The 144,179-nt window shown below is 33.7% G+C and overlaps 1 long non-coding RNA gene across 1 annotated transcript; it reads left to right on the forward strand.

The window, feature by feature from the left end:
• Positions 1-24,144: 24,144 nt before the first annotated feature.
• Positions 24,145-97,678, forward strand: LOC122218193. The gene is made up of 3 exons (XR_006201933.1): positions 24,145-24,226; positions 94,020-94,082; positions 97,327-97,678. It is a non-coding gene; the product is annotated as an uncharacterized LOC122218193 (long non-coding RNA).
• The last annotated feature ends 46,501 nt before the right edge of the window (positions 97,679-144,179 follow it).

Below are 144,179 nucleotides of genomic sequence, written 5' to 3' on the forward strand. Positions count from 1 at the left end.
ATCTTTTACTTTCCTTATCATCCATGGATTTTTAGTTCAGTCTATTATTTAAATTAGAGGGAAAATGACATACATTACACCAAAGATTCTATGCTTTAATGTTATAATCTAAGCAAAGCAAAACAAAACAAAACAAACAAAAAATACTTCAAACAAACCAGCCAACTGTAACACTCTGGATGAAATATTATACTTCGGATGAAAACCTAACAGCAATAAACTTTTATTAAGTTGGAGCCTGTAATTATGGAACGTGGCTAGGAGAGGCCAATACTTGCAAAACCCTATCATGTACTTTTAGTGCATTTCTTCTATCCCCAATAGCACAGAGGGATATTTTAAAATTAAAATTGTAGGGGCGCCTGGGTGGCTCAGTCGGTTGGGCGACTGACTTCGGCTCAGGTCATGATCTCGCGGTCTGTGAGTTCGAGCCCTGCGTCGGGCTCTGTGCTGACAGCTCAGAGCCTGGAGCCTGTTTCAGATTCTTTGTCTTCCTCTCTCTCTGACCTTCCCCCATTCATGCTCTGTCTCTCTTTGTCTCTAAAGTGAATAAATGTTAAAAAAAATTTTTTTTAAAAATTAAAATTTTATTAAAACAGCAAATTTAAAAACCTTGGAATATGAAATCTGAATAAAATATATTAACTTCCTTAGGCAAATACCTTGTATGTAATGGAAAGACCGTTCATCTAACTATAGAGATTTTATGTCCACTTATATTAATTTTTAAAATTATGAATACTTTGTTGTATTCATTTTTAGTTACTACTAATAATAGGTACAACTAACACTGATTTTATTATTTTTATATGTCAGGTGTTATGCTGAGAGGTTTATATATGTTAAAGGTTGCCATCAAATTCTCATGAAGGCAGTGTGTAACTACAGATCTAGTGAGAGGTACAGCTGGCATTTACACCCAGATCTGTCTATCTTCAGAGCCAGTTCCCTCAATCACTACACTAAAGTGAATTGAAATATGAAGTAAACACATGCTTTATAGGGCTGGTGTGCTGTAATAATAAAACAAATTAAGCTAAGTGTTACAGAAAGCATATTCAGTTGGCTAATGGCTACTGGGAAGACTCCTTGTTTTCTTTTTGTCAGGTTAATTCTATGCACTCTGTGTCCAAGGCCAAGTTCCCTGGAAACAATTCAGAGAAAGAGATTCACATACACAGTCTTTATTGGAGAGTACTCTGCAACAGTACTTAGGAAGGAGTGAAGAAAGCAGGATGAAACAGATAAGTTGAACTCTGAGATACGTAACTATACATAATATAGCATGGAGGGATCTTAAAAAACAAAACATTGTGCTAAGGAAGAGAAACTAGACATAAAAGGTCCCATATTACGTGATTCCATTTATATGAAATGTCCAGAATAGAAAGTCCATAAAGACAGAAAGTAGATTAGTGATTTCCAGGGTCTGGGCATAAGGGAAAATGAGGAATAATTGCTAATCAGTGTGGAGTTTCTTTTATTAGTGATAATTTCCCAAAGTGGTGATGCATGCTAAACTCTTTGAATATACCTAAAGACTGATTTGTACACTTTAAAAGGATGGATTTTATGTCATGGTAATTATATCTTACTACCTGTTATAAAAAAAGTCCTCACAACTCAAAAAGTAATGCAAAATATCTCTAAGAGCATTTAATAGCCATACTATGTAATAATTTTATCTTTTTAATCAGAGATTTTGCAATCTATTAAGACTTTCTGATTTCTGTTTAGGGTAAATAAGTGCCAAATTCTCATTAATTTTAGGTTGGCTCTATTTTTTGCTTATAGACTACCTGGCAATATTTATGTGATAATATATATCTAGCATGTCTTATATCATCATCAAGACCATTATTTAGAACCAGAGAAAAAACTACCCCCAAAAACAATAAAAACAAAACCCAAAAGTGAAACTGTAAAGAAACTTTACTCCTTGTAGTAATTTTTTTTAAGAAAAGGAGATGAATCCCAGAGAGATAAATTGATGAAGCTCCATCACTTATGATAATAAGTATGTATACACTGATATACTATCCTTCTTAGTGATTTTATAATAATGATACACCAGATTTTCATGTTTAATTTTAAAAACTCTTTGTTGTAGATGCGTGTGTGTGTGTGCGCGTGTGTGTGTGTTCCTTCAACTTAGCTTTCATTGTCCTTTTTAAGTACTGAATTTCCCAAAACTTTGTGGGAAAAATATTAAATAATTTTAATATTTCTTGTTTAGTTGTTTTGTTAAGTCAAATTATGAATTAAATGTCAAAATTCTTACTAAAATACTTCATTAAAATTAATAAACAATGTTTCTACAAGTTCTATTTTTTAAATTGATATAAATCCAGATGTCATTAAAACACATGTAATACTTGATCATGATATATTGCATGTTTTATCATTTTAAGGCTTATTGAAAGAAAATCTTTTGAAAGAATTATTTGTATTCTAATTCAATAAACCTATGATCTATGTAACTAGATCAACCGTTACATAGAATAATATACTTTTTTATCATTAAAAAAATAGTGGTACACTGAAGTCTGCAACCATTAAATATTTAAATTCAGTAGATTTTTTATTGTAGAAAAACGTAAAACACTTTTTTTGTATAACTACAAGGTAAACAAGGCCTTAAATAACTAAGACCTAAAAATGCTATTCTATGCTATCCATTTAAATATAAGTTATATATTTTAACTGTGTTTAATTCCTTGACATTATTTTACAACTGAAATAATTATATTGGATATTTTTTCTATGCATAATAAAATAGAAAAGTCACTAAATCATTTGACCGTATTTTAGAATGCACCAAGAAACCTTTTTTTTTAATGAAATGGTGTCAAATTCATGATTATTTGTCTATTATTCATGGTCCTTTTATAATATTGTAATTGTGGAAGGTAATCATTTACATTAAAAACAAACACAGATTTAATTTTTATTTCAGAATTGTGGGTAGGAGTAAAGTGTTTAGACACAGTTTTTTTTTAATTAATTAAAAAAAAATTTTTTTTAAATTTATTTTTGAGACAGAGACAGAGTGCGAACAGGGGAGGGGCAGAGAGAGAGGGAGACACAGAATCTGAAACAGGCTCCAGGCTCTGAGCTGTCAGCACAGAGCCCAACGCGGGGCTAGAACCCACGACCTGTGAGATCATGACCTGAGCTGAAGTTGGACGCTTAATCGACTGAGCCACCAAGGTGCCCCATAGACACAGTTTTAAAAGGTAGTAAAAAACTGCTTATGCTACTTCTCAAAAAAAGAACATTATCTATGTCCATCACAATAATATATTACTAAATGTTCTTTTAAAAAAAATATTTCTAATCATATTAACTAATTCTCTAGCTTCTTCAAGTGACATTAACTAAGTATTTTAATTGAGTATTCAAGTACTTTCATTTGACTTTTAGGTCAATTCACATTTAAAACCTGACAATATAATAAGTTTTATAGTTGCAAACTTTTAAACCATGAGTCTTAAATACATTTTGATATTTTAATGTAAATTATGAATTCATTAGGTAATAATAAGATTTTATTTTGCATTAAGGTTGCTAGAAGACTCGGTGTAGTTTAGAATTTATATTACAAGATTTTCATTTGAGTATTAAATTATGACATTAATATGGGATAATGGAATATTACCAGTTACTTTTTTATTTTGTACATACATACATAAAATGTATCATGTACATAATAATATGTCTAAGCAACCTTTTAACTATTAAGTACATGCAAATATATATACTTATAAATGTATATACTTATAAATATATTACTTATAAATGTATGCTTATAAATATACTTATAAAAGTATATAAATATATATACTTATAAATATATATACTTATAAATGCAAATATATATACTTATAAATAAAAGTATAAATATTTACTTATAAATGTATAAATATATATACTTATAAATGTATGCAAATATATATAAATGTATACTTATATAAACTTATAAATGTAACATTCATTTTTTAAATGTAGGTTTATATTTTAATAATAAATTATTTTACTATTATAAATTCACCTCCACCACATGGTCAAGTTATTTTATAAAACATACATATGTACTTATTGTATTGTTTAGGATAATAATGAAGTATGAAATAATAAGATCAAATGTTAATGCCTGTTTTCTCAGAGTATCTTTTTTTAAATGTTTTATTTTTGAGGGGGGGAGAGAGAAAGAGAGAGGGAGACAGAATGAGCAGGGAGGGGCAAAGAGAGAGGGGAACAGAGGATCTGAAGTGTGCTGATAGCAGAGAGCCAACGTGGGGCTTGAACTCACAAACTATGAATCATTAACTGAGCTGAAGTCAGACACTCAACTGACTGAGCCACCCAGGTGCCCTTCTCAGAGTATCCTTATTGGTATTTATTACCATATGTTTTCACAACTTCCATTTATACTACTATTCTGAATTTTGTTGTTTTATAAGTTGAAAATCTGTTCATAGTTGAAAATCCCACAGAGTGGTTTAAATTGTTGTATTAATGCATTATTGAATGTTTCTCACTTAAAAATATTTTTACAAAATACTTGAATACATTTGTATTGTTTATAATGTTAAAACTTTCTTTCATATTCCTACTTATGGTAAAATAAACACATGAGCGTTCAAACATTTAGACATGTATAGATACTGACTTGCATATTTGTCTTAGTCATCTTGGGCTACCATAACACAATACTAGACTGGGTGGCTTAAACAATTGCAATTTATTTTCTCTCAATTCTAGAGTTTGCATGTCTAAGATTAATGTCTCAGCAATGTCTATATCTGGTGAGGGCTCTCCCTTTGGGTTGCCTTCTCCTTTCATCCCCTTATAACCCTTCCTTGGTGTTTAGGTCTTCAACATACAAATTTTGGGGAGACACAAACACTCAGTCTATAACTGCTGTTTTTTAAGACTCTTTCAAAAGTTTCTATCTGAAGTTATTTGATTTTTTAAATCTATATTAACACAATTTATGCAACAAAAATAACAGATACTGCTATTAATCTGTAAACAATATGGGTGCCTGGGTGGCTCAGTTGGTTGAGAGTCCGACTTTGGCTCAAGTCATGATCTCACGGTCTGTGAGTTTGAGCCCCGCGTCGGGCTCTGTGCTGACAGCTCAGAGCCTGGAGCCTGCTTTGGATTCTGTGTCTCCCTGTCTCCTGCCCCTCCCCCGCTCATGCTCTGTCTCTCTCTGTCAAAAATAAATAAACATTAAAAAAAATTTTTTAAAAATCTGTAAACATTAAGCCAGTTGTAGTTTGAGGTCTACAAGCAAACATGCTTACACAGGGAGAAAAACTATTTACTCCATTAAATGTAACATAACTTTTTTGGAGGCAATAGTCATTCTATCCTTGCTCCATCCCACTTTGGCTTCATAGCAATCTATTATGTATGTGCCTACATAACAGCTATGTAGTGATTATATATATATATATATATATATATATATATATATATATATATAGCCAGATTCTTAAAAGGAATCAAGCTCAGAGTCCGATATTTTCCCCCTTCCTTAAGCAGTGCCTGAAATATTTTTCCCCAAAGAATGACCTAGAACAACAGGAACTCAGAAGATCTATAACCTTTTACTCAGTAAATCCCAGGAGTTAAGGCATTTTCCTTATTATATTAACATTTCTTAACGTGACCAACAAACAAACAAAATATGTATATTATGTATGTCTTAGGTATTATATTTGAAAAATAATTGGCATATATTTATAATAATTTCGTTAGAAAAAAATGCATTTTCATCATTTCTTTTTCCTTTTTGTTTTTATATGTCTTCTTTCAAAAATCAAATACCTTAAATACAAAATATGTGTTCAATCCATTTACTCTCTCATTTTATAACAAACTCACAATATGTAAAACGTCTCTTTATAATTACCATAAAATCTAATTTAATGGGGAAATGATAGAACAATTCAAATTATGATAGGAAAAATGTAATTGTGTTGTTAAGATTAAGTATATCTAGTAAAGTGGAACATGAGTTGTTTATTCTATACTAACCCAAGGGCTATAAATTAGGTGTGACACATAAAGGAAGGAATTTCAAATTTTGGTGCCAACTATTATTCAGACATAAAAGAAAATTAGTCAAAACAGAAAGCATGGAAATGTTATTGACAAATATGACTTTGATGTAAAAAGATAGTCAAGAAAGATAATTGTGAGTTTTATGTTGAATTTATTGAAAATTATACTAATTGCTATATATAGATATAATGGTTGAATTGGAGGATATGAGCTGGAAGTATAAATTATGAAATATTTCTCAGGCTAAATGAATGAATCCACACTTACATGTGAGGTTAACTGTTTGAATGCAATACTAAAATGAAAGGGATATATGCATAGATGAATGTTAAAGTAGTTTTAGGTACACTAAGATTTTATGTATTGATTATCAATACATCACATGGATTAGAAAGATATATGAAAAACTACATTTGGATATGAATATGTCCATGATCACTTGGAATTGTTTTTTATCCTGAAACCCTGATTTCTCGACTAACACACATACCATAGACTATCTCTTGAAGGCAGAGATTTAAGATGTGAAGAAAGTCCACAAAAATTAAGGATCTGTGTAGGGGTAAGTAGATGGGACTTATGTGGAAAGAGAAATGTCTGTTCATGCAATGACAGGGGAGTGGGGAAGTGAGTTTTCTAGGATAGAGTTAGGTAGAGTATAGATGCAAAAGGTTGTTTCCCTAGGTACACATTTATGTAAAACTCCTGTGGAATTTATAAGCAAGGCAATAGCTGTTAGTAAATATTATGGGTGTAGATTTGCTATATTCCATGAGAGAAAATGTTCTGAAGATTTTTAAAAGGTAGTGGACTTAGGAACAAAATAAAAACAGTTGTATTGATTACATTGCATATTCCTTTGTGCAGTCGGCTCAACAGCAGTATGAGTGCTGTTAAAATACAGTTATAAGTAGGGATGATCTAAGTTTGGAGATTGGCAGAGTGGCTCTAACAGAGAGTTATATGTAGACCAAAGTTTCTATATCTATAAAATGTATTTTTTTATGTTTATTTATTTATTTTGAGAGGTGAGGTGGATAGAGAGAGAGGGAGAGAATCCCAAGCAGGCTCTTCACTGACAGTGTGGAGCCCAATGTGGGGCTTGATCCCAGGAGATTATGACCTGAGCTGAAATCACAAGTCAGTCTCCTAACTGACTGAGCCACCCAGGTGCCACTATAAAATATAGTTTTTAAAGTATCAAATTGAAGCTCCATGGACTTGGGTACGTCAGCTCTGCAGTTTACTCTTGTATCTTTAGGTCTAGCAGGATACCTTGCACAGAATGAGACTCTCCATATTTGCTGAATGAATACATGCATTAATGAATAAATAGGGTCTGATGAGAGTTAACTAAAGCAATTCACCATAGATTCTAGGATTGTGTTATATAAGCTGAATTTTATAAGTGCAGTGAAGTCTCTATGAATATTTCACTTAGAATTAACAATAGAAGTACATGAGAACACTTCTATAAAATAAGCATGATAAATCTATTACTTGATATAAAAAAATATGAAATAGAATATTATAATTTCCCTCAGTTTTAGCATCATACATATGCCTAAAGTAAGCATTTATTGCATGAATGACATATTAATATAGGAAAACCCTAATTCTCATTAAAAATATTAAATACACATAAGTGGACATTTTAAAACTATAAGCTATCCACATGTCACATAACATGTTAATGTTTTTAAAAAATAATTTCTTATTCATAAATATCACATTATATTTCATTCGAAATTATATGTTACAAGTATAGCAAGCCTATCTCCCCAAATGGCACAAATTGAGGTTGTAAGACATCAAAGACTATCAGGTATTTTGATTAATGTATCAGTTTAACCAGGTGGGAGAACACATAGAAATATATATAACCACATTAATTTTATTTTCTAAGCCTAGAGAAGGATTAGGATTATATTTAGAAATAAAATTCTGAAAATGAAGTGTGACTGTGTGATTTAGAATGTTGCTAAAAACCATCTAGTAAATAAGATTTTGGAAGCATTCTAAAATAATATGAAAGAGCTTTATAAATATTAATTTGTTATAGCAATACATTCACTCCATAGGCATAATTACAGGTTTGTCACCTTTACTCTTGTGCCTGATGTGGAAATAGTGGAAATCTATAATTAATAACTTGGTTAACACAGTAGGATGGCAATGTGTTTCTCCCTATGAATGTGATACAATCAGGATGTCGATGTGGAAGCTATGCCAAAAGCTTTCTGAAGGCAATCAGCCTTATCTGACACCAAGACATAACCAATTGCCTGATGTTTAAACTGATGCCCTGTAGTAAATATGGCACTGAACAAAAATTCTCAGGGTTTCAGAAATTATTTTCCAGACAAATTAGCATATCATCAATTCAGAAGTGGAAATCCACTCCATGACACCAAATTAGAGAACTAATAGGAAGCATAGAAAAATAAAGTTCTAAAAAAAAATCCAAGAAGTAATTTAGAGGACATAGTGGTTAACAGCTGTGGAAGCAGGTGCAAAGCATGCATAACTAACAAAGTTGAAAAAAAAAAAAAACTATTAAAAGATTAAAATGCATACCTTTAACCAAAGTACAGAATTCAAATATAGAAGGGCACCACATATTAAAGCCATTAACCTTTTTCAAAATTGTAAAGCATGTGAACTTGATCTTCTAGGGATTTTCCACTTGCCCTTCATCATTCTAAATGCACATGCATTAAATACATTTAATGGTTGCTGATAGTTTAGAGAGCCAGTGATTAGTGTTTCTTCCTCCCCTGCCCAAATTCAGAATCAGAGAGAAACAGACAACCACAAACCTCTGATACAGGGAACTCTGTGGGCTGGAAACCAGAGCAGGGTGATGTCCTTTTTACTGGTAAATCTGGAAAGATGTGCTCAAAAGAGATGGGTATAGCATGTACAATTGCTTAATGCAAAACTCATTCACTTGGGAAATTGCTTTTTCTCCTAAGGTAAGGAATGAATAACAGGGGCACAGATAAAAGTGGAATTTTCCAAGTTTACTTCATCTGGTTCCTACTCGGCAAGAATAATCTTTAAAAAGGAAAGGATAAGAAGTTATACTACATTACAAATTACATCTTAAAACTTAAATGTTGTCACTTCTAGTTTTTGTATTTCTACTTTAAGCAATTTCTCTTTTTTTTTAAAGTTTTTTTTTTTTTTTTTTTTTTTTTTTTTTTGAGAGAGAGCAGGGAAGGGCAGAGAGAGAGAGAGAGAGACAGAGACAGAGACAGAGACAGAGAATCCCAAACACTCTGTGCTGTCAGAGCAGAGCCCTACATGGGACTCAAACTCACTGCAAGATCATGACCTGAGCTGAAACCAAGAGCTGAACACTTAACCGACTGAGCCACCCAAGTGCCCCTACTTTAAGCAATTTCTTATTCATAATAGACTTTGGATTGCATTACAAAAGATAAATCAATCCAATGATTCTTCTCTCCTCCCTCTTTCCTTTCCTTAACTCCTCTTCCATTACTTCTTTCTCAGTGAAATTCACCAGCACAGTTCAATTATGCCTACAAAACTGCAATCTGTATTTCACGTTTTAACTAAAGTATTATGGACACTTTTTAAAAGTTACATAATCACATGAAGGAAGATGCTATATGAATATCACGGTAGGCAGAATGTTAAACTGATACCCAGTAGCCCAAACCTTTATTGCCATATTTTACAAATCACTCCTTTTTGGAGGTGGGCAAGACCTTTGAATATGATGAGCTATTACTCCCATGAGCAGTTACCAGTAGTTGCTTTGAGTAAATCGAAAGTGATATTATCCTGGGTGAGAAAGATTATCAGATGAGCCCTTAAAGAAAGTAAAGTATCAGATGATTTCACCTGACCTGGTCTTGAGGAAATGACCTACCGCATTGTAAGAGATCTTATGGAGAGGATCATGTGGCAATGATTGGTTGCCAACCTCTGAGCCAAGAGTATCTCTGGCCAATAACTAGGAAAATAAGAAAGAAAGAAAGAAAGAAAGAAAGAAAGAAAGAAAGAAAGAAAGAAAGAAAGAAAGAAAGAAAGAAAGAAAGAAAGAAAGAAAAAGAAATAAAGGGAATGGAGGAAAGAAAAAAGGAAGAAAGAAAAGAAAGAAAACAGAGAGAGAGAGACTTCCCATCACAACCACAAAGAACTGAACTCTGCCAACAAGTGAGCTTGAAAGGTGACCTTCAGCCTCAGATCAGTTTGCAGATCTGGCCAAGAACCTAGCTAAAGTTGGGTGAGACCCTGAGCAGTGGACCTAGTGATCTCCATCTATAATTCTGACCTATGGAACCTGTGAGACAATAAATGTATGTTGTTTGAAACCAGTAAGTTTTTGGTAATTTGCTACACAAGAAGATAAAAGGAACAAATATTTTCATGTTACAAAATATACTGCTATCAAATATTATAGAAAAGTAAGTATAATAAAATTTGAGTCTATCTATTATTTTAAGGTAATTACTGAGAGCCGTAATTTCAAGGTAGAACCAGACTTTGAGATGGAGTTTTTCATGCCAAAAGTTTGTTGGGAATTGCTCTTGAAAACTACACTGATGAGAATGTAAGAAAGCAAATCAGAGAGAGAGAAATTGAACTGTGATACAATTCTAAAGAAAGGCCTCAGCTAATACCATGGAAAGTTCTGGAGCTGGGAGGTCCTTCAAAGTTGCCTAAATTAAGATAAGGAGACTGGGACTTCATACCTACACATCCACCAGTCATTAGATTTGATATGATCCTGGGGAGGGTGATGTTTAAGACCTGAAGCTTTTAATTTTGATGAAATTCAACTTATCAACATATTCTTTTTGGATCACATTCTTTCCTTTGGATGAAGCTGGTTACTGAAAAGCGATTCATATGTGGACATTTACCAGTCTACACTCCCAGAAAGAATGCTTTGTATACAGGGAGAGTTCTCATTTGCAATGCAGAATGAGACCTGGGCTCTGTGGTCTCTGAAGTGGGAGAACTGAAGAGAGATGTTCACTCTACTGGAGCTGGAATTGTGAAGTCAAGGGGATTGAACGCTCTGAGTGAGCAGCTTCAATAGAGTATCGCTGAATGTCCCCATAACTCTTACCCTGACAGCTGTTCAAAACAAGGAAGAAGTAAATGATGAAAACCCTTCTTCTTAGAATATTTCTCCACTGACAAATCTTAGCATTGTGTTCCACGCAAAGGAACAATGATTAAAATCTCTATCTCCAGTATTTCTGTATCTTCTCAGGTTAAGTGTCTGCGCAAATCTTTTGTCAATTTTTAATTTGGATATTTGTTTTCTTATAATTGAGCTTTGAAAGTTCTTTATATATGAGTCCTTTATCTTATATATGTTTTACAAATATTTTCTTCCAGTTTATGACTTGACTTTTAATCTTTAACAATGTCTTTTGAAGACCTGAAGGTTTTAATTTTGATGAAGTGCAACTTATCAACATATTCTTTTTGGATCACGTTCATTGCTATCAAAAGAAAGTAATCTTTGCTTAACCCATAGTTATAGAATTTTTCTTATATATTTTATTCTAGAAACTTAATAGTTTTAGATTTTATAATTTTATCTTTGATCTATTTTGAACTTTTTCATATATTGTAAGGTATCCATTGAAGTCTATTATTTGAATATAGATATCCAATTGTTCCAACATCAGTTTTTGAAAAGGACACTTTTTTTCCTCCAATAATTGTATTTGTATCTTTATGAAATATCAGTTGTCCCTATATGTGTAGGTCTATTTCTAGATTCATGTTCCATTTCTTTATTTATGTCAATATCACACTCTTTTTAATACTGGAACTTTATAATAAATCATAAAATCTTGTATGGTTGTGCTCCAATATTATTTATCTTTTTCAAATTTGTTTTGGCTACTTAAGCCCTTTACATTTACACATGATTTTTATTAAGATACAATTAACATGTACTATTATATTAGTTTCAAGTGTACAACATAATTATTTGGTATTTGCATATGCTGTGAAATGATTACCACAATAAGCCTAATTAATATCTGTCTTCATACATAGTTACACAAATGTTTTCTCTTTTAATAAGAACTTTTAAGACCCAAACTCTTAGCAGCTTTAAAGTATGAAATACTATTATTAACCATAGTCACCATGTTGTATATTGGATTCCAGACATTTATTTTATAGCTGGAAGTTTATACCTTTTGACTTCCTTCACTCATTTCACCCACCTCCCAACCCATATCTCTGGCAACTGCCAATAAGTTCTCTGTATTTATGAGTTCTCTGTATTATGGTATTTGTTTTCCTCTGTCTCACTTATTTCACTTAGCATAATGTGCTCAAGTTCCACTCAAGTCACAAATGGCAAGATTTCCTTCTTTAATATGGCTGAATAACATTCAATTATATATCATTTCTTTATCTGTTGATGGACACTTAAATTGTTTCCATATCTTGCCTTGGCTATTGTAAATAATGCTGCAACAATCATGGGAGTGCAAACATTGTTTTGAGTATTTTTATATTCTCTGGATAAATACCTAAAGGTAGAATTGCTGCATCATACAGTCTTTTTATTTTTAATTTTTTGAGGAACCTCTTTACTATTTTCCATAGTGGGATTCCTACCAACAGTGCACAGATTTTCCCTTTTCTCCACATCCTAGCCAAACTTATTTCTTGTGTTTTTGATAATAGCCATTCTTTTTTTTAAATTTTTTTAAATGTTTATTTATTTTTTTTGAGAGAGAGACAGAGTGTGAGTGGGGGAGGGACAGAGAATAAGAGGGAGACAGAGAATCCGAAGTAGGCTCCAGGCTCTGAGCTGTCAGCACAGAGCCCGACATGGGGCTCGAACCCACAAGCTGTGAGATCATGACCTGAGCCGAAGTCAGACACTTAACTGACTGAGCCACCCAGGTGCCCCTGCCATTCTTTTTGAAAATAGTCAGGTATGAGGTGATCCTGGGAGAACAGAGAGAGGGATTTATGCTGGAATGGTGGAATTGTTTAACAACAATAAAAGACATCTCACAAGAATGGTTAAGTCAGATGGCTTTTATTTTATCCTTCATTATGATGTTGGCTCACCAGAGAAGCGAAGACATAAGTAAAAGCACACACACACACACACACACGCGCGCGCCTTTGCCATTAACAGGCATAAATTATAAAATCTTTTCCCTTCCCTTAAACATGAGGTATGGTGAATATACTAAAATAACATTTTTCTATCAGATCCCTAGAACAGTAGTGTCTCATTTCTCAGGGTATGTTGGCAGGTTACCTTTGAGCATAAATAAGGCCATTGTTACCATATTTTTTATCTTTTTTAACTTTTTTTTATTACTTATTTTGGGAGACAGAGAGAGACAGAGCATGGGTGGGGGAGGGACAGGTAGAGAGGGAAACACAGAATCTGAAGTAGGCTCCAGGCTCTGAGCTGTCAGCACAGAGCCCGACGCGGGGCTCGAACTCATGAGCTGTGAGATCATGACCTGAGCCAAAGTTGGATGCTCAACTGACTGAGCCACCCAGGTGCCCCAAATACATAAACTTTAAAATAATACATACAATAAAAAGTTATCATTTATTTACTGTAGGATTTGTCATATTTTTAATATACTAATTTAAACTGACAATATCTAGAAAGGTAAAAATAATAACTTGTCAATTTTATGGGCAATGGAAGCATTTTGAAAGAGAACTATTAACATTATGATAGACACAGTATGATGCTGAACACAGTTTGAAAATCCTTTTGTTGGAGGCTAAACAGCTTTATAGATCTTACAAATAGTTGTGGCTCTGACATTGTCACATAATTTTAATCAGTAATATTTCTTATATTGCTGATAATTGGAAGCAAGTTTTTTCTGGGTCAAGTTATTTTGGTTGATTAGAAGATTAAAGCACTAATGGCATGTAGGTGTGTGAAATCAACTGCTAAAGAAAATAGCAAAAAACTCAAATTTTTTTTTGTTGTTGTTAAACATGATTCAAAATGAAATTGTATGCTGTTGTCTATAATAATATTAACTAAGCAATTAATTCTATATGTATAAACAGATATTACTTATCATGCCTTTCAATATTACTTCAGTTTTACTTTTTCTCCTCAAGTTGCTTTTTTTAAAATGACTGATAACAGTACATTCATATATAAATATATGAATATGTAAATATATATTTTATATCATGTAGAAATGTATAATATAAATATACCATTTATATATAAGATGTGCTTTTACCCATAGGGAGATTTTTCTATATTTGAACACAAAATTTTCAGGTCTTTCATAACAAAGCATACCCACACATGTAAAATTAATGATAATTAGATTTGGCAGGTATGATATTGCATACGATAAATACTAATAAACTCATCCAGGTACTACTACATATTTTTTTAAAAGATTAAGGAAATAAGTTATAGACATCACATTGATAGTGTTAGTAACGTCCATATACTACAGAATAATTCAAAGCACATAGAATGTTTACTTCTTTAGGCATATAGTGTGATTCTCAGACTACCAGGGCAAATGGAATTTGATGTGTATATATTTAAGTAATATTTATTTAGCCAATCCCTGCTGCTTTAACCTAAAAAGAAACAAGCACTTTTTCATCTCATCTCCAAACATATCATCCTTCTTATACCTGCTGTACAGTATTCTCTATTTTTTATTTTTAGTTTCTTTTTATAAAATCAAGGCTTCAATTTTCACTCTGGAGTCTACATTTCTTTCAAGATCTCATTATTGTAATTATTGCTTTTCTCTCATATGTGATCAATTTCTATTTCTATTAAATCATTCCTATAGCATACTAATAAGATATAAAATTCACATCTCAAAATATATCTTCATCTATCCAACTACGTATCTCTTTATACATACATTCCAAACTTCAATCCATACCCCTTTTCAGCTATAAACTCACAGCAAAATTTTTTAGAAAGCATATCTTACAGTAAGTCACACTGCATCCTCACACCACTATCTCCCTAAATAACTTCCAGTACCTTCAGTCCCAACACAACACTGAAACCGTTCTTGATCATCACCAAAGACCTCCATATTACAGTTCTGCCAAAGTAGGCCTACACATAATTTGTATCATACTTTGCTAGCCCATACCACGTTTTTAAAAAGTGAAGTTTTATTGGCAACATTTAAAGATTAAGACATCACAGGGTGCCTGGGTGGCTCAGTTAGTTAAGCGTCCGACTTGGACTCAGGTCATGATCTCACAGTTCATGGGTTCGAGCCCCGTGTCGGGCTCTCTGCTGACAGCTCAGAGCCTGGAGCCTGCTTCGGATTCTATGTCTTCCTCTCTCTCTGCCCCTTCCCTGTTCATGCTCTGTCTCTGTCTCAAGAATAAATAAATATTAAAAAAAATTTAAAGATTAAGAGATCACAATTATTATCTCTAGAAGATATGTCAATGTCAGGGTATGCCTAGAAACAGTGTCCTAGAAGTGAAAAGCCCCTGTAACATGAGCAAAGGACATTCTAGCTCACTTGAGTCCTTTGACTCCCTGAGACCGTAAATATTGTCATTTGCTATTTCTATTTCTTTTATTATTTTTTGGAGGGGGTAGGGGCATAAAAATAACTACATTTATCATCTCATAGTTTCTCTATTTCAGTGTGCTCTTTCCCTTATTTATTTATTTATTTATTTATTTATTTATTTATTTATTTATTTATATTTTACTTAATTATTTATCTTGAAAGAGAGAAGGAAGAGTGCAAGCAAGGGAGGGGTAGAGAGAGCAGGAGAGAGAGAATCCCAAGCAGGCTCCATGCTGGCAACACAGAACCCAATGCGGGGCTCGATTTCAGGAAATGTGAGATCATGACCTAAGCCAAAATCAATAATGAGATGTTTAACCACTTGAGCCACCATGGAGCCCCCTTTATTTATTTAAAAACATTTAGGAAGTATTGACATACAAAAAAAGCTTTATATATTTAATGTAGACATTATGATGAATTTAAAGATATGAATACACCTATGAAACTGTCACCATATACAATGCCTTAAACTCAACCATAACCTCTAGAAGTTTCCTTCCCTCCTCTTTTTTAAGGACATTTAATATATGATCATCTTAAATTTTTAAGGATACAGTATAGTATTGTTAATTATATGCACTATGCTGTACAGTAGATCTCTTGGACTTATTTATCTTTCATAAATAAAACTACATACCCTTTGATCAATGTCTCTGATTCCCCTTCCCCAAACCTTGGTCATCTCTACTCTCCTCTTTGCTTCAATGAGTTTGACTATTTTAGATTCCTGATAGAAGTGGGATCATGTAGTATCTATGTTTGGTTTATTACACTTAGCATAATGCCTTCCAAGTCCATCTACATTGTAGCAAATGACAGGATTTCCTTCTTTTGCAAGGATGACTAATATTCTATCATATGTCTACACACATTATCTACATGTTTTCGTTACCCATTCATCCATCAATTAACATTTCGGTTGTTTCCACATCTTGACTACTGTGAATAATTCTTCAATGAACATGAAAGTACAAATATCTCTATGAGATCCCAATTTCAATTCTTTTGTATAAGTATTCAGAACTGGGACTTCTGGATCACATGGTAGTTCTATTTTTAATTTTGAGGAACGTCCATATTATCTTTCATAATGACTACACCATTTTGCAGTCATATCAACAGTGTATGAAGGTTCCCTTTTCTCCACATTCTCCTCAAAGCTTATTATATATGACTCATCTTCTTAACAATAGCCATATTAACAGGTGTGAGGTGATATCTTCCAATGGTTTTGACTTGCATTTCCCTCATCATTAGTGATGTGGAGCACCTTTCCATATACTTGTTGGAATTTTGTATGTCTTCTTTGGAGAAATGTCTATAAAAGTCCTTTGCTCATTTTTAATTTGAGTTTTTGGGTTTTTTTGATAGTGAGTTATAAAAGTTCCCTATATATTTTGGATATTAACCCCATATCAGATATATGATTTGCGAATAGTTTTCTCATTCCATAGTTTGCCTTACATTTGTTGATTATTTCCTTTGCTGTGCAGCAGCCTTTCAGCTTGATCTAGTCTCATTTGTCTGTCTGTGTTTTTCTTACCTGTGCTTTTGGTGTCACATTCAAGAATTCACTGGCAAGGCCAATATCAAGAATTATTTTTCCAGTATGTTTTCTTTTAGTTCTATGGTTTCAATTCTTTGTCTTAAGTGATGCTGCCTCAAAAATAAGTTTGGAAGTGTTCCCTCTGTATATTTTTGGAAGCTTTTAAAAAAAGAATTGTTATTATTATTTTTAAATGTTTGGTAGAATTCACCTTGATTTTTATTTGTTGGGAGGTTTTCCATTAATGATTCTATCTCCTTGATTATAACTGCAATGTTCAAGCTTTCTTCTTGGTTCAGTCTTGGTGAATTGTGTTTCTAGGAACTTATCCAATTCATATAGGTTGTCCAATTTGTTGATATATAATAACCCTTTATGATGTTTTCAAAATTTCTGTGGCATGAGTTGTAATGTCTCCCTTTTCATTTCTGGTTTTATTTATTTGAGACTTCACTCTTTTTTTTTAGTAAGTTTAAGTATTTTTTAAAAATTTTATCCTTAAAAAATGACATCAATTTTGCTTTTCTATTTTTATTTTTAATTTATTTCTGCTCTAAATCTTAAAATTCCGTTTCTTCTGCTAACTTTGAGCTTCATTTTTTTTTCCTGTTTGTTGAGGTTGTTGATTTGAGAGCTTTCTCTCTTTTATGAGGTCATTATCTATTGCTATAAACTCCCCCCTTACTACTTTTGCTGCATCCTATACGTTTTGGTATGCTGTGTTTTTGTTTTAATTTTTCTCAAGGTACTTCCTTTTATTTTTAATATTTTTTAACATTTATTTATTTTTGAGAGACATAGAGAGACAGAGCATGAGCAGGGGAGGGGGAAAGAGAGGGGGAGACACAGAATCCAAGCAGGCTCCAGACTGAGATGTCAGCACAGAGTCCAACGTGGGGCTTGAATCCACGAACTGAGAGATTATGCCCTGAGCCAAAGTCGGACACTTAACTGACTAAGCCACCCTGGTGCCCCTCTCAAGGTACTTTCTAATTTCTTCCTTGATTTTTTCTTGAACCAAAAAGTTGTTAAAAATATGTTGTTTAATTTTAATGTGTTTGTGAATACCTGTCTTCCTCACAATTATTTATATCTTGTTTCATTCCATTATGTGTAGTTCACTGAGCCTCTTTAAGAGAATTGTTTTGAATTCTTCTTTGGGCCTTCATAGATCCCCATCTCTTTAAGATCAGTGGCTAGAGATTTATTAGCTTCCTTTAGAGGTGTCATGTTTTCCTGTTTCTTCCTAATCCTTGCATTCTTGCCTTATTTCTGCACATTTGAAGATCTCTTCCAGTCTGACAGGCTGGCTTTGGCAAAGGAAAGATTTCACCAGTCAGCTGTTGGATGAGGTTACAGAGAGGACATAAGTACCCATTGACCTATGACCTAGACCCCAGCAATCAGAGGCTCCTCGCCCTTTCCCCATCCTTGGAATGTGCATTCCCCTTGCCTTCCCATAATGACACAGCCTTGAGATGACAATGTGCTGTTGTGACCATCTGGATGGTATATGTGACAGATCCCACTGAAGGCCTTTATATAAACTTTTAAGATTCTGTTGAAGAGCAGTGGAGATCTACTCATCTTGTGACTGCCCAAGACACACCTCATAAGTAATTTCCCTTGCTTATTAAAATTGCCACCTATCAATCTGGAATGGCCTGCCTCTTTCCTCATTCTCTCTAGTCTTCATGTGCAAGGTCAGCCTCAGATTTCACCTGGGAAGCTGCTGAGGGAGCTCACTAACACTTGGCTAGCTAGTAGAAGACCAGATAAATAGGTCTTAGGAAAAACAAAACAAAACAAAACAAACATTTATGGGGGAAATCCTGAGTTGGCCATTGACCTTTATGTGTGGAGGGGTGATCCATATGTTAGATACTTGTGTATCATGTTAGTATGGGGATGCTCCCAAGTCAGTGGCTGGTTTGATGCATATTGGACTGAAGCAAAGAGGGGAACAAATAGCTGACACAGTGTTCTGGCCCCTGCTGTGGTCAATTTGGCCACTGATGTCCAATTAGAGGCTGAAGTTCAAATTAGAAATTTGAAAGAAGAGCTGAGTTAGAGTAGAACATGTGGCTCTCCACTACTCTGCTAGCTTTGGGTCTAGTAGATAAGGTGGGAGAATAGAATTATAATATAAATTGGAGACCTTAGCATGCTGTTTTGCAAAGGTAGGAGGGTGCAAGTTGCCTTGGATTAAGTTCCAAGCGCTTTGACAAAGCCCGATTAGAACCCTAAGAGGTGGAATCCCTGGGGGATTTAGGAGAGCAAAGAGAAGGATGTTGTGATAATTGACAGTGAAATAGATGAAATTTCATGGGACCATGCCATCCAACTCCTAATACAAAGGAAAGTAGGGGCGCCTGGGTGGCTCGGTTGGAGGTCTAACTTCAGTTCAGGTCATGATCTCACAGTTCGTGGATTCGAGCCCTGCGCCAGGCTCTGTGCTGACAGCTCGGAGCCTGGAGCCTGCTTGGGACTCTGTGTCTCCCTCTCTCTCTCTCCCTCTCTGCCCCTCCCCTACTTATGCTCTATCTCTGTCTCAAAAATAAACTTTAAAAAAAAAAAAAAAAAAGGAAAGCAAAACCACCACAACAACAATGCCACCCAGTGGGGCAGGCCCTAAATCAGGAAATGTTCATGATGAGCTTACTCCTGCTGAGCTTACTGATAATAGATGCCAAATTCCAGTAAAAGGCCAGGGAAAGTATCCAGACATGGTTAGAGGGTTAGTGCAGCTATGGGATGTGGAAGAGCAATGGTACTTCTTTGACCAGGCAGGAACATCACCACACTCTCTGTCCTCTGGCAGTACCCACACTGCATTTGGGGGGTTCAAGATACTCATTCCCTTATAGTTTGCATTATTCTAGCCTTCAGGGAGGTTGAGTCCAATGAAGGGGTTCTCCCTGGGCATGTAGGACCCTGGAAATCTATAGAGAATGTACAAAAATTCTTAGGGAGTTGGGAATGAGACAGACCATCTATGCCCTGATGTTTCAAGGCCCTGATTAGGTCACATTCACTGTAGAAATGAAAGTGAGACACTACAGTCCACACCCATCACATAGTACGGAATAGATATCCTGAGCCAGTCATGGGCAAGCATACATAATGTTGGGAAATCCATGATTCATCTGGGGTAATTTCACAAATCCTAGGAATGGGTACAGGCTATTGGAAAGACCCAACACAGAGAGGGAACTTGAAAAGCGAAAAGGCTATTCCAATCATGTGTAAAGGGTCCAATAAAAGTCACGTAGAAGCACATGTGGCTTGACCTCACTGTTGCCATGACCCCACCTACAAAGATAGACCAGTATCACAACACTATGCTGGGCGACCTGTGTAAAGCCTTAAAACCTTAACAACAGTTAAGACCTTTCTCACCTGCCCCTACCCTCTCTGATGCCCCTCCTGTTTCAGCAAAGACCTCAGGAATACAGTCCTACTCAGGGTAGGTGCCTCCCATGCCCTGACTATATAATTTAAGCCAAGACTGCCTGCAGGAGAGGGCCACTGGAGGTGACCAGACATCAGGTTGAGCTCAATATTCACTGGTTCCCCAGAAATAAACAAAAGATGATGACTCTAGTTGATACTAGCCCTCAAAAGTTTTCTGGCCCCCTCAGTGCCACCAATGGTTATACAGGACAAATAGTTATGGTCAAGAAGGTCTTTTTGACATTGCTAACTGGGCATTCTTTTCCATGAGAATATGAGATTTTTATCTCTCCAATACCAAGAAACATACTTAACACTGATATCCTATAAAGTCATGCTCTACAAACTTCGATTGGTACATTCCACAAGTGCTGGGGGAAACACTAATGAGAAGCTGCTAAACCTGCCTCCCCCAAGGAAGAGTGGTAACTGTCACACAATATAAATTGCCCAGGGGCACAATGAAATAGGAGAAATATCCAAGAGCTGCACCAGCTGGGTATCTTACACTCTGCCCATATTGTTTCCAACAGCCCAGTTTGGCTGGTAAAAAAGTCACATGGCTCATGATAGATGATATCTATCAAGAACTGAACAGCGTGTTACCTCCCATCTATGAAGCTGTGCCTGACATTGCCACCATCTTAGATACCTTGACCACAGTCCTAGAAATGTACCATACTCTGCTAGATTTAGTCAATACTTTTTTTTTAAATATATCCCTGGCTGCTAAGTCACAAGATCAATTTACCTTGATGTGGGAGGAGCATCATGGATCTTTCAAGTGCTTCCTCTGGGTTACCTGCATAAACCCACAGTATGTAATGGGATAGTAACCCATGACCTGCCCCTGTTCTCCTTCCACACATCAGTAAAATGGGCTCATTACATTGATGATATAATGATAACATGTGAAGACTTGCTTCTGCTGCAGGACACTCTACAGACTTTGCTGGGACATCTGCAAGGGAGATGACAGGCAGTGAACCCCCAGAAAATTCAAGGTTTAGGTACCGCCATAAAGTTTTTGGGAGTTGTTTGGTCAGGTAAGAAATGTGTTGTTCCAGACGCCATAATTGATTAGGTGTAAGCCTACCCAGAAACTGTAATTGATTAGGCGCAAGCCTAAGAGAATGAAAGAGGTGCAAGTTTTTGTAGGGTTTGGGGGTTTTAGAGGACTTTTATTGCCTACCTAGCATTGTGCCTTTATCACTTATATTGCTGAATAAATAAAGGGCAAGTGTGGGGCTGGGGATCAGAGCAGCAAGTCACCTTTGAGCAGTCAAAAATACTGGTGAAGTAGATTAAAGCTCTGGCCATCTCCTAAGCAGGGCTACCATTTCAGTTAGATGTGCCTGTGACTGTGGAAGTAATGGTGCTGGACACAGTGGCAGAGACAAAGTGAGCCATGACTCACCCTCACTTTGACTAAGTGGCATGCCTATTTGCAACAGAGGAGTATCCTGTCTTCCAAACCACTGGCTCTAGAAATGTAGATGCTACTAGGCCCTGCAGAGTGGGTAGATACTCCAAATGCCCCCACCCCTATTCTGTGGTGGCCATTGTGTCCTGCAGAGAGGGACTGGGGGAAATTCCCATCGATGCCTGGAATACAGATGAATCTGGTCAGGACAATCTGCCCACAAGGACTGTAGTCACTATTCACCTCAACACTGACACCATCTGAATGGAAACAATTATGAACCACAGAAGCTAGTGACCTGAACTAAGAAAAGTTTGGCCGGAGGTGCTTGGGTGTCTCAGTCAGTTAAGTGTCCAATTCTTAATCTCAGCTCAGGTCTTGATCTCAGGGTTGGCAGTTCAAGCCCTGCATTGGGCTCTGCACTGGGCTTAGCTTCCACTTGGGTGGTTGAACCATTGCACTCTGGGTTTACCCAGGGCACGAAGGGGAATCTGCCTCATGGTAACCATTGCCAACCACCCTCTCCTCAATGGCAGATGAGCACATCCTGTGTTCCACTGGTACAGTCATCCAGGACACCACCTTTATCCCCTCCATTGGCATGGAGGATGTTATAGCATACATAGAAGCCCTTACTACATTCTCCAAGCAAGGCTTGAATGACAGGTGATAAAGCCAGTCTCTCCTGAACACTGGAAATGTGTCTAAGAAGACAAGCTGTCCTCCAAAATAGGAGGGCCTTGGACATTATCACTACCTTGCAAGGAGGCAACTGTGTTGTCATTCAAAGAGAATGTTGTGTGTTCACATCCATGAGTCAGCTAATGTATTATCTTTATTAAATCACATTAGTCAATAATTGAATGCCCTGAATGATCCAACTCTCAGCCTAGGGGACTTAATAAATCAGTGGTTTAGATCTTGGAGCTCCTGGGGAAAAAATGTTACTTATTTTGGGCATCATTATTTTAACCTGTGTTTTCTCTTGCATATGCCTGTACTGTCGCTGTAGCATCTACTTCCAATACAGCCAGAAAGCTGCCAAACAAGCAACTTCTATGCCAGTGAAAGCCCTTGCTGACCTCTCAGGGCACAGTGTGGAAGGGGAATGAGGTATGTGTAAGATTTTAAGAGCTCCTCAAGAGGGATGGATTGTTGGAGGACATTATCAAGAGGACATGACCAACATTTGACCCACAGGCTGGACCCAGGAAATTGGAAGCTCTACACCCCTTCCCTTGTCCTTGGAACATGCATTCCACTTGCTTTATCCATACTAGACGCTGTTTCAAAGAAATATCGTTGAGATAGTAAGGTGTTGTTGAGACCATCTACACTGTATACCTGATTGAACCCAGTGAAGGCCTCTATATAAACTTAAAATTCTGGTAGGCTGGGGTAGAGATCTACTTATCTTGCAAATGCCTAACAAGCCTCCCAAGTAAGTTTCCTTGCTTATTAGAATTGCCACCTACCAATCTGGAGTGGTCTGCCTCTTTCTTCAGTCTCTTCTTGTCCTCCATGTATGGGGCCAATTTCAGATTTCACCTGGAAACTCCTGAGGGTGCAAGCCAACATCAGCCAGCCAACAATTCTGGGCACATCAGTTGGTGGTGTCCATAGTGAGCCAGTTCCCTCTCTTGGAATCCATTCTGGAGGGGGCTGGGGCTGCCTGGTGGGTTCAGAGTTTCAGCAGGGCCAGCTGACCGGTCTTTGCCCGGTGGGTGACCTGTTGCCAGGGTCTGCAATTGGATAAGGATCAGGGTTGGGGTCTCAGGGTCCACAATTGGGCAGGATACACTGCCACGGCCCTGCAGTTCGGCAGGGCTGTCTTGCTGAGCTCTGAGTTCTGGTGAGGACACCGCCAGTAAATCGCTGAGGTCACCTGAATCGGCTGGCTGGGCTCGATTGTCCGGCAAAACCGCTAACTGGGCTCTGTAAAGCGACGGTTCCCCGCGGGGCTTTTTGGGTGGGCGTGGCCAGGAGCAGGGCTTTACGTCGACGTTGACGTGAGTGGCGCGCAGGGTTCAGGAAGACACTCGCAGGGCTTCGCGGTGAAGGCGGTCTCCAGACAAGCTCCAGCATTGGGCGAAAGCTGTTGATGAGGCTCTTCAGGGGGATGAGACTGCCAGTGGTGCCGCGCACAGACTGGTAGGTGGGTTTCTGATTGCCAGGTGACTGGCAGGGTCTGCCGTGGAGAAGAGCTCCAGGTGTGGGTTCCGCTGCGGGAGGCCCTGAGGATGAGGCAGAGCAAGCTTGGCGACAGGCTCCTCATCTGTGTGTGGCATTGGGAAAGCTGTGTGATAGAGCAAACCCTTTTGCTCTGTGGTTGGCCCGAAAGGCGAGGGGCCAGCATCACTGAGATTCCAAGGACTGGTCACAGAAAACCCTGACCCGTTTTCCTCATTCCTCGCTGTCCCCAGATGGTCTAAACGTGCCGGACCCCACGTTGTTCACACTTGAATCAGAAGTGGGCTTCTCTGTCAGTGTCAGAGAAGCCCATGGAGTTGGACTCCCTCTAGGTCTCTCCCTCACAGGAGGAAATGTGGGCGGGGACTTTCTCAGCGTTGTGCTAATGCACTTCCGGGAGGGGTGTGGCGGTAAAATGGCACTGCTTTTCTTACCCTTGTAATGCAGTGTTTGTCAGGTCTTTTGTTTGTCTTGTTTGGCAGGTGAACTATAACGTTTCCGCCTGTGTTCCAGAAGTCTCCCAAAGCCTCATGGGTAGTTGCTTGATGGGAGTTTCTGTGGGAGGGACTAGAGCAGGGCACCTCTCCTTCCACCATTTTGCCAAGTTAATTTCAGTTTCTTTTTATCCTTGTGATTGCATCTTGTTTTAATGGTAAATTGACGCGGGACAAAGTTGTATGCTTGTTATAAGAAGGCTGTGAAGGCTCACACACGAGTTGTGTGTTTCCATAATGTCATGTTTATTCAGTCATAAAGCAAGGTTAACAATGCAGGTTCAGGATCCCAAAATCAGCGATATTTCACCACACGTTTAATTTGGCTTCTCACACCTCCCGCAAAGCGAGGCACAAGACAAGTCACACAAATAAGATAGAAAGGGAGGCGGGTAGGAAGTTAAGGAGCTAAACTAGAAGTCAGTCTGCGGGTGCACAGTTGAAATAAGGCCTGGGTCTGGGGTCCGGGTGATCTCTCTCGGCATTTACTGCTTGCAATGTTCAAGCAGTGAAGGATCTCTGTTCTTTTCAGAGATGAGGCAGAGTCTTCAGAGGCAGCTGCCTTTTTGAAGTAGACAGACTTAGAAGGGTCAGTGTCTGAGGAGTCTGACAGTTTGCTGCACAAATCCTCTCTTTTAAAGGATTTAATCAGTCTTGGGCCTTTTCAGACCTCCTGTGTTTCTGCTGGTTAACAGTTCAGACTGTGTCATCATCTGGTGTCGATCTTGGGGATATCTGGTAGTTGCAATGCCCGTTATTCTTGCATCATTGCTTGACACAGGTCCCTGCTTGACATGAGTGACTCCATCTTGCTCTCTCTATAATGTTTCTGGTTCCTAGTCATTTTATGTTACTCACAGGGACTTGGTAAGCCTGGATTTTTCAGATACAACACTGTTGGTATTTAAGGCTACAATATTGTTTGTTGCGGGGTTTGCCATGTGCACATTGTGATGTTTAGTACCCGCATGATACCAGAGGCATATATACAAAATATATAAAATACATATATATATGTATATAATACCAAATACAAAAATATAGTTGTAGGGGAAATTCAAATGCAGTGTTTTTAAAAGAATTTTTATATGTAATTTCGTATGCTTTTGTCAGGAAAATCACACACTTGAAAAATTGAATAGTAATCTAGTGGTACCACTGTAAAGAAATATATGTAATTATATTTATACGGAGAGTCTCACCTAATTTTTTTAAGAAGTTTCAGTGTTTGCTTTTTATAGGTAAATTGCACAAGGAATCATTACTGGAATTCTAAACTCCAATGTATTCTTCATAAATAGCCCAGTGATCTTTTTACAACCTAAATCACATTATACAATAGCACCGTCAGCCCACATTTCCCCACCCTACCCCAACCACTAGCTTTATGTTCTGGGAGTTTTCCATTCAGAGTAAACTCTATGGTTCCTGCTCTGACACATAATAGTCTGAGGCAGCCTATTATGCCAGTCAAATCCCATGATGCTCCACCACCTGTGCCCTAGTAGCCAATATCAGCCAGGACTGTTTCTCATTCGACAAATATACCAAACCCTTTCCAGGATTAAGGCCATTGAACAGGCTATGCTCTTATGGAGCTGTGGCTCTAAATCATCCTGGATGGCTCACCTTAGATACCATCTCAATTAAGCCTTCTGTGATAACTTTGAATGCCCCCCTCACACCATTCTCTATAACGGCTTTTGGTAACTTTCTTCCACCCGAAGTTTACATTTGGTGTTTTTTGTACATTTGTCATTTATTTGGTTTTCAAACCATTGCCTCCTTTCCCACCCCATTTCAGAAGACAGATTATATCTATTCTATCGTATACATGGAATATAGAATAGCTAGGCATATATCGACTTTTATAAATGTTTGTCAGGTGCGTTTTAAAAATTCAGTGTTTGGGTGCCTGGGTGGCTCAGGTGGTTAAACATCTGACTTTGGCTCGGGTAATGATCTCACAGTATGTGTTGGACTCTGTTGACAGCACAGAGCCTGGAGCCTGCTTCGGATTCTGTGTCTCCCTCTTTTTCTGCCCCTCCCCACTCATTCTCTGTCTCTGTCTCTCTCTCTCTCTCTCTCTCTCTCTCAAAACTAAATAAACATTAAAAAAATTTTTTTTAATGCAGTGTTGAGAGATGATGTCTCCTAAATATCATTATCTCTGTATGTTAACTAATTAATTATGTGATTTAGTTACAACTTAATAAATCATTTAAAAGTTTATAAAAGAATGCTGTGTGTTCAGTTTAAGTACTTTTTTTTTTTTTTTTTTTTAATTAGGCAACAGCTAGGGCACCTGGGTGGCTCAATTGCGTAAGCGTCTGACTTGTGATTTCAATTCAGGTCATGATCTCACGATTTGTGAGATTGAGCCCTGTGTTCGGTTCTGAGCTGACAGTGCAGAGCCTGCTTGGGGTTCTTTCTCTCTCTCTCTCTCTCTCTCTCTCTCTCTGTCTCTCAAAATAAATACATAAACTTAAATAAAATTAGGCAATAATTACATAAGGAGAAATGTATGTCTTTTTGCTTTTTTTGCAGAGTGATGTTTAAGCCATTTAAATGAGATTTTAAGAAACTTCACAGTATTAAAACCAAGATTTTTTTCTTTCTTTTTTAACTGAGAAACTATATTAAATGAAGTATCAATATACAATAATCTATTAAAATAGGACTGTGAAATAACTATAAAAACTTGCTATGGTAACTCTGAACAATTTTGAAGAAGCAATAAAAACCCTTTAGCTTACTTTTGATTGAAATAGGTGGGAAATGCAGAAAATTGAATGAAGTGTAGATTTTCTTATCTGTACATTGGCAATGAGAATTTCTATGAATATAAAACTAAGTAAAATACAAATACATTTTTTATTTGGTGTAGAAATGTATTTCATTGACAACTTCATACTTGAAACATTATTTCTTTTAGAAGCATTTATTTTTCTTTTTTTTCTGAGCAAATACTGAATACTATTGGAATAAAACAAACATTCACAGAGCAACCTGAATAAAATCATCTATTCTTTGAAATGTTACTTTATTTATTCAAGCAAATCTTCCTTGCCTTCTCTTATAATTGGGAGTTTACTCTTATATTTCCTGTATTTCCTAGTATAACAAAGGTACTTTCCCTTAGTGTGTGATATTTGCATGAATATACTTTATACTGGCACCAAAATTCTGACTTTAATTATGAAATAAAAGCCTCAAAATCTCTATGTTTTGATGTATAAAATTAATTGGAAATTCTTTTTGTTTTGTTTTGCTTTTAAGCTGTATACTAAAAACATGAACAGCAAAAGAGTGACTGTGCCCATAAAGACAAATGACTTATAAACTATTTTTATATTTAACTCCAATATGTCCTGAAACTCAAAAGAATTAATATACATTAAGCTATGATTCTTATATTAAACTCTCACTAGGTCCTCCTCTCCACAGATTCTGACTGATAAATTGTATTAATATGGTCAGTAGTCTTCTTTCTAGTTTTTACTTATTATTATTTTAATTTTTTTCTGCCTTCTCCTATATGTATCAAGGCTATTCTTTTCAGTCTTTACTTGTTCAGTAATTCCACATTTAATATATTGAAGGTATTTGCATATAAATTGCAATAAATCTGTTCCTAACCATCTTTCTTTATCTAGTATCCTAAGGCAGCTGGTTATCTCACTGGCAATATTCTTATCAAGCCATTAAACCAATCACTGTGGGCATGATCCTCTGTTTTACCTTAGATTTTTTTCACTGTCCTGTATCTGATTTAATAGGGACCATTCTTCTTACTTCTTATACATATAGTATCCATACTAGTTGATTTACAAAACTATCTCAATTTAATTATCATCTGATTCTATCATTGGTCATTATTGGCCTATATTCATTAACATATTTTAGATTGAAAGTGAAATAATTCTAACTTAAAATACCTTAAAAAAAAGTAAGGACATTACTTTTACCCAAGAGTTTAGGTATGGCTGAAACTAAATGCTTAAGAGATCTCTGATACCAGTTCATCTCTTCATCTCTTAGACATATTCCAGCTAATTGCTGGACATGATGTCCTTATATTACATCCTACAAGTTTTTTAGGCTTACTCTTATCTAAAAGTTGTGGCACACATTCTAGAGGAGTTGTCTGCTTGGTCTAGCTTGACATGCAAGCCTAATTATGTGTTAAGGAGAGACCATTTTATAAGCAAAAGATGATCAGAGTTCTAGAAATACAAAATTGTATGTTTATTACATATTTCTTTTTCTATATCATTTCTTTATTTTTTAAGCATTTACTTAAGAATATGAAATATAAACCTTTATGAAACAAGAAATGTCATTTTGTTAAAACAGTGTATTTCATTTTTGCAAAACACTACCTGTATATCAGGATACATTACATTTAAACTCTAGTTAATATTTTTAAGGGAAATTTTCACACGTGGAAAAATGTATTCTGGTATAATGAACCGTCAAGGAGTCATTACCTAGATTCTGTTTATTAACTCAAAATTGTTTGTGTTTTATCTATAGATCCTATCAAACACCCCACCAACCCACCCCAGTGGATTATTTTTAAGCCAGTTTTAGATATTATATGATTTCATCCACATATATCTCAGTATTAACCAGTGGAGGTTTCTCTAATTTGGATCCTTATATTTTTGACATCACTAAAATTGTCTATTATTGTTTCATTTGCATTGTTGTTTGCACAATATCCCAGGCACATCTTGTACCTGTTCTACCAGACCTGTAATCAATTTTTTTCCCCAAGTACCATGGGGATTCTTTAGGGATTTGTATACTTTAATATACCATTTTTTAGTATTTATCCCTTTAACCATTCAAGTTTAGGATATCATTCCTGCCTTTCGAATTTTTTTTTATAAATTTATTTCTTAGTCTTTTTTAATATTTAAAAAAATGATTATTTATTTATTTATTTATTTTGAGAGCAAGAGCGGACAGAGCATGAGTGGGGGAGGGGAAGAGAGAGAGGGAGACACAGAATCTAAAGCAGGCTCCATGCTGTCAGCACACAGCACGATTTGGGGCTCAAACCCATGGACTGTGAGATCATGACCTGAGCTAAGCTCAGAGGCTTAACCAACTGAGCAACGCAGTAGTCTCTTTAAATGTTTGTATGTTTGTTTGTTTGTTTGTTTATTTATTTATTTATTGTGAGAGAGAGAGAGAGGGAGAGAGCACGTGACAGGGAGGGGACCAAAGGAGAGGGAATGAGAGAATCTCAAGCTCAATCCCACAAATGATGAGACCATGAACTGTGCTGAAACCAAGAGTCGGAGGCTTAACTGATTGGGCCACCCAGGCACCCCTTGCCTTTGGAATTTTTATTTTCACTTCTTTGTCTAACTTACAAAAGGCTTCTGTTCAAGAGGTTCATTCATTCATATATTCATTTAATATTTATCAAGTGCTAACCACATGCCAAGCAGGGTTTTAAGTACTAAGAATTATGGTTATGAACAAAAGAGTAAAATTTTTGCTTTCATGGAGCTCTTTCTAGAGAATGATTGATTTGACTTGAATATACTTTGGAGTTCTCCCTTTAAATGCTATCTTGTTAAAAGGAGTATTTGTGTTCTCCTCTCCATAGGCCTATAACCCCTGTCTCTGGTCTATTAGTTGGTATCATATTTAAGAATAATTATTGTTGCTTTCATAAGTTCTTCAACACATTAGATGTCTGTTACACTTGCTATTATTGGAATAGTTTGTTTTCCCAGTATCTTTTTCTTCATCTGTCTTTATTATTCTGTATATTAATTCCATGCTGTTGATTATTTGCTATATTTCCATAAGAGAATAGACCATTATAAATTAATTGAGGATAAAAAATAACTTTTTTTTAAAGAGTCTAGGCTAATTTTTTATTCCTTTGGAGCCAGAAACAATCATCCTTGTCTTGGGAAATTTATGGAAAGGTACTGAATTATTGTCACTATTCAAAAAGGTATTGACTTAGAGCACTGTTGTGTCAGATATACAAATAAATATAAACAAAGAAATTTACAGTTATATTTTACAGATTAAGTGAATTTAGATAAAAGATTTTAATATTAAATTTTTAAAGTGCAAAGGTTTTATTATCATATTTATTTTATAATTGTATATTATATATTTTATATATTATGTGATTGTATATATGATAGTTATAGGAAATACAACATATATTATACATTTTATGCAGTTCATCTGGAGCATAATAAAATAGCTGGGGTAAATAATTAGTTCATGACTTTAAAGACTCTTAACATAAGTTGTACCATCAATACTAATTAAGTTAAAATCTTGGATTTTCTGTTTTACTTATGAGAATTTCACCTCTTAAGAATTGTAACATAACAGGAATTGTAACATAACAATTTTTTGTAGGAATTTAGTTTCCTAATCAACATATAATTTAAATTCAATTTATTGGCCAAATGACAGTGTATCAGAGTTGTCATGATTTTATTTATATAGGTAAAACAGACATAGAAGATATTGATTTGTTTTCTACAACCAGAATTGTATTAGATCTAACAATAGATTAATTTCTTGGAGGTCAAGAGAAAGGCTGATTGATTGATGTTATAAAGTATTAGCCGAAGAGTTAGGTTTGGCCTAATTATGTTCAGTAAATAGCATTTTGTTTTGATATTTAATTGAACGTATACTATATTAATTGCAAAAGTTACTTTTTCTAGATGTTTCAATTTTACTCTATGTTTTTTATTCAATAAAGAATAATAAATTTTTCCATTAAATATTCTTGCCAGTCAGAATGGAGACATAGTCTGTTCAGAAATGTCAGCTTTCTGAATATGTTTAGAACTAGCAACACAAGTTTTAAATACCTGTCATGGGCTGTGACAGCTTAAAGACTCCCTACTTCACGTTACAAAATAAAGTTGGAAATTAACTTGCACATTTTGTGGTAGGTTGAATAAGTCACAAATAACAATGTTCTTCCTTTGGATAACAAAGGAGGGAATACAAGCACCGTAATTAAATTGATGATTTCTGTTTTCATCTTTGTTGGGGAAAAGAAAAAAGACAAAGAATACACTTCATAGTAGATTGTTAGCAATTCATGAATTCTTCAGCACTTACTTTAATGTGAATTTGGTATTTATGGGGTCAGCTATAATGGCACTTTTAAAGTACACTGGTGTTTTACTGCAACGGTGAATATATTTTAAAACCAGGGGAAAAAACTCAGCATAATGTCCCCTCTTATAGTTAGTATTAAAATATGCTTAACCGGGTTCTCCTATGTTTTTGCCAAATATAGGAAATCTATAATTACACAATTACGTTTTCAAATACCTAATAGTATCAAAAGAGTGTAGTAGGAAATAGTAGAAAAATAAGAGGTAGATTTAGCCTTCTGGAAATTTTCCTTTTTTATTTGAATTTTTGAAATCAAGTTGTCTGTCACAACAACTAGGGTAGAGTCTATAGATAACCTGATAAGGTTGTTTTATTTATTTGTTTAAAATCTCCAAACAATAAGCATTTATTATGATGCTCAGAGGTCTATTGGGAAAGCTCCTCTTTAAGCTGTGGGTCTGCTAGTTGACTGGATTGGTTCTGCTCCATGTGTCTCTTGTTCTTTTGGGATCAAGTGGGCTACCTTCTCATAGTGGCAGAAACACAGGGAGACAAGGCCCACGTCCTTGTTTAACTATGCTAGTGCACATCAAGCCTTTGCATGAGTCATCTCTGCTACCATACTGCTGATTAAAGCAAGTCACTGTCTGAGCCCAAAGTCAAAGTGTGGGGAAATATACTTTAAGGAGCCAAGCAGATTATATTGCCAAATTCAACATCAACGGAGCAGAAAAATATAATCTTTCCACGGCATGTGTATGAGTGGGTTGGGAGCAATGGGAATTGAATATTTACTGAACAGTCCTCTACTTGATACAGCCTCCAGGAGGAATGAAAAAAAAAAAATTTGCAAGTAGGATATTGGGAATGATGGTTGGATGAATCGATTCTACCTCTATACAGTATATCATTTTTTTGTGTGTGTCAGTGCCTATGCTGCATCCTGAAAAATGACACTCAAACCCTCCAGGGGTTATAGCCAAGGTTTTCGTATGCCAGTGTTGTGTGACTCTGGAATGACACAACATTTCAGTGTTGTTTCAGGTTGTGTACCTCTGGGTGATGTGGTGTATGGGAAAAATTGTGGATCCCAGGGTCATGTGCTATTCAGAACACATCCTTCAGCATATGGGTCCCTTGGTTAGAAGCTATGTTCCAAAAGATTCTACATCAGTAAACAAGTCAAAATTTTACTGAGTATACATTGCCTGACTCTTCTGTTTCCAATTATGTAAAATTTATTTGGAATATAATAATTTTCATTGATGTATTAAGTTGAAAAGATAATATACATAATATATATAACTAGCGGTACATTTCTATAGACATTTTTAGAGATGTTCAACATGTTGAAAATAAAACAGGCCCAAAATGGAGTCACTTATAATAAGTACCATGTCACCAAACTGAGATTTGACAGTTACAGCTTTCCTAGAAATGAAGTTTTAAAACCTGTCAATCAGGAATCACCCGATCAACACTAGTTAGATGATCTGCCTAATGGATCCCTCCCATTGTCTAAAGGAAAGTAACTTTGCAATAACAAGCCTGCTTTTTTGCCAGTATAACTTCCTTTTTCCTGCTTCCTTCTGTCTATAAAAGTCTCATTTTGTACAGCTGTTCTGAGCTTCTTTCTATTTGCTGTATTGAATCAGTTTTGCTCAAATAAACCCTTAATGTTTTTAATATGCCTCAGTTTATCTTTTAACAAACAATTGAAATATTTCAGTGCTCTAGTAAAATATTAGACTTTGAAAAAGCATTCATGCATGTCTGTTTCTTGTATCATAGACTCAAACATATGTATTTAAAATTTTTTTTGATGTTTATTTATTTTTGAGAGAGAGAGAGAGCGAGCACAAGTGAGTGAGGAACAGAGAGAGAGGGAGATACAGAATCTGAAACGCTCCAGGCTCTGAGCTGTCAGCACAGAGCCCAACGTGGGGCTCGAACTCACAAACTGAGATCATGACCTGAGTCGAAGCCGGACGCTCAACCGACTAAGCCACCCAGGCACCCCCTCAAATATATGTATTTTAAAAAGAAAAATGTTATTTATAATGTTCCATACAGTTTAAATAATTGTAAAATACTTTGACATATTTTAATATTGATATTCTAAAATATTTATCTTTAAAAATAATGAAGATTTCTGGAGCTAATGCTCTTCAAAACTTTGGATTATAAATGTCAAAGTATCTACAAAGTTATTAAACTCATTAACAGAATAGAAATGTTTTATAGTTTATAGACATTGGAGGATATAAAATTCTGTGAGCCGATATCTTATGATATAGTATATTCTTATTTTAGGCCCTACTGGTAATTATAATCGTGATAATTATATTAGCTAACATATATAGATATTATGAAAATCATTTACCATGCATTTTTGTACTTAATTTTTACAAATGCCCTATGAGTTACATATTGTTTTAAATTTCAATTTTGTAAAGATGAAGCAAAGCCACTTCAATGCTTATTCACTGAAAGAAAGCTTGAAGTGAGCTAGAATCCACTTATAATATGCACTGATTTGGGGTGTAGCTAGCTGACTTTGTTTAGGAGTATGTGATTTGGAATACATATGTGAAATATATATATTGTATTCGTTATATATGGTCATGCATTTCTCTACATGCCAGAGGACAGAATATTCAATTACATATGCATATATCCATGATAATCTTTGTGTATGTGTGTATATACTTGTGTGTATGTATGTATATATGTAGGCAAATACAGTGAAACCTTGGATTATGAGTAACTTCTTCTGCATGTGTTCTGCAAGACAAGAAAACATTTCTAATAAATTTTAGCTTGATAAATGAGCAGTGTCTTGCAGTACGAGTAGTATGTGACGTGACGCTGAATGTCACATCACAACTGAGCCAATAATTCTTCTCTGTCTCTTGCTGTGGGATTGTGGGTGATCATCACTCATGCTCAGGTGCTCCATCTCAGTCCGCAGTGTTTCGCAGAAATCAGTGATTTTTTTGGAATGTTGGAAGGTGCTCATGACTGGCACTAGTGTATTTGTTGTCACTTCAGAACACCTACAGACACTCCTTTATTTTCCATACGAGAGTAAGCTTAGGTATGTTTTGCTTTATTCTAGGTCAGGCTGCCTGCAGATATAGACCTTTTCCTCTCCTGCCTTATTGCCAGTTACATTAAATGCAGTATATGACAAGAGTTTATTAATACCATACTGTAGTCAACATCTGTGGAGCGTATACAATGGTCCCCATGCAGAGAAAAGTTGAAAAAAAAGGTGATAAGAAGGAGATGATTGCGGTGGAAGTTAAGAAGGAAATCATCGAGAAACACGGGTATGCAAGTGGACAAAATTGCAAGATTTTATATCTTGGGAAACAGTGCAAAATTTTGTAGAAAAGCACCACAGGAATAATGCTGTAGCAGTGCAAGCGATCAATCAGTTTAATGACAATGCAGTGTCATACTTATGTGAAATTCTCAAAAGGAGACAAACACAAGTGTCATTGGATAGGTTCCTTGTTAACATTGCACGAAAAGAAAAAGATTCCATTGAGCCAATAGAGAGTGTTTGCTTTGATATATAGGTGCTTGGATTACAAGCATGTTTCTAGAATGAATTATGCTCAGAAACCAAGGCTTTACTGTATGTACATGTGTATACAATATATGTGTGTGTATATACATATATATACACACATATGCATATGTATACACATAATACATGTATCTCTATTATGTGTAGACATGTACACTACATTGTATCATGTTTTATATACTTGTTCACCTTTGTTTTCAATTATTTAACTGCAAAAAAGATGATTTCATAATTAGTCTGTGATATTAAAAAAATTATTTTCTGTACAGAATAAGTAAAAACTGTAACAGGAAGAGTAATGGATTGTATGTTAACTTAGTTTACAATTGTCTTTAAAAATAAATGTCATGTAGAAATAAGGATTCTCCAATAGGCTAACCCTCAAAAGTTGGCCTATATTACTGTTTAATATATTTTCTTTCAACGTTTTTTTTTTTTTATTTTATTTTTTTTATTTTTGGGACAGAGAGAGACAGAGCATGAACGGGGGAGGGGCAGAGAGAGAGGGAGACACAGAATCGGAAACAGGCTCCAGGCTCCGAGCCATCAGCCCAGAGCCTGACACGGGGCTCGAACTCACGGACCGCAAGATCGTGACCTGGCTGAAGCCGGACGCTTAACCGACTGCGCCACCCAGGCGCCCCTGTTTAATATATTTTCTTATGAGGACTGACACATGAGACAAAATCTAACTGTGATGATTACTTACTGCTTGTTGACACATTCTTGCTTATGCATTCTAAATTCTTAGGAAAAATCCAAAACCCAGGAATAATATATACCTGAACAAACTTACAATGTTAATTTGCAAATTAAATCTATCTCATTTCATCACTACTTGATCAGAGACATGATGAGTTCAATAAGAATATTCTATTAATTTAAATAACTAAATTCTACACCTGAAACTAATATTACATTGTATGTTAACTAACTGGAATTTACATAAAAACTTAGAGAAGTAGCTTTTGGTTTACCTGAGTTGTGAAACAGAAACATAAATGCTGCATATTTTTAATTAATTTAAAAATCTGCATATTCACATGTCAGTTAAGATAAAACATTAAGCTTTCATTTTAAAATAATGAGGCTCCTTTTTTCATTATTTGTCCTCAATTATACTTTCAACTAATAACTAGAATCCTAAGCAATTATTTAAACTTCTTTTTAGGTTTAGAGTAGAACTTACTTCGTATTTGCTTTATTTACTTAGGTTGTAGAATTTTAGATTAATACAAATAGTAAAAAAGTTTCTTTCATTCCAATCCACTTTTCTAAATTGGAGAGGAAATATTTTCAAAGAAAACATATGGAAAAAAAAAAACAGGTATCCAAACATGGAGTAACACTGCAGATTTTAAAAGTAAATATGAATATAGTTTTTGTTATAAATGATGATCCTTGGTTTCCACACATTTACTACTATAAATTATTCACATAGAAGATGAACTTAACTCAGAGATTTCAAAGAAATTTTTATTTTTATTTATTTATTTTTTAAATATTTATTTATTTCTGACAGAGAGAGAGCACAAGCACGAGCTGGGTTGGGGCAGAGAGAGAGAGAGAGAGAGAGAGAGACAGAGGATCCAAAGCAGGCTGGCTCTGTGCTGAGAGCAGAGAGCCTTATATGGGGCTTGAACTCACAAGCTGTGAGATCATGACCTGAGCCTAAGTAGGATGCTTAACCAACTGAGCCACCCAGGCACCCCTCAAAGAGATTTTTATTTTTATTTTTTTTAACGTTTATTTATTTTTGAGGTAGAGACAGAGCATGAATGGGGGAGGGTCAGAGAGAGGGAGACACAGAATCTGAAACAGGCTCCAGGCTCTGAGCTGTCAGCACAGAGCCGGATGCGGGGCTTGAACTCACAGACCGTGAGATCATGACCTGAGCCGAAGTCGGCCGCTTAACCGACTGAGCCACCCAGGCGCCCCGAGATTTTTAAATTCGTTTTAGGCACAAATATGTTTAGGAGTTATAAATAATTTTTTTGTAGAATTTGATTTCCATTGTCTAAGGTTTCTGTGTCTACCCCCTTTTGAATCACCATCTCAAATTACAGCTATATTCCTCTCAACCTATGTTTCTAAGAGTGAATGCTTTGGAACCTAGTAATAAATAAAAATAACACAGCATCTATGTAGCATTTATTAGATCTTTACTGAATTCTAGGCATATTGATTCGTATATCATCTAATTGAATCTTTATAACCACACTCTGAGGAATAGAATCGTATTCCTTATTTCACAGTGGAAGAAATAGAACCTCAGAAGTGTGTATAGCTTGCTTAAGTACATTACCAAATGGAAGAACATGGTAAAAATGATCCAGGATTCTGAGTCCAAAGTCAGTACTCTCAGTACTTTTAGGCAGGCAGTTAATAAGGTATAATTTAGTATCCTGGTTGCCAGGATATAGAATAATTTTATCCAAAATGAGATGAGATGTGTGTGTGTGTGTGTGTGTGTGTGTGTGTGTGTGTGTGTGTGTGTTGTGTGACTGTAGACATAAAATATTAATTTGGAAAACATAAAGTTTCTCAAAATAATGATCCATGTTTTAGGAATGATGATATTAAATTCTAGAATTTAAAGTGTTTTGTTTTTCCCACTACCAAAATAGCTTCTATAAAAGAGTGGTCTGTATAATTTTAATTGTCCCAATAATAAGTTTTAGATATAGTATATTAGAATTTCACAGACAGTTGTGTAAAAAAATTCTTTGATAAATTACAAAAAAAAACCATTATTAAATAAATTCACAAATGTTGATTGTGTGCCAAGAACTTTTCTAGTATGTGTGTATGCATATACATATATATATTCATTTAATTCTCATAAAAACTTTGACATAAATAATATGTTTTATAGTAATTTATTTGAATAAATTTAAATAAAAATCTTCTGGAGATTTGAGGTAGGCTTATAGACAAATTAATTAAATTTAAATGAAATTAAAAATGCTTAATGTTGATTTAATCCATTTTCATACTTACTGTATCCTAGAACACTTAAACCTTGGGGAAGCAGTCAGATACTGCTTTCATGCTGTTTTTAATATAGCAGGGGAGAGAGTCCATCAGATACACTATAATTTCATATAGTGAACAAGTGAAGTAGATCAGGAAGTCTAATTGTAGAAAGAGAATAATTAAGATAACTATAATTATAGAAATCTCATATTTTAAGGTTGTCACTTTAAAAAAGGAATTTGAAGAGATTGTGGATTCTGCAGTAGGAAGGTTATGGGATGAAAAAGACATCAGTTTTTTTGAAGGACCTGGTGTGAGAGGAAGCAGCAGACGTGGAACCAATGAAAAAATAACCGACTGAAATCCAGATGATTAGCAGAATGTTCAGTTGTTTAAAAACTCTAGAACGTAGATAGTTGTAATAACTCAGTGAAGGATCTTAAAAAATAATTTTTTAAGTTTATTTATTTATTTTGAGAGAAAGAGAGGGAGGAGCAAAGAGAGAGGTAGAGAGAAAATCCCAAGCAGTTTCTGTGCTGTGAGCACAGAACCCAATGCAGAACTTGAACCATGAGATCATGACCTGAGCCAAAATCAAGAGTTGGGCACTTAACTGACTGAGCCACCCAGGTGCCCCCAAAATAATTTTCAATCCCAGTTGGCCTTTGAACAACATGGAGGTTAGACACAGTGATGTCCCACACGTCTAAATTTTGATTCCTCAAAAATTTAACTACTGTTAGCCTACTGTTGACTGGGGGCCTTACAGATAAAGGCATAAACACATAATATTGATTAACACATATTTTGTATGTTATATTTATTATACACTGTATTCATATAGTAAAGGAAGCTAGAGAAAAGAAAATGTTATTAAGAAAATTATTAGAAAGTCAAAATACATTTACAGTATTGTACTGTTCAAAATCTACATATGAGTGGGCCCACACAGTTCAAATCTATGTTAATCTTTCTGTCTTTTGTTAAAATGTAAAGAACATTAAAATAGACCTATGAAATTTTAAAATTCAAATCCTAATTTGGATTAAAAAAAATTTAATGCCATTTGTTTTTCTGGAAAGTTATCTTTTAGGGAAACAGACTTACATTTAAAAGAACTGGCACATTAAAATTTTTCATGTCATAACTGTGAAAATATCCCCATAAATGAATAACATTTTGAATATACTAGATATTTAAATAACTCATATGATGACAATGGAAGAGAAACTTGTGGCACTAGAGATGCATTTTTAAAGTGATTTTCAAGTGTGCAAAAATGTAGTACCTCATTCTGAAAGGATGGAGGACAAATTAAATAGCCTTAATGATGTGTAAATACCTCTTTACCTGTTTGTTTCCAGACAGAATATTAAAGAAGGTATAATACCAGTCAGTATGATTTTTGTAAATTGGAGATTTTATTTCTTAATGGCAAGAATTCTTTGCTTTGGTATGTGCTGTTCTTTCACTGTTGTTTTTGATAAAGCATTATTTTTTGTTTGTTTTCCTGTACAAATTCTCATTAGCACAGAAAATATTTGATGAATATGTTACACAGCATGACCTGTGTGGATAGAACATCTTCTCTAAAGCAGTGGAGCAGTAGGAGGTAATTAGAGCTCCCCAGGATATTTATTACTAATAATCTTCCATTGACATTTGAGGTTGATAGGCAGTATTTAAAGTTTTCCACTGTTGGCTTAGGCATGCAGCTTTCCAAACTCTACCTAGCACAACAGGTTCATCTAAGAATTGTGAAGATTCATTTTTTTCAGGTTTTGATAAGGTATGAAATCATCAAACCCCAATTTGTGTTTAATACAGTTTTCAGGTTTTGATAAGATATGAAATCATCAAACCCCAATTTGTATTTAATATAGTTGTGAAGCTTCTTTTCTAAATAGTATCTTGCAGTCTGAGTATATGTATAATAAAATTTAAAACCATAATCACAATTAAATAAAATTTGGGATGCCTGGGTGACTCAGTCAGTTAAGTGTCCAACCCTTGATTTCAGCTCAGGTCATGATCTCATGGTTCGTGAGTTCAAGTTCCGTATAGGGCTGTGTGCGGTCAGCACAGAGCCTGCTTGAGATCCTCTCTCTCCCTATTTCTCTGTTCTTTCCCTGATTGTGCTCTCACTCTCTCAAAATAAGTAAACTTAAAAATCAACTAAATAAAATTTCATTGCCATGTTGCACAAACATGTTTATAGAGAGCCTTCCAGTATTAAATAGTCTTAACTCAAAAGTTGCTGCTAAAATCAAATAATATCAGATCACAAAAGCATAGAGAATCCATTTATCAGATATTTTTTTTAATTGATAAAAGGAAGAGGGGTGCCTGGGTGGCTCAGTCGGTTAAGTGTCCGACTTCGGCTCAGGTCATGATCTCACGGTCTGTGGGTTCGAGCCCCGCGTCAGGCTCTGTGCTGACAGCTCAGAGCCTGGAGCCTGTTTCAGATTCTGTGTCTCCCTCTCTCTCTGACCCTCCCACGTTCATGCTCTGTCTCTCTCTGTCTCAAAAATAAATAAAGATTAAAAAAAAAATTAAAAAAAAATTGATAAAAGGAAGAAAACTAAATGCAAATGAAAACAAATTGAATGCAGGTTTTTGTGTATCTTGTGTGTGTGTGAAGAGAATAATGAAATGTATATAGAGTGACTGAAGGAAGGGATGCCTGAAGCAAAAGTATATTCTTCTGTTAATTTTCCTGCTATATTTCAGATGCAAATATTGAAAAAAATATTTTCATAATATTTCTACCACATATATCTCTTTTTCCAAATGGAGGTCAAGGTAAGCTCTGTTAAATATTGAACTAATGTGTTTTATTTAAAGATAGAAATAAATTTATTTTTCCTCAAATGTTATTATTTTTTAATGAAAGTCTTAATTTGATCAATTTTAATGGGATAAAAATGCTTTCTCTATTAGAACTTCCAAAGTGAATATATTACTGTCCTTTTACCTACTTTATTACTTTTAAAGTTCATATTCACAAGTAAATAATCTCTAACTTTACCTTTTGTTTCTATGAGAGCATAATTTTCTACTTGAGCCACTCAAATTTATTTTCTTTTTATTATTTTCAAAGAAATATTTTTGGAGATGTTATAATTTTATTAAGATTATTTTGTCACATCTTTAACCTATGTTATTCCAGCAAGACTTTTTGCTGAAGGATATGAAGGCTAGGATGTACAAGCTTAGATACCCTTCCTTAAATTGATTTTCAACATATGCTTTTATGGGAAACCTAAAAAGGTCGTATTTCTTTAAAAAAAATTTTTTTAATGTTTATTTATTTTTGAGAGAGAGAGAGACAGAGAGAGAGAGAGACAGAGAGAGAGAGAGAAAGAGACAGAGAGAGAGGCAGGGGAAGAAAGAGCGAGACACAGAATCCAGAGCAGGCTCCAGGCTCTGAGCTGTCAGCACAGAGACTGGCACGGGGCTCGAACTCATGAACCGTGAGATCATGACATGAGCCAAAGATGGACGCTTAACTGACTGAGCCACCCAGGCGCCCCAAAAGGTTCATATTTCTGAGAATACCCTCATTTTTAATAAAAATGAAACCATTCAATTTAATGAATATAAGTGGATAGAGAACAGATAAATTGCATTAAGCTCTGTATTTATTAACTATCATTGTTTGAATGTGATTTCTGATTAGTACTGAAACAAAATGGGATGGAGTAAAAGAAGGAAAGGTGAAGATAAATCGACTTATCTGATTGTTGGACTCTTTTGCTGACAGCATAGAGCCTGCTTGGGATTCTCTCTCTCCCACACTCTCTCTCTCAAAATAAATAAACTTTGTACATATAAATTTCTAAAGCAATCTTTTTTTTTTTTTAATTTTATTTTGAAAGAGAAATAGAGAGCAAGCACGGGAGAGACAGGGAGAGAGGGAGGCAGGATCCCAAGCAGGCTATGCTCTGTCAGCATGTAGCCTGATGCAAGGCTCCACCTCTGTGAGGTCATGAATCAGAATCAAGTGTTGGATGCTTAACCTACTGAGCCACGCTGGTGTCCTTGAAGCATTCTTCATATATGTTAAAAACAAGATAATTATTTTAGAGCAACATATTATTTGAAATTGCCATACTAAAGAAATGAAGCAGTCTTTAAAAGAAATAGATGTCTAAAAAAAACAATGACTTTGTAAAAGTTTAAATTGTGCCAGGCTTTCAGAATTAATTCATAAGTTACTGATGTAAGTGTAGTGATAGTTTCAGTGTTTTTTTTAGCATGTTGTTCTCATATGGTTTCAGAGTAAGGTGTAGGAGGTGGAATAACGTCACAACAGTAAATATTTAGGAAGTGCTTTAGATTAAAGACCCTGCTTCATAAGTCACTATTTGTGCCTTACATTTATTTACAGAAAGCCTCCACATCTCTGATTGATTCCATACATGTTTCTATGAAATTATAAATACCTGGTGTTCTGGACAGAATTAAAACCAGTGTTTTACACACTGGAGGTCACAAATATAATTAATCTGTGGTTGCCTTTTTTAACCAAATGAAAAAAATAAAATGACATGCAAGTCAAAGCCAAGGGAGATGTACATTTTCTCCTTACTTTGAATCTGCTACAGTTACCTATGATAAAAAAAAAAAAATAGAAAAGAAAAAGCTGTGTTTAAAAAGTACAAAATTGGGGGTGCCTGGGTGGCTCAGTTGGTTAAGTGTCCACCTTCAGGTCAGGTTGTGAGCTAAGGTGATGATCTCACAGTTTATGAGTTCGAGCTCCACATCGAGCTCTGTGCTGAAAGCTCAGAACCTGGAACCTGCTTTAGTTTCTGTTTCTCTTTCTCTGCCCCTCCCCCATCACACTTTCTCTTCCTCTCTCTTTCTCTCTCTCTCTCTCTCTCTCTCTCTCTCTCTCTCTCTCTCTCTCTCTCTCTCTCTCTCTCTCTCTCTCTTTCTCTCTTTCTCTCTTTCTCAAAAACAAATAAATATTAAATAAATAAACATTAACAATTATAAAAAGTCTAAAATTATATTTTAATAGATTTTAATTTTAGAGCACTTTTTAAATTTGTAGAAAAATTGTGCAGAAAGTATAGAGGGGCGCCTGGGTGGCTCAGTCGGTTGAGGTCCAGCTTCAGCTCAGATCATGATCTCGTGGTTTGTGAGTTCGAGCCCCGTGTCGGGCTCTGTGCTGACAGCTCAGAGTCTGGAACCTGCTTCGGATTCTGTGTCTCCCTCTCTTGCTGCTCCTCCCCCGCTCATGCTCTGTCTCTCTCTCTTTCTCTCAAAAATAAATAAACATTAAAAAAAAAAATTAAAAAAAAAAAGAAAGTACAGAGAAATCCTATATAATCCCCTTGTCCCCCTGCACAGTAATTGTAATTATATTACAGTTGATGAGCCAGCATTGATACATTATTAAGTCCATTTTACCTAAGAGCTTTTTCTCTTTGTGTTATATGGTTTTAAGGATTTGGGCAAATGCATAATGTCACACATGTACTGTTAAAGTATCGTACAGAGTAGTTTCACAGCCCAAAATTGCTTTGTGCTCCATCTATTCATTATGTCCAACTCTCTCCAGCCTCCTGACAATCACTGTTTTGGTTTTTGTGGTTTTTTTTCTTTTTCAATTTCCATAGTTTTGCCTTCTCCAGAATGTCTTATAGTTAGAATCATACAATATGTAGCCTTTTCAGATTGATTTCTTTCACTTAGCAATACCATTCAAAGTTCCTCCATGTCTTTGTTTGTGGTTTGATTAACTCAGTACTTTCTTACTTCTCAATGCTATTCAATTGTATGAATGTATATAACATTTTACTTATCCATATTCCTATTGAAGGACAGCTGACCGATTCCACGTCTTAGCAATTATGAATAAAGCATCTGTGAACATTCATGTGCAGATTTCTGTGTATGTAAGTTTTCAACTCCTTTGGGTCATTTGACCTAGATGCAGGATTGCCCAATCATGTTGGTATTCTGTAAATAGTGTTGTATAAAACTGTCAAACTGTGTTCCAAAGTGGCTGTACCATTTTGCATCCTCACCAGCAATGAATGAGAGTTCTTCTTAATCTACATTTTTACCAGCATTTGGTATTGTCAGGGTTTGGAGTTTTACCCATTCTAATAGCTGTATAGTGATATCTCATTACTGTTTTAATTTGCAATTTCCTAGTGACACATGCTGTTGAGTATTTTTTCCTATGATTATGTGACATTTGTATGTCTTCTTTGGTGAGGTATCTATTCAGATTTCTACCTATTTTAATATAATATATATATTTTTTTCATTTTTTTTTTGAGAGAGAGCAAGAGCACGCGTGCAAGGGTGGGGAGGGGCAGAGTGAGAGAGACAGAGAGAGGGAGGGAGGGAGGGAGAGAGAGAGAGAGAGAGAGAGAATCTCTAGCGGAGCTCCACACGCAGCTTGAATGGGACTTGATCTCATGACTGTGACATCAGGACCTGAGCCAATATCAAGAGTCAGCTGCTTAACTGAGCCATCCAGGAACTCCAGATTAAAAAAAAAAAAAAAAAAAAAAAAAAAAAAAAAAAGATTAAAATTGGGTTGTTTTCCACTGTTGAGTTTTAAGAGTTCTTTTTAAAAATTTAGTTACCAGTTTTTTAAATAATATGTTTTGCAAATATTTTATCCCAGTCTGTGGCTTGTCTTTTCTTTCTCTTAACTGTTTTTTCACAGAGCAGAAGTTTTTAATTTTAATGAAGTCCCAACTTACCATTTTTTTTTTATGTTTATTCATTTTTGAAAGAGAAAGACAGAGCACAAGCAGGGGTGGGGCAGAGAGAGAAGGGGACACAGAATCCGAAGCAGGCCCCAGGCTCTGAGCTGTCAGCACAGAGCCCGATGCGTGGCTCTAACTCACGAACCATAAGATCATGACCTGAGCAGAAGTCAGACGCTCAACCAACTGAGCCACCTAGGCGCCCCTCATTTTTTTTCATAATTATGCTTTTGGTGTTGTATCTAAAGAGTCATCACCATTATGAATAAGGAAAATCACTTAAAGTAGCTCGTCAGTCAGTAGTTTTGTTTTAAAATAGAAAAAGCAATCTTAAGGTTCCTGAGTTCTTTGTTCCTCTTTCTTCACTGCCCATGTCCAGAATCCATCCATTAGCCCAATGCTTGGGTAATTATATAATATTCTGAAATTAGGGAACAGTAAGTAGTTTATGATGTGTATATTTTAATCCAAATGGAAATAAATGTTAATTTAATTGCTTAAAATATGAAAAAAAATGGTCATCAGTTTTCTTCTTTATTATATTCTACAAGTTTTTTAAGTTTTGCACTTTAAATTTAGGTGTATGATAAATTTTGAGGGTGTGTGTGTGTGTGTGTATGGGGAAGAGTGTAAAATCTTACTCTGTATCGATTTTTTTTTTTGCATGTGAATTTTCAGTTATTCCAGCATATTTATTGAAAAGATTATCCTTTCTCCACTGAATTACCTTTGTTCCTTTGTCAAAGTTAGTTAACAGAACTTCCACTTCTGTTCCATTGATACATTTGCTTATTCTTTTGCCAGTACCGCACTGTCTTGATTACTAGACTTACAACGAATATCGAAGTCAGTCAGTGTCAGTTTCTGAGTTTTTTGTTGTTGTTGTTGTTTGTTTGTTTTTTCCTTCAGTGCTATGTTGGCTATTCTGGGTCTTTGGCTTTTCCATCTAAATTTTAGAGTCAGTTTGTTGATATCAAAAATAAGCTGCTGGGATTTTGACCGCGATTATGCTATCAAGTTGAGAAGAACTGACATCTTAATAATACTTATTCTTCTTAACCACAGACATGGAATATCTTACTATTCATGTAGATTGTTGATTTCTTGCATCAGCATTTCTTTTTAAAGATTTCTTCATATAGATTTTGTACATATTATGTTAGATTTATACTAAAGCCCTTCATGTTTTATGTGTATGTGCTAATGTAAATGGTGTTGTGTTTTTAATTTCAAAATCCAGTTGTTCATTGATGATATATAGAACAACAATGAACACTTTTCTATCAACCTGCATCTTGTAAACTTGCTGTAAACACTTGGTAGTGTTAAGAATTTTGTTGTTGTTGTTAATTCTTTGTATAGAAATGTATTTTCCTTTTTTTATTTTTTTCATTTCATTTATTTTTGAGAGAGAGAGAGACAGAGCACAAGCAGGGGAGGGGCAGAGAGAAAGGGAGACACAGAATCACAAGCAGGCTCCAGGCTCTGAACTATCAGCACAGAGATGGACACAGGGCTCGAATTCACAAACTGTGAGATCAGGACCTGAGCCAAAGCTGGATGCCCAACTGACTGAGCCACCCGCACCCCTAGAAATATATTTTATTATAAATATCTTTATATTCAAGATTCTGTGAATTCATTATTTCCATTTTTACCATTCTATGCTTTACAGAATATTTTTGATAAAATGCAATGAAGTACATAACTAAAAAAGTAATTTTCCATTATTATTATTATTGTTATTTCTATTATCTATTTTCTTAAGCTTTCTGATATTTTACCACAGCATGTATGGGTAGTATAGTGATGCATTAATCATCTCTTCTCTGACCCATCAAAGGCAGAATCCATTAAAATATATACACAATTTCACAAATGCATTAAATTTATTCCTAGGAATCCTTGGCAGCAATCTACTTTCCACATTAGACTACTTGTATTCTTTTCTCTTCTCACTTGCTCCTCAAATCCTGGTCAGATACACACACTTTTCTAGATCAGCTTGAGCCAACAATACCCATTTCTTGATTTGGACACCTGTTTCATATTTCTTCCTTAGTTAACTCTATCCCATTTTAAATTGAAGACATCACTCTGAACAAGAGCCAAGTCCCAGCTCTGTATAAAGCAAAAAGTCATACGTGTCTAATTAGTTCATGAGTCTCAGAAAAGATCCATATATGTTGTCAGAAAAATCTTAGTTTTGGACCATGTATTCAGTCACTAAATCACATAAGATTGCTAAAATTACGTTCATTAAAAAAGTGGGGGATCATTTTTCAATGTCAACAAGACTGCATTTGGCAGTGTCTGAATTCTTATTCTCTTATCATTGTTTTCTTTTTTACTATGCACTGTATGCTTTGGTTAGCTGCTCTTTACAAACAACAGCCACAGAAGAGTAATTCCTAATCATTTGAGAATTCCAGTGTGACAGATTTAAAGAATTGGTTGTAGTGGTGTCATCAATCTTAGATACCTTATAATGATTGAAGCAAAGTTATTCCTACTACTTAGGACACTTGAAAAATTGCCCCATGTATCATGTACCATGATAATAATTGTACCATTATAACTAAAAATAATGAGAAAAGTAACCAGAAAAGCAGTAAAATCTCTACATAAAATCTACACAAGGTTGAAGTGAACTGAACATGCTTTAAAACCAATAACCACAAGAAGTAGACAAATCCCACTTATATCTATGTACATGTGAGTGTATTTACAGAATGTGTATATATCTACTCGACATAAAAATAACTTTTGTGTGAAACTGATTTCTGAAGGATTGTTTATAACCTGAAACATGCACACTATTCTTTTATTGAAAAAAAAAGTGACATGGCATAGCTCTACCGATTTTCATTTAAATAAGCATTGATTCAAAAAAAGTATAGAGAATGTACCTCAGCGTAATAAAGGCCACCTATGACAAACCCACAGCTAACATCAAAATTGATGCTGAAAGCTGAAAGCTTTTCCTTTAAGGCTAGAAACCAGACAAGGATGTCCGCTCTCACCACTTTTATCTAACATAGTATTGAAAGTCCTAGCCACAGCATTTAAGGCAAGAAAAAGAAATAAAAGACATCATCAGGTTATTTGAGTTGTATTAGTTTTTCAAGTTTTTTAATCATTCAAGACCTTTTGACGAAATCACAAGCCATTAATGAAGCTTAAAAAAAATTCTGTGAAGGATGTTAAATTATTTAGCTTTTATTTCCATATTTGTATTACTGAATAATGGAAGAGTTGAATGATAATTGGTGTATGGGTTACCTTAAAAACTCTAATTCTTGGGGCTCCTGGGGAGCTCAGTCGGTTAAGCATTAGACTCTTGATTTCAGCTCAGGTCATGATCTCTGGTTTGGGAGATGAATCCCTGAGTCAGGCTCTGTGCTGACAGTGTGGAGCCTGCTTTGGATTCTCTCTCTTCCTCTGCCCCTCCCCAACTCGTGCTCATGTGTGCTCTCTCTCTCTCTCTCTCTCAAAATGAGCTTAAACACTTAATTCTTTAAAAAATTATTGATTGTAAAGTTTATTATAACTTTCAGATTAAAGAAAAACCTTTAACATCACAATAAGTTAATTAAAATGTATACACATACATCTTAGTGTCTTGGGGTGCTCATAAAAACTACATATATATGGATATATGTGGATATAAACTGTTTATATGAGCATGAAATATACATGTATATTTTTGTCCAAACTCATAAGGTAGAAATATATATATACATACACATTTTCTTCTTTTTCAAATTTTTATTTAAATTCCAGTTAGTTAACATACAGTTTAATATTAATTTCTGGTATAGAATTTAGTGATTCATCACTTACATACAATACCCAGTGCTCATCACAACTGCCCTCATTAATACTCATCACCCATTTAACCCATTCCCCTGTTCATCTGTCTGCCAGTAACCATCAGTTTGTTCACTATAGTTAACAGTCTGTTTTCTAGTTTGCCTGTCTTTTTTTCTTTTTACCCCTGTGTTCATCTATTTTGTTTCTTAATTCCACTGATGAATGAAATCATATGGTATTTGTCTTTTTCTAACTTACTTTGCTTAGCATAATACTTTCTAGCTCCATCCACATCATTGCAAATGGCAAGATTTCATTCTTTTTTTTTTTTTGTGGCTGAATAATATCCGTATATGTATCTGTATCTGTATCTATACCTATATTTGTATTTATATCTATATCTATACCACATTTTCTTTATTCATTCATCAGTTGGTAGACATTTGGACTCTTTACACAATTTGGCTATTGTTGATAATGCTGCTATGAGTATCAGGGTGCATGTATCCCTTTGAAGAAGTATTTTTGTGTCCTCTGGGTAAATACAAAGTAGTGTACTTGCTGGATCATAGGGTAGTTCTATTTTTAACTTTCTGAGGAACCTCCATACTGTTTTTCAGAGTGGCTATACCAGTTTTCATTTCCACCAACAGTATAAGAGGGTCCCCCTTTCTTCACATTCTCACCAACACCTGTTGTTTCCTGTGTTAATTTTAGTGATTCTGACAAGTGTGAAGTGATATCTCATTGAGGTTTTGATTTGTATTTCTCTGATGATGAGTAATGTTGAGCATCTTTTCATGTGTCTCTTAGCCATCTGAGTGTCTTTGGGAAAATGTTTCTTCATATCTTCTGCCCATTTTTTAACTGGATTGCTTTTTTGGGCATTGAGTTTGATAAATTCTTCATAGATTTTGGTACTAACCCTTTATCAGATATGTCATTTGCAAATATCTTCCCCCATTCTGAAAGTTGCCTTTAGTTTTGTTGACCCATTTCCTTCACTGTGCAGAAGTGTTTTTATCTTGATGAAGCCATGTTATTTTTGCTTTTGTTTCTCTTGCCACAGGAGACCTATCTTGTTAGAAGTTGCTACAACTACAGCTTGTAAGAGGTTGCTGGCTGTGTTCTCCTCTAGGATTTTGATGGTTTTCCATCTCACATTTAGGTCTTTCATCCAAGAAACATATATTTTTAATATATTTTCATGTCTCCTATCTTCTGAGTTTCTTTGTAAATTAGATTATTGAGTCTTCAGAATGTCTTTTTTTTTTTTTAATGTTTATTTATTTAGGGAGAGAGAGAGGGAGAGAGCAAAGGAGAGGCAGAGAGAGAGGGAGAGAGAGAATCCCAAGCAGGCTTCACTCTGTCAGCACAGAGCCTGACATGGGGCTCAAACTCTGGAGTGGTGAGATCCTGACCTGAGCCTAAATCAAGAGTTGTATGCTTAACTGACTGAGCCACCCAGGCATCCCTTAGATAAAAGTTTTATTTAAAATTTTTAATCTTCATATTTAAAAATTTAGATTTTCAGATGTAAATCATTTTGTATCATCTACTTGCAGACTTTAAGTAAAATTATACTACAACCTAAATAATACAAGTAAAACCTAGGAATATGCTTTAAATTACCTTTAAATAAATTGAGTAAACATTGCACTCCCCCTGCATTTCTACTGCTACAATTTATTTTTAGCTCTACTTGTCCACTTATATACTTGTACATTATTTAACTTTGAGTATATTATGATTTCATAATAAATGATTCATAATAATGTTTCAAAATTGTGTATTTATAATTTGCTCATTTTAAATATTCTAATGTAAATATAAGTGTATAATTTCCCTTGTTCAGGGTTTCAGGTTTTGAATATTAAATTCCACTCTTTCATCAATTGAAGCAATTCCTTTACTGAGAACATTTATGAAGAAACAATTGTAATCCCACAGGTGACTTTATTTTTTTTATTTTTTTTTTTTTTTAATTTTTTTTTCAACATTTTTAATTTATTTTTGGGACAGAGAGAGACAGAGCATGAATGGGGGAGGGGCAGAGAGAGAGGGAGACACAGAATCGGAAACAGGCTCCAGGCTCCGAGCCATCAGCCCAGAGCCTGACGCGGGGCTCGAACTCACTGACCGCGAGATCGTGACCTGGCTGAAGTCGGACGCTCAACCGACTGCGCCACCCAGGCGCCCCATGACTTTAATAGTGACAATGAGAACACTATATTGAATGAAAAATGAAAAAAATTCATTAGTAATAAGATAACTAGGCCAGCAGAAAGGATGACAAAATAGCTTAACATATAGTTCATAAAAGGGAATTAATTAAGGTTATGTCATAGCAGCTACATTTATCTTAATTTATACAATAATATTCTTAATAGTATAATTTGTAATCATGTATGCATTAACATATAAATGGTAGATTTTGATTATAAATTCATATTACTTAATATATTTAGTAATACTCATATAGTTTATAACTGTTGCTCTGTTTTCCTTTTTCTCAAGTATTAATAATTTATTTTGTAATTATAATTTTCAAAATCCCTGAAATAGATTTGTTTGCATCGCCATTATTTTATCTTCCGACTTATATTCAAGTTATCTGCATTACAATCAAATAATGAGAATTACAATTATTTTTCATGGCTGCATTTCCATTTTGATATATTGAAGTTTATGTAGTAGTAAATATGATTATGGTAATCCCTGGTAATTTGTAATTGTTCATTTATCAATTTAATATGTCAGAAAAATTATCCTATTTTGGAAAAAAAAAACTTGAAAAGATGGTGGCACATCTTTAAAAAACACCCCAAAACAAAAAATACCCAAATATTGCTCAGGGGACTCTATTCAGTTCGTGTCATTGTTTTTTTATTTTGTAACGTCTTAAGGTTAATGAAGTTACTTGCTAATTAGTAGAGATTTATCCAGTAGGGATTAAAAAAAAATCTTTCTGGTGAATCATATAACCTCAGATATTAGGGTCTTTTAGACATAACCAGTTTTATATTTTGCACAATAATCTCATCCACCCATTTTTGTGCTAAATTACCTAGATATATCATGAATTTTCAGATGATTTTTGAGCCAGTCACAGCATCTTATTGGTTCTTTGTTAATCAGGTAATTGACCTATGTTAAGTTTATATGTTTCCCTGGAATTCGTGGTTTACTTTTTGAATATCATTATATTTAAAATTGTTGCAAAATACAATAACTGCAAAGTATTCTGTTTATTTATTTAAAACCACCTCATTGACTGTATCATTCATGCCTTGTTTGTATTTGGATTTAGCCGACAGAGTGGTTTCTCACTACCACAGATTTGAATTATATATCGATCTATATGTTTATATTATATTTTATATATATATATATATATATTATTATTATGTTTATATACTTGAAATCTAAAAAAGTCACATTTATACAAAGTCTGTCTTAGCTATTTTTTAAAGGTTTATTTATTTATTTATTTATTTATTTTATGAGAGAGAATGTGAGTGGGGTAGGGGCAGAGAGGGTGAAGGGACAGAGAGGATCAAAAGCCGACTCCACGCTGACAGCAGCGAGCAGATGCAGGGCTGAAATTCACCAACTGTGAGATCATGATCTGAACTGAAGTTGGGTGCTCAATACACTGAGCTACCCAGGTGCCCCTGTCTTAGCTATTTTGATCAACATTAAACATGTAGTAGAGATTTAGCCAGTAGGGATGTAAAAAAAAAAAAAAAAAAAATCTTTCTGGTGGATCATATAACCTCAAATATTTAGGGTCTGTTGCACATAACTAGTTTTATATTTTACACAGCTAATAAGATTAGAACGGGGACACTATTATTGTCCTTGCATTGGGCTGAATGTTAGCTCCCCAAAGATACATTCACATTGTAGAGCCTATGAATGTGATCTAATTTCTGGAATGTGGGTGGGGAGAGATATTTGTAGACAAAATTAAGGATCTTGAAATGATATCATGCTATATTATCCCAGCGAAGTTTAAATAAAATTACAAGTGTTCTTATAAGAGACACAGAATAGAAACACTTACAGAGAAAAGAAGGCCATCTGAAGACAGAGGCAAAGATTGGAGTTATGCAGCTACATGAGAAGAAATACTTGGAGTCACCAGAAACTGGAAGAAACAAGGATTTTCTCCAAGAGCCTCTTAGAGAAGCAAAAACCTGGGGACATCTTGATATCAGATTTCTGGCACCCAGACTGTGGAGAAATAAATTTGTTATTTTTAAACTATAAAGTTTGTGGTAATTTGTTAAGGAAGCCCTAAGAAACGAATGCAGTTTTTAGTGACTGGTGATTTGGGAAGTTCTTGGCCTATCCAGATTGCAAAAGATACTAAAATTAGTAAATTCATTGTTGGAAAAGCATGCTCAGGACAGAGAACCAAAGGTATGGCTTAAATGTTTTGCTGAAGAAAACAGTTGTGTGACACTTGGATCTACTGAACCATTTCAACAGAAGCCAGGAATAGAGATGGGTTTAATAAGGAAAGATGTGTAGAGGTCCTTCTGATCTAATGGCATGGACCCCTGTTTCACACAGGAGGATCGGAATTTTGAGGATTCTATATCAGAAGAAATGCAGGATAGGGACACTTGAGTGGCTCAGTTGTACTCTTGGTTTTGGCTCAGGTCATGATCTCATGGGTTCGTGAGTTTGAGCCCTGCGTCAGGCTCCTTGCACTGACAGAATGGAGCCTGCTTGGGATTCTCTCTCTCTCCCTCTCTGTCTGCCCCTTCTGTGCACACTCTCTCTCTCTCAAAATAAATAAATAAACTTTAAAGAAGAAGAAGAAGAAGAAGAAGAAGAAAATAATAATAATAATAATAATGCAGGATGGAATGAGAGAATGTTGTGGGGATTCCAAAAATTATGAGGGTAGAGAATGAATTCAGAGACCTACTTGGCTGCAAAATGTTCTACCCTCCAAAGAAGGAAGACTGCGTTTGAAAGCGGAGCCTCCATGCACTGCACAGATGTGTAGGATTGCCATGGGCAGAGCAGAAGGCAGGGCTGCTGCGGTTCCAGAGGTCAGGACATGGAATTACAGAGGATTATTCTCAGACATTGAAAAATAACAGAATTTGTCCTGCTGGATTTCAAATTTGCTTCAGATCAGTGGCTACTTTATTCCTTCCAATTTTTATATTTTGGAATGAGAGTCTTTTTTTTTGTTTGTTTGTTTTTAATGTTTACTTATTTTTGAAGGAAAGAGAGAGCATGAGTAGGGAGGGACAGAGAGACATGGAGACACAGATCCAAAGAAGGCTCCAGGCTCTGAGCTGTAACTCAGAGCATGACATGGGACTTGAATACACGAACCGTGAGATCATGACCTGAGCCAAAGTCGGACGTTTAACCGACTGAGCCACCCAGGCACCACTGGAATGAGAATCTTTAACCTATGCTGGCCCCACCATTATACTATAGAAACAGATACTTTTTTTTCTAATTTTAAAAGTTCATAGATGGAGATTAACTTAGTCTCAGGATGAATCATACTGATTCTCATGGGTATCTGATTTAAGTCATGAAATTGGGGACTTTTGGGGCTGATTATGTTTAAATGAGCGTTTGAATTTAGAGTTGATACTGTAATTGGTTGAAGCATTTGTGATGTTAGGTGGGTTAAAGGTATTTGGTATGTGGGGTATAAATTGGGGTTGGGGGGAGGCAGTAGATGTAATGAGTTGAATAATGTCCCCATTAAGGATGTGGACATGTTCCAGAAGGTATGAATGAAACCTTATTTGGAGAAAAGGTCTTGCTGATATATTTAGTTAAGAATGTCGGGGTGCCTGGGTGGCTCAGTTGGTTGAGTGACCGACTTCAGCTCAGGTCATGAAGGTATTTGGTATGTGGGGTATAAATTGGGGTTGGGGGGAGGCAGTAGATGTAATGAGTTGAATAATGTCCCCATTAAGGATGTGGACATGTTCCAGAAGGTATGAATGAAACCTTATTTGGAGAAAAGGTCTTGCTGATATATTTAGTTAAGAATGTCGGGGTGCCTGGGTGGCTCAGTTGGTTGAGCGACCGACTTCAGCTCAGGTCATGATCTCACGGTTTGTGAGTTCAAACCCCATGTGGGGCTCTGTGCTGACAGCTCAGATTCTGTCTGCTTCTGATTCTGTGTCTGTCTCTGCCCCTCCCCCACTCATGCTCCGTCTCTGTCTCAGAAATAAACATAAAAAAAATTAAAAAGAGAATGTCAAGAAGATATCTTCTTTTCCATTCTTGTGGGCACTAAATTGAAGGGCAGATATCAATATGAGAAACATATAGAACAGAGACAGAGAAAAGGAGACTGTATAAAGACAGAGAAAGAGATTGGAGTTATGTGACTATGGGCGGAGGCCACACATAGAGCTGCTAGAAGCTAGAAGTAAGGGAATATTCTCCCCTAGACTTTGGAGAGAGTGCTGCCATTCTAGCACCTTGAATTTGGACTTCTGGCCTCCAGAATGGTGGGCTATAGTTCTGTTGTTTTAAGCCAACACATTTTGTAATGCGTGATAAAACATGTTAAAGTTGTGGGATTTTAATAGAATTTTACAAATTTTCCTGAATTATTTTCTTACATGTGCTCTTCTCTCAAATGATGTCTTTTAGTATCGAGACTCAGATTATGTCTTCAAACCAACCTTGAAATTCATCTTGCGCAAAGAAGTTACTTACATTATCTTTACCTAAATGGCTACCTTTCCATTTATTCATTGTCAGTACTTTTTGAAGCTTATTTATACCTCACTGCTTCTTTGGAGTGAATATAAATGATTAAGTTTACACCAGTATCAAGAAATAGTCCATTAGTTATAAGTGCTATAGATATTTAACAGTCTATTGTTCTAATAATGGTAAAATATTTCTAGATAGTCCTGAAGCTCTGGAAAGTTTGTTAGCTTCATAATTTCATTTTACCATCTTATATAATGTTTATGCTTGCCTTTTGAACCAGCTTACAGCAAATAATAATAATCATGGGCAGTACAAATATTTATTTACATAATCAACAATATTTATTAAAGTTCTATGTGTAAAATGCACTGCATGTGTTATCAACACATAGTCTGTAGCATAATATATTTAATACCTTTTGTGAAATATTTTTTATCTTGTATTTATACCCTTTTAGTTATATTTGATAGGTACACACATATATTCTGTCAAATACTGCTATCACAACACATATTAATTATATGTATTTTCAGTTGATTATTTGTTGAAATCACATTATCCTTCAAAAATATTATTCTATTGCCAAAAAAAGAAATTAATATACAATGGACACAATGATGATGTGTCCTCTTATATTAGGAAAATAGTTAATGAAAAAATCTGTATTATTTTTACTTCATAGGGAGAAAACAATGCAAATTGTGAAATTTTGGCAATTCAGTTACTTGTTTTAAGTGTATCAGTGTGTTTCAGATGAAATAGAATTGCATACTTCACAATTAAAATGGAAAAGATGGCAAAGGTACCTGAGGACTTGTAAACCGTGAAGGTAGTCAGTAAAGACAATAGAAGTCCATACATCACAGAAAACAATAGTTCTAAATAAACTTCTTGGACTGTAATGGTCCACATTATTTCTGTTTCATTATTTCTGTGAGCAGTACAGTGTAAAAGAAAGAAAGCATGTGTTATCTCAAACATTGATTTTAATTCCTGCCTTTTGCTTATTATCAACACCGAGTACCTCTTCTCAGCTTCCTTATGTTATTTAATGGAGCTTTAGTAAGAATAAAACTAAAGATAAATATAATTATTTAATTATTCTGTATTGTATCTTATTGTCTGAAATTTACAGCATGTCTTCAGTGTTACCACAGCAAGTTTTATATGTCAATTTGGCTAGGCTATGGTTTCCAGCTATTCAATCAAATACTAATCTGGGTTTTGCCCCATAGGTATTTTGTATATGTGATTAAAGTCCATAATTAGTTGGCTTTGATATTATCCCAATTAATCTGGGTGTGCCTGATTTCATTAGGTATAAGGATTTAGGAGCTGAAGTAAAGGTTCCTGATGGAAGAAAATAATCCACCTATGAATAACAGCTTTAGTTCATGCCTGAGATTCATCCAGCTTGCCCTTTCTTATGGTTTGCCCAAAGGACTTTGATCTTGCCTTTCCAGGCCCCATGATCGAGAAAGCCAATTCTTTGCAATTTATGTATATATGTTTCTCCTAGTGATTCTGTTTTTCTGGTTGAACCCTAACAAATACAAGTGTCTTTTTAGCTGCTACCTACTGTTATTTTTCCTATATTTTAGATGACATAACTAAGGTAGGGTAGTGTTAAGTTTGCCCAAATAAAATGGAAAAACTGGAATCATTTTCTCTTCGTGCCTCTATTATTGATAGTATATAACAAAAATGTATGTTCAGTATTATTTTATGCAAGTACCTTCAGTACATAGCTGTATGTATTTTAGGCAAATTTTATGTTAAAATGTGAAGCATTTGTATTCTAGAACTTATAAGATTTTCAAGAAAAGATACCATACTTTCTAATTTAATATGCATGGTCTCTGTATTTTCACCCAGACCAACTCTAGTCAGTCACACATTTTCATTACATTTAAACGGATATTCAAATTCCCTCTAACATTATAGTTACTGCTTTTAGATGGTCAAGCTCTGAGGGACATCAAGAACCAAGGAAACTATTGAGAGTTAGGGTAGTCTGGCCAAAAGCAAAAAAAAAAAAAAAAAAAAAAAGAAACAAAATTAAAAAGTCTACATGGTAAATTGGCAAATCTGGATTGTAGTCACCATGAACATTGTTGAAATGGGAACATTGGTTCTCTGTAAATGTTATCACTATGGAAACACTTAAGATTACTTTTTCATTAGTGTGAAACATGTTCTACTTTTCCAAGTTCAAGGCCCAATTGAAGTTTTAAATATATTTAGAAATTTCCCTAAAATAGTTGACATATTCTTTGGTTAAAATCAGTTACTATATAATCAACCTAAAATTAACTTTTGAAATATTCTTTATAACAATTTCCTTGATAATAAAGATGGCTTTTTATTTTTTCCTTTTTATCCTCAAAAATCCTATACAATCTTTTTTATTATTATTTGAGAGAGAGAGAGAGAGAAAGAGAGAGAGAGACAGCAAGGGAGAGGGGCAGAGGAAGAGAGAAAGAGAGTCTTAAGCAGGCTCTACACCTAGTGCGAACCCCATGTGGTCCCAAGACCCTGTGATCATGACCTGAGCCAAAATCAAGAGTTGATTGCTCAGCTGACTGAGCCACCCAGGCACCCCTGACCATACAATCTTTCACACAATAAATATTAAAAAAATCATATGACAAATTATCAAAAACATCTTATTCTTTGTATATTAAAATATGTTCTTTGTCATTTCTTATTTAAATTTATCTTCTTTCATTTCAGTAAGTAGACATTTTGCTACTTATTTTAAATTATCTTTCCTTGCGTTTTATTTTGGTTGAATTTTTATTTTAAGGCATTCACTTCCAGGAAAATTTTCTAAAAAAATGAAAATTTCCAGTTTGACTTATGTACTTCTTTTCCAGTACATTATATGTGTTATCGTATGCTAATGTATGTATATTTAAACGGCAAATTCAATTAGCCAATGTATAAACAAAGATCTTAGCAATTTTTATTTCAAAAAATATGTAGAATAGCTCTAATCGTATTCTAGTAATTTTAAAGAGATATGAAATATTTTGGAACATTTCACTGTTTTCTAAATAATGACATATATACTTTGAAAAAATGCTTTAAGAGACTTTCAGATATCAACCCTCCCTTTTCTGCGTGTGTGTGTGTGTGTGTGTGTGCGCGTGTGATAGAGAGAGAGAGAGAGAGAGAATGTGAAACAAATCACTTCTCCCAAAACAAAAGAATAGATGATTATGTTGATAAAAGTATCAAAGGTAAAAAAAATAGAAAATTATTCATATTTGACAAATCAATTACTGATTGTTTCTCCCATATAGCTGCCATTGTATCCAAGTAATTTCATTGACTAGGTAGACTTTTAAGACTGATATCTATCAATATATCTGTGTATCTATCTATCATAATCTGTATCTGGCATTGTTATCAGAAATATTTTCAGAGTACAGAACTTTTACCTCTGTGGTAAAGTTTCTTCCTAGATATCTTATGGTGCAGTTGTAAGTGGAATTGATTTCTTGATTTATCTTTCTGCTGCTTCATTGTTGATATCTAGAAATGCAACAGATCTGTACATTGATTTAGCCAGTTTAAATTGGTTGGGGCAGACAATAAAAATAGAATTGAATGAAAACCAAAAAAAGATTAGTCATTTGCTAAAATAAGTAAATTATCTTCTGTCAGACTGATAATCTGTCAACCAAAACAAAATTGACAGATAAAATGATTAAACATAATTTTATTTTTTTAATTTTTTTAAAATTTTTAAAATGTTTATTTATTTTTGAGAGAGAGAGAGACAGAGTGCCAGCAGGGGAGGAGCAGAGAGAGAGACACAGAATCCGAAGCAGGTTCCAGGCTCTGAGCTGTTGGCACAGAGCCCGATGTAGGGCTCGAACTCAAAAACCACAAGATCATGACCTGAACTAAAGTCGGACGCTTAACCGACTGAGCCACCCAGGGGCCCCAAACATAATTTTAATTTTAAGTTAATCTTTTAACAATATAATAAAAAAAATCAGCATAATTATGTTTTACAAAATTAATTCAGTATTAAAACTGTGCAGATTTATTCTATACTGCTTGATTTAAATGGGTCAATACTTTATGCCCTTAGCACTTGTAGAAATCATTGATTTTTTTTCCCACATTGTAGAATGGACAATTCACATTTTAAAACCTTTCAAATGCCAGACCATTCAATGGAAGCATTAAATGAATCCTAAAAAATAAGTCCAAAGGGTAAACTTGTCGAACAAATAGGGCCCAGTGGTCTAAAATTTTATTTTGATTAAGAAAAGAGCTTTTTCTTCTTTGTTTGGACATTCCAGACAGATTAACAAATTGTTATGCAGTTGGAAATTGCCTTTTAGGTACAGAATCTGCACTAATCAAACCAAGTTCTGTTGAATAATTTTAAGTACCAGATTAGTGAAAGATTAAAAAAAAAGTTATAGAGAAGTTGGAAAACAATATGAATATAAATAATGAAAGGTTCAAATTAGATTAGTTGATACTCTCTTGAATTTAGTAGCTTTTATTGTTCTACAAACACTATAAGAATCAAGACAAAATTATGAATCAGCCTTCAGAAAAATTCACATAATCAACTACCTAAAAAAGATTCCCAGCATGACATCAAATTTAACTTTTTTACTGTCATGTTAGGTAAATTATTTCTTTACATTGAATTATTTGTTTTCCTTTTTCTACACATTTCACTTTTTTAAAGGATTAATTAAAAAAAAAACTTAGGAAATTTTCTCCCAAATGGTGTAAATGGTAACAATTTTTTAATGAGAGGTAAAATTGTGTCCTAAACAGTAGGCACCTGATTATTTTATGACACAGTTACAAACTAATCCTGATATAGGAAGATGATGATCAACAGTAAAGAGAATTAAAAATTCATGGTTTATTTTGTAGGCAAAAACCAATTTGTAGAAAATAAACATTATTAAATATTTTATGATTTAATGTATATCCTCAAGTCAGTAATTGCATCGTTGGTGATATCTGTGATATCCAAAGTACTATTTATAGTTTTGTATTTAAGTATATGTTATTTATATAATTATAATATATGCATATTATAATCATAAAATAATTTACTTATAAATATAAAGCTATATAATATATAGTTTTATTTATATATGTTAAACATGTTTGAAATTTCAGCCATGATAATTAATAGTCACTTGACTATATAAAGAATTATTCTACACCCGTTTGAACTGAAGGACCACAATAATAATTTGGTATTAATGTAACTTTCAAAATTATTTTTAAAGTATCATTAATAAAATAAAAAGTAAATGTATTTTAGGTATTTCCATTTCAAGCATTTCCTTAAACTCCAAGAAGCACAGATAAATATTTCATGTTCTATTATAAATTTGAAAGGACAGAAGTCTTAATATTTATGGAGAATATGTATCAGGTCTCAGATACTTAGCTGTCGGATTTTGATTTTTTTTTTGTTTCCCACCCATGAAATTATATTAATATACTTATAGAAGAAGTGGAAGTACACCCTAAAGTGATGAATTCTGAAGAGTTCCATCTCTTGTAGTTGGAGAATTTAACTTTCAGTAGGGTCAATACCTTCTTCTAGTTCTAAAGTGAGAACTTTTCTCACACAACACTCAGACTCAACTTTCTTTGTAAAAACTGCATTAACCCAAAGTATTTAGGGACTTAGGCTGAAGCATCTTAAAATTTCCATTACTTCGTCTTGACCTGAGTATAATGGGTGTCTCAAACTCACTGTGCCACAAATAGAATTTCTTATCATCCCTTTCAACTTGTTTATCTTTCTACATTTTAATAATTTGTACAAGTATTTGCAATGTTCTCTTAAGTGAGGGAACAGAACTGCAAGTTCAAAGTGTAGTGAAGAATACAGAATATAGCCATTGAATGAGTAGAAAGGAGAGTTAGATAAACTTTAAATATAGGCAGAGCCTATTGGAACACATTTCTGTAGCACCTGATCCAGAAATTAGATCAGAAATTAGAGTGGACTACTGGGAAGAAAGGGAGATGTCAATGAAACAAAGGATACCTACCTTTAGTCACAACAGTAGGTGGGAGTACTTTATACTCTAACAGTAGAACAAAATAAAGAAGTAAATTACAAAGATTTTCCATTGTGGGACATAACATTTAAGTCACCTGGTTTCCCTCCTATGTCAGAGTTGGCTGCCTCAGTTTTCATTGCTGATTCTTTTTCATCAGGTTTACAGAAATGAGGTGCCTTAGAGCTCAGGGATAGGTCCCCTCTTTGTTTTCATTCTTTTCTTTGGCCCATGGCTTTCATTTAATGTCTTTGCTAAGGATGTTCTGGTTAGTATTTTCTGACCATATTTCTCTTTTCCTCTGAGCTCAGGATTTAAAAATTTAATAAGTCACTTGATATCTCCATTAGAAATGAACCCCAATTTCCTATATCCATTGCTCTTTCCAAGAACCCAGGAATCAACTTTGATTCTTTTTTTTGTCACAACTCAGGCCTAAACCCATTAGCCTAATCCTGTTTTCACAACCTCCACATTGATTCCTAAAACCCTCCTCCTCCATTGTGCCTAGTACAGCCCAAGCCATAAATTCTAGTCTCCATTCTTGCAACAATATCCTAAAGAGACCTTCTTGCCTTGCTGTAGTCTGTCTTCATGGCTCAGTCAGAGAAATATAGTAAAATCCAGTGGATCACATATGTCTCCTATTTTATATATTTCAGGGATTTCCAAGGACTTAATTTAAAAAATCCTAAATGCATAACATGGATGCCTATTAAATAAAAAAAAAAAAAATCAGGGCTTGGGTAAGGGACACTATGTTCAAAAGGATTATTATAAGAATGGAAAAAGGAGTTGTAATAGGGGGATGGACTATTGAAAGATGGAGAAAGCTCTGACCATGAGACTGCAAAGGTGTCCCAGGTTAGTCAAAAAAGATTTTTTTCTTCTACAAGAAGGAGTAAACAACACTAAATACAGCTTTGTGTAGGAAAGTGGAATAAACAGGTTTGATGGGGCATAATCAGACAGTAGATTAGAGAATGTTTTACTCAGAGGTCAGTTTATTCCCAGGAGTTAAGGCTGAAATTTTCTCAAAGTCAGGGACTTGAGGGAACCTTAACTAAAGTTTCATCAGTCAGATTAATAATCATTTTTTTCTGATTTATCAGTACGTACATGTACTTCACCCAATCATTTATGGAGCTAAAAATGAGAATTTGGAGGGTCTGAGCCTGGCCTCGTCATCTGTTATTAAAGTCACATGGGTGTCTCCATGCTGAAAGAAGGTTCCTTAACACAAACAAGCAGGAGGATTTTCCAGTATCACAGGGCTCAGATAATTTTCCACATTGTCAATATTACAGTGGTATTTGTTTGGTCCTGTACATCTCTAGCCTCATCCTATACAATTCCTGTTAATGTGTTTTAACCAAAAAGCTGCCTTCCATTTCTTGAATACTCTAAACGTATCTGACCTTAAGATCTTGTCAGTTTTTCAGCCTCTCGTCTGAAATTCTCTCACTCTCTACATTCTCATTGTAGGCTCCTTCTTGTCAGTCAGGATTCACGAAATGTCATTTTCTCTATATTTTTCTCACCACCATGTTTTTTTTCTTCTTCACACAAGTTAGCATTCTGAAAAATATTTATTTACTTCTACATTGTTTTCTTTCCCATCATCATCCTCCCTCCAAGATACCTGCCCCCTTTGCTTAGCTAGCTAGCTTACTTGAGTTGTGTGTGTGTGTGTGTGTGTGTGTGTGTGTGTGTGTGTATATATATGTATTTTTTTTTCTGTTTGGTTGTTTCAAGTTTTTATCTAAATTCTAGTTATTTAACATATAGGGTAATATTGATTTCGGGAGTAGAATTTAGTGATTCATCACTTACATATAATACCCAGTGCTCACCACAAGTATCTTCTTCATATCCATCACCCATTTAGCCAATCTCCCACCCACCTCCCCTCAAACAACCCTCAGTTTTTCCTCTATAGTTAAGAGTCTCTTCTGGTTTGCCTTTCTCTTTTTTTCCCCCTTCTTCTATGTTCATCTGTTTTGTTTCTTAAATTCCACATATGAATGAAATCATATGGTATTGGTCTTTCTCTCACTGACTTATTATGCTTAGCATAATTCCATCCATGTCATTGCAAATGACAAGATTTCATTCTTTTTGATGGCTAATATTCCATTGTATATGTATAACACATCTTCTTTACCCATTCATCAGTCAATGGATATTTAGGCTCTTTCTGTAATTTGGCTAATTGTTGATAATACTGCTAAAGCATCCAGATGCATGTGCCTCTTTGAATAAGTACTTTTGTATCCTTTGGGTAAATACCTATTAGTACAGTTATTGAGTTGTTCTATTTTTAGGGTAGTTGTATTTTCAGCTTTGTGAGGAACCTCCGTACTGTTTTCCAGAGTGGCTACACCAGTTTGCATTCCCACCAACAGTGTAAGAGGGTTTCCCTTTCTCTGCATCCTCGCCAACATCTGTTGTTTCCTGTGTTGTGAATTTTAGCCACTCTGACAGGTGTGCAGTGGTATCTCATAGTAGTTTGGGCTTGTATTTCCCTGATGGTGAATGAGTGGAGCATCTTTTCATGTGTCTTTTGGCCACCTGCATGTCTTCTTTGGAAAAATGGCTCTTCGTGTCCTCTGCCCATTTCTTAGCTGGATTATTTGTTTTTTGGGCATTGAGTTTGATAAATTCTTTATACATTTTGGATACTTAACCCTTTATCACATATGTCATTTGAAAATATCTTCTCCCATTCTGAAGATTGCCTTTTACTTTTGTTGATTGTTACCTTCGCTGGGCAGAAGCTTTTTGCCTTGATGAAGTCCCGATAGTTCATATTTGCTTTTGTTTCCCTTGCCTCCAGACATGTGTCTAGTAAGAGGTTGCCTATGGACGATTCAAAGAGGTTGCTGCCTGTGTTCTCCTCTAGGATTTTGATGGTTTCCTGTCTCACATTTAGGTCTTTTGTCCATTTTGAATTTATTTTGTGTATGGTGTAAGAAAGTGGTCCAGTTTCATTCTTCTGCATGTTGCTGTCCAGGTTTCCCAACACCAATTGTTGAAGAGACTGTCTTTTTCCCATTGGATAGTCTTTCCTGCTTTGTTAAAGATCAGTCGACCATATAGTTGTGGGTCCATTTTTGGGTTTTCTCTTTTGTTTCATTGATCTATGTGTCTGTTTTTGTGTCAGTACCATACGGTCTTGATGAGGACAAATGCTTTTTTTTTTTTTTGTTTTTTAAATTTTAGAGAGGGAGAGAGAGAGAGAGAGAGAGAGCACAAGCAGGAGAGAAGGGCAGGGAGAGAGAGAATCTCAAACAGGCTCCATTCTCAGTGCAGAGCCTAATGCAGGGCTTCATCCCACAACCCTGGGATCACGACCTGAGCAGAAATCAAGAATTGGATGCTCAACTGACTAAGCCACCCAGTTGCCCCTGAAAATTACTCATTTTTAACTGGGTTAGTCTTCACCCACCACTATCTTTATAAGATAAAATAAGACTAAATTTGAATAATATTTTTTTAAAGAGGAGCCACTGGAATTTTCTACTCATCTTTCTGTTGCTTATCATGAAAAATAATAAAAAGTAGTTGCTTATTAAAGTTAAAAAACGTATCAAATTAATCACCAAAATTTTATTGAGCACATAGCAAAAATTCCCTAATCTGTGAAATAACATATTTTCAAAATTCTCCCAGTTCTAACATTCTGTGAGTCTATGAATATGTAATTACATAAATTAACTCATTTACTGCTCAGTGATTTCCCTACCTCAAGTTTTATGCTTGATATTTTCTTTTTTTGAATTTCATAATATAGTTAACTGACTAAATCATATTTATCCATATCAGATAGCATTTTTATCCCATTATTTGGTTTTCTATGGAGTACAAATGAAAAGTAGAGTTTACAAAAATAATTACATTTTTCTTCTTTTTATGAAACCTATTAAAAATGAATTGTGTACTATTTTCCCTACCTTCTTGGGATAAGTAAAGGTTTTATTGGGAGTAAAAAGTATGTAAGGAAAAATATACCTAGACCTTTGTACCACTTCTTGACCTTCTAAAAGAATATACTAAAAAAAAAATAAATAAAAAAAAAAATTAAAAAAAAAAAAAAAAAAAAAAGGGGCGCCTGGGTGGCGCAGTCGGTTAAGCGTCCGACTTCAGCCAGGTCACGATCTCGCGGTCCGTGAGTTCGAGCCCCGCGTCAGGCTCTGGGCTGATGGCTCGGAGCCTGGAGCCTGTTTCCGATTCTGTGTCTCCCTCTCTCTCTGCCCCTCCCCCGTTCATGCTCTGTCTCTCTCTGTCCCAAAAATAAATAAAAAATGTTGAAAAAAAAAAAATTTAAAAGAATATACTGAAAGAACTGCTTTGATTAGAAATTTTTATTCTGCTGTACTGTGTATATTTTTTGTTTGCTGTTTTTTATATTTTCTTTTCCACTTTGATCTATGAGGTCTCTCCTTTCATAAAACAAGCAAAAAAGATTCTTCAGAATCACTTTACAAGAACTGTGTAATTTTGGTAAGGAATATATATCAATTCTGATGAGATTTCAAGTGAGACTAGTGTGCAAACTATTCTTATGAGATAAAATATATTAGAAAATATTAACTGCTATTGTTCCCAGAGCTAAGTGTAATGACAATTTTCCATTCATAATGTATTCATAATATAATTTATTAAATTATACCATTAGTTGTGGAAATGTATCAGTATGAATTAACTCTGATTTCTCTAACTTTGGTGGGTAATATAAAAGGGGTCAATACTGGTTAAGTTGGTCAAGTTATTAGTGGATTACTTCAATTTAAAAATGACTGTGTATTTAAATTATTCTAAATCTAGTCTAGATCTCTCTGTAGTGGTTGAGTCTGTATCAAATGTATTTTATTGAAAGATTAACAAAAATTTTACTGATACAATATTCACATTCATTCCATGTTTTAACTAGTTAAAATGATTAAAATAAATTTTATAAAATTGAGAAAAGATAATAATGTAATATGTAGATTACAGTGGTAGTTATGGGCCATAAAAGGCAAAGCATTGTGTAGGAGGGATACTAATGGAGGGGTGCCTAGGTGGCTCAGTGGGTTAAGCATCCATTTCTTTGGTTTCGGCTCCAGTCATTATGATGAGGGAGCGTGGGACAAACTGAAGGTCAAGTGCAGGTGAACAGCACCCCCCGCTGCTGTGGGACATGTGTGATATTCTTTGGACACTTCTGGCTACCCCAAAATGGGAAAGGACTAAAAACAAAAGGTCAAATTAATAAGAGTCTCCACCAGTTTATCAGAAAACCCCACGTCTTGCTAGAGCAAAAACCAACTTTAACTTAACAATAGCTTGGCCTCCAGTAAGTCTTTAGCATGTGAAAGTCTCTTTGGAAACTCCCTCTAGACTTTATTTCCCCACCTCCATAAAATGCCCCAGCCACCCACACTTACAGTGCAGCTCTTCCTGCCGATGGGTGCTGTCCCCAGGCTTTAATCAAATCACCTTTTTGCTCCAAAGCCTTCTTCAAGAATTCTTTTGGACCACACCAACCTCACATTACCTCAAAACTTCATCAATTCGAGCTCCACATAGGTCTCTGGGCTGACAGTGCAGAGTGTGCTTGGGATTCTCTCTCTTCCTCTTTCTCTGCCCCTTCCCTGCTCACTAGCTATCCTTTTCAAAATAAACAAACTTAAAAAAAAAAAAGAGAGAGAGAGAGAGACACTAATGGAATTGTCTCATTTTGTAGTTTTAAAAATAAAAACAAGTAGAATGACATAGATAAATTTCAAGAAGTTATAAATGCAAGAATTTTGAACTACAAAGATCTTTACTGTAAAATATAAAAGATTCATTCAACTTTATTTGTGGCAGTTTGCACGTGCTTCATAATGAGTGGAATGGACAGACCTTCATGTATTAACCCTTATTAGGAATCAGTAAGTTGGTGAAAGCAAGGGATAGATGATAGTTATAAATCCAAAAACACTTTTTTGAGATAAAAGTGGGAATGGCAGAAAGGTCTTTTTGAAATATATTTACTCTGAGAAGATTCCAAATATGTGTTTTGTTATATTTTAAAGAAAACACGATTTTTGTGATCTGCAATTTTATATTGCTAACAGTTGGATAAACTGGAAATGTCAGTCAGTTTAAATACAAATGATTCAAAGCCTTCAGAAAATTAAACTTAGGAATAAGTAGAGATTAGTTTCTTCCAAATGATCCATTTTCTGTCTCTTTGCATAGAAATGGGCAGTATGAATGCGGTACTTTTTAGTGCTGTATTATGCAGAATCCTTCAAGGATTTAGTTGGTATTAGATTGTATAAAAGGCTTTTGGTGTAAATAAAAGTGTTTCCCAAACTAATCTCATGGGAATAAGTTCAGTGTGCTAGGAGTCTTTATATTTGAAGGAGTTTGCCAAGACAATGCATTAAAAATATTTATTTTTAGTCCTTTCTTGAGGTTTATAAATTGATATTTGCTCTTTAAAATTGATATTTGCTCTTTATTATAATGACATAAACATTTTGTAATATTTTAGAAAATTATCAAAAATAGCACAAACATAATTCAAGATTAAGAAAGCAGAAGCTTATTTTTGGTCCCTTCACATGGCCATCATTTGGCACTACTTTCTGTAGACTCTTGTCACATGCAGGTTAGTTTTTTCATGTAACCCAAATTATATTTTGCCTGATTTCTATCTTCCCCAGCAAACTGTACTGCTCTGTGTCTCAAGTAATAGAGGAACATACCAATCTGATAAACATGTACTAACATATGGATGGTTTCTTACTATTTAATAAAGTTTCAATGTATAGGAGGTTGTATGGTTATTTTTCCTGAATCTGGTCAATACAAGACAATAGGAATCACACATCACTGTGATAACTGAGAATGTCCTGAAATATTTCCAACCTGATATGATCAAAGTATTCCTTTAAAATTTTTTTTAATATTTTTTAAAGTTGATTTATTATTGCAAGAGAGAGAGCACAAGCTGGGGAGGGGCAGAGAGAGAGTGAGGCACAGAATCTGAAGCATGCTTTGGGCCTGAGCTGTCAGCACAAAGCCCGACGTGGGGCTTGAACTCACAGACCATGAGATCATGACCTGAGCTGAAGTCAGACACAACTGTCTGAACCACCCAAATGCCCCTAATTTTTTTTAACGTTCATTTTTGAGAGAGAGAGAGAGAGAGAGAGAGAGAGTGAGTGTGTGTGAGCGAGGGAGGAGCAGAGAGAGAGGGAGACACAGAATCTGAAGCAGGATCCAGGCTCTGAGCTGTCAGCACAGGGCCCAATGCAGGGCTCAAACTCTTGAACCATGAGATCATGACCTGAGCCAAAGTCAGATGCTTAACCAACTGAGCCACCCAGGTGCCCCAAAAGATCCCTTTTAAAAAGACAATTACATTCACAGTAACCAAGAGAAAAGAAACAATAAGCATCAGAGTGGAAATCAATGAATCAAAACACCAAAGAAGAGAATAAAAGTCAGTTTTGAAAATAAATAGCATCAGTGAAGCAAGTAGGTAGCCAGGCAAATAAAAAAAAAAAAAGAAAAAGGAAGCTATAAATTTCCAATCTTAAAAACAAAGAGCTGACATGATTATAGATATTAAGAACTTAAAGCATAATAAAGGGATATCACTAATAATATTACACCAACACATTTGATAATGTAAGTAGACAAACTGCTTAAAAGATATAAAATGCGAAAGCACCCACAAAAATAAATAACCAAACTACCTCTACATACATTCGGATATTTAATATGTAGTTAAAAACATCCCCTCAGGGCACTTGGGTGGTTCAGTTGGTTAGGCATTCAACTTCTGCTCAGGTCATGATCTTATAGTTCCTGAGTTCAAGCCCTGCATAGGGCTCTGCACTGACAGTGTGGAGCCTGCTTGGGATTCTCTCTCTCTTCCTCTTTCTGCCCCTCCCCCACTTGCATTTTCTCTGTCTCTCTGTCGCTCAAAATAAATAAACTTAAAAAAAAATTTTTTTAAGCCCTTCAAGGAAACCCTATACCATATGGCTTCACTAATGAATTCTATCACACTTTTAAGATACCAAGTCTACACAATTTCTTCCAAAAATAACACTGGAGAGAATTCTCTCAACTTGACTTCATAAATCCTATATTACCCTAATAACAAAATCAAAAAAACAATATAAGGAAACAAAACCACAGACAACATCTCTCATAAAAACAAACAAACAAACAAAAAAAAAACCTTAATAAAGTTACAGCAAATAGGGGCACCTGGGTAGCTCAGTCAGTTAAGCGACTGACTTCGGCTCAGGTCATGATCTCACAGTTCGTGGGTTCAAGCCCTGCATCAAGGTCTGTGCTGACAGCTCAGAGCCTGAAGCCTGCTTTGCATTCTGTCTCTCTCTCTCTGTCTCTCTCTGTCTCTCTCTCTCTGCTCCTCCCCCACATATGCTGTCTCTGTCTTTCAAAAATAAATAACATGTTAAAAAATTATTAAATACAAAATTAAAAAAATATATATAGCAAATTTAATACAGGGAAATATAAATTTTTACCAAATAAAATCTAAGAAAATGTAAAAAGATAATCAATCATGACAAAACGGATTTCATTTAGCAGAATGTAAGGTTGCTTTAACATTTGAAAATCAATTAATTTAATTTACCATATTAATATACTAAAAAACTAAAACCACATGGTCATCTCAATAGATGTAAAAATGAAAGATAAAATTTAACATTCATGATAAATGCAAAAAAAGGCCTTGTAAATTCATAAAAGAAAGGAAACAAATTAAGGGTGTATCTCTAAAATTCTTATTAATATCATATTGAATGGTAAAAACACTGAATGTTTTTTAAGATTAAGAGTAGGCCAGGGCGCCTGGGAGTTTCAGTTGGTTAAGCATCCAACTTCTGCTCAGGTCAGGATCTCATGGTTCATGGGTTCAAGCCCGGCCTGGGCTCTGTGCTGACAGCTCAGAGCCTGGAGCCTGCTTCACATTCTGTATCTTGCCTCCCCCGTCTCTGCCCCTCCCCTGCTTACATTCTGTCTCTCTCTGTCTCTCAAAAATGAATAAACATTAGAAAAAAAAATTTAAAGAAAGATTAAGAGTAGGCCAGGGATATGCATTCTCACCATTTCTATTACTCATTGTACTGGATGCAATAACCATTTTTACAAAGAAAAATAAATAATTAAATAAATAAAGTACCAATTAGAAAGGAATAAGTAAAACACATTCTATTTGCAGGCAACTGAAGATCTTAGGGAAAATTCCAAGGTCTCTGCAAAAAAGTTACCAAAACTAATAAGTGAGTTTAGCAAGGTCAAAATACATAAGATAAATCTAAATTATCATTTATATTTCTACATACTACATAGAACACTAGAAATTGAGATTTTTTTAAATATTATCAAAAAGTGATACATTTATATATAACTTTATAAATATACATCAATCTGTACATTGAAAGCCACAGAGCAATTCTAAAAGAAATTAAAGAATTAAATACATTAAGAAATATACTATGCTCATTGGACAGGTAACAGTGTTGATAAAAAGTCAGTTAATCCTATATTGTTCTGTGATCAACTAAATCCCAATAAAAAGAGAGAAGGTTTTGTTTGGTATAAATTCACAACCTAATTCTAAAATATACATGTATGTAGAAATGCCTTAGAATAGCCAAAATAATCCCCCCTTGCCAAAATTTGACGAATTTACATGATCTGATTTCAAGACCTATTTAATACAGGGAAATATAAATTTTTACCAAATAGTAACCAATACTGTTTTCCTGGTATTGGGATGGAAATGTAAAAATTGGAACAAAGCCCTAAAAGACTTTTTTGGTGATGGACATCACATAGGTGATGGACTGATTTTTAACAAAATACCAAGTAATTCAAATTGAAAGAGATAATGCTTTCAACTAAGGTTACTGAAACAAATATGCATACATAAAACAACAACTACAACAACAACAAAAACAACCCTCAATCCTTATACCATATAAAAAGTGTCTCAAAATGTTTCATATGGCTATACAAGAGCTAAGAAAATACAAGTGTTTTAGGGACAAAATCAGGATAAAAAATGCAACCTTGGATTTGGTTGAGATATTTTAAAGAGCATACAAAAAAAGAAACATTAAAAAGTTAAACCTTCATCAAATGGACTCCATAAAAATTAAAATTTTTGTGCTAGAAAATGAAGACAAGCTACATGTTTGAAAAGGATATTTGCAAATAATATATCTTATAAATTAGTTGTATATAGAATAAATAAAAAGCTTCTAAAATTTAATCATAAGACAACCTATTTTTAAATCGGTACAAACTTTACAGGCATTTAATCAAAAAGTATATCTCAATGGTAAATGAATACATGAAAATTATGGTCAACATTATTAAGCAACATTTAATGCAAATTGAAACCGTAATGTAGTATCACTTTGTACACAGAATAGATAAAATTTTAAATGTTGAAAATATCAGGTATTTGCAAAAATGCATAACAGATACAATGTTCACACACTGCTGCCAAGAATGGAAAAAAGAAATCTAGTCCCTTTGTGAAACAGTTTGGCAGTTTTCTTAAAATTACATGTGTCAGATGACCCATGTGTTCCACTCTTAGGGACTTACCTAAAAGTAGTAAAAATACATCAACACAAAGATTTGTATGCAAATATCCCTGTTTTTAAAAAAATTATTCATAATGGTCATTGTTAGAAACAACAAAATGATACACTAACTGAAGTATTGATTTATATGCTAATTTTACATATCCATACACTAAAATATTACTCAAAATTTAAAAGAATAAATTATTGTTACATATAGCAACATAGATAAATCATAAGAGCATTATTTTTAGCGAAAGAAGTCTGATATAAAAGATTACATACTGTATGATTCCATTTATAATAAATTCTATAAAAGGCAAAACTATTTTGACAGAAAGCAAATGATAAGTTTTCCTTGCTAGATTGGGGTAGGGAGACCGTAATGGCAATTTTGTATCATGATCATGGTAGTGGTTATGCAACTGTGTATATCTGTCAAAACTCTTGGAACTGATCACTCAGTATTAATGAATATTTTGTGTGTAAGTTATATCTCAATAATGTTGCTTGAAAGCAAAAGAAAAATGTTCATAGACTAAACATCATAATTCAAATGCAGAAATTGTCAGAACAGATGAAAAAAAAGCAAAACTCAACTACATGATGCCTGTAAGAGACGTGCTTTAAATATAAAGATAAAATGGATCCTATGTGTATCATACAAAGAATAAGAAGAAGAAAATCATTACTTAAATATTAGATCAGTTTTCAAAATGTGAGGTATTAAAGACATTGAGAGCTACATTTAACAATGACAAAAGGTCAATTTATTACTAAGATATAAACTTTATATGTAAATTAATATAAGAACTCAAAAATATATGGAACAAAACTTGACAGACATAATGGGAGATATAGCCAATTCCAAAATCATAGTTAAGATTTAACCACCCCCCTCAGCAATTAATAGAACAATTAGATACACATGTGCAAATACCTATGTTTTTAAAGATTATTGATTTGAGAAAGAGTGAGAGCAGGAGAGGGACAGAGACAGAGGGAGAAAGAGAGTATCCCAAGCAGGAGCCCGACATGGGGCTCATATCACCAGTTGTGAGATCATGACCTGAACTGAACTCAAGAGTCAGCTGCTTAACCAAGCCACCCAGGCACACCTGCAAATACCTATTTAACTTCAATCCCTTTGAATTAATTGATATTTACAAGACACTAAATATTCTTTTCAGGTGTACATAATATATTCTCCAAGATAGAACATATGCTAGGCAAAACAATGAGTTTTAATAAATCTGAAAGGGCAAAAATCGTATGGAGTTATCTGACCAAAAGTGAATTAAATTAGATAACAATAAATATATAGGAAAACCCCACATATTTGAAAATTTTAAAACACAATTCTAAAGAAGAAAAGGCTCAATAAATAAATGCTCCATTTCTTAAGCTGATTGGTAAATTAGGCAATATTTCAAATACACTAGCTGTCATGTGTTTTATAATGATTTTTTTTCAAAATGGAGTGATTCTATTATTGACTTTCTTATTCTCACACTTAGCCACAAAACTCAAATACAGACACATTCATCACACATTTTGTGTTAGTAAAACAATCTGGTGATATGTTCAAAAAGTTTTGGCTAAAGTATAAAATCATTTTTTCTGGCATATTGTAGCAAAATGCCTAAACCTATTCCTTAGAGCACTGTGGAGAAATAACCTTATAAGGACTAAAAAAAGTCATTTTAAGGAAATCAAACAGAATCTGAAGGAAACTGATACTATAATTAAATAGGAAGGAAACTGATACTATAATTGAATAGTTTAAGTAAAATTCCTCAATTATACTCTAGTTCAGAATCCTTTATATTATTGCAGCAGCTCACTGAACAACACACTGAATAATTATCAGGGATTGCCATATTCCAGAGTAATTTTAATCTAGGGTAATAATCTATAGAGCTAGTAGCAAAGTGCTGATGTCATGGAAGGAGAAAGGGAAAGGCAGAGAAAAGAGGAAGGGAGGAGAAAGAGTGAGATATGCTGTATTAGATTTTCCCGGAGAAACAGAACCAAGAAGATATATGCATGTGTGTGCATGTGTGTGCGTGTGTATACACATATACACACAAATAATACGTAAATGTATATACACGTCATATACATGTGTACATATATGTTAATATACCTATATACGTGTATCTGTAGCAAACTGTCCATCAGCAGACAGATTATTTTAAGGAATTGGCTCATCTTATTCTGGGGGCTGGCATGTCTGAAATCTATAGGTCACTGGGTACGATGGAAATTCAGGGAAGAGTTGATGTTGCAAGTTAGATTCCAAAGGCAGTCTAGAGGCAGAATTTCTTCTTCCTTGTGGAACTCTGTTCTGTCCTCTTAAGGCCTTCAACCAATTGGATGAAACCCATGCACACTATGGAAGGTAGCTCTACTGATTTAAATGTTAATCATCTAAAAAATACCTTCATGGCAACATCCAGACTGTTTTTTGACCAACAACAGGGTACCATACATTATGTGTAAGCATGTATTACATAAAATTAACTATCACACATGATTCAGAAGAATTCAGTCAAGATAAAAATAAAATCTAATCAACATAAGAAAATATTCCCTAATTGCTTTGTATGGTACAATAACCTAATAAAATGTGCAAATATTAAATATGTTAAATGAGATGTATTTTATTAAATGATACATTAAAACAGAGATTTAATGGCTAAAAATGGATTTTAAAAAATAACACTATCTGTTCCATAACATAAATAACAAGGGAGAGTAAGCTTCATCCTGGAAATCAAATTAAAGGCAGAGAGGGCAAAATTGAGATTGTCATAGGCAATGCAGGAAAGAAAGAAAAAAAAATTCAACTAACAACTGAGAAAACAAAATCTATGGAGGAACCATATACGTAAGTCAACAATACATGTATTTCCCCCTTGTGCTGAGAACCTAAATGGACAGAACAGAAAATTTTAAGATAAAACAGAGAAACAATTCCCTCCATTGGGAACTCCAATGAGAGAACTAAATTTCAGATCACAGGGTATATCTTATCATAAGGAAGAAAAAAAAAAAACGTAATTGATTTTAAAATATATGCTAATTATATTACTGGTGCTCAAAACTACAGTCTTTTTCTGGCTTCCACAGAAGTGAGGGCACGGAAGGGGTGGGAAGGGAGGCCACTGATAGCGGAAAAAATACAAACTTGTTTTTTCCTTCTAAAATCATTTTTAAAGCCAGAATTTTAGGCAAGATCCACAGTCTTGAGAGCAAAAGATATTATATGAACTTGAATTATATTTCCTGTCTGGGGCCCATTTCTATGGTCAACAGCCATATAGTTCTAAAAAATTAAAGATCCTGGTAACTTGAATATGCATAAACATTCCTAGAAAAAAACAACAACAAAAGGCTAGTATTAAATATAGCAGATAAAGTTATCAAACACACAAAAAAGAATCAAGGGTGGGTATCAGGTTTTACTTCAATATAGTGAGATTTACTTTCTTCATAATTATAGACAAAAACAAAAAAAAATACCTTTAAATGTGGATCTAGTAACATATTTGAAAATCTGGATTCATGGGGGAATAGATATATGAAAAAAAGAGAAAATAATAACCCATTTTCAAAATGGGTGCAAAAATACTTATAAAGACTATAAACAAAACATTGTATAGCAATGTAACCTTGAAACATTTAGGAACTAATTCTTCTTATGTTGGAGAATGGCTGTTAATATAATTTGGCTATTTGTTATTTTATTTTAATATTTACATTGTGCTAATTTAAAAACAGGCAAATTATTTTAAAATCAGTTTATTTTTTTAAATGTAATATTACCTGAAACTAATATTACACTGTATGTTAACTACCTGGATTTAAATAAAAACATAAAGAAAAAAAAAACAAATGTAATATTGCTCATTCTGTTATATTAATGAAAATATTATATAAATATTGAAAAAGATCAAATAAATGATGACAGAGTAGGAAGTTCCAGGAATCACAACCCCCTGGAAGCGAGAATTCAGGAAATAAGCAAGAATCATCAGAATCAACTATTTTAAAACCTTTGATTCCAGTTGAACACTTCCAGCATCAAAAGGAGTACTTGATGAAGAAAAAAGTTGGTAAATTTTGGTTAATTTCAGTATTTAGTATAGCAACTACTATCGTCCAAGGCCCAGATTCATGGCAGGCAGCTATGAGGGATTTGGCTTGAATTCCTGTGTGGCTTGCTGGTGCAAGGTTGGGCAATAGAACTTTATCCTCTAAGGATCAAGTTTATTTGTTTTGATCTGCCTGGTGGTTCACTGAGGGACTAGTACAAGAAATACCCATTGTTTCTGCCTCCTCAGTCTAAACTAACATTCTTGGTAACAACTGTTAGAGGGAATTCAAAAAAAACAGAATATTTCTTATCTTTCTCTCTCCTTATTATACCCAGGAATTGAAGGAAATCTCTGTCAGGTCACTTGCTGACTATAGAGATAACAGAAGAGAGATAAGTGACCATACAGAACAAGGAATACAGCCCTTGCAGAAGCAGTTTGGAAAAGTCACTAACAAATGGACTAATGAAACACTCCATAGGTATATTAGCAATTCCTGGGAAAGGCAGAAAATCTGACTTTCAGAGATATCATATTATTCAAAATGTCTAGTTCTCAACAAGGAAAAAAAATTATAAATCATATAAAAAGGAGACATAGCTCATTCACAGAAGAAAGAAAGAAAGAAAGAAAGAAAGAAAGAAAGAAAGAAAGAAAGAAAGAAAGAAAAGAAAGGAAAGAAAGAAAGGGAGAAATTAACAAAAATTGTCCCAGAGGAATTCAGATATTGAACATCATAGACAAAGATGTTAAGTTACAATCCTAAATATGCCCAGAAGGCTAAATGAAACCATGGACAAATAAGTAATGGAAGTCAAGAAAATTAAAAAGTAAAGAATATCAATAATGAAGAAAGAAATTATAGAAATAAGTGAAATAGAAATTCTGGTTCAAAAAATACAGTGGTTGACATAAAATTTTCATTTAGAGGTATTTAATAACTGACTTGAGTAGGTAGAAGAAAGAATAAGCAAACTAGAAGATAGGGCAATTGAAATCACATAGATAAAGGTAGGGAAAGAAAAATGAAAAAAATAAATAAATGGAGCCTAAGGAACCTGTGGAACCTCTTCACACACACCAACACACTCATGGAAGATTCATAAAGTGTACAGAAATAAGCAGTGACAAATATTTAAATAAAAAAATGCGCCCAGATTCCTAAAATTTATGAATATCATGAAGCTACATATTCAAGATCAGGACCTTCAAGCATGATAAAGAGAAAGGTATCCACCCTGCAAGACATTATAATCAAAATGCCCAAAGCATAAGCCAAAGAAAATCTTGGAAGCAGTAAGAGAAAAGTGACTCATTGGATACAAGAGATTTTCAATAAGATTAATAGCTTTTTTAAAAATTATAAACCATAGAAGCCAGGAAGGAGGAAGACATACTTAAAATGCTGAAAGTAAAAACTGTCAATCAAAAATTCTATATTCAGCAAAGCTATCTTACAAATATGAAGAAGAATTCAAGACATTTCCAGGTAAACAAAAGCCAGTAGAGTCTGATGCTAATAGAATGTCCCATATAAAATGTTAAATTAAGTCTGTCATGCTAGAAGAAGAGGATACTAAGTGTTAGCTGCAAGCCACATGAAGAAATAAAGATCTCTAATTAGGTAAATATGAGAACTTAACATTATATATTTTTTTTGCTTCTAACCCTCTTTGTGTTTCCTATATGCCTTAAAATGAATAAAATACTAATTATTATTTCACATTAATGGGAATCTATACTAATGAAAATACAGTGTACAGGTTAAATTTGTGGCAACAAAAACTAATTTGTGACAATAACAACGTAAAGAGGAAAAGAAGAGGTGGACAGGAATGCAGTTAACACAAGCTATTAAAGTTGAGATGTTATTGTTTCAAACTAGACTGGTATAAATTTAGAATGTTAACTATAATTTCAGTGGTAATTGCTAAACAAACAAAAGGAACACTAAACTGAACTAAAATTATAACTAACTAAAGACAAAATGAAAATAGAACAATGAAAAAAAAAGCACAGAAGAAGGACTTACTGGAGAAACTGAAGAAGCAACCATAAAGAAAAAAAAAATATAGAGAGAAAACAAACAACAAATTGACAGAAATAATTCCTTCATTATCTATAATTACTTTAAATATAAATATATTAAACTTATTGTTAAAAGGCAGAGATTGGCAGAAGGAAAAAAAAAGATTAATTTACATGCTGTACACCAGAAACTCATTTCGGATTCGAGGACACAAGTAGGTTTCAAGTGAAAGGATGGAAAAGATACTCAATGAAAACAGTAACCAAGAGAGACCTTAGGTAGATATATCAATATTGAGCAAAATAGACTTCATCAAAAATTGTTACCAGAGACCAAAAGGTCATTACATATTGAAAAAAAAGTCAACTATTTAAGAAGATATAATCACTTAAACATATAGACACAAAGTCCTAAAATATATGAAGCAAACTTGACAGGATTAAAAGGAGAAACAAAACGCTGTACCATAATAGTTGGAGACTTAAATTTCTCACTTTCAATTGTGGATAGAACATCCTGGCTTAAGCTTAATAAAGAAATAGAGGACTTAACAATATTATAAACCAACTAGACCTAAAAGTCTATACAAAACACTCTACACAATAACAACAGAGTGTGTGTATATTTTCTAACAAAGAAAAGCGAAACTGAATATATATATTTCGCTTTTCTTTGTTAGATACATTTTGGAACACCTATTCTGAAACAGGCACAGGGTGGTTTCTAGAGTTAAAAGTGCTAAGCAAAGAGTGTAGGTATTAAGATGTTGGAGTAGGGGCGCCTGGGTGGCGCAGTCGGTTGAGCGTCCGACTTCAGCCAGGTCACGATCTCGCGGTCCGTGAGTTCGAGCCCCACGTCAGGCTCTGGGCTGATGGCTCGGAGCCTGGAGCCTGTTTCCGATTCTGTGTCTCCCTCTCTCTCTGCCCCTCCCCCGTTCATGCTCTGTCTCTCTCTGTCCCAAAAATAAATTAAAAACGTTGAAAAAAAAAAATTAAAAAAAAAAAAAAAAAAAAAAAAGATGTTGGAGTAGTAGGATGACCTTATGATTACATTGTCCCTTGAACACAGCTAGTTATATATCAAATCATTCTGAACCAGGAAATCGATCTGAGGACTGAGAGAACAAACTGCACAACTAGAGGGAGAAAAGAGGGCACACTGTGGAAGGTAGGAGGTGTGGAGACATGATTTCAGGGAGAAAAGAACTGCTGGTGCTACACAGGGGAGGATGCCCTGATCAGCAAGAGGAGAGAGAGAGAGCATGCGAGAGTGTATGAGCAGGGCACAGAGTTTGCACACGTAAAACATATCCCCAAAACCTTGACTGGGAAAATGAGAGGGGATGTGAATAACAAGTTTTTAAAAGCAGTGGAGCTAAAGGCTGAAGTTTTTTTAGAAGTTCGCCCATCGCCAGGGTGGATCCTGGCAGGCAAAGAGGTTCTCTCCAGTGGGTAAGTAGGGCAGACAGTGTGGTCTGAGGACCCCCTAGGTCACACAGGGAGACACAGTTCCCCTCCTTGGAGTGGATTTGGGAGAAGTGGCACTGACTTTCCAGGGACAAAGAGCTAGTGGGTACCACTGAGCTTCCCCATTTATTAGCATAGGAGCAGAAGCAGTTGCTGAGGGCAGCTAACCTGGACCCAGGCTTTTTGCTGCACTTTACCGTATACTCCAAGCCCATGTGCATTCATGTGAATGCCATTCTCAGACTGTCACTAGCCACAGTGCGGCAAAACCCTCCTGCTGAGGATCAGCACTACTCTGTGGAACACTGGGTCCTTAAAATTTGGAATTTTGAAATCCAGCCTGCATGCCTGAGATAAAACACAGGAGCACTATGCCATCAGGTGAGCAAACAGCTCAGACACACACAAGATGAAGGCAAGGATCTGAGGGAAGTCTGGACAAATGAGGAAAGATGGTCCAATGTGGTCAAGGAGAAACTCTGCAGAGGACTGACTTGAGGGAAACAGCAGCCAAAACACAACACCAGAATGCACATGGCATATACCAGAAACACTTCGTGAAGCATCAGTCTCTGGAATTCCTCTTAATATAGCCATTTCTCTCAGGAGCAGGAAACGTAAATGGCTTTCAAACACACAGAAGACAGAAACCCAGGCAAAATGCCAAGATGCAGGAATTCTTCCCCCCAAAAAACTGATTGATCAATACAGATAAGTAATATGCCTGAACCAGAATTTAAAACAACAATCATAAGGATACTAGCTGGGATAGAGAAAAGCATGAAAGACTCCAGGGAGTCTCTTACCACAGAGATAAAAGACCTAAAAACTAGTCAGGGCAAAATAAAAAAAAAATGCTATGATCAGGATGCAAAACTGACTGTACGTAATGACCACAGATATAGAGGAAGCAGAGAAATGAATAAGTGATACAGAAGACAAAGTTATAGAAAATAATGAAGCTGAAAAGAAGGAAAAATATTGGATCATGAAAGTAGATTTAGAAAACTCAGCAACTTCATAAAGCATAATAATATTTGTATCATAGGAGTTCCAGAAGAAGAAGAAAGGGGAAATGGGGCATAATGTTTATTTGAGAAATTATATCTGTAAACTTCCCTAATCTGGGAATGAAAACAGCCATCCAAATCCAGGAGGCACAGAAAGCTCCCATCAAAATCAACAAAAGCAGACCAATACCAAGACATATCATATTAAAATTTGCAAAACACAGAGATAAGGAAAGAATCCTTAAAGCAGCAAGGGAAAAGAAATCCCTAACCTACAAGGAAAGAAAAATCAGTTTAGCAGTAGATCTCTCCATAGAAACCTGACAGGCTAGAAGGGAGAGGCATGAAATAAATATTCAACACGCTGATGGTAAAAATATGCAGCCAAGAATACTTTATCCAGCAAGACTATCATGCAGAATAGACAGATAAAGAGTTTCTCAGAAACAAAAACTAAAGGAGTTCGTGACTACTAAACCAGCCCTGCAAGAAATATTAAAGGGGACTCTGGGAAAGAAAGACCAAAGGCAACAAAGACTAGAAAGACAAAAAGAAAATCTCCAGAAACATGGACTATAGGTAATACAATGGCACTAAATTTTTATCAATAATGCAAATGGACTAAATGTTCCAATCAAAAGACATAGGGTATCAGAATGGATAAAAAGACAAGACCCACCTATGTGCTGCTGACAAGAGTCATTTTAGAATTAAAGACACCCGCAGATTGAAAGTGACGGGATAGGGACCCACAACTATATGGTCGACTGATCTTTAACAAAGCAGGAAAGACTATCCAATGGGAAAAAGACAGTCTCTTCAACAACTGGTGTTGGGAAACCTGGACAGCAACATGCAGAAGAATGAAACTGGACCACTTTCTTACACCATACACAAAATAAATTCAAAATGGACAAAAGACCTAAATGTGAGACAGGAAACCATCAAAATCCTAGAGGAGAACACAGGCAGCAACCTCTTTGAATCGTCCATAGGCAACCTCTTACTAGACACATGTCTGGAGGCAAGGGAAACAAAAGCAAATATGAACTATCGGGACTTCATCAAGGCAAAAAGCTTCTGCCCAGCGAAGGTAACAATCAACAAAAGTAAAAGGCAATCTTCAGAATGGGAGAAGATATTTTCAAATGACATATGTGATAAAGGGTTAAGTATCCAAAATGTATAAAGAATTTATCAAACTCAATGCCCAAAAAACAAATAATCCAGCTAAGAAATGGGCAGAGGACACGAAGAGCCATTTTTCCAAAGAAGACATGCAGGTGGCCAAAAGACACATGAAAAGATGCTCCACTCATTCACCATCAGGGAAATACAAGCCCAAACTACTATGAGATACCACTGCACACCTGTCAGAGTGGCTAAAATTCACAACACAGGAAACAACAGATGTTGGCGAGGATGCAGAGAAAGGGAAACCCTCTTACACTGTTGGTGGGAATGCAAACTGGTGTAGCCACTCTGGAAAACAGTACGGAGGTTCCTCACAAAGCTGAAAATACAACTATCCTAAAAATAGAACAACCCAACAATTGCACTAATAGGTATTTACCATTTTCAAAGGGGCACATGCATCCTGATGCTTTAGAAGCATTATTAACAATAGCCAAATTATGGAAAGAGTCTAAATGTCCAACTACTGATGAATGGATAAAGAGATGTGGTCTATACACACACACACACACACACACACACACACACACACACACACACACACGCTGGAATATTAGCCATAAAAAAGAATGTAATTTTGCCATTTGCAATGACATGGATGGAGCTACAATGTATTATGCTAAGCAAAATAAGTCAGAGAAAAAGAAAATGCCATATGATTTCATTCATGTGGAATTTAGAAACAAAACAGATGAACATAGAGGAAAAGGAAAAAAAGAGGGAGGCAAACCCAAAGAGACTTTTAATTAGAGAAAAAACTGAGGATTGCTGGAGAGCAGGTTAGCAGGTGGATGGGTTAAATGGGTGATGGATGTGAAGGAAGGTACTTGTGATGAGCACTGGCTGTTATATGTAAGTGATGAATCACTAAATTCTCCTAAACCAATACTGTCCTATATGCTAAATAACTAGAATTTCAATGAAAACTTGAAACAAAAAATAAATAAAATAAAAAATAAACTGAAAAAAATGAGCATTTTCCATTGAAACCAGCCATAGGAAAAACTTGTCTGAGTATCTTTTGTCTCTGAATTTAGTCTTTATCATTTTGAGATAAAAACTTTTTCAGTTACCTAGTTAAGGGAAAATCATAATGATATAGGAAATGGCATTTAAAAATTAATAATGAAAATTTCAATGTAACCCAGAATGTATGATGGAAAATTTATAGAGTAAATAGGTAGAATATGTAGACTCAAATCTCTCCAAAAATTTACTTTAATTCTAGACTAGAAGTGGAATGGAGAAAACTTGTTACTTTCTTAAAATATAAAACCAAATAATTCCAGATGATTATTCTCATTCACATAGGCTAGTTTTGATCACATTTCAAAATTAACTTTATAAAAAGAGCCAGAGAAAGCTTTGCTTTAAACACAATTATGTATAAATATGGATGTAGCCTTAGCCTTATAGATATATAGTATAGATATAATTTTCAGAATCCCCAAATCTCTAAAACAAGGAACTTTATTGTATCACATAACTTTCTCTAAATTCATGACTGTATTTATGGAAAAAATATTTTTAATTCCAGTATAGTTAACAAGAAAATTTTAAGACATAAACTTTCTTATATATCTTGAGAAATCCTCGAAGCCTTAGCTTTATTCCCTTATTTTCTATACACATTTTATTGTATTTAGTACTCTCCTTCCTCTAACCATCTCTAATTTTTCAGCTGAGAATCTATGATCACTTGATGTGTCCTAAAGCATGCTGTGTGCCTTTTCCCCAGAGCTCTCACTTATGATAGTATACAGAATAAGATATCCTACTCCTTTTGCTGAACGCAGAAAACAAAAATTACTGCTAAAATTTTTGAATCAAACTGATTATTGCTACTGTGTCACAGTTTGCCCTTATATTAGATTTCAACCAAATTCAATTACACAGTGTGCTCCTTGCTGCCATGGAATGAATGGCAGGACAAAGATGAATGAACACAACTGATGCAATTGATTGATCCCAACATGCCTGCCGGTTGATTAATGTGTCTAGGAGCAAAATGAAAAATAGTATCCATCTGTAACTACTGGTCAATTTTTAAATTAACTGAAAATTTCATGAAATATCATGCATTGAATAGAATTTTTTAAAATATTTGAGAATGCTAAGCAAATGTATAGAACTATTTTTATTTAAATGGATACTTTAAAGCAAGAAAATTTGTCCTAGAATTTCTAATATTTATAACATATGTTATAAAATAATAAAGTGTATGTAATGATAATGAGGATATAAACATAATTCTAAGGAGGAAGTGGCATTGTATATGAATTTGAAATGTTTTATGTATACAAGTTGCTAATTTAATGGGTACTGCTGGTACTTAAAATGGCAAGCAGTGTTATGTTACATATGTGTATGTATATTTAATTATAAAGTCTTTATTAACTTCATTATTATTTTATATAATTTGGACTTAAGTATAGCATGATTGCAATAAATCTAATTATTTGATATTTGAGGTACTTTAATATACATGATTATGGAATTCAGAATTTCTATGGTTTATGAGATCTATTACATGATAGACTAATAAGTGAATCTTTAAATTATATGTTAGAAATCTAATCCACTAAGGATAATTAAAAGCAGATATTGGGGGGGGGGGGTGCCCTGTGTGGCTTCGTTGGTTAAGTGTCCGATTTCAACTCACGTCATGATCTCATGGTTTGTGAATTTGAACCCTGTGCCTGGCTCTGTGCTGCCAGCTGCCAGCCTGGAGTCTACTTTGGATTTTGTGTCTCCCTCTCTCTGTCTCTCCCCACTCTCAAAAATAAATAAACATTAAAAAAATTTAAGAAACAGTTGATGGGTTTATTTATAAGTGAAAAGATGTTAAAGGCTAAGAGTTTAAACCTGGTATTCCAAGTCAACGTTGTTGTCAAAGAACTAGGTCCTTCAGTTATTAGCATACAACTTTATTCTCATGTTATTGGAGTCTCCTTTATCCCTTAGGCCTTACATTCACATTTCTGGCCAGAATAGATGAGAAAGACACAAACTGTCTTTATTGGGTGTTTTTCCTCTTTATTCTTTGGGAAGCTAAACCCTCCCCAGGTTCCTAGCTCAGCCCCTAAAGACTTCCACTTCTGGGGTAAAACAGTAACAATGTATTTGGGCGTTTGTGATTAGTTATGATTATGTTGCATGGGCAGTCTTGTCTGTGAGAAGGTTGGGGATCTTTTAACGTTGACAATTAATTAACAAATGTATTTGATTGTTAATTTTACATGAGTTTAATCACACAATGTAATAACCTTGATATACTAAAAAAATTGTTGTGAAATCTCATTTCTATTCTAGTGCTTCTGTTACAAAAGAGACTACTGTATAAGTTATGGGTTCTGCAGCAAGCAAGCTTATAATTTATCCATATCTCTATTAGTGGAAGCAGGGCCCCCAAAGGCCTCTGCTTAAAGCTATTCTGCATTGTAATCAGATGGAACTTTGATAAAATTGACATTCTAGCTTCTTATTCAGAATTTATGTGACACATGACCATATCCAATTTGTAGATAAGATATTATAATAGAAAAAAGGAACTTCACGTGCAACAATTCAGCCTTTGGCTTCACATATATGCATAGTATGCATTGGAATTCTAATATCTTTGAGAAATATTTTCTACACATGAATCTGATTCCTTTTTTTTTTTTTTGGTCTTAATAAAGTTAGCTTCATCATCATTTAAAGCAAGTGTTAGGATCATTATGTCTTAGTTCTTCATAATGTCTTAGTTCTTAAGAATACCTCTACGGAAGAGAAAATACTAACAATAAGCTCCTTATTAACCCACTAATAAATGAAAATTGATTCTAGAAAAATGCTCTGTTCTTCAGTAAAGTATGTCTTACTGTAAAGGACTTGACAAATACAGGCCTTGACCAGTTAATTTCAAGATAGTAAAGTTGCAATTCCTGTAAATAGTTAAGAAAATACTAATATATTTTTTCCATTCAGCACTTGATTTTTGCTTTTGCTTTGTCTCCCTTCCTTCCTCCTCTTTCTATCTTTTCTTTCTTCTTTTTCTTTTTTTTTTTTATTTTGGTAGTCTAAAGTTGAAAGAAAATTGTTTTCTGAAGTAAGTTTTATTTTTTTCTTGGCCATTTTTAGATTACACGTTCTGTGTGATTTAATTTGAATACACTGAATTGTGGTCTGATTAAAATATGTGTAACTTGGTATCATTTTTAAGTCACCATTTTATTCATATTCGATGTGAATCTTGAAATTTTTATAATTACTGGGTTGAACTAGGATGTATTTATGTTTTTATCAAATGAATAACGAATAAGAAAAATTTTAACATTACAGGTAAATATTTCTATTTTTATGTAGGTTTTTGGATTTGCATGGTTATGATCCAATTGGAAAACAAATGTTTTAAGAAAATATTCATCATTATTTTATTAATTTTTTTTCAGTTCACAGTTTAATTGGATAAAATTTCTTATTTAGTGTTAGTGCAGTTAAATACCTTCTTGAATTAAGGCCATAAGGTCTGAGGAATATTTAACCAACATTCTTGTATTTTTTTATTGGGTGGGAGAGAAGGTGGAGAGGGAGAGAGACAGAACTGCCCAGTATATGACTTCCACTTTTCTTTTTCATTTTTAAAAATAGAATAGTTTAAGAGATAAGAGCTTTCACTATTGGGTTAATCTGTCTTGGAAATTAGGCAAGCCAAAAAATAAATAAATTAACACATGGAATTTTCTGGGACTTTCTCTGCTTAAAGTTGTCATTTTGAATGTGTAATCATATCATCCATGAGAAAGTGAATACCATTGCCTAAATTTTGTTTTCAAAGCGCCAAATAAGTAGTGGAATGCTAAAGTTAATTTTTATTTTTTTAAATAAGCAAGCTATACTAAAACAGAATTTATATCCTGTGAAAAATATTTAATTTTTAATATAAATGAAAACAAATTGTTGTCTAACACCGATAAAGCATTTTTGATATTCTTTCTTCAAAAAACATGTTTTCCAGGGGTACTTACACATCTTTGTCATGAAGTCTTTATTCTTGGGAAGTCTATGGACCATCTTCTTAGAATAATATTTTTAAATATCTAAAATAGATGTAATTACAAACATTGTATTGAAATAGTCATCTATTTCTCTATCTACTGACCTATTGATCACTTGGTCTGTCTGTCTATCATTCTCCATTAAAAGAGTAAATAAAATGATCTAGTGACTTATTAATAATTACCATCATTGCAAAGCAGGGACATTAAATCATATTTCAAAATTTCTTGAAATAAACCCCATACTTTGCTATGAAACTATCTTGGGTGTTTAGTGGTAACAAAATCACAGATACTGCTAATACTAATATCATTTCTTACCTATATGTATAGCTAAATAAAATACTAAATTTCACTTAGACATTAGTGAAAATAAAGTGTAATTTTTTGTTTGTTTTTCATCCAAGATCATGGGCTCACTCTCTATGGAATTTTTTTTCCCCATTCAAGATAAATGTTTTTATTGAAGATACTTTTTTTTTTTTTTTTGCAACAAGCATTCTTTCTTTCTGTTATATTGTTTTCAATTTCTAGCATTTCTTTTGGATTCTTTTATTAGAATTTTCATCTCTCTCTATACATAACTATCTGTTTTTCCAAATTGTGTACTTTTTACATTAGAATTCTTAGCATATTAATCATTGTTGTTTTAAATTCCTGGTCTGATATTTTACTTATGAGTTTTTTTTTTTTTTTTTTTTTTACTGGTGTCTTGTGGATCCTGTTTTAAGAATCAGTAATTATACTGAGTGCCTGATTTTTCACTGTGATAGATGTCTCTGCTATTCTGATGGATAATTCCTATTCTAGAGGAATTCATCATCTAGCAGGAAAACAAAACAAAACAAACAAAAAACAAAAGGATGGCAATGAAAAAATTCTGATCAATGGGATAAATGCATTAGTGGATGCATGTGTTAACAAGTACTTTGTAAAACAGTATGGTGGTTCCTCAGAAAATTAAAAAATAGAATTATCCTATGACCAAACAATTGCATTACTAGATATTTACCCAAAGGACACAGAAATAGTGGTTTGAAGGGATGCATGTATGCCAATGTTTATAGCATCACTATCAACAATAGCCGTATTATTGGTAGAGCCCAAATTTCCATCAACCAATGAATGGATAAAGAAGGTGAGGTGTGTGTGTGTGTGTGATGGAATATTACTCTGTCATCAAAAAGGATGAAATCTTGCCATTTGCAAGTGGATGTAGCTAGAGTGTATTATGCTAAGTGAAATAAGTCAGTCAGAGAAAGACAAATGCCATATGATTTCACTCATATGTGGTATCTAAGAAACAAAACAAATGAAGATAGAGGAAGGGGAAAAAAAGAAAAAGAGATAGGGAGGCAAGCCATAAGAGACTCTTAACCATAGAGAACAAACTAAGGGTTGTTGGAGGGGAAGTGGGCAAGGATGGGCTAAATGGGTGATGGGCATTAAGGAAGGCACTTGTTGGGATGTAAATAATGAATCACTAAATTCTATACCTGAAACAACTATTACCCTATATGTTAACTAGAATTTAAATAAACACTTGAAATGTCAACAACAAGAAAACAAATAAAGAAGTACTTTGGGAACATACATAAAAGAGTTAACTTTCTAAAAGGTGATACTATAGGAAACACAAAACATGATGATATTTCTAGATGATAATCTCAGAAATATGCAGCCCATGATACCAAGTGTTGAAAGGGACACAACACACATCCAGATCTAGGCAATAATGAAGTTTAAAGATCCAGAGGCATGACAATATTATGTTGCATGTTTTATTGTTATTGTTACTGTGTTGTATTTTTCCTACATCATACATATGAATCTACTGTTAGACCTTTTTTTTGATCTGCAAGTAAGAAAATGGATTAGCTTATGATATTTAATATGTTATATATTTAAATATTCAGCTCTGCTATATTCAGACAATTTCAGAAAGAGTATTTTTTTTCTTTTATCATTATAAAGAATTCCACTTTCAGCTATGGTAGACTAGATTGTATGAAACAAATGTTCTTCAAGGTTACCAAAGCCTTGGACTATTGATCAAGATCCCGGAGAGTTAGAAACTCAGAGAGATTAAACACATTTTTGGCATTAATTTTCCTCTTGAGTAAATGGCGAACCCAAAAAACTACAGCTGAATTGTAGGAGTATGAGAAGAAAGCCGTTAATGAGAACCTTATAAGTTAAGTTGAACTATCCTGAGTTATGTAGGGCAGCAGTGAAATTGGAGTTTAGAACTGTCAATTAAGAGGGGCCTGGTTAAACATACCATGTCTCTTCTTTGGGGCCCTTCTAAAACTTACATAGCAGTAAGCATGAATGAGAAATAGACATGACCTTATCTACAGCAAAACTAAGCCCTAATGAGAGCTGGTTTAAGATGATTTAAACTAACTAGTTTAAGATGATCAACCATAATTAAACTTGCTTCCAAAGGCAATATTAACTTCTTTCTGGAAGATAACCTCAGCAGAACCATAAATTGTTCCTCAGTTTTTTCTTTGGAAACAAAAATAACCCAGCATTCAATAAAAAATAATGAGATTTTCAGAAAGATAAAACAGTAGCAATTCAAATAAGACAGTAGAATGAAATACAGAAGTGATTGATGAATAAGATTTATGCTTTAAAATAAATGATTATTATAAGAATTTAAATAGTAATAGAAGGGTTCATAAGGAGTCTGCAAAGAATACAGGATAATAGATACGAAAAATATTTAAAGGAATAATTGTGAAAATTTTCCAAAATTTGAAAAATTGAAAAAAATTGAAAAATTGGAAAAAAAATTCCAAAATTGAAAAAAGGCTTTATATTCAGCTTTTGGAAGTTTTACAAAGTGCCGCAAATTTAAAAAGAAATACATCTGGCGTATTATGTGAAAACTGATGATATAAAATAAACAAAATTTTAAAAGTAGCTAGAAAGCAAAGAACAATGTAAGAATGGTAGTTTACTTACCAGTAAAAATAAAATAAGGCATAAATAATAGAAAGCTATCAAATTATGTCATCAACATGCTGAAAAAAAGAATAATGCCAACATGGGACTCTAAACCCAGCAAAATTTTTCTTTAAATAAGAGAGAAAATAAATACAATTTTAGAAAAACCAACTAAGGACATGTGTCACTAGTGTAACATTACAATGGAAAACATAAAAAACAATTTTTTAGGTCAGAGGAAAATTATTCCATATTGATGCAAGAAGAAATGAATAGAAATACAAAGGTTAAATATATGTATTAAATTAATATAGTCTACACTGATAGCCATACTATCTTGAGAAATTTAAATATACATAGGAATAAGACAAAGCACCATTACCAGAAAAGAGAGAGAAATAAATAAGAGGTAACCTTTCAATTTCTCACATTGACCAGTAGGTGGTAAAATAATAATTTTAGTTACAATATGACAAGGATGTATGTAGAAATCTCTAGGGTAATCATTATAATAATAATAAAATAGTATAGGATTAGCTAGTTGATATATATATATATATATATATATATATATATATATATATGTATATATATATATAAAAAATATTACAAACATTAATTTAATAGCTGACCAAAAAGGAGAGGCAAATGAATAAATAAAACAACTAGAACATAGATGGCAAAATGACTTATAAATCCAAATGCATCAACAATTACATTGTATTGTAAGAAACAAAAACAAATATTTCCATTAAGAAATCAATGGTTGAGACTGACAAGAGTCAGTAAAAAAAAAAATGCACATTACCTTAAAAGAAGGTACAAATTAAAAATAATGACACAAAGTATCATTACAAAGTAAGTAAAAGGACAAAGTATATAGCATATATACAATAGCTAAAGAGATCTGCTATAACTTTTTTCCCACAAGGGAACAGTAGATTTTAAAGCAAGAAACATTATGAAAGATAAAAAGGGATGTTTCATAATGATAAAAGAATCACTCTATGTAGAAGACTTAACAATTCTAAGTTTATTTTCAGCTAATAACAGTCTAATATGTATATGCATATATACATATATGTATATATGATTTTTATTTTTATTTATTTTTATTTTTTATTTGAGAGAGAGAGAGAGTGAATGCAAGCAGCGGAGAGGGGCAGAGGGAGAGAGAGAATCTTAAGCAGGCTCTACACACAGTGTGGAGCCCGACGTGGGACTGGGTCCCACTACCCTGGGATCATGACCTGAATGGAAATGAGAAGTTGGACCCTAAACTGGCTGAGCCACCCATGCGCCCCTCCAGCATATATAATTTCAGTATTTTCCACTGGAATGGGAAATAAGAAAAGCATTTCCATTATCACTGCATCAGTATAACACTGGTTGAAGTACATTGACAATAAAATAAGATAAAAGGAAATTAAAAGTTTAAGAAATAGAAATAAACTATTTTTGTTTATAAATGGTGTAATTTTCTATCTAGATAATCCAATAGTGTAACATTGTACATTTAGTACATTAGTGTACATTTATAATGTACAGGTTCAATATGAAAATAAATTTACTGATACCCAATAACTATAAGCAATTACAACATAGTTTTAGGAAAAGTGTCACTTACAATAGCTTTGAAAACAAAAAAGTATATAAGTAACATAATATATGCAAGATTTCGAGACAGAAAATTATAGACTTATTAAATTGAAGAAAATTTAAAGGAAGGCATCAAGTGCATTGCTTAGAAGACTAATTATTATACATTTTTAAATGTTGATTCTGTGCAATATTGTAAAATATGTCAATTCTGCCTAAATATCATTCCTTGATTCAATATAGTACTGTTATAAATTGATGGTTTTGTGTAAACTGAAAAGTTGATTTTAAATTCATACGGAATTGAAAATATCCAAGTTTATCCAAGGTAATCTTTCATTCTTTAAAGTTAACTTAAAAATTGTGTTATAACTTATAGGCAACATGTATCCAAATTTTAGATGTACAGCTTGTTGAAGTTTTACATATGTATAACCTAAGGTAAATAACTTTTCAGCATCACAGATTTCCTCAAGCCTCCTCTCAGCAGTTACTTCCACTGTAATCTGTATTTTGTCCAAAATCACCATAGATTAATTTTGCATTCTACTTGAACTTCATATAAACAGAAATAGTAGGTGTCCTTTTGCATCCGACTTCTTTCACTCATCATTATGCCTTAGATTCATCCATGTTTCTTCATCATAAGGCAGTTTATTTTTTCTGTCATTGTGAATGGTTGGTAATACTTCAAAGGCCAATTTTGACATAAAAATATAGTTTGCAGTTATTTATGTTGTCCTAACTTGCGGAAAATGAATTTTAATATTGTATTATTGAATGTTTCATTAATATGTCTTTACAATTTTTTTACTTTAAAATTTCTCTTTGTCAGGCAATCTATTAGTTTTGGTAATTGAATGGGTATGGAGCAAAAGTCTCAGTTTCTTCTTTCCTGCAGCTTAGAATTTCACTGATTAAAAAACCACACTATGTGCGTAGGGGCACCTTGGTGGCTCAAGACTTCGTTAAGTGTCAGACTCTTGGCTTCGGCTCAGGTCATGATCTCGCGGTTCGTGGCAGCTCTGCCAGCACACAGCCTACTTGGGATTTTTGTCTCCCACTCTCTTTGCCCTTCCCTGACTTGCCCTCCCCCTCGAAAAATAAATAACTAAACAGAAAAACTAAAACACTATTGTACATGTAAATGCCAACGGGGACATTTATTCAATCAAATGTTTGTGATGTACAAAAGGGAGAAAACGATACCCAAACTGAGTTCTAAGTGCGTATGTATGCAGGATGAGGGTGGTGGTTGCCTAGGAAATCTTCCCTTAGTAAATGATGTTTGTCTGTCAAGTGGAAAGAGACAAGGTCATAGAATCTCAGAGAGAAGCAATAGCATGCACAAAGGCCCAGTTGCAAATAATTGTCTTACATTCTGCTTTTATTTTTAATGTTCTTTTTATTTTGTTTTTCAATTTTTTTTTTTTTTTGAGAGAGTGTGTGTGTACAAGTGGGGGAGGGGCAGGCAAAGACTTAAGCAGGCTACACACTCAGTTCAGAGGCAAAGCTGGATGTGGGGCTCGATCTCATGACTGAGATCATGTCCTGAGCCAAACTCAGGAGTCGGATGCTTAACTGACTGATCCATCCAGGTGCCCATTACTGTTCTTTTTAAAGGTTACTTTTATAATGTGAAAGAAGACGATAGTTCCATACTTATATTCTCATCTGGAGGAACATCTACTAGATTTACCCCACTGACCTCATGTCCTACCCTCTCATGCCTTTCTCCCTAGTGGCACAGGAATGAATTATACGAGTGGATTTGTGGTAAGGAATTAGGTAGCTATATCACAATACCTCATCAGTCTTCCTTTAGGTTGTTTGCCTTTGGTGGGTTTGTGGCCATATTTGAAGGGGCTTGCTTGCTCCTGTAGAATCGATCAGCAGTGTTGTAGTTTTGTATGTTTCAGAGTGGGTAAATCTGTGTCTGCTTTAAAAATAAGGTAACTAAATATATGAAAGGATGAAGACAATTTTTGTAATCAGGTTTATCAGAAAATAAAGTCCACATTTTGACCTGCCTCTTACTGATTTTTGTCTATATCCAAATTAGTTCTAAAATTATTTTTCAAGGTTAGATCTTTTTATTTGCCCAAACCTCAACATATAAGCTAACTAAGCTATTAAGTAGATGACTGTTATATTTGCATATATTTATGCTAATCTAAACATATTTTCAATGTAAAGTACAGATAACATTATTTGACAACATATATATCATTCATTATTTCAGGTCTGAATAAAGAATTTCATATCTCTTTGTTTCATTATCATTAAAAGAAGACATAATTGAAAGGTAATTATTTTTAGAACTAATCTTCTTACCTTAAAACTCCCTTTATTCAATAACACCGAATTTCTCTGAATCTCAAAGTAGTACAGTTAACTTTGAGGACATCCTGTAATCTTCTTTCTATTTTCAGTCACTGACCAATGCTGTGAATGTATTCTTGTCAATATCCCTTGTGTGGTAATATATGCTTTCAAGACTGATCATGGGGGAGCACATCTCTGAGACCTTTATTGATTCAGAGTTGATATACTGTTCCCTTGCATTCCCACTCTAACACGAAAATGCTTCTAATTTATTGAGTCACAATATTTGTATACTTACAGTATCTATCAAAATGACAGCTCGTAAATATCAAATTAATGAATAAATTAATGTATAGTTGGGTTTTATTATCTTTTACAGCATATTATATTGAAGAGGATGTTTTAGGAAAAGGAATGCAGTGCTGCCATAGCTGAATTTTGTGACACTGTAGGATCAAATATAAATATATATATCTATGAAGATGTATGTGAAGTCTAGAAAATGATTAACATTTCCTAGACTACATTTCCTGGGACTTCACAAAGGAAAGCCATAAACTGAATATCCGGTTCCATTACACACTGCTTCTTTAAACACGAAGCAGTTGATTTATTTAACAACTTGGACTACAATGTGAACTTTTGTACCTTTGAGCTTTCTCCTCAGTATTTCTCACGTATCTAAACACTTCTTCCAACTCACAAAGCATTTCCTGTTTTAAGAGCTCGCAAACAAATCCCACTTGTTCTGTTAGACCTTCCCAATACATCTCCACCAGTGTTTATATCTCATGTCATTTAAAGGTTACATAAAAAAAGATCGTTACAAATTATTAATGATAAACTCTATCTACATTGTCCTGTGATATTTCTTCCACCTTTTCCTAGAATCCTATATTTCTTAAAGATAACATTGGTGTATATCTTGACTACATAATTAGAGAGAAATGTCTTTGAGGGCATGCCTGTTTTATATCCGTTGATTTCTCTATCTCAGAAAATATTCCATATATATTTGTTCCTTATTTTTTATTAAAGGCTTACAGAAAAAAAAATTGTACTTGTAAGTATTAAGCATATGACTAGTATGGCAATTTCCTCTCATGTCAATATAGATTATTTTAATTACTATAAAATGTGACTTGCAACTTCATTTTTGGTGATTCTTCATGAATTATTGCCTATCAATTTGAGTAAAGGGGCATATCGTTTTCCTGATTATCAGTATTCTATTCATTAAGACACCATAATGTGAACACAGTATAATACTTTGAAATGCCACTAAACTAAGCCAATTATTTTATATTATTTTAAGTAGGAGTGGCATAACTTGGTAGCTCAACTGCTTTATAAACCATCACAGTTAAATGGTGATGTACATCACGTCCTTTGTATCTACATAGAAAACTGCACATATCACATACTGCTTACCGAGCTTTGCTGATATATGACTTAACAAATATACATATGCTGCCTGTGGTAAACTGTTGCCCTCAAGTTAGTGAGCGGCAAGAGCTTTTTATTTTAGTTTTAACATGATCTGTGTGTCTGTTTTTGTCGTCTATGGGCAATGATTAGTTATTGTATTTTATATTTCATAGTTCTTTTCTTACTCTTATATTTCTTGAGTTTTATTAAAGTCAAGTTACCTGATATGACAAAGGTTTCCCCACATAGCTGTGACATTCGGTGTTTTCTATATATGGAAATATGATACAATTAAAGGTATATTTGGAGGACTTATAAATGCTCTATAGTAATAAAATATACGATTAAATTGCGACAAAATTAATTTAATGAAATGAACAATATTTACTTCTGAAGCTTTTTCCTGTTGAACATTTTAGAGAACATTGCTCCACTACACACTCATTTTTATAATTTAAAATGCCAAGATTTTAAGTGATTTTTTTAAGCTCATGGTTTTTTTTTTTTGTCTCTGTAAGGAAAACTCGCCAACTAACGAAACTCCACTCCCCTAAATAACAGCAAAAAAAAAAAGCAAACCTATGAAAACAAAACAAAACAAGATACCAAACAACCAGACCATTGAGATTTTAAAATAAAGGTTAGCTTAATCAACGATTTTTTCAAAAAATTAATATTGCACAATCCTTTATCACCATGATAAAAGACAGGCTTTTGAATATTATGTCTCTTCAGTCGTCATGTTCATAATCAGAGAGTTAACTGCTGCAGAAGAGTAGCTAAGTGTTAACAGTGGATGTGGAGGATTCCACAGGTGGAATTAACAGAATCCCAGTTTTAAACTTAAAACAGCTGGTCAAGTGAATACATTTGAATGGACATTTAAAATGATATGAAGAGTTAAACATGGAGTTGCAAATGTCAGGAGAAATGTGTGTTGTGCTCTTAATCTCTTCCTTCCAAAGACTATCTACCTTGCATTCTTCATTATTACCCTTCGCTTTAGCTAGACACCTCCACTAGCAATCCCCAGCTAGCTCACATTGGACATTAAATATTTATTAACAGGTGGCATATACAATATATACATCAGTGTGTCTCATTTCTAAGTAACTGAATATAAAACTTTTTGCATATTTCAACTGTGATCATTTGTTATTTTTCGTAGATTTGCATTTTTTCTTTCTCTTTCTCCTTCCCTTATTTTCTTAATTTATCTTTCCTTTTTTACTTCCTGTCTACCCATGAAAATCTGTATTAGGCAATAATTTTCAGAGACTATCATTCTCAATAATCTCTTTTATTTTCCCAAATCATCAAAATGCTTCCAAATATTTCAGTATGAATATTCTTGAATAATTTCTCTTGCAGATTATATACCATTTTAAAGAAATAGGAAATGTAAAAAAGTAAGAAAATTGTATATTTTTCAGAGATGTAGCTCCAGAATGTGCTACAGTACTTAACACATTTTATGATTTTAGATGACTGCAAAATATCACTTCTGTTACTTTACTGTAACACTTCGACTAGTTTTCTAACTACATTCATTCAGTGTTTTAATCCTTATTATTCCTGTATTTTCTCAGTACAGGGTTATATCATCACAGTTGCACTTGAATTCAGGACTTCACTTTTAACTACTTAACATGTTAAACCTTCAATATATAAGAATTTCTGATCTTGAATATTTGTATATTTCCTCAAAATAGGTTATTCATCTCTCAATCCTTCCTCTTTTTCTTTCTTCTCTCTTTTCTTTCTGTTTTTTCCCTCTCTTTTTCTTGTTCTCTTAGGCTTTCAGTGGGAGTGGTATAATGAAGACAGAGAAATGTGACAGAGGTGAATAAAAGAGCACCCTGGAGAAAAAGAAGAATCTAAGCTGTCAAGGAGGAGGGGAAGCCATGGCCTACACACACAACAAATTGACGATTCCGCCACTTTCATTACCTTTTATTGCACTCACCTTCCATTATCCTCTTTCTTCTTACTATTATAGACTTATTTTCTCCACCATAAGACACTTCAGCTTTGGATCAAGTAAAATATGGCCTTCAGTTCTTATAAACACTATCCTTAGTATAACTACAAATAAGCATAAATCAGTAGTAAGTAAATGTATAACTAAATAAATTCACAAATAGACAACCAAATGGAAAATGTATATGTATAAAGATATAGATGATATACATATATAGATGTCACATTATGAATTGATATATTCTTACTTCTTTTGAGTGCTCCTCAGTAGTCAGTGACGACCTTGCCTCCCTTTAACTTCTTCTAAAGATCCTCATCTGCTAATCCAATTTTTTAAATTAATTTTACAATCCTAACATCATGAGCATATTCTCAGCTCGTTCTGTTTTAATTTTCCAAGGGAAATTTGATAATTTACAGAAGATCAATAACGATAAGCAAAACTTGCATTAGTTCCTTTTCTTGACATACAATTCCATTTTAATTTTCAACTACCCAATTCCACCATCATATAATTTTTGTTTGTTTTGTTTTTGTTTTGCTTTGTTTTTGTTTTTGTATTCACACATATGTACCTTAATTGTGTCTAGCTTGTGATTTCTCTTCCTTCCTCATGTTCTAGGCTTTCGGAATCACTCCTCTTCCATTAACTTCAGCCTCATCTTTATATTTCTTTGATTTAATATAAAAATAGAACATCTCAAATAACAATGGTAAAATTTTCCTCTTCATTCATCTCTTATATGGTCTTTCTTCACTGATAATATTCTTAAATAGGAGTCTATATTTCCTTTGTAATTTCCTACTTAGTAATCAAACTCATACAGTGTTATTTGTGAAATAGCACTGCACGATGCTGTGATTAAGATGGACAATTATTTTTTAAAAAGATAGCCAATTATTTTTGCATTGTTAATTCCACTGAAAATGTTCTGCATGTCTATTGATTTCTCAGGATCACTGGATATTGTACTCACTGATTCTTTAATATCTTCTACTTTATTGATGTAACCACTCCATCTTTTTACATTTTTTTTTCTCTATCATGGCTTATCAAATATCCTTTGTGGACCCATCTTCTTCCAATAGTTTATTGACTGTCAGTATACTCTTTGCTTTCTGCTCTGTGGTGATACATTCAACCCCTGTCTTCTCTCTCACTTATAACTTGATGAATCTCAATCAAGACCTCTTAATTGATCTAAAAATACATAATCAGGATCCAATAAACCTCATAAACCTTTTAAATACTAGGACGTAAAGACCCAAAGATGGGAAAAACAGATGTCCATGAAATACACAGAAAAATATGAAAATAATCAGCCATGTACAAATTGTGACTGGTGTTACAAGAAGAAAGATATGTGGTAACAGGAAATTTTACAGTTGGAGAATTTGATCTAGTCAAGTATGTATGGAAAGTCTTTTCTAATGAAGTGAAATAACTTAAATCTTATGTATTAGTAGCCTCAAATTTGGCAAAAGAAGAGATTTCCACACAGAACAGAACAACATGTGCAAGGACTCTATGATAGGAAAGAACATGGTGCCCTATAGGAATTATATGGGTAATATAGTTGCGATGATGAGACCAAAGATGTGTGTTTGTTGCAAGGTACAGACGGGCAGAGATAGGTACCAAAATATAAAGGCATATTAAGGTTTTTAAAAATTATTCTTTGTTAACAGGGCAGTAGAAAATAGTTTAAAATATTAGTTATAGTAGTTATTTGGATATTTAAATTAATGAATTTGCCCCTGATTGATGGGACAGAATGACAATAAATCATATATAGAGGCTATCACTGTAAATTGGTATGAAGAATATAGATTTATATTGGGATAAGAAAATATTCAGGGATCCAGAGAAACCTGAATTGTTTTAGATATAATCAGAAGTTTCTATTGAGAGCATCTGGTGACCAATTAGGTATGAAGAGTGAGGGTAAGTTAAAGATGTCATCAAATTGTTACCATCACATAACTGGATTGTTGATTATGTTGCGAAGATACTGGAAAGAAAATTTAAGTCTATTTTTGTGGGAAGAGTACACTTGATGTTTGATATGTTTTTGAGATTTCAAAGGAGAGAAGCCAGGTAGGCATTTGGATATATATGTCTGATATAGAAGTAATATAACTGGGAAATATTTATAAATTAGTGAAATACTTGTGTATACCCAGCAATTAAACATGTGGGCATAAATATGATTGCTTAGGCAAATATATTTCTCACAATATATTGAGAAGAAAGACGAAGACAGAGTCCTTAGGAATCCAATCAGTGTTGGGGAAGAAGACATTAATTCTGTAAAAGAAACATGGAAGTAACAATCTAAGAGGAAGAGAAAATGGGCCAGAAAAGCTTAAAAATGTGTATCCAAAGTGATGCTGCAACCATAGTGTAAAATGCTTATCAAAAGATAAAAATTGGTAAATAGATATCTTGTTTAGTATTGTCCTTAGAAGGAACTGTTTCATTGGTGGTGATAAAAATAACACAAGTATAATACCTAATATGTGCAGGTGCTGTTCTAAGCACATTAAATATATTAACTTATTTATTGGAATGAGAAATAAGGTACATGCTTTTTTTTTTTCAATACTCACTACATAGATGAGACAATTATGGCATAGAAACTCTAAGTATGAGATGGCTAAAAACTCAAGTGGCTAGTAAATAGTTGTAATTTGGATATGAGAAGTCTATTTAATGAGTCCTTGATCATTTTTTTTGATAATAAGGGTAAGATAGTTTGGAGTAAAGTGTGATGGTATAGGAGGAAAGTAAATAGAAAGCAGATACAGATAATTCTTCAGGAGCAAAGTGAGCTACATATTTGAGTAAATGTAGATGAATATTGACTATATTGGGGTAACAATGTCTGGTGAATTTAACATACAGAAATAATTAAAATATACATAATAAACATAAATCTTTTTTAATGTTATTATTTTTAATTTTTTAAATATTTGTTTATTTTTGAGAGACAGAGAGACAGAGCCTGAGTGGGAGAGGAGCAGACAGAAAGGGAGACAGAATCAAGCAGGCTCCAGGTTCTGTGCTGTCAGCACAGAGCCTGATGCAGGGCTTGAACTCATGAACCGTGAGATCATGACCTGAGCCAAAGTCAGATGCTTAACTGACTGAGCCACCCAGATGCCCCTAATGTTTATTTGTTTTTGAGAGAGAGAGAGAGAAAGAGAGAGGGAGAGAGGGAGAGAAAGAGAGAGAGAGAGAGAGGGAGCGCGCGCATGAGCAGAGGAGGGGCAGAGAGAGAGGGAGACACAGAATCTGAAGCAGGCTCCAGGGTCTGAGCTGAAAGTACAGAGCCTGATGTGGGGCTGGAACCCAGGAACTGCAAGATCATGACATAAACCAAAGTCAGACGCTTAATGAACTGAGCCACAGAGGCGCCCCAATATACATAATAAACATATAATTCAAAAGGGAACTATATGCAGTTGAATTTTTCCAAGGTCTTTGCATTTCCTAGGAAATGTATATTTGCCTTTCATCAAAATGCAACTAGTGATTTTTAGATTAAGCACTGAAATAATTGTAAAGTAAAACATAAATACCAAGGAAATGGTGAGACTGGATAAAATTCAACAAAAGTGCACAGTAAAGATAAATAACAAAAAGGTCAAATAAGATTAACTCAAATATACATTAAATGTATTTAGATTTATCTCTGGAAAGGATACAGTAGGCAGAAACAAGGCAGGTGTCCTGTTGTCACACAGAAATAGTAGATAAATTACCCCCAAATATCACAATTTTAATTACATTTGAGAAGTCTTTCCTAAGTGTGATGATACTATTGATTAATTTCTCCCAAGAATACTTGTTGGTCTGATGTTAGGGGTTTTGAGGGTAGGTGAATCTACCAAAGGAAATGTGGCAAACAGACTAATCTCTTACAAAATCAGTAGAAAATATAGAATTACTCTCTGTTTTTTAACAGTAAAATCATCTCTTGCACCTATAGTAAATATTATCATGGATTGGGATACAAATCAAGTATCAAGTCTCAGTTAATTCTGTATTCCAAGTTTCTTTTTTACATAGCTATCTAAGGCTTTTTACTGTTTTTACCTAAGTGTCCTATTTGAACAAGCATAGAAAAACATAAATAGGAAAATACTAAGTGAATTAAATTAAAGTAATGTAGCTAATTATGGATGATATGCTTTCAACAGACCATTTCATTAGTTTAATCAATATCTCATAGTTTGCTTTTTGTTTTTTTTTTAAATTTAAAACTTTTAATCTGATCCTTGCAGTAAGAATATAAAAACACAAGGGAAACTAAATGAAAAGTAAATCTGACTTAAATTAAAACATCCCTGATTTAAATTGGAACATTGACATTTGTAAATAATTTGTCACAGAACATTTGGTATAGGGTAAGCACATCAAATGATACATTAATCTAAAATCAGCTAACACTAGAGATAGAGAAAAGGTTAGTTAGGGGATTGAACATATGAAGGTTATAAAAGGCAACTTAATTGCTTAAAATTTTCATTGAATATAGGATATACATGTCACTTTTCATTTGCCAGGATTTTGATTTGGTTTCTTGCATTGCTTTGGAACCTTATGAGGAAGATTTGTATGTTCATTTGTATGTTCATTACTATTTAATTTATAAAAACATGATATATTTATATTCTTTTAAAATTATAGCACTGAATTAGTCTCACTTATAAAATATTTTATTGTGAAAAATTTGTATTTTAAAAGTTACAAAAATAATTTCTGAATAAGTATTAGACACAGATTCCCCAAATGATGTATATTTACTTAATTATAATTTATCTCCTTTTTCCCCTTTCCTCTTTCTTTAGCATTAATATTGACTGTATACATGTGTTTTTATATATAAACTATTATGTAAGTACTGCAATGAATATACTTTAAAAACAAGAAGATATTATTAAACCATAGAACAATTATCAAAATCCAAAATTGATATTAATACAGTCCTATAATTTCACATATAGACTCTGTTCACATTTTTCTGAAGTTCTGACAGAGGTTTTTCAAAGATCCAAAATAAGATATCACATTTATTTTTGTTAAAAAAGACATATGTTTAAAAATCCTTGGCCTAAAATACAAGTTTTCACATATTTTCATGTAGAGGTGTCTATTAGTCATTAGGGTTTTGTGTGTGCGTTAGTATACATCAAAAAGTCATAATAATTATGCATCATTTTCTCATAAGTACTGAATATGTGATTCTTATATTTGGGCATTTGTGATTCATCATGAGAATTCTTGTATAATGAGTAAATAATTTAAACAGAATAAAATTGAGAAATATAGTGGACAATAATGGAAACCAAATATATAATGAACAAATATTTATTCCGCATTTGTGTCAGTGGTGGTAGATTTTGCATTCACACTTATCAGAGAATACTTCAAAATCTATATTAAAAATATAAAAACACACACATAGATATACTCCCATTGAAAGTGTTGCTCTGAGTAAATAAAATTTTCACTTGGCCATTTAACTTTAATAGAGAATGCTACACTAGACTTCCATATAATTAAAATTTTTTTTTTAACGTTTATTTATTTTTGAGACAGAGAGAGGCAGAGCATGAATGGGGGAGGGTCAGAGAGAGGGAGACACAGAATCCGAAACAGGCTCCAGGCTCTGAGCCGTCAGCACAGAGCCCGACGCGGGGCTCGAACCCACGGACAGTGAGATCGTGACCTGAGCCCAAGTCGGACGCTTAGCCGACTGAGCCACCCAGGCGCCCCTAGACTTCTATATAATTTAAAAGACCTAATTAAAATAGTTACTTTTGAAAATCACATCAAAAATATTAACTGCTAAGTACATTACTTATTTTTAATATTGTTCATTCTGATATGAATGGAGTGAATATATGATAAAATATTGACAATTTAAATGTGTTATAAATCAGTCTTTTTCTAGCTTAAGGCTGTGTTAGCACCACTTAATTTTAAAATATTCCATTTTTCAGAACCTCAAGTTATTAATCCTTAAGAGTACATTTTTATACCAAAGTATAATCAACTATTAAATAAAATCCAGGGGCTCCTGGGTGGCTCAGTCAGTTACTTTGGCTCAGGTCATGATCTCATGGTGGATGGGTTGGAGCCCCATGTCCGGCTCTGTGCTGACAGCTCAGAGCCTGGAACCTGCTTTGGATTCTGTGTCTCCCCCTTTCTCTCCCCCTCTGCTGCTTGCCCTCTGTTTCTCTCTCAAAAATAAATAAACATTTAAAAAATTTAAATAAAATCCAGGTAGGAAATATAGAAAATGTAAATATTTTAATTAACCAAATATATAACCACTGAGAACATTAGTACTGTTTACATAAATTCTTTAAAATGATTTATAATCAATAATTTGCCACTTTGCTATGGTACCAGTGATTTTACCATTCATTTTTCTATATTACTAAATTAGCCAATTGTTCTTCTGCTATAAGCATTCTATTTGTTAAGGATTCATAAATGCCAATACCATTAAAGGAACCTAAATTTACAAATTTGAAAAAAGGATAATAACACAGAAACAAACTTGTATAGTGATTATTACATGTTGGTATGTGTTTACAGTCTCATTAATATGTCTCATTACATACATACCATGCATCACATTTTTATTGAAGCAGTTTAGCATATTAACATGTTTGATTGCAAAGCATGATACTTTGTGCCAATTATGAAACAAACTCCATTCTAGAAGTTTTACATATACTAACTTCATTAACTTCATGGTGCACAACTTTCTGAAATGTCAGTCACTAGTACATGTTAGTCAAATTATATATTGAAGATATTTTGTCTTTATCCCTTAATGATATGCAGCAAATTTATGATGAAAAAACCAAAACACTAACAAATACTGTTTGTAAAATTTAGAAGAAAACATAGGAAAAACTTTATGTCCTTGAATTAGGAAAAGATTTCTAAGATATCATGCCCCAAACAATATGGCATTGAAATTAAAAAAAGAAAATGCTACTCCAAAGACACCAATTGAAGAATGAAAAGACAAGAAACAGACTAGGGAAAAATATTGGCAAATTGCATATTAGATAAAGGAACTTGCATCAAGACTATATAGACATAAGAAAACCCAAATGGTAAGAAGACAAGCAACCCGATAAAGAACAGGTGAAAGATCTGAGAAAATCCTTTACAAAGAAGACATTTGTATTGCAATTAGCACTTGAAAAGATGCTAAACACTAACAATCATTAGGGAAATTAAAATAATAACTATAAATAATAATAAATAATAAATAATAACTAAAAAATAATAATAATGAAAGAGATATAGACCGAGAACAGATAAGAGGATTAATAAGACAAATAGCTGGGAAAATGGAATTTATTGGTGAATATAGTTAAAAGGTATACAGGAGATTCTTACCATATTCTCACGTTGCTATAAACTTGAATTCATACCAAAATAAAAGTTTATAAAAAGAAATTTCCAGAAAAACTGAGAATTATATAACACATAAAAGGACAATTTCTTCCATAACGATTAGACTCTATATAACTAAAGAAAGATGTAATAATACTTCTACTTCTCTACATGTCTACATCCTCTTCCCTTTTGTAAAATAATCACGTCATTTTTAAGGACCACACTGTTACTTTATCTCAAATTAATTGCCTTAAGATCATTCATTAACTTTACAGCATCCTACAACATGTCCGCCTGTTTTAATATTGCCAATTTATCATAGTCAACTTAATTTAACTTAACATTTAAGTTTGACTCGGGAATCACCAAATATATTGCATATGACTTCTCTTTCCTCTCAATCACTATGCCGTTTATGGTTTTAAGTGGTTTTACACTAGGAGCACTCCTAAGGAGATTAATAGCAATATGGGAATTCAATATTTTATCTCTGATATATTAGGAGAAAAACTTAATTTTAGAATGTATAAAAATAAAAGCATGATGTTGAACAGGTTAACAGTTTAGAAATCAATTTTCACATACTAGAAATGGTTCAAGTGTTATATCAAAATTGTTAACCATTATTTCGATAAGACATATTCACCTAAATATTAGAAGACTAAAATTAAATTTCTATTGACTTACCATAAGAGTTAGGTATCTGCACCTGGCTAAGAGAAGAAAGAGCTTTTTTTTGGAGCCCTGACACAGAGGTTGATATTCCATAATATTTTCTTGTTACTGTTGTTGAACTAGATTTGATTAATTGGTATTTGCCTGTAACATCCTATTGAATTTAATATATCCTACGATTTACTGAAAAAGCAGAGTCATTTGGGTAGATTCATCCATGGGGATCTCATAATGAAAAAGAGGGAGAAGGACTGAGAGGATTGAGAAACATGAAGAAATAAGTCAAAATTTAGAGTTAATACTGTCAAAACTTGTATTTGACACTCACTGAGTGATGATCGTATCAGTCCAGTGGGAAGCATAACTGCTCTCATGGAAGTCTATAAAAGGTATGGAGAATTCCTGAATGAAATCCATGTATGTATGTTAGAAATGATCTCATCTAAATGAAGAGCACTAAAAATTTTGAAACTACAACATGACCAATACCATTTGGTATTATATTCTGATATAAACATGAGTTCATTTATCATTCTCAATTTTTCTTTGTACTCTTGCCATTTGCAACAACGTGGATGGAACTGGAGGGTATTATGCTAATGAAATGTCAGAGAAAGACATACATCATTTGGTTTCACTCATATGTGGAATTTGAGAAACCTAACAAATGAACATAGGGGAATGGAAGGAAAAATAAGATAAAAACAGAGAGGGAGGCGAACCATAGGAGACTCTTAAATAGAGAACAAATTGAGGGCTGATGGTGGGGTGGGGGTGGATGGCATTAAGAAGGGCACTTTTTGAGATGAACACTGGGTGTCATATGTAAGAGATGAATCACTGGGTTCTACTCCTGAAGCCAAGACTACACTGTATATTAACTAACTTGAGAATAAAAAAAAATTAATTATGTAAATTATATGTGATATAGTTACATACATAATTTAGATTCTTTTGTGTGTATATATATATTTCCATATCTATATCTTTATGTCTATGTATTTATATGGACAGCATGTAGGTATATGTTTTTTTTTCTTGCGATGTCTTTCAAAGACGTATCATTGTCCTTGGCTAACCCTGGCAGACTTGGCGTCTGCCCACATGCAATAGAACAAAGCAAGTCCTATGGTAAAGCATAGTACCAGTGCAGTAGAAAAAATCATTCCGATCATAGTTGGAGGCACTGAAAAGCCTAAAAAGGCTGAAGAGCATGGTCATTTGATTTTACTAAAAGTGAGTGTAAATAACTTGAAATAATATTCAAATTTATCATCCTGTTATATACATAAATCAATATTTACACTAAGCATGAAAAATTACATAAAAAAAATGTCTCTAGTTAAAAGATCATTTTTTTTTCCAAAGGAGCAACAATAAAGCTGATGATATTTTCAGCAACAATGAAAGGATGAAGAGATATTATCTTACATCTTTGAATATAACAACAAAACAACAATATTTGCCAACCTAGAATGCTATATTCAATAAAGTTATCTTTCAAAATGCAGGTTAAATGTAGACATGTTTAGATGAAACTTGAAAGAATTTATCATTAGAATTCTTTAAAATGGCTGCTAAAAATAGAACATTGTACCACATTCTTCAGATGAAAGGATAGAAGTACAGGAAGACATGAAAAAGGAAGAGTAATTATGTTGGTAATTACTATTGGTTTAGGCTTAGTAATTTATATTATTCTTAGAAATTGTTCAGATTTATCACAATGAACAGATTTATTGACACACAATTGACCATGACTTTCTGTGTCTTTTATTTTTTGCGTGTGGATTATAGAATAACAGAACACAGTCAATTTTCTGTGGTGCATTGGTGACTTCAGTATCTTAAGCAGACAATTTGGTTTTTGGAAAATTAATTATAGTCTTTCACTCCTTTAATGGAAGTCTTACATTTTATCTGGTACTCCTTAATATTTCCTGCACTTTTTCGTTTCGGCAGCTTCACCATGAAGTATCTCGTGATGATTTCTTTTTATTTATTCTGCTTACGATTCTGTGGGATTGTAGAATTTTCTGATTTGTATTTGTCATCCTTTTGGAAAATACCTCATTCATTAACTTTTCAAATATCGCTTTTTACTATTCTCTTTCTTCTGGTACTGGGACTCAGATTAAACATATATGAGATATTCCTATTTCATCCTCCTCTATATTTGATAGTTTTTTTATTACCCCAGGTAAAATTTTGGAAAATTTATTCTAACCTTAAAGTAGTTCATTTTCTCTATTCAGTTATAACTAATCTGTAATCACACAGTACGTGCTCATTTTCAAATCTGTCTTTTTGAATATGCTTCTATTGTCTGTTATTTCTGTATTTCTCAGGCATGGTATTTAAAATCTTATGTGCCCGGCTTCTATTGAGTATGTGCTTAATATAGAATTTAAAACTTTATTTGTAGTAAGAATTTTAGATCTAGGATAATATTAACTTTCTGAGAATATATATTCTTTAATTCTGTGCTAGATACTCGAAGGGCAGGGGGCACTAGGAGACAAGGACAATTTAATCCAAACTCTAGGCCTGAGGTAGAACAGGCTGAAGGTGTAGTTTTACGTCTGTTTCACCCTCAGTCTGAAGGAGTAGCCTTAAGGGATCCCAGATTAAGACAGAAATAGAGTAGACTCTCCTCTTTAGCTAAGCAGGCTCTGCACACCCATGTTCCCATTTCTCTCTACTATAAAGCTGAAGCTCAATTTTCTACGTGGATATTTTCTGAATTGAAAAATGCCTCTGAATACAAAAACTACTCAAGTGTAGACACATGTTTATAGGTTCTTCCTTTCTTCTAAAATGTGGCCCATTAAACCCTTATTATGCTGTTAACACTTTGATGTTCATATTTCAATTATTATTTTATTTTATTCATAATTTTTGGTGTCCTCAGTAGAGAAGTTGGCCTTCAGCATTAACCTACAGTTACCAGAATCAGAAGTTTTCATGAAGTGTTTCATTAAAATTACACTAATTAAATGATTAATAAATTAACACAAAGCCTGTTTTAGTCATATCCCCCTTTTTATGGGCGACATGAAAAAAACATGATTTTTTTTGTGAAAGAGATTGGGATGGTTTTGTCCACCTTTGTTTTTTTTTTGTTTTTGTTTTTTAATTTTTTTTATGTTTATTTCTGAGACACAGAGAGACAGAGCACAAATGGGGGAGGGGCAGAGAGAGAAGGAGACATAGAATCCGAAGCAGGCTCCAGGCTCTGAGCTGTCAGCACAGAGCCCGACACGGGGCTCGAACTCACAAACCGTGAGATCATGACCTGAGCGGAAGTCGGTCATCAACTGACTGAGCCACCCAGGCGCCCCTGTCCACCTTTGTTTGAACCACACATTAAACTTAGCCAGAAACTATTTAATCTAGACAAAACATATTAAGACTTACACATATATTAAAGAATGTCAACATACATTTCTCACATATATCATCTTAATGTAGTATTCATTAGCAAAATAAAACTGGATAATTAATAAAGCACTTTAGTAATATAATAAATTGTTATAATATTGATGAATGTAAATCAGCTTTGTCCATAAGAACCATTCCTAATATAGCTACATGCTTTTCACTCTGTTGTAGAAGTTAATTTACATAAGAGGAAAATTCCAAAAGGGAAAACAAAATGTATATCCTCCTAAGTAGTGAAGCCAGAGATCTCCTCACTTTACTTAATCACAGAGTTAGCACCAAAATTTACAAGGCAATTGATTGAACACATGGAACACAGTGTTAAGAGTAACATTTGTTTTTGTGCTTTGCACAACTCTGTGCTGGCATCTTTTCTTTCTCAACCTTCCATCAGCCATTTTGTACACCCTAAATTATTCATGAATGCAATAACAGGTTTCTGCATTAATAATGTATAACTACATCAAGAGAATATGAAAGATAAAATGTAAGTTGCAAAAGAATCAAAGTTTTGGCAGCTTTTATGATATCCATTCATCTGGCATTTTCTATCATTAATCATTATACCATTTTTGGTAGGATACGTGCTTAAGGATAAAAATTTTCCTCATTGAAATACAGGACTGTTACACTTAAATATAGAAGATAAAAATATTGATATCGATATATAGACATAGGTATAGATATACACAGTTTTTCTTTACTATAAAGAGCAAGAGATAATTTTTGTTTGTTTTAGGAGTTATTTTAAAAATATTTAGAAAAAATAGTCAAGAATTATTTTTTTCTAGTTCTATATTTTCACTCATGTGTTAAATACCTTACATGATACAATACTGTCAAGAAGAATATGAGTAAAATTTTGGTGGGAAAGTTAATGTTCTCTGTAGAATATTCTTCTCTTACTACATACTTTATTCATATCTTTACTTAGAATTATGCATGCAGAGAGATATAAATGACACCTTAAATTCCTATATTTTTTTAGAGCAGTGCAAAATTTAACTTTAAAGCTTATTGAATTAAATATTTTTAACATTTTTAACAATATGGAATCACCACCTTTTCAAGAGGCCAGTATTTAATTCCAAAAACATAAAGATAAATAATACATATTAACTGCCTTTAAGAAGTTTCTTTGTTATCCCTCACAGAAAGCCTATCAGCTGATTCTAACTGGTTTACTAGTATAAAGGTTTGAACATTGAGACACAATTTCAATGCCATTTTTCACCTTTGAACTTGAGAATTTAAATAGATATTAAATATCTTCCAATCATATTTTTTCATTTTCAGGTATGGAAAGTGAACATCAAAGTAAATCAATTATATTATCACTATTATAACAAGTATTTATAGTAGAATCTTATTATTTTGTATTTCTTTTACATCACATTGACTGTTCCTGCATCCTTTGTTGTTAAGCAGCCAATACTTAAAATAATAACCAAGAAAAAATTTCATTTTCCCTTCTGCTACTTGTAATATAAACATCATAGAACATCACAATAATCATGATCAAATTTGTATATTAGCAAAATCAAAGGCTGCAATCTTATTGTGCTCTACAAATAAGATTTATTTGTTCTTTACAGTGTTTTAATTAAGATTAAATTGTCAAAAAATTGAAATTTAGAAAAGTTTAAGTAAAAATACAGATTTTCTGGGGCACCTGGGTGGTTCAGTCGGTTGAACAACTGACTTCGGCTCAGGTCATGATCTCGCAGTTCATGAGTTCTAGCCCCACGTCAGGCTCTGTGCTGACAGCTCAGAGTCTGGAGTCCCCTTCAGATTCTGTGTCTTCCATTCTCTCTGCCCCTCCCCTGCTTGTGCTCTCTCTCTCTTAAAAAAATCAATAAAACATTAATTTTTTTTTTTAAATACAGATTTATCAATTTGTTGAGGTTGTGCACACACCTTGGTAAGTGTGAAGGCACAGTGATGATACGATGCCTTACCATTCCTTATCTTCTTACAACCAGTACAGTGGTTTTGCTCATTATATAGCCTGTCTGCTCTCTGGAGGAGTTTAATTCAGGCTGTGACTCCTAGAATTTCTAAAAACTTAAGGGAAATGAAAACTTGAAAATTAAATCTAAAGAGAGGGATCCAACATGTAGCAATTATCTATTCTGTGTCAAGCATCCTGTCGAGGTACTTTCATGCTTATTCTGTCGCATACTTCACTCAGAAATTCTGGGGAAAGGCAGTTGGATTTTCATATTTTATACCTGTGATACATACTTTTTATTTTTCTGTTTTCTTACTTAAAATATAAAAATTGGATACACTCCTTATATCTTATTTTTTTAATGTTTATTTATTTTTGCAAGAGAGAGATAGAGAGACAGTGTGAGTGGGGGAGGTGCAGAGAAAGTGAGACACAGGATCCAAAGCAGGCTCCAAGCTCTACACTGTCACCACAGAGCCGGATGCAGGACTAGAACCCATGAGCCGTTGAGATCATGACATGAGCCGAAGTCAGACGCTTAACCAATTGAGCCACCCAGGCACCACTCCTTATATTTTAAAATCACCTGAAATACTCATCTTTTCTCAAAGGCTTCTCCAGATTGGTGACACATGTGCAATTAGTGAATACATGAAAATATATCTCACATGTATTTATTATAACTTAGTTGTATATTTAACCTACTACAACATAGTAATATTCAGTCTATGTGCTTGTTTGTATAAACAATTAGTCACTTGTAGTTTTTTGAAGTTTTTCATTTGCAATGATACTCCCTTTACTTATTGGTCTAAATTATTTCAGGATAGAATCCACACAACTAAGTGATATCTTTACCACATACTATGGAATACAATTTTATATGTTTTGTGGTCTATCCTTTTTAATTGCAACATGGCTTTTCATTATTTCTTTTCTTTTATTAACACCACATGAGGTAGACAACCTCATTTGGAGCCTAGCTGCTTATTCAGGACACAGGAACAAATGCAGGCTACTTTATCATGTTATTCTTAATAAGCACACTACCTTAGTCATGCTGCTCCCTCAATCACTACCATTTGCAGAGCTACAAAGTTTACCTTTAACTGACATTTCCATATGTCTCTAGAAAGAAACTGGCTTGTTGAGTCATTTGTCATGCTCTAAGGAGATAATTTTTATCAAAATACTCATAATCTGACTTTAGGTCGGGCACTTCTGCTTCATTCATTAAACCATGACAAATGTAACAGTAGTACACAATAAACCTCAGTGACCTATATAAAATAAATTCCACACAAGAAACCAGAAAAAAAGAAAGAATTGGTAACATATTTACTATAATGTATTTCAGCGTGATGTATTTTGTCTCATAAAAATAGATGTTTGATATGGCATGTATACATTACCAATATAAAAGGGTCTTTTAGTCTAATTATATCAATCATGTGCTCGCTTTATAAAATACCAGTGCTACACCTGCTTTTAAAGAATGTCTTCTATATTTTTAATACTTTCAGGTATCTTCATTAGTCATTTTTCCCTCTGGAAGATTAAAGGAATTTACATCTGTGTTTATTTATTTTATTTTTTTGCATTTAACCTTTAAACATGTATCTAGTTTATCCATAAAGATAGATACACATTATGTTTATATTCATTACTGGCTTTCTGTTTGTATTTTGTATTTGTATTTGTATTTTGTATCTGTTTGGCTTGATATTAACTTTTTTTGCTATTTGCTATATAAGTTAATTATATTTTACTCCCATATATTTGTATAGAAAGTTAATAGGTTTAAAATCAGTTTCTGATATTATTATATTAATTAAAGTTTATAATAAAATAAAATGAAATTATTTTAATAATGTTGAAAATTATTTGTTTTGATTCCCACATATGTAAGACTATAGTATAAATAAGAGCATATTTAAATACATTTAAACCTACCTGTGCTATTTCCCCAAATTTTCTTTACGTTGATTGATATAGGAATAGAATATATCATAGTCAGTTTGGCCTGCATTGACAAAATACCATAGAGTGGGTGGATTAACCAACATAAATTGATTTACTACAATTCTGGAGGCTGGAAACCAGAGATAAAGGTGCCACAATGGTTGATTCTTGTTGAAGGTTCTCTTACTGGTTTACAGATGGCAACCTTCTTTTTGAATCCTCATATGGGAGAGAGAGAGCCCTGGCTTCTTCATCTCCTTAAAAACGCACTAATCCTGTCATAATGGTTCTATTCAGATGACATCATTGAACCCTAATTACCTCCCCAAAGTCTTACCCCCAAATACGATTATATTGAGGGTTAGGGGTTCAACACATGAGTATTGGTTGAGACACAGACATTCAGTCCATAATAGGATATTAGATACATGCTCTTATTTTTTTATTTACCAATATATTTATATATAATACACTCAGTATATATAACTATGTGTGTGTGTGTGCATGCATCATGTATTAATACATACTCATGGGGCACCTGGGTGGCTCAGTCGGTTGAGGGTCTGACTTTTGATTTCGGCTCAGGTCACAATCTCATGGTTCGTGGGATTGAGCCCCATGTCAGGCTTCATGGTAACAACAGGAAGCCTGCTTGGGATTCTCTCTCTCCCTCTCTCTGCCCCTCCCCGCTCGCATATGCACACATGGTCTGTTTCTCTGTCTCTCAAAAAGAAATAAACGTTAAAAAATTACATACTCATGTGCATGTGTTAGAGGTGCGTATCAAGAGGATGCATCTACCAGTTGACCCTAAATCTACAACAGGGAAATCAGAGGTTCCTCAGCCCTCCCTTCCTTGGAACGTACACTCTGCCTACTGTACCCACACTGGGCTCCCTTCCATGGAGCCTTGAGAGAGTAGATGGATTGAGACCAATGGGACTGAGTTGTGACTAAACCCAGTTAAGGCCTCTACATATACTTTTAAGACTTGATGGGTGAGTATGGAGGTCTACTTTTATTGTTGCCACCCAAGACAAGCCCCATAAATAAGTTCCCTTGCTTATGAATACTGCTACCTGCTAATCTGGATTGGTCTGCCTCTTTCTTTAGTCTCTCCTTGCCCTCCATGTACAGGGACAAGTTTGTGAACCAACAGCATATAAGAATTATGAGACAAGACTGGGCACCTGGGTGGCTCAGTTGGTTAAGCATCTGACTTTTGGTTTCAGCTCAGGAAGCATCTGACTTTTGGTTTTGGCTCAGGTCATGATCTCACAGTTTCATGAGTTCAAGCCCCGCATTGGGCTCCATGTTGACCGTGCAGAGTCTGCTTGGGATTCTCCGCCTCCCTCTTTCTCTGCCCCTCCTTGACTTGTGCTGTCTCTGTCTCTCTCGCAATAAATAAATAAACTTAAAAAAATTAAGAATTATAGGACAAGAACATTAAGAATTTTAAAAGAATAACAGGAAGGAATGTTTCCATGTAAAATTTATGATGTTTGACATACCATGACACTAATACTGATACTATACACATGAAATATAATAACTGTTGAAATAAGCAAATATTTAAGTTAAATTACCTCATAATGATTTACTCAAATTTTAATTATTGGGGACTAAAATAAATTTAACTTAACATATTAAACATGATCTTTCAATGTGTGATTATTGTCTAAGGAAATGTAAATAAAAAAAAAAACAGAATAATTCTTTAGTAAATGCATTTGTATCATATTGGGATAAAAATGGTTCTATTGATTAAATATAACTAATAAGTCACATAAAAATACTGATATGACAGACAACATAAATAATTTTAAATGCTTTATACAAAATTTAACCATAAAATAAATGAAAAGATAATGAAATTTTCTAATAATTATTATGTTAGAATACTAATACTCATGATATACATATGGATTTCAAGGGCATCTGGGTGGCTCAGTCAGTTGATTGGCCAGCTCTTGATCTTGGTTTAGGCTTAGCTCTTGATCTCATGGTTCATGGATTTTTGCCCCACATCAGGCTCCACACTGAATGTGCAGGGCCTCCTTAGGATTCTTTCTCCACTTCTCTCTCTGCCCCTCCTCCCTTCATGCTGTTTCTCTCAAAAAATAAATAAACTTAAAAATATATGGATTTCAAAAACAGATAAATACATGTGAATCCCTTAGAATAATAATGGCAAGATATAACAATTCATTCAACAAATGAGGATTTCAAGTGTTTAATAAGTTCTTGAAAATGTTGTACAAAAAGAATTATATAGCATACTTTATCAAATTGGTGCAGATTTTTAAAAATTAGCATTAGCAAATGATAGTTAAAACTTTATAAAATACCGTTGGAAATAGAAATAGAACAATATAATGGCAATTTTTAAATAGGAGTTCAGTGTCTTAACCACACTGACTTAATTTAATGTTATAACTTCATTTTATTTTTAAAAGTCTATTTATTTAGGGGCACCTGGGTGGCTCTTTCGGTTAAGCATCCTGCTTCGGCTCAGGTCATGATCTTATGGTTGGTGAGTCGAACCATGCGTCAGGATCATGCTGACAATGTGGAGCCTGGAGCCTGCTCTGGATTCTGTGTCTCCCTCTTTCTCTGCCCCTCCCCCCTCATGCTCTGTCTCTGTCTCTCTCTTTCAAAAATAAATAAACATTAAAAAAAATTAAAGTTTACATATTTATTTTGAAAGCAAGAGCGTGAGCGGGGGAGGGGCAGAGAGAGAGGGAGGCACAGAATCGGAAGCAGGCTCCAGGCTCTGAGCTGTCAGCACAGAGCCCGACATGGGGCTCAAACCCATGAATCGTGAGATAATGACCTGAGCGGAGGTCGGATACTTAACCAACAGACTCAGTCACCCCTTTTCAAATTTTATTTTTAATTAATACAAGCCATTATTTTAAGTATCATATTTAAGTCATGATCATATTAATGATTTTGGAGAAACAAAGAAGAACGTGAACAATTATTGACGGCATTCTGCAAATTTGTGTTATTAAAATTTAACCCCTGTTGAGAGGGAGGGAGCCAAACCATAAGAAACTCTTAAAAACTGAGAATAAACTGAGGGTTGATGGGGGGTGGTAGGGGTGGGAAAGTGGGTGATGGGCATTGAGGAGGGCACCTGTTGGGATGAGCACTGGGTATTGTATGGAAACCAATTTGACAATAAATTTCATAATAAAAAAAATCTAACCCCTATTTTAAGGAAAAATTTTCAAAAGCAATTGAGTATATGGCATAACATACATGTACATGAATATCTAGATTTGGTTTGTATCATAGAAATATGAAATACTTTATAATTTTTATTCTTAGTAACTTACAAAATCACAAATAATTTTATAAGGTTTCATATTCACTTACAGACAAGGAGGATGATATTTTCTCATTTTTGTGTGATAGAATAACATTTAACCTAGCTTGGAAGAATTAAGAAAATGAAGTGGGGATTTCATTCACTGTAGAAAGAAATCATGCCATCTTATATAAACTTAGTAGAAAAAATAAGTATTCTTTTTATACTTGGGAAAACAAGAATATATAGACAATTCACTGTAGCCTTAATATTTTCATTACATTTATAATAGGGCTAATATTATATAAGCAGAATAAACTTATGTTTTGGAATTCCAAAATAGGGAAAAATTTGATTTTTGGATATTGACACACCAAAATAACTTCAGAAAAAAAAATTCTATGTAGAATTGTGTAAAAATTCTATACAATAAACTTATGTTTTAGAATTCCAAAATAGGGAAAAATTTGATTTTTGGATATTGACACACCAAAATCACTTCAGAAAAAAAAAATTCTATGTAGAATTGTGTAAAAATTCTATACAATAAACTTATGTTTTAGAATTCCAAAATAGGGAAAAATTTGCCTTTGGATATTGACACACCAAAATCACTTCAGGAAAAAAAAATTCTATACAGTGAAAGGTATGTCCTGATCTTTGTTTATCTATTGCGTTCTGTAGCTTGGTTTTGTTATCATCATTAATGTTATCATCATAGGACATCTGCTAAGGATTAAGCAGAAAATGTGTCTACTGGTATATCAAACTAAAAATTAAATTTAGTTCATTTACTTCTTTCTGTTTTGTAAATATATATATATATATATATATATATATATATATATATATATGTTGCGAAATGAAAATGTTACCTGTGTGGTTCAGTTGATTGAATGGCCAACCCTTGATTTCAGCTCAGGTCATGATCTCATGGTTTGTGGGAAGGAGCTGATACTGTGGAGCCTGCTTGAGATTCTCTCTTTTCCTATCTCTCTGCTCCTCCCCTGCTCGTGCTTTCTGTCTTTCTTAAAATAAATAAACTTAAAAAAACCCCGAGATTCCGCAGTGTGAAAACTAATAGGGTTTCTTAACCTGCCATTAATTCTTCAGAAATAATAGGTATATGCTTGAAGAAGCTGTATAAACAAAGTAAAAATCAAGATAAAATCAAAACCAAAACTTAATTTAACATTTTGCAAAAGTCTATCTTCTTCCTTCAGTACTCAATATCTAATATTTTTTATTTTGATTAAAATATGAATGGTGTAATATTTTCTGGGTAAATCAAAAATTTATGAATATTGTTAAACCAATTTAGCATTATTATATCATTACAATTTAAAATCACACTTGACTTTCAGATATATCAATATCTATTTAAATTTGTCTCATCTATTATATCCACCTATCATCTATCAGCTATCTATCATATCCCTCCATCCCTCCCTGCCCCACTACTTCCCTATCTATTTAAAGGCTAAGCATTCTGAGAATATTATGTTTTCCCTAGTACTAATTATAGAGATAAGCATTTCAAAAGCAGTAACAAACTAATAAAAAAAATTCATCACCCATTTGCATTTGACAATGCTACTTAACAGAACAGGATGTTTGCTGTCCAGATTTTGTCTAAAAGTCAAAACAAACATCTAAATTATAACTTTGTAACATCTGCTTCCTCTAGGGGGCTATTTGTATGGACTTTGACAGATGTGAGAATTGCAAAGAATGGTTGTAACAAATGAGACAACTAATAGCGCTGTCTTTAAAAATGCAGCCCGCCTGAGCTGTTTGAAATGAGCTCCAGACTGAGACCAAGATCACATGCACCTGTTCCTCCAAACTATTGTTCTAGAAAGAGATGATGACTTTGTAATTAATATTTTCCATCATGGGAAATGTGAAAAAAATTGAAATACCATAGATTATCGTAATATTATAATAGCATTTTCTTGAAAGTCTCTTGATTTGTGCAAAATAATGATAAAGTGTATTGCCTGGTGAATGCATGGTGCAGAAATGAAAGTGGTGGAAATGGATTACCCTCACTCTTGACTTCTGCATGCACCTGCCTGCTTACAAATGGGAGAAAATTTTTGTAAACTAAGGTTTCATTATTGCTCATCAGAATGCAAGTGGACAGGTTCGATGTAACTGTAATATCTCAGGTATGGAAAAACTGTAGAATGAGACAATCAGATATACTGAAGATTTAGAACAGCCAAAGTCCTCATGATGAATTCATGAGGTCAGGATTGAAGTAATTATCATTTTTTTTTTAATTTTAAATAAAGAAATAGATTTGTTCCTGGCTGTCTCGGTTCTTGTCCCAGATGCACCAAAGAATGGAAGACCTGAGATCAGAATGAGGAGATAGGGTTCATTGAGTAGATTAGGATAGTACACTTTCAAAAAAGTGGGCCATTACCGGCATAAGATTGGCAAGGGCACCTAGAAGCTCTAGCTTCACCCTTTTAAGCCTGCTTTGTGTACATGTGAATGTGGCTTTGATTGACATTTCTGAATGACAGCTGGAGGTTCTATAACATTTTGGCCTCTGCATATGTGCCTACCCATGATGCATTCTGTTATAATTGTACTTATTTACATACTGTATATATATGATTGTCTGCTGAGCTTTCGCTGTGACCTTGAAAATACTTAAGAGCAAGTTGCAACCTTTGTGTGCATGCTCAGCTCTTAAAAGTCCCCTTTTGGCTTTTGAGCCAGCTCTGTGGTTAGGCCTTTCCTGTTCTGTTAGCCTTTAGTGGTGGCTCTGAAGATGTGGCTATTAACCCTCCCTGGGGGTGGGAGACTGAGGTGGCTCTGCAGGTGTACCAGCATCTGCTTTCTCTCTCCTCGCTCATGCCTAACTAGCTGCCTAACAGATTTATAGTTCAAGTAAATAAAAATGACCTATTGCATGCTCTTTGATGTAAATTTACCTGTTAACACTTTGATACACCTTTGATAGAGTTGGAGTTAATAATGCCCCTCCTTTGAATGACTTAATGGTTAGACTGTGGTGAAAGTGGTACTGATGACTGATAATTGGTGAGATGAGGTTAGAAAAAAACATGTAGTTTCTGCTGGTTTCTATTGTAACACATCTCTGGGACCCTCCAGCTTCCATAATAAGAAGTTCAGTTACATGGAGGCTACAGGGCTAAGGAGAGCAAACAGAGTAAGATGTGCTAGGAGTCTGAACTACTCCCAACTGTTTCCCTACTAAACCAGACACCAAACAGTGAATAAGGAACTTTTTAAATGACTCCAGCACAAGCCACTGTCTGAATGAGAGACTCTGACCAGTGACAGATTAGTAGAATCCAGTCAATCCTGAGATTATGATAGATGGTAAAAATAAGGGAATGCTATTTATCTTGTGCCTAAGTATGGGGTAGTTTATTTCACATCACTAAATATCTAGAACACTTATTATATTAAAAGTTTGCACCACAGAATACATGGTGTTAAAAAAAATAACCTATCTTAGACTTTCTAAAATATTCTGTTGAACTTGAAAATAAAACAACAAATTATTTACTGGCAAAATAGTTTTATTTGAAGATAGTAGAGGAATTGCAGTTTGGGACATGCAAGCTATCTCAAAACCATAGGCAAGTCCAGAGAATAGAGGACAAGGACATTACTTTATAGAAAAAATATGGAGGAAGTTGGGAAGGGCTATTTTGAATGAAAGTACTTTGGAGGAAAATGAGAGTTCAGAGTGGTGACAGTTTCTCATTTGTTGAGTTGTAGCAGTTTCTCCCTGACTGAGATGTTTTTCACCAAGAAGAGGAATCATCCTCCCTCCTGATGGATTAGTAAAGTAGTCTTCTTATTGGAAAATGCAGGGTGACTTCTTCCTCTTGAGTTCTGCAATTGATCATGAGTTGGTAGGGTGTGAATGCTTCTCCTCTTGCCCTCCCAATTAGATTTTTTTTTTTTTAGTGTTTATTTTTTTTTGAGAGTGAGAGAGACAGAGCATGAGTGGGGGATGGGTGGAGAGAGTGAGGGAGCCATAGAATCTGAAACAGGCTCCAGGCTTTGAGCTGTCAGCACAGAGCCTGATGCAGGACTTGAACTCAGGAATGGCCAGATCATGACCTAGGGCAAAGTTAGAGGCTTAACCAACCGAGCCACCCATGAGACCCTTCCCAATTCAATTTTAAATGAGATTTCCTTCATTCCATTTAACAAATCTTTTTTTTTCTCCCCTCAAAAGTTGTAATTTATTTTTATTTAAATGTAAAATGCAAAGCCAAATGCATGCAAAAAGTTAATGCATAAGCCATTATAAATGATAAATTTATTTACAGATTCATCTTGTGCTCACTGTTGTGAAGTCTTTTTATTTAGTAAGTATGTATCATACGACTATTTGCCTGAATTTTCTCAACCTAAGTCTGGGCTATGTGGGTTGTGGGTAAAATGAAATCATTGTTTTGGGATTCTTTTGCATTATATACTTTGGATTTCTTACAGATAGAAAAGGTATCTTAATAACTGATATTGTTTGCAGAACCCAAATTTATTTGATTTTCCTCATTCCTTCATTTGTGATTTATCAGATTGTCTTTTGTATTGATCTATTGTTTATGATTAAAGTATTTCAAGGAAACTGATTATTTGGGGTAAGAAATGTGTAGGTAACCATTGTGAATATAATGAGAAAGTGGCCAGAGGTAGAGGCCAGAGATGCTGCAAAATGACCTACCATGCACAAGACATTATCCAGACCAAAAAGTGAAAGTGCTGCTCTTGAACAATCCTGGTCTGTGGTTGCTTGCGGATAAGAGAAAAGGTTTACAAAAAGAAAAATGTGGGGAGGATTTATATCTTTATTATATTGAGTGTAGCTATGATTACATAGATCTATTCATATGTCGAAACTTATCAAACTGTGCACTTTTAATGTGTGCCGATTATTACATGTCAGCTGTGTCTTAGTTAAGATATTTAAAAAGCCAGTATAGGGGCACCTGGGTGGCTCAGTCGGTTAAGCGGCCGACTTCGGTTCAGGTCATGATCTTACGGTCCGTGGGTTTGAGCCCCGCGTCGGGCTCTGTGCTGACAGCTCAGAGCCTGGAGCCTGTTTCAGATTCTGTGTCTCCCTCTCTCTGACCCTCCCCCATTCATGCTCTGTCTCCCTCTGTCTCAAAAATAAATAAACGTTAAAAAAAAAATTAAAAAAAAAAAAGCCAGTATATAACTGGATATCTGATTCTAGGAAAGTAGAAATAGAATAACAAAGTAAGATTGAATAAACCAAAAATAGTAAAATGACACACCAAATCCCATTCATATTTATACTTATGTTAAATATAATTATCTAAATATGTGTATTAAATAGGTCCATTAAAAGTCAAAGATCATCTGAATGGAAGAAGATGTTTTCAAATGATATATCCAAAAAGGGATTAATTCCAAAGTATATAAAGAACTTATACAACTCAACACCAAAAAAGAAAGAAATAAAACAATGAAAGATGGACAGAGGACATGAACAGACATTTTGCCAAGGAAAACATATAAATGACCAAAAGACACATGAAAATATGCTCAACACCACTCATCAACAGGTAAATAAAAATGAAAACCACAATGAGATATCACCTTAAAACTGTCAGAATAACTAGAATTAAAAAGACAAGAAATAACAAGTGTTGGTGAGGATGTAGAAAAACAGAAACCCTCATGCGCTGTTCGTGGGAATATAAATTGATGCAGCCAATGTGGAAAACAGTATGGAGGTTCCTCAAGAAAATGTAAAAATAATCTCACCATATGGTTCAGTAATTCCATGACTAGGTATTTACCCCAATAACCAAAAACACTAACTCAAAAAGGTATACGCACCCTTAGTAATTGGAGCATTATTTATAATAGCCAAGATACGGAAGCAACGCAAATGGCCATCAAGGATGAATGGATAAAGAAGATGTGATATATATGTTGGAATATTACTTATCTATAAAAAAGAATGAGATCTTGCCACTTGCAGCATGGGTGGACTTAGAGGGTATAATGCTAAGTGAAATGTCAGACAGAAAAAGACAAATACCTTATGATTTCATTAATATGTGGAACTTAAAAAATAAAACAAATGAGCAAATAAAGGAAAAAAAAGAAAAAAAAAAACAGACTCTTAAAAACAGAGAACAAATTGGTGATTGCCATAGGAGAGGTGGGTAGGAGGATGGTGAAATAAAAGAGAAACAAGTACAGTTAGCATGAAGAGCACTGAGTAATTTATAGAATTGTTGAATCATTGCATTGTACATCTGAAACTAATATAGCATTGTATGTTCATTATATTTTAATTTTAAAAGGTCATACATTATAAAAGTTGATAGAAAAAACAAGACACAACTGCAGGAGATGACCTTTAATTATAAAGATTTAGGTAAGCTGAAAGTAAATGGACAGAAAAACATATGCCCTGAAAATAACAGGTACCATATGTAAAAATTAAAGATTAACATAAATATAAAAACTAAAGTTACAATTTCTGGAAGAAAATATAACAGGTATAATTACAACTGGGATGTATACATAAGTTCTGAAACTGAGCCCAGAGTACAATGACTACAACATAAATAAAATATTGGGCCTCACTGTAATTAAGTATGTCTTTATGTAAATAAAAGGAAAATGCATCCCATTTTTGTTTTTAAGAAAATGAATAAGGATGTCACAGACTGACAGAATAGAAAAAACATATTAATTGACAAAGGACTTCTATCCTGAATATGTAAAACATACCAACAAATTAATACTAAAGTAATAACCTTATGAAAAGGTAGGAGGATATGGGATGAAACAGAAGAATGGAACACAAAAGATCAATAAGCACATAAAAGTGTTGAATATCACTACCCATTAAGGATATGCAAATTAAAACTACGTCAAGCTAAAGTGTACATCCACCAGAAAAGTGAGCAGAGAACTTTGACTCTTGCACATTTTTGTGGAAGAACAAAATAGTACAATAACTATGGGAAAGGTCTGGCAGTGTCTCACAAAACCTACAATATGCCTACCAGATGATGCAGCAATTCCACAATTACATATTTAATTACGAGAAATGCAAACATGTATCTGAAAAGATTGCATGGGAGTGTTCACAAAAGCTTTATTTAAAATAGTCAAAACTTCGAAATAGCTTGGGTTTCCGTTCACAAGAGATTGAACTAAAAAAAAAAAAGGCATATTTATCAATGGAATATTACTCTGAAATAAAAAGGATATACAACCACATGGGTGAATTTCGTAAATCACATGCTGAACAAAGGAGGCTTACACAAAAGACTATGTACTCTATTGAACACATTTATAAAAGGTCTATAACAGAATCAGTTTTAAAAGATTTAAAAAAAGATGGAATAACTTGTTTTTATTTACCTCTAGGTACAAATGAACTAGGAACAGGTAGGAGAGAAATTTGGGGGGTAATGGGAATTCTGTAGCTTGATAGGGATCTGGGCTACACAGATGTATGAATTGGTAAAGACCATTGAGTGATAGATATGTTTAAAAACATTACATGAGTTTTACTACAAAAAACTCTTTAAATAAATATTGAACTCTACCTAAAGATAATATTTAATTCTAGTTAACAACAATTTATCTATAGTTAATAATAATCATGAAATGTTTAGGAGTAAAGTCTACTAAATAACTACAGTTTTGAAATTTGTAGGTATATAACATACATTACTGGTTGGATAAAAGGGTTGATGTATAGATAGGTTATAAAAAAAAAACTATAGCACAATTAATGTGAGGATCTAAGTAGTGAAGACATGGTTGTTTAGTGTGTAATTTTCTGGACTTTTCTATTTATTATTTTTTTCTAATAAAGTGAGGAAAAAATCTGGGTGCCTGGGTGCTCAGTTGCTTAAATGTCCGACTCTTGATTTAGGCTCAGGTCCTGATCTCATGGTTCTTGGATTTGAGCCCACATTGGGCTCTGTGCTGAAAGAGAGGAGCCTATTTCGGATTCTCTCTCTCCCTCTCTTTCTCTGCCCCTCCCCTGCTCGTGCTCTCTCGCTCTTGCTGTCTCTCTCTCTCTCTAAAACTAAACTGAAAAAAAAAATTTAAAAATTAAAAAAAAGGAAAAGATATATGAAGAAGAGTATATATTTCCTAATAAAAAAGTAAGCTAAGGTTTTCTAGATGGCCTAGTAGGGGAAATTTCTACTTCTTTTTTGAAGATATAAATCTTATAGTCACTATATACCTTAACGTTTTTTGAAAGTTTTCCTCTTATTTTCTTTCTTCATTTCTAATTTCACTGTCAACTACTTATTAGGAATATGTTTCATGTTTGGGGCTTTAACATTTTCCATTGTCAATAAAATTGAATTATTTATGATCTATTGCTATCTTACATTTACTTGTTTTTAAAAGTGACTTTTACAACAACTGTCTAAATTTTTTCTGATAAATTTATGCATATTATCTTACTTGGCACATATATACATAATAAAACTATGAGGTAAGAATTGTTAGTCTCAATTTAGGTATGATAGATATAATATAAATATATAGTATATGTTTTTTTTATCATGTCTTCATATAATATATATTTTAAGATACATCATAAATATTTATATTTATATATTTTTAATACATAACTACATAAAGTTACCTAATTTTTCAGAATCATATCCTGGTTTTAAGTTATTAAATTATACTTATCAGGGTAAGATGATGCGGTGAAATATAAACACTACTCTTACAAAAGTGAAAATAAATAATTGTTGCATATAGTAGTCTAGAAGTAATATCCAAGAAAATGTAAGATATGGAAGAGAATTGAAAGAGGGATGAAATAGTAATTAAGGGTAGTTTTGGAGGTCAAGCTGTGCCAAATAAACATCATATATTAAAAGGAAAAAACCAGTTTTTGTTAAGTGAGGACATAATAGTAAATGTATTTCTCTTAGAGTGAAAGAATAATGAAGTTTAATTCAAGAGTCACATAATTGTAAGTAATGAAGAAGACCATCTTAATTGAGTTGCTGAAATGACCTTCCTTGGGGTCATTGCATTTTAGACAGCAGTTCTCCTTGTTTGGTTAGATCATGCTCTGGTTTTTAATAAGTATAAAAGAATTCTTTTTCTAGTTGAAAATTAAAATGAAGTTAACAAATGATATCTTTTATTATATATTAAATACATGATAGTAAATATTCATGAAATGTTTCTACCACATCACCATATCTAATTTATTCAGCTATTATAAATGAGACATTGAAATAGTTAGTAGCCCTATCTTCCAGTTCCTACACTTTTTAAAAAAATTTTAATTCTTTTTAGCCTAATTTCCTCAATAATAAAATAGGGATATCTTTATATCTGTTTAGCATGACATAGATTTTTCTTATGAAAAATCCTTAGCACATTTCCTGGTTCATAGGAAGCTGTTGCCATCACCATCCTCAGCATTGGCATCACATTAGTTTTATGTTTGCATTGTAATTTGTGTTTGTTGCTCTCTCAATCTTGACGTTTCTTGAAATCAGGGACTGTAGGTAACTGATGTAGTTTTATTTCCCAAAATAAGTGCCTTCAGAGTGGTAGATAGGAGATGCTCAAAATAATTACTGACATGAATTATTTGTTCTTGACAGGAATAGATCTTATAAAAGAAGTTATTTGCTTTTCCTATTTAAATATTACATTGATTTAACAACACACATTTTTTGAAAAAACAATGCTGTGGTGCTTTAGGGAACTCCTACACTATTAAAATACAGTACATTAACCTATGTTACTACATCCATATCTTGCTATTTGGTTTCCATGGAGACTGTCATGTTGTTAAGTGAGTATTACATTAGAAGCTATTAGGCACTTAATGAGATTCTCAACAAAAAGCAATGGTTCAAGATAATGAAATGTAAGACACGCATCTTAAAATTTCCTTTAGATTTATACCATAAAACATTTTTTGAAAAGATTTCTATTAATGAACAATAAGTCTTACATAACTTCAATTTTAATTACAACATAAATTATAGGCCTTAAAACCAAATGCTTAAAATAAATACCTGATTTTCCTTTTGTTAGAGAAATAAAATTTTAACCAGCAGGGGAAAATGTCTCCCATTATAAACATCAGTCAGCGCTATTCAGTTTATTCCATATATCATTGAACTGATATATTCACAAAAATAAAGTGACACAATGTGTCTTATGTATTGTTTTACATTATATAAATCAAACTATTGCTATCATTCCTTTTCACAGGTCAGTATCTATGCATAGGTACTACAGGTACATTCTGCTCAGTGAACTGTTAAAAAAACTATCATTTATTTTTGTATGAATTCCTCGTATCATTCTAAAGTTTCTAAATTATCAAAAAAAGGCAATGTGATTAATTTCTGCACTTTTAATTTGGCAGGATAAAGTTCAAAAGTAATTTTTCTGGCACAATAATTCATATACTTTATTTCATGGGCAAAACTATATTGATGTGCTTGGCTAATTTAAGACGATTTTTTTTTAGCAGTTTTAGATTCACAGTACAATTGAGAGGAAGGTACAGAGATTTCCCATATGCTCCCTGCTCCACGCACCCATAGCCTCCCCCATTATCAGTATCCTTCATCAGAATGGTATATTTGTTACGAATGATGAACCTACATTGACACATCATAATACTTGGTGAAGTGAGGAATGACTAGGGTTACCTGTGGGCAAGGATTAAATATGAGTGGTAGTGCACACATAGAAAATAATAGAATTCAAATACATATCGGACATCCAGTTTCTAGCTGTGTAACAATTGTATCGGGTAATTAATATTCATTCTTCAAGTAAATAATTAGCTAAATTGAAAATGTCTGGAATATTTGGACGTGAGTGTTGAGGACAGGAGAAGATTATGGAAAACAGACATAAACAGGAGGAAAAGACTCCAGTTAAGTTGTGTCCAAATCTGAAATAGAATTTGACCTTAAAATCAGAGTTATTGTTAGGTCTAGAATTTATGGTGTCATTTAGGTAATAACTTGGTGTCTGCTGGTCTCTACAGTTGGTGTAACATTGTGTATTCTAGGAATACTTTAGGTTCTTTGATGGTTTTTATAAAGCAGAGTGTATTCTTATCGAAATTTTTAAAAAATAAAGTGAAGACAGTACTGTATCATAGCATTTATTTATGTTATTGATTCATACTGTATCATAGCATTTATTTATGTTATTGATTCATTCTTTCAACAGAAGTCTTGATATTTACTTGGCATGCATAAAATATGCCACGTGCTAGGAACAAAATTGTCCATGAAATGGTGATTTTTATCTTTGCCCTCAAGTGTGAAGTTTGTTTGGTAGAAAAACTTTAATCAAATACCTATGTAAATATAGAATTTTAAAAAAGGACAGTTGCAGTGAGGCATATACAGGGAGTTATAAGAGTGAATAAGGGACGGAGTCATCTATTCTTGAACTTGGGCCTGAGAATAATCAACAAACATTTCTCCAAGAAAATATTTATCTTACTTAATCTCAGGCACTTGGTCCTTTCTCACTAACTGATGCAAATCGTGAAGATTGCTTTTAACATGAAGATTGTTTTTTTGAGGCTGGGAGTTCTATGAAAAAATTGTTTCACCATTTCCTCTGTTTCGGTATTTCTAGCAGGTTGCATGTATCTCAGAAAAAGCACCTATTTTGAAACAAGAGAGTAGCATTGTATCTATTGTTCTATTTGTCATGAGTAATATATATTGTATGAGGCAAATGAAGCTTATCTGGGAGATGGGTTTAGCATACATCATGTAATTTTCCTTTTTTATATATAATTCTTTAAATGTTTACTTATTTTTGAGAGAGACAGAGAGAGAGCGTACAAGCAGGGGAGGGGCAGAAAGGGGGGCAGGGACAGAGGATCTGAAGCAGGCTCTGTGCTGACAGCAGAGGGCCTGATGCGGGGCTCGAACTCATGAATGGTGACATCATGATCTGAGCTGGTCAAGACCCGGACGCTTGACCGACTGAGCCACCCAGTTGCCCCGATCATATAGTTTTCTAATGATACAGATTTGTTAAGGTGCTTTGGAAATTGTGTAGTATTGAATAAATTTGAAGTGTAATTAATATTAATTTTTCAATACTCTGTTCCCAGTTAGCTATTCAGAGGAATTGCAAATGGAGATTAAAATGAACATATAACAAAGTGGTCTGGACTGATCATAAATTAATGTTTTTTTTGAGGTGTTTGTAAAAAGATAAGGCCTAACATAAATAACTTTTTCTTTAATGGGGGAGCATTGCAAAATGCATCAGATCTATTGAAAGATGTTTGGGAACATATGAACTATACTAATTATCCAGTTGATATAATGGAGTAAATGAGTTTGTTTGTTTGTTTGTTTGTTTTCTAGTAAGTTTGATATGGCTTTTCCCCATGACTGCCTCATAAGACTGAATTGAATCAAATGTTAAGCATATGGATAGAGTCACGCCTTGGTGTCTCAGTTGGTTAAGTGTCTGACTGCAGCTAGTGTCATGATCTCATGTTCATGGGTTTGAGCCCAGCATTGGGCTCCACTCTGACAGTATATAGCCTGCTTGGGATTCTCTCTCTCACCTCTCTCTGTCTCTGCCCTTCCCCAACTTGAACGCATGACCTTTAAAAAATATATATATGGACAGAAACTAGCAGATACTATGGTCGTATTTAGTAATTAAATGAATCTGATATTACTATTTTGTGATAAGAGTATTGACCATCCTGAACTGGAGAGTGTGATGCTAAGTGAAATAAGCCATACAGAGAAAGACAAATACCCTATGGTTTCACTCTTATGTGGATCCTGAGAAACTTAACAGAAACCCATGGGGGAGGAGAAGGAAAAAAAAAAAGAGGTTAGAGTGGAAGAGAGCCAAAGCATAAGAGACTCTTAAAAACTGAGAACAAACTGAGGGTTGATGGGGGGTGGGACGGTGGGGAGGGTGGGTGATGGGTATTGAGGAGGGCACCTTTTGGGATGAGCACTGGGTGTTGTATGGAAATCAATTTGACAATAAACTTCATATGTTGAGAAAAAAAAAGAATATTGACCATCCTGAAATAAAGGGTCAATAAAATAGAAATATTAAGAAATCTCTCTCTTTCAATAGTGTTATCATGGGACCAATGGTAGCTTGGTTTTCACCTAAAGTGGGGTAACAGAGAAGCCAACCAAGATTCTCTTGTAGATATCAGAAATGCCTGCATTTTATCAATTATATAAAGATGATTTTAATGATTATCCAGTCATTAATCTGTATGAAATGTTTTCTTTCACTAATATGACCACCAAAGTTTAAAATAATAGTTTGTTGAAATGAGTAGCACATGTCTGTCACAATGTATGCCAAGTTTCCAAAAAATAAATTGATGAAAGAATAACCCCCCCCCCAATGTATAGGACATTAACTGGCATGACACCTCTGAAACAGACAATCAATAACAAAGAAACAACACATAAGTGGAAGAAATAGAGCTTTTATTGGTCATCAAATAAAAATACTGAATTCACACAGCTTTATATTTTTAAAAAATATTCCCTGACCAAAATTGCTAGCTGTTTCTTTTATTACATGATTTACTGTCTTGGGTCATAGTAATTTATAAAAGATTGTACCTGCTTCTTTTGAAAATATAGCTAAAATTGATTTATTTCTCTTCTGTTTAGTCTGCAGTCTTTATTGTTGACAGATCTTTTTTCTACACGGGGCTAAGAATTACATGGAGAATATGGCTATGTTGTGGAAGGCAGAATTTACAAAAGAGTCTGTATATAGAACATTACAGATAAATACACAAAAGAGGGAAAGAATTAGAGAAATATGGTGCACTTATCAATATAACTTCAATGTGCAATGTTTTTCTCCTTCCCTAATATGATATTCTTTGTGTAGTTTTCATATTGTTCTGTTCCTGTCAAAACCCATGGATTATTGGAATAAGGGACTAGTACAGGAAAGAGACCTAAGAAACATTTTCTTGTAAAGTATCTTAAGTAAAAAAAAAAAAAAATGTTTTTGTTCTCATTCAACTCGAAATAAATTGCTCAATTTTATAGTTTTAGTAATCAATACTATATAAACAACTATTACTATTATTATATCATACCATATTCTATGTTGTATGTATAATAATCATAATTATATTTGGAATAAAAAGAAATTCAGATGTAATGATGCCATATAGTAACAAGCATCATTTTCTTATCCAGAATTTAGATTATTTCCAATATTATCCTACAAAAGAATGACAAACTAGCTCAGGAAGAGTTTTTCCTCTGGTGAATTATTTTGCTAGAATAAATTCTTCCCTCTTTGAATAATAGGTTAGGGGGAAATGAGCATTTTTGTGACTTTTGAGTCATTTTGACATATTGGTTGATCAAAGGGAAAAAGTAACAATTTACATTGCCACTTGCAGAATATGAACTGTCAACTTTCCATAATCTCACCAACAGTGAGGAGTTATTATGAAAAAAGACTTTTTGGATTCAGAAAATTGGTATGTTTATTCTCTTTTCATTTGTCTTTTATAGGCAAAAAAGGCAAGTGTCAAGAATTAGTTTAAATTTGCATTTTCACCTGTGTTCAAATTTTGTCATACTTTTTCTGTTTATCTATTAGATACATTTAAATTCCTTATTTGTAAATACAGTTATATCTATGTGGGTCATTTTTAGTTAACTATTTTAAAACTGGATTTTTGTTTTCAATCTTTATAGAAAATATGTATTTATGTATGCCTATTGTGTCCACACAGATACAATATCCATTTTTCCTAGCATTTTTATAAATTTGTTTACAGGATTAACCTTAAATCTTTCTTCACATGTATTTTATTGTATGATCAAGTAAAGATTTTTTTTTTGTTTTTACAACTTGCCTTGCAGTTCTCCCAAAACCACTTAGTAAATTATATTGTTTCTCTTGTTTGAAGTCACTTACTTTATCATATATTAAGAACAAACTTGAGAATTGCTAGTTTAAATTAAAAGTTTGAACTCAGATATCCATCATAAACCTAAATTAATATACAAAAATTGTTGATAATAAAATTAAAGCAAAGTGAAAGTGTACCACTTTTACTGTCAGACAACTTATTCTGTTCAGAGTAAGTTCAACTTGTTCTGGTTCAGAAGCAACCTAAGTCATATTCAGTCAGCATCCAAGAATGTTTGGTAATATTCTGTCTTTTCCATTATTCTGCACGTGGCTTTTTGTACTTAGACAACGTAAGAATTAAACTGAGGAATTTCCCCCACCCCCAGTAATGTTTAATATACAAATGTGAAGCAGAAAATAAAGGAAAACCCTGGTGAGTTTCCCCTCTGTAAAAAGGGAAGAACTGAACCCTGGTATACCAACTCTGAAATCCTACTGACAGGCATCATGAAGGCTCTTTCCCATAAGGATTGAAGATTGTGTTGTTCATCTGTGATTCCTTTCAGATAACTTTTTGTCCTTTGTATCCTTTTGTATGGCTTGGGAGTCTGATTTAAATTAATGGGCTGCTTTATTCTCTAGTGTCTGCTTCAGCCAATGCAAAACAAGAGCAGAAGTGTTTGTTCCTTAGATTTTCTTCCTGTGGCCTGGCTATTCCTCAACCTAAAGTCACATCTCCTTTCAGGAAACCTTTAACACAAACCCTCTCATTGTCCAAGTTCTGATTCTCCCTTACTCCCCTCTTATTTTCAGGCACAGGAGGAATAATGACATTCTGTTTTTTCTGGTTTCGAGGTGGCTACACTATTTTTTGTTTGTTTCCACTCTATCCTATCCATACCTTCACAACTTTGTGAATGGTCTCATTACTAAGATCCCTTTAAATCACCCAACTGGAATATGCCAAGTATTTCATTGCAGTACCCTGATTGAGTAATTGGTACTGGAAGTAGTCCCAGGAAACCAACTCTCCAAACTAAAATTGAGATTCCATTGATTATGCACATATTTGAGGAATTTCAGGGATCTGTGATAACTGCCATTGGTCCTGGGGGTGGGGAGGACTAAAACGCAAGGAATCCCTAATATGTTCAATTAAAACTTGGTTGCAGATTGAATAAAAGGAGTGATTAAAAAGAAACAGAAATGGCACTGACTTCAGGTTTGAAGAATTATGGATTGTGACTATCTTCACTGACAGGAGGATTCTAGAAAAAGAGGGAATTTGAGGGAAGAAGATGAGTATTACAATTTTTGAGATAGTGATTTTGTGGAATTTACAGAATATCAGAGTAGTAATTGTATTATAGGCTGTTAGATATATGGCTCTGAGGACATAGACAAGCTCTAGGGTGAAGAAAGATGTAATTCATATGCATAAAATCATGAATTTAAAGCATGGGTATAGATTAATTTACCCTTTATTATAATAACAATCAGAGATAATAATAAGACTTGTAAAATTTAGAATAGGCAGAGAATGGGTAATATGACTCAGATAGACATAAAGATAAGTGTTCTCAAGCAAATGTATGGTAGAACTGTGGTAAATATGCAGATTATCTCCTTCCTGATGTTTGCTAATATGGTTCCTGGCTTCACCAATATTTCACAATGACCAAACCATACAACCTTTGGAGGAATGTGGGTATTGACTTAAATGATTTTAATTTCATTTTGAGACAGCTCCAAAGCAAAAATCTATTCTCAATACAAGGGAGGGGTAAAACCTGAAAGACCTCTTGTAGAAAGACTTAGTCACAAGCAGTTACATATTTTCAAGTTCCACATATGTAGTTAAAACCCAATTTGTGTAGTCAAATAATTTTTTCCACCTCTTATTTCAATAAGTATGTGTAGTACAATTAAGGACCAGAATAGAATTTAAGGATTCTGTACCTTCCTGAAGCTAATGAGATTTACTCCACTCTCATTGTTACATTTTCAATATGTTGCTAATGAGAGGATTGAGAGTCATAAATCCTTTGAAGTTTAGAGGACTTTGAGCTATTTTAGTATTTTTTTACTTCCTTATGATAAGAAGTATCTGATAAGAAGTACCTGATAATTGCTAATTTATATGATGGAAATATCTGAACAATTTCCTGCTTTTTGAGTATTAAGTACAGAGCAGTAATATATGAAAAATCTATTCAAAAAGAATATAATGCTAATATAAAATTTGTTGAAAGAACATTTATTATACTTTCCAATTCTAATTTTGTATGCAATTGTAATTTATTTCATATATTTTACACACTATAGTAGGGAAAATAATGTACTAGTATTAAGAAGATCTTTATTAGAATCCAAGCTGTGCTACTTACAAGCTGAATTATTCTGTGACCTTGCTTTAATCTCTAAACCTAAATTTTCTCATTTCAATAAGGGGCAGAAAATTATTTTCAAAATCTGTGTGTGAGTAATTGGTCATAAAGTACTCAATAAGTGGAAGGAGCCCTAATAACGGTTTATTATTTTTAAATGTTTATTTCTTTGAAAGAATGAGAGAGTGTGAATGGGGGGAGGGGAAGAGAGAGAGGAAGAGAGAATCCCAAGCCATCTCAGAGCCTGACACAGGGCTCGAACCCATGAACCATGAGATCATGACTTGAGCTGAAATCAAGAGTCAGATGCTCAAGTGACTGAGCCACCCAGACATCCCTCTAATACTTTTTAGATAAATAAAATTCATTGAGATAATGAGTAAAATATTCGATTTTAAAATATTTTGACTTTTAACTATAACTAAAATTATTCCAAATAGAGACTAAAGTGAACATTAACTATTATTGTCCAGCATTTTTGTAGGGGCTGAGGTAAAGATGCACTACCCTTGAACTTTCCACTCTTGTAAAAGTTTTGATCTCAGTGAAATTTTTGTTCATTCAAAATGTGATTACTTAAAATGGTGTAATTTGGCTAATATTGTTTATTGGGCTATCTAGTTATTTGGGTAGCAAATGAATGGAGATTATAAATATTGAATGTAAAGAAACTGAACCTGGTATACCTCCTTGAAAATTTTCTAATATTTCTCTGCTTCCTGGTTCTGTACCTCCATGGGTATGACAGATGTGTTTCATTCCTCTTTACTCAGTTTTCAAGGTGAAATTAACAGTTTCAACTGTTTTTAAATGGTATATAACTTTTTATTCATATAACAAATATACATGATGATTAGACATGTGAGCACTATGACTTGAAAAATGGATGCCCATCACAGCATCTTTTACATGCATTGTTTTCACCAACAATTTAGTGGAGAGGCAAAACACAACTATGGAGAGAAGTATCATCACTTATTTTATCCTCTATCGAACTTGCTCACTATCAGGTAAACAAAACCCAAAATTAATGTTATTTAATCCCATTTTAGGGAAACTAGGCATTGTTTTTGGCCATGATCATTGGGTCTTATTATAAAAACAAATGATCATATAAATACATTTCTTTCAAACTTGTATACCGTATTATATCTATAGGTAATTACACTAAAATGTTGCTTTTAACAACATGTTGCTAGATTTTTTTATTTTTCTTAAAGTGCACCTTATATTGTGCTTGCCTACTTAATCAACATGGCTTATGATCTGTGAAATCTACAAAAGTAAACCAAACTGCTATTGCACTTAAGTAACTTACATTCTAGTGAGATAATGGATAACAAGTCATTATAATTGAGCATGATTCATTAAAATTGGAAATATTACATATAATTACCAATATGCATGGTAGCGACCCTAAGGAAATTTGGGTATTGAAAGTTAGTGTCCTGAAAAAAAATGACATGCTAAATTGATTTTGAAAATAAGGGTATGCAAGGGATACAGGAGTACTGATGCATAGGGGCACCTGTACCCCAATGTTTATAGCGGCACTCTCAACAATAGCCAAATTATGGAAAGAGCCTAAATGTCCATCAACTGATGAATGGATAAAGAAATTGTGGTTTATATACACAATGGAATACTACGTGGCAATGAGAAAAAATGAAATATGGCCTTTTGTAGCAACATGGATGGAACTGGAGAGTGTGATGCTAAGTGAAATAAGCCATACAGAGAAAGACAGATACCATATGGTTTCACTCTTATGTGGATCCTGAGAAACATAACAGAAACCCATGGGGGAGGGGAAGGAAAAAAAAAAAAAAAAAAAGAGGCTAGAGTGGGAGAGAGCCAAAGCATAAGAGACTGTTAAAAACTGAGAACAAACTGAGGGTTGATGGGGGGTGGGAGGGAGGGCAGGGTGGGTGATGGGTATTGAGGAGGGCACCTTTTGGGATGAGCACTGGGTGTTGTATGGAAACCAATTTGACAGTAAATTTCATATATTAAAAAAATAAAATAAAATAAAATAAATAAATAAAAAAATAAAATAAAATAAAAAAATAAAAATCAATCCAGTATAAATCGAAAAAAAAAAAAAAAAAAGAAAATAAGGGTATGAATTTGCTGTACTTCTCTCTACATATTGGAAGAGATTAGTGAGAATTTTTCAAATCCCATCCCCATATCAGTTGGGTGCCTGCAGGATAGGTATCTGAATAGGTGATACCTCTGTGCTCTGCTTCAGGATATTATTTTTCTTTTTTTGTTCTTAATTCATCTTTGTTTTCATTTTGTTGTTTTTCTTTTGGGGGTGGGCAGAGACAGTTGGAGGATGCAGGTAGTAAGGGCACACAATTATGTGAAGAAATTTCATTTATAGTATTAACAGCATTACTTTAAACTTTTTTTCATACTTTAAATTTGAGGGGGCTTTTTAACATAAATTAACATTACACATTATTAATTTGGTAGACCAGTATGACAGTCAAAACTATGAGCCATCCCAGAAGTGGACTTTCTTCTCCCTTCGGTTTTATTCTTTCTTATGAGCTAGGATACAGGGTTCATTAGACTTTGCAGTTAGTCCGGCTTCCAGTTACCATTTGTGCCTGCCCTTGCGTATATTTAGAAGATATTCCTAGATGCCTTATGTTATAACAAGCTATTTCCTCACCTCACCCCTGCTCCCCAACACACACACCCACCCACACACACACACATACACACACACACACACACCCCACATCATACCTTGACACAGACAGGCATCCATATAATCTATAGCTCCAATGTAAATAATGTTGGTGATTTGTATCACCAATATGTACACTAGCTATTTTCATCATTGCTCATCTTTTCCCATGCATTCTGTCTCTTCAAATTAAAGGTTGTTTGTTAAGTTCTCCAAGCTTATTTTCCATGTAAATACTAAAGGAAAGCTTTAATGTCAGGGACAAGTTAACTTGCAATCAGCTTTTAAATTTTTGTGATATTGAACTGTATTAAAGACAATTCCCTAAAGTTTCTTTCAAAATAATAGCATTCTTGGGGTGCCTGGGTGGCTCAGTCAGTTAAGCATTTGACATCAGCTCAGGTTCGTGGGTTCAAGCCCCACATTGGGCTCTATGCTAACAGCCGAGAGCCTGGAGTCTGCTTCAGATCCTGTGTCTCCCTCTCTCTCTCACTCTCCCCCCCCCCTCATTCTCTGTCTCTGTCTCAAAAATAAATAAATGTTAAAAACAAAAAGCAATATTTATACTTTCTTGACCATTCTATAATTATGTGTATGAGAGTTCAGTGAGGTCTGGGCTCATGTCATGTTACCTAGTCACTTTGTTTTGTATCCTTAAATGTCTTCAGGAGATGTTCAAATTTTTCCTTTAAAATTGATAAACAGGATTTTTTCTTATCAAACTTGTAGTTTGCTGATTTTAGTAGCAACCAATTTCATTTCAAACATTCTGTTATTTCACATTTCTAAATACATACATTTTAAAACATTATGTTTACTCTTACACTGTTGGTGGTAATGTAAACTGGTGCAGTCACTCTGAAAAACAGTGTGGAGGTTCCTCAGAAAGTTAAAAAAATAGAACTACCTGATGTTCCAGCAATTGCACTGCACACACACACCATGGACTATTATAACTCAGCCATCAAAAAAAAAATGAAATCTTGCCATTTGCAACACCATGGATGGAGCTAGAGAGTATACAGCCAAGTGAAATAAATCAGAGAAAGACAAATGCCATATGATTTCACTCACATGTGGAATTTAAGAAACAAATGAGCAAAGGGGAAAAAGAGAGAGAGAGATGGAGAGAGAGAGGCAAACCAAGAGACAGACTCTTTATAGAGAACAAACTGATGGTTACCAGAGGAGAGTTGAGTGGGGGCTTGGGTGGTATAGGTGGATTAAGAAATGTACGTGTGACGAGCACTGGGTGTTGTGTGGAAGTGTTGAATCACTATATTGTACACCTGAAACTAATATTATACTACATGTTAACTAACTAGAATTTAAGTAAAAAACTTTAGAAAAAGAAAGCGGTATTTGAATTCCCCTGTTGAAAATAAATTAATAAAAATAAAATAAAAATAAAATAAAATAAAATAAAATAAAATAAAATAAAAATTATGTTTATTCTACTCACTTCTTTCATGTCCTCCTATATATTTTGGCTTCACCATTGGACAAGCGTATTGTCTACATCTGTGTGTATATAATTACCCAAATGATCCAGATACACTGGAAACCGGGATCTACAAGAGATAAAGACAAAGTACTTACTTCCAAGGAGCTCCTAACTTATGAAAAGTGACAAATGAGTGATACAATGTGATACACTCTGATAAAGATTAAGAAATATTAACACATTAGTTAAGCAGATAGGTGGACTGTTTATGTTTTTTTTTTGTATTTGTTTTTTAATGAGGATGTACAATCATGTTCAAGAGTATTCAGAGAAAGATATCAAATTTTTGAAGGTTAAGTAATAATTTGTTGGGAGTATTAGTCTAAACATGCCTAAGAAATCACTATCCAAAATTCTAAATCATTCAGCACAATTTTGGGAAAAGAAATAAGTAGAACAATCATTATCTATATAACTATTGCTCTTTTTTTTCTTTATTACTATTAAAGGATTCTTTGCACTTTGGGATTGAATGCAATAGCTTTTTAAGGGAGGCATCATATCTTAGTGAATTTGGTATCCTTAGCACCTAACATACTACCTAGCAAATCACAAGCTTGTATTAAACGCTTATTAATAAACTCATGCGTTAATGAAACCCTAGATGTTGCTTTATTTCTATCTAGTAGTCTATAAATATATGTTAACACAACATACTAATTATAATGAAACTATTATAATGTACTAATTACAATGAAACTGTATTATAATGTAAAGCATTTTGGTATCTTGATAAGTCAGAAACATAACAATTTAAGCTGTACATGCCAATTTTAAACTGTTGAAATTTAGAGAGAAGCAAAAAGATTCTAGAAATGATATCACTTTAGAAATGATATCATATGACACCAAATAAAGTTTTATATTTTCTTTTTCTTTTTCTTTTTTCATTTTAAAAATGAGTAATTAGTCCCTAGTAGATCTCTAAAGGAAGAACTAGACCCCTGGACTTATAGTAAAATAATGTATGATTACTAATAGTTAATAAAGTGTTAGTGATTGTTCCAAGTGATTTACAAGTGATTACTTCATAAATCCCTATGAGTTAAACCTATACGTTCACATTATGAGGTAAAATTAGTAATTTTATTTTACAATTAAAAGACTCAGGCACTGAGAGGTAAAATCATGTGCTTAATGTTAAATACCTAGTAAGTGCCTAAGCCCAATTAAGTTAAATTAAAATAGCCCATTGGACTAAAAAATCTATGTTCTTAAGACATTATACATATTCACTAAGAGATTGAGACAATTATGTGAAGAGCTCTTATTACAGTTTCATATGTTGGGGTGCCTGTGTGGCTCAGTTGATTAAGTGTTTGTGACTCTTGATCTCAGCTCAGGTCATGATCTCACAGTTCCTGGGATCGAGCCCCACACTGGGCTGTGCACTGACAGTGCAAGCCTCCTTGGGATTCTCTCTCTCTCCCCCCGTCTTTCTCTGCCCATCCCCTGCTTGTTCTTGCTCTCTCTCCCTCAAAATAAATAAATAAATCTTAAAAAGAATAATAATAATTTCATGTGGAAATAATTTTAAAAGGATATCTAACCCAAAACACAACATAGAAGCTAAAATATGTATTTAAATGCATGATACTTAAAGAAACATGGAATTACTATTTCAGTAAATTGACTTAAGTTTTTAAATGTGTCTCCCTGAAAAATGGACCATAATTATAGTGTATTTCTTTCAACTTCATTATTAAGACTGGAGAACTTAATGACAGTATAACTTTACAAAACTGACAGAATTCTTTCTCTCAAATCAATATATTGACAATCCTTAGATATATTTTAATCATTAATTTTCAATTGAAAAAAATGTCAGTTTTATTTGTTTGTGTTTGTTTTTGAATCCTCACATAACTGTGAGCTTTATTCTTAGGATAGAAAATGTTACCAAAGTTGATCTTTGGAACATTGTGCCAAGATAAACATGCTCTTTAAATTAAGGTGTAGAAATAATATTTTGAATAAGAATTGGAGATAATTTATATAAAATAAAAAATATGCATACATTGATAACAGAATGGCAGCCTTAACAAAAAAGGAGAAAACAAAAATTATTAGACTATTTTTGTTAATCCTAGTTTTCGAAAATATTCCTTAAACCAAAAGCTCTAACATTTCAAATACCCATTCTAGTAATATGCTCAGATTTTATTATTCATATTTATTATAAAATATATAATTTATTATTTTTACTAACACTATCGAATGTTCTTATGACTCAGAGATAAATTTACATCCTGAAAACATATTTTACTAAAAATATTACCCATGATGGTATTACCACCTAAAAAACTCACTGTCTCAAAATACAATGTCACAGTAACACAGTAACCTCTGAGAGTAGCTCATCTGAAGTATATAAATCTTGCATTTTTTATTGTTTTTTATTTTAATTCCAGTGTAGTTAACACATAGTGTTATATTAGTTTCAGGTGATTGAACAATTCTATACATCATTACTCAGTGCTCGTCATGATAAGTATACTTTTAGTCACCATCATCTATTTCACCCCTCCCCCTTCCTACCTCGCCTCTGATAGGCTTTATTTTAAACAAGTACTCTCAAGTAAAGTTACTTGTTTTGAACAAGAACATTTTTTACTTGAAGCATCCTTCAGAATACATGGTTCTAAAAAATATAAATATAAAATACTCTATCCAAGATAAATAGAATACACATTTCCTCAGGTACACACAGAAGAATCCCCTGTTTAAGTCACATGAAAAAAGATATCACAAATATTACAAATTTAAGAAGACTGGAATCATACCAAGTGTATTTTCCAGCCACAATGGTACCAAATTAAAGATCAACAATAAAACAAGGCTGGAAAATCTACATGTAATATTAAATGTTTATTATGCAAAAATTAAACAATACACTACTGCACAGGTAATGGGCCAAATAAGAAGTCAAATGACAAATCAAAATATGTCTCAAAACAAAAGAAAAAGAGAACACAAATATTCCCAAACCTATGGAATGTAGCAAAAGCAGATGTTACAGTGAAATTGATGCTATAAGTGTTTATTACAAGAAAAAAAAAGTTCAAATAAACATTACACCACAAGGAACCAGAAAAAGAAGAAATTTATCAGAGGAAGCAAATAACAATAGAGATCAGAATAAATAATAAGCATAACATTGAAAATAATTACCAGTTTTTTTCCAAAAAAATAAAATTGCAAATGGCTTAACTACATTAACTAAGAATAAAAAAGAGGGAAGTCTCAGAAACCAAAATGAGAAATGGAAGAGAAAACAATGCAGCAAATAACCACAGAAATACCTAGTGTGATAACAGGTAACTATAAGCAATTATGGACTAACAAGTCAGGTAATTTAGGGAAAAAAAAACATGTAACTCCTAAAAACATAAATTAACAAGATTAAATCACAAATCATGAATCCAAGATATAGGAAATCTTAGATCAATAATAATAATCAAAGTTGAATTAGGAATCAAAATCTCCCAGCACAGAAAAGCCCAAGACTACATGGTTTTAATCATGAATTCTACCAAACATTAAAAAATATATTAATGACAATCTTTATCAAAATCATACAAATAATGGAGTAGAAGGAAACAGTTGTTTGATCTTTGTTCACCTACCAGTTTATATTCGAATACAATAGAGTATTTATTCTCTAAGAACCTATAGCATAGAGAATGCTATATACAGACTTACATTTGTAATTGCCAAGAATAAGGGTGTGGCCTATTTTAAATTAAATTGTTATTTAGTTTCCTTAAGGAAGAAGCCATATCATTTTGCAAAATTTCTTCATATACTATTTGCAGTATATTAATTGCTATCATTAGGAAACTAATCACTGAGAGAAACAATACAAGATATATGTATTTCTGGTTTTGTGCGTTTAAATTTCCATTTGAGGTGTCACAGCATTTTAAGTAAAGTTAATATGTATGTTCAATATTTGTGATATCATTGGAAATTATGAACAAAATATTTTTTGAAAAATAAATTAAGTGTAGGCTATCTTTTAAAATCATCTTAAATTTCTAAAACCTTAGTCTAAATTTCCTCAATGTTTCTTCTTACTTTCCTCCTCAACCCAATGTAAGTTGGCTTCTATCTTCATGTTTTTTCCTGAATTTCTTTAAATATACTAATAGGAAACTGAAAAATAAAATGTACAAACAACATACCTTCCCATATAAGTTGTTAAATTATAGATTTATCCACATAATAAGCAAGCTTAACAGAAAACCTGTAGATCATTGCACCTAACAACTGCAATATACATTTTTTTATAAACACATAGGAATATTTATGAAAACTGACCTAAATTTCATAAATCAAATCCTATAGAATTTGAAAAACCAACATTCTAAATATCTAAATTCTAAATATCCAAATATTAAAGGAGAGTAATAATAGTATTTACAATATGTCTAAAATGAGAAGGTGCTATCTGAAAATGCTAATCTTACACATATAAACTTGTGACACCTAGCAAAAGGGATACCTAAGAAAAGGGACGCCTGGGCGGCTCAGTTGGTTGAGCTCCCGACTCTGGATTTTGACCCAGGTCATGATTCCAGTGTCATAAGGTCGAGCCTTGCTGACTGGGGATCCTGCTTAAGATTCTCTCTCTCTCTTCTTCTGCCCCTCTCCCCTGCTGGTGAGCTCTCTCTCTCTCGCTCTCTCTCTCTCTCCCTCAAAATAAAATAGGAATCAAATCAAATCAAATCCTAAGGAAAGTTTCTCCGTATGTATTTATAGTAGAAACATAAATTCTCCATAGGTACGGATGAATTGATTATTTTACATTAAATGGAAAAGGAGTTATTTGCATATATTTCATCATCCTCCGAAGAAGAGTGTACTAATGCATTATTATTAATAGCTAAATCATGTTTACTATTATCAGATATTTGGGAAAAATAACCTAAAGTAATACTGTCTTTAGCATTATTATCAAGTACAATTATGAGTTCTAACAATCCATTGTGCAGTCCATCTAATTTGCCCTATAGTAAATTTACCATTTTATAAGACAAAGTAGGACATGCATAAACATACTGTTAGATATGAAAAAAACAGTATTTTAGAAGAATAATTGTGATGTTATCATTACCATTTATAAAGGTATAAATTGTTCAAATCACAGATGAAAGAGTTCGGATTAGTGATACTATAGGTGGGTTTTTATGAATCTTACAAGTAAGCTAAAATCTGTCAGCATTTTTGAAGAGACAGAGAAAGAGAAAGTAGAAAACAAGTAAAGGACAAGGAATAGAGACAGACAAACTGCTAGTGAAAATGGATGACAGAATACCTTGATAGTGGCTTGGGAGTGTTGGCAATTAGGATACTCAATGTCGCTACTGAAAATGAAATATGTTCAGACTCCCCGGTGGCAGCACATTTTGTGAAATATCACTCTGGCATTAGCTCTCTTAGATTTATAAGTACTGAAAAGGTCTCTGCCCTGTATAACAATAATAATGTACCCCACTGCTAATATGCATGAGAATTAGGATGGTTTCAAATAATGATTATAAGCAGAAAGTTTGGTTTGCTTTTAATCAACAGAGATACAATTTGTATGCATTAAATATATGCAACTTATAATATTCTGTAATTTTTGAGAATATTTTTTTCAGCTCAAGGAATGATATTCTAGCACATCATAAACCATTCCTACTAACCATATGAAATAATTATAGGCTATAAAAATGTAGACTCGGTTGAGACAGGGTTCTGCTTTTCAACAGGCATTTTATGTGCTTCAGTGGAAATTTTTTCTGACTCTGGCCTTTAACAATCCTGATCTGTTTGTTTACAATGGTTTAAGACTGTGGAGATAAATATATATGCCATATGTGAACCCCAAGCAAGTCCATAGCCCTTTGTACAGAAAGCTATTTAGAATAAAGAAAAGTACCTATGGCAGTTGGTAATAAATCCAAACTGATTTCATTAATCCAGTTTTCCCATTTGAGATATAAAAAAAATCAGTATTTCTATGTTATAAATAATGGTTTAGAGCCTTATTTAGTAATGGACATATAGCAAACTGCTGAAACTTGTACCCTTTCCAAAGGAAAAAATAATCTATACAAGTATTTGCATCAAGTTTAAAGATTTTTACAGAATTCCTGAAGCATGTGCACATATCCCAGGAAACCAGGTTATAAAGGATTTCTTCATATAATCAGCAATTTTTACAGAATTATGTGTATATATTAGTTGTGTATGCATATATATGTATATACACACACTTATGAGTATTCTATATAGGTATCAATTAATATGTCATATATTGATTATTTGAATATTTCAGGAAAAATTACTTGATATTTCAAAGCCATAAAAGTATTAAGAAAAAATTAAAATGATTTTCTTTAAAATATT

This window comes from Panthera leo, chromosome B1 (genome assembly GCF_018350215.1).
Source record: "Panthera leo isolate Ple1 chromosome B1, P.leo_Ple1_pat1.1, whole genome shotgun sequence".
Taxonomy (NCBI): domain Eukaryota; kingdom Metazoa; phylum Chordata; class Mammalia; order Carnivora; family Felidae; genus Panthera; species Panthera leo.